General features: G+C 32.0%; 10 protein-coding genes across 25 annotated transcripts; 3 read left to right on the top strand and 7 right to left on the bottom strand.

Annotated features, from left to right (window-relative positions):
* Nucleotides 1-4,103: 4,103 nt before the first annotated feature.
* Nucleotides 4,104-5,128, bottom strand: LOC7460478 (nifU-like protein 1, chloroplastic). The gene is made up of 3 exons (XM_002301493.3): nt 4,698-5,128; nt 4,465-4,601; nt 4,104-4,377 (listed from the first exon to the last, which is right to left on the bottom strand). Exons 1-3 carry the CDS (start codon nt 5,020-5,022, stop codon nt 4,189-4,191), a joined length of 651 nt encoding a protein of 216 aa, XP_002301529.1. The 5' UTR covers nt 5,023-5,128; the 3' UTR covers nt 4,104-4,188.
* A 4,942-nt stretch (nt 5,129-10,070) lies between these two features.
* On the top strand, nt 10,071-17,405 carry LOC7460477 (DUF724 domain-containing protein 2). 4 transcript variants are annotated; one of them, XM_024595188.2, is made up of 10 exons: nt 10,071-10,977; nt 11,684-12,100; nt 12,876-13,325; nt 13,872-13,983; nt 14,059-14,252; nt 15,146-15,224; nt 15,312-15,422; nt 16,230-16,397; nt 16,463-16,722; nt 16,857-17,001. In XM_024595188.2, exons 1-10 carry the CDS (start codon nt 10,444-10,446, stop codon nt 16,863-16,865), a joined length of 2,334 nt encoding a protein of 777 aa, XP_024450956.1. In that variant the 5' UTR covers nt 10,071-10,443; the 3' UTR covers nt 16,866-17,001. The 4 variants fall into 4 exon arrangements, with proteins under 4 accessions (XP_024450956.1, XP_024450955.1, XP_024450954.1 ...); XM_024595187.2 differs by having other exon boundaries at nt 10,073-10,977; nt 16,230-16,382; nt 16,463-17,405; XM_024595186.2 differs by having other exon boundaries at nt 10,075-10,977; nt 16,463-17,405.
* A 19,877-nt stretch (nt 17,406-37,282) lies between these two features.
* Nucleotides 37,283-47,712, top strand: LOC7481419 (long chain acyl-CoA synthetase 1). Of its 3 annotated transcripts, none has more exons than XM_024595691.2 (20): nt 37,283-37,447; nt 37,787-37,957; nt 38,330-38,393; nt 38,466-38,555; nt 38,693-38,749; nt 38,830-38,878; nt 39,278-39,354; nt 39,462-39,501; nt 43,602-43,696; nt 44,110-44,277; nt 44,629-44,739; nt 45,118-45,205; nt 45,304-45,370; nt 45,479-45,554; nt 45,797-45,914; nt 46,244-46,489; nt 46,569-46,708; nt 46,812-46,994; nt 47,207-47,326; nt 47,413-47,712. In XM_024595691.2, exons 2-20 carry the CDS (start codon nt 37,806-37,808, stop codon nt 47,458-47,460), a joined length of 1,989 nt encoding a protein of 662 aa, XP_024451459.1. In that variant the 5' UTR covers nt 37,283-37,447; nt 37,787-37,805; the 3' UTR covers nt 47,461-47,712. The 3 variants fall into 3 exon arrangements, with proteins under 3 accessions (XP_024451459.1, XP_024451461.1, XP_052306813.1); XM_024595693.2 differs by having other exon boundaries at nt 37,306-37,447; nt 37,782-37,957; XM_052450853.1 differs by lacking the exon at nt 37,283-37,447 and adding an exon at nt 37,497-37,515.
* Nucleotides 47,713-47,836: 124 nt separating this feature from the next.
* Nucleotides 47,837-51,675, bottom strand: LOC7481418 (probable pre-mRNA-splicing factor ATP-dependent RNA helicase DEAH2). 4 transcript variants are annotated; one of them, XM_002301492.4, is made up of 7 exons: nt 51,202-51,670; nt 50,636-50,838; nt 49,458-50,542; nt 48,917-49,042; nt 48,584-48,822; nt 48,333-48,451; nt 47,837-48,252 (listed from the first exon to the last, which is right to left on the bottom strand). In XM_002301492.4, the coding sequence occupies exons 1-7, from the start codon at nt 51,487-51,489 to the stop codon at nt 48,126-48,128; spliced, it is 2,187 nt and encodes a 728-aa protein (XP_002301528.1). In that variant the 5' UTR covers nt 51,490-51,670; the 3' UTR covers nt 47,837-48,125. The 4 variants fall into 4 exon arrangements, 3 of the variants coding, with proteins under 3 accessions (XP_002301528.1, XP_024451457.1, XP_024451458.1); XM_024595689.2 differs by lacking the exons at nt 47,837-48,252; nt 48,333-48,451 and having other exon boundaries at nt 48,673-48,822; nt 48,917-49,017; nt 51,202-51,674; XR_008058627.1 differs by lacking the exons at nt 47,837-48,252; nt 48,333-48,451 and having other exon boundaries at nt 48,799-48,822; nt 48,917-49,143; nt 51,202-51,675.
* Nucleotides 51,676-60,033: 8,358 nt separating this feature from the next.
* On the bottom strand, nt 60,034-62,199 carry LOC7481417 (probable glycerol-3-phosphate acyltransferase 3). The gene is made up of 2 exons (XM_002301491.4): nt 61,441-62,199; nt 60,034-61,167 (listed from the first exon to the last, which is right to left on the bottom strand). Exons 1-2 carry the CDS (start codon nt 62,158-62,160, stop codon nt 60,274-60,276), a joined length of 1,614 nt encoding a protein of 537 aa, XP_002301527.3. The 5' UTR covers nt 62,161-62,199; the 3' UTR covers nt 60,034-60,273.
* A 9,809-nt stretch (nt 62,200-72,008) lies between these two features.
* LOC7481416 (uncharacterized) lies at nt 72,009-74,446 on the bottom strand. 3 transcript variants are annotated; one of them, XR_002980003.2, is made up of 3 exons: nt 74,266-74,446; nt 72,632-74,111; nt 72,009-72,523 (listed from the first exon to the last, which is right to left on the bottom strand). XR_002980003.2 is itself a non-coding variant. In XM_024594050.2 (2 exons), the coding sequence occupies exons 1-2, from the start codon at nt 73,787-73,789 to the stop codon at nt 72,498-72,500; spliced, it is 555 nt and encodes a 184-aa protein (XP_024449818.2). In that variant the 5' UTR covers nt 73,790-74,244; the 3' UTR covers nt 72,009-72,497. The 3 variants fall into 3 exon arrangements, 1 of the variants encoding a protein (XP_024449818.2); XR_002980002.2 differs by lacking the exon at nt 74,266-74,446 and having other exon boundaries at nt 72,632-74,244; XM_024594050.2 differs by lacking the exon at nt 74,266-74,446 and having other exon boundaries at nt 73,261-74,244.
* An 8,836-nt stretch (nt 74,447-83,282) lies between these two features.
* On the bottom strand, nt 83,283-87,948 carry LOC7460476 (uncharacterized). Its single transcript, XM_024596002.2, has 6 exons — nt 87,768-87,948; nt 86,997-87,316; nt 85,977-86,415; nt 85,293-85,591; nt 84,086-84,454; nt 83,283-83,738 (listed from the first exon to the last, which is right to left on the bottom strand). The coding sequence occupies exons 2-5, from the start codon at nt 87,297-87,299 to the stop codon at nt 84,110-84,112; spliced, it is 1,386 nt and encodes a 461-aa protein (XP_024451770.2). The 5' UTR covers nt 87,300-87,316; nt 87,768-87,948; the 3' UTR covers nt 83,283-83,738; nt 84,086-84,109.
* Nucleotides 87,949-89,022: 1,074 nt separating this feature from the next.
* On the top strand, nt 89,023-97,922 carry LOC7481415 (flowering time control protein FCA). 5 transcript variants are annotated; one of them, XM_024594976.2, is made up of 16 exons: nt 89,026-89,347; nt 89,480-89,550; nt 89,813-89,891; nt 91,491-91,573; nt 91,674-91,725; nt 92,339-92,427; nt 92,898-92,964; nt 93,441-93,520; nt 93,630-93,694; nt 94,072-94,131; nt 94,228-94,522; nt 94,825-95,001; nt 95,547-95,675; nt 96,807-96,872; nt 96,956-97,153; nt 97,428-97,922. In XM_024594976.2, the coding sequence occupies exons 1-14, from the start codon at nt 89,134-89,136 to the stop codon at nt 96,867-96,869; spliced, it is 1,524 nt and encodes a 507-aa protein (XP_024450744.1). In that variant the 5' UTR covers nt 89,026-89,133; the 3' UTR covers nt 96,870-96,872; nt 96,956-97,153; nt 97,428-97,922. The 5 variants fall into 5 exon arrangements, with proteins under 5 accessions (XP_024450746.1, XP_024450744.1, XP_024450745.1 ...); XM_024594977.2 differs by having other exon boundaries at nt 97,066-97,153; XM_002302747.4 differs by having other exon boundaries at nt 89,027-89,347; nt 94,840-95,001.
* Nucleotides 97,923-98,591: 669 nt separating this feature from the next.
* On the bottom strand, nt 98,592-100,733 carry LOC7481414 (WRKY transcription factor 23). Of its 2 annotated transcripts, XM_024594979.2 has the most exons (4): nt 100,379-100,733; nt 100,014-100,210; nt 99,637-99,780; nt 98,592-99,511 (listed from the first exon to the last, which is right to left on the bottom strand). In XM_024594979.2, the coding sequence occupies exons 1-4, from the start codon at nt 100,400-100,402 to the stop codon at nt 99,091-99,093; spliced, it is 786 nt and encodes a 261-aa protein (XP_024450747.1). In that variant the 5' UTR covers nt 100,403-100,733; the 3' UTR covers nt 98,592-99,090. The 2 variants fall into 2 exon arrangements, with proteins under 2 accessions (XP_024450747.1, XP_002301524.3); XM_002301488.4 differs by having other exon boundaries at nt 100,014-100,733.
* Nucleotides 100,734-128,268: 27,535 nt separating this feature from the next.
* On the bottom strand, nt 128,269-129,084 carry LOC7460474 (transcription factor UPBEAT1). Its single transcript, XM_002301486.4, has one exon. It carries the CDS (start codon nt 128,980-128,982, stop codon nt 128,566-128,568), a length of 417 nt encoding a protein of 138 aa, XP_002301522.1. The 5' UTR covers nt 128,983-129,084; the 3' UTR covers nt 128,269-128,565.
* Between the last annotated feature and the right edge of the window lie 14,238 nt (nt 129,085-143,322).

The following is a 143,322-nucleotide window of genomic DNA, read 5'->3' on the forward strand; positions in this document are numbered from 1 at the left end:
TAGAAATATGGGTTAGGAGTAAGTAATGTGATGTTTTGTGGTTGTTTTATATTGCTAGTGGTTCATATGGGTGAAATTTTATAAGGTGTTTGATTATTGCTAGGTCTAGATTGAACTATTTGGTTGGTGTTTAGTGAAGCAGATTTGGGGTAGTTTTGGTGGGATCTTCTATTGGCTAGAGTTTTGTCTTGTAAACGTGCTAAATTATAGGCCTGATTTAAGACTTTAAGCTCGAACATCTTAACCATGTTTTTTTATTTCCACTTCCAATCCCTCTAAGAAAAACATCAAAGCTTGTTTCTCACTGATTTCTATCATGTTTCATAGTATGTCAAAGTCCCTAGTGTAAACCTTTAAATCTTCCATGTGCCTAAGATCCTTAAGCTCCTCTAGTGGATCCTTTTGACCATCAAACCTATAGCATATTGCTTCTATATATTCACTTCAAGTTACTACTTGGCCACCTTTGCTTTTCATAAAGTTCTGGTGCCAATATAAGGTCATTCCCTTTAAATAGTAGGAAGCCAACTTAAACTTCTCAATTTTAGCAATCTCCTCTATATCAAAGTATTGATTGCATTTGTATAACCATTTATGCACATCATCACCATCAAAATTAGGGAAGTCTTGTTTCGGTTTATGTACCTTGTAAGTAGAGTAACTACCTTCATAGATCCAATACGATCTTGCAGCATGATCCTCCTAGTAAATGTTTAATAGTCATTTTAGGTATTGATCTCACCATAAGTATGGTGCAACTTTTATAAAAGAAAGTTTTGCTAGTAAGATAACTCATTAATGAGCTCTCCAAACTTAGCTTCATGAACATACTTAGTAACTTCTAGTTGTTGGTCATATCCTTCTGGTGATTCCATAACTTGCTCATATTTCTGTGATTTTTCCTTGCTTGCAGGCTCAAATGATTCTTCCAACCTTCTGAGATCTTGTGACTTGGTGTCTAGAGCCATAGCTTGCATCCGAAGATTAGTAGCTCTGATATCACTTATTGCAAGCAGTATTATGATATAACCAACTTGAAAGTATTCTAAGAGTATTTGCAATACAAAGTTAGATTCCTGGAGTGGTGAATATACTAGAACTAGAGAAGAAAAAGAAAATGAAGATGAAGAAGAGAGAGAGAAAGAGAAAATCTCTGCAAAATTAATTCATCATTCTTTCATGTTGTCATATTTCATTTTGCTATAGGTTTTGCATACAAATACAATAACTAAAGCATTCTAGAAAGAAAGCTAGGTTCCTTCTCTTTCATGACACATGGAATTTTTATTACTAAAACAGCTACACAAAATAATGTGTTGCAAGTGAAACATTGTGTTTCCTAAAGCTAAAAACGGTGTGTGTTATTAAAAATGTAAACAAAAATAACTCTTTTCATTTACCAAGTCGTAGACAGTGCGTGTTAAAAAAAAAAGTAAAAACAGTAATTCTCTCGGTTTCCCTCTTCTTCAAATTCAAACTCTTGATATGCACACACGCAAAAGAAATGATGTACATGTAACTCTATATAACAAAAATTTCTTGTTCGTGCCAACACTGGAAATGTCATCAGTGTTAAATCAAATGTATAAAAGGTGCAATAATAGTAGAATCTACTTTTAATTTTCCACATCAATCAAAGAAGAATCAAATTGTAGACATAATTTTGAACACCTGAAATTAAACAAGCACATATGTACAAATATATTATTTTATTAAATATATGACCGAGTACAATCTCTATATAAACTATTCTTTCAAAAGAATAAGACAATTCTCTAACTCTTCCCTTGGATTTGATATATGATGACTTGATTTATTCGAGAAATCAAGTCAAGATTTGTGCTTTGCAAGAACACGAATTTAGACGTGTATTGTGAAACGAGATTTGATGATTTGATGATTTGAAGAGTATCTTTGATTTGTCTTCAAAGTATTGTTGAAGAAATCTTATGGGTCATTTAGGCTTGATCTAATATAGTTTCGTTCTCTGTAGATTTCAAGCATAGATGAAATAGGCTTTAGAACTTTTGAGAGAACTTCCTTGATTGAAGAGAGAACTTTCTTGCTTGAAGAGCTTGTCTTGAAAAAAAATTATATCTTCAAGAATTCCTCTTTTTTTTTTATATATATATATATATAGGATGAGACTCTCTATTTATAGAGATTTGTTGGGGCTCTTAGATCCTTTTCCAATGTCACATGAAATGATTTTATTAGTTGATGTTTAATAACAAGATCTTGCATTTATGATAAGATATCTTGAATATCTCATCTTAAGAATCAACCTTTCATTAGCCAAGAAATATGTGGAGGCTTATTTATTTTCCATGTCATTTATTTCAATTTTATTTTATCCTTTTATGTAAAACATAAAATGAAAATAATACACAGTGAAATTTTATTGGTAAAATTTTTTTGTTTCTACATAAATATTCAAAGCTTTTTCAGATTTACACCTCAATAATCTTCACAAAGCCCCATCAATTTTTCAGAGCAGGAATCTCCTTGTTAGTGGGCACATTATTCAGCAAGGCTATGGTGGCAGCAGCTGCAGAACATTCCCGATTGACCATTTCAACAAGTTGCCTTGCCATTGATGGATAATGACATTATAGGCACATTTGTCAGGTGCGCAGCTGGCATTTGTCTTAAAGTCCCGTGTGCTTCAATTATTAAGGCACATTTGTCAGGTGCGCAGCTGGCATTTGTCTTAAAGTCCCGTGTGCTTCAATTACACACACTAATCCTTTGCAAAGTTCAGCAATCAATCCGGCGTGTGTATAAACATTAGGCTGAAACCCTTCGTCAATGTGTCCATAAAACAGCTCCTTTCCATCTTTAAGCTTCCCACACTTGCACAAACTATCAACAAGGATGGTATAGATTACCATGTTAGGCTTCACAGACTCACAGTGCTCCTTTGCATCCCTTGAAACAGAGCCAACGCCTCTTCAAGACTCCCATGTTTGCACGAGTCATCAAGCAACACTTCATAAGTCACGGATGTACCTGAAAAATCGTTGTGCAGCCAATGGTCTCCCTGCTTGACACAAGCCACTTACATGGTAGTAAGTAACTATATCAGGAACTAGACCTTTTCTCTCAACATTTCACAACCATATCATCATACAACATCGTAACTTGATCCATTTTTCCTCCTTACAAAGCCCATTCAATAAGGTAGTAAAGGTCGCCATTCTAGGTTCCAACCCAAGCTTGAGGATTTTGCTCAATACAGAGAACCCAAAATCCACACGCTGTAAATGGCAGAAGCAATTAATCAAGATGCTTAAACTATGTATATCATGTTTGACTCCTAGAAATTCTATTTCTCTGGACGAAGCAACCACAGTCTCATAATGTTCCCTTCTAACAGATGATGACAACAGCTTACTCAATTAGACAATGCTGGGCAGAGGTTTACTATGAAGCATGTGCCTAAAGGATGCTTGCTAAAAGCATCATCCATATCTCCAAACTATACCTTGTTATGCCAGCTGCAGCTGAAAGTAGGGAAAAAAGAAGAAAAAGCTCATGATAGCTATTTGCTGTTGAGGATGAAATTTTTAAAAAAAAAGCCCGAAAAATCATCTTCGCCGCCTTTATCGTCCTTCTTGCAAGATCAAGACGTTTTAACTTCGTAGGGAGAACCGACAATATACAGTCATTGGTCCGTAGTTCTTAGATCTCGCAGTTATTGTACGTGAGAGACAAATATAGTAAAATAAACAGCAAGCCACTAATAATTTATGTTAAGAATCATTACAAGTTCAGCAGAATTCAGCTTCAATTTTAGATTAATGACACCATGTTAAACTCAAATTGTAGGCCTTCATATATTCTTGTCGGTTAAGAGTTGGTAATCGATAATCCATCTTTCTATTCTATATAATAATAAAATTATGAGGAAATATTTCAAAATTAGACATGCTGCCAATTTTTTTATATATGCAATGTATAATTTTTTTATGCTCCGTTATCAAAATTAGACACTGATCATGTTCGTTTACGAAGGATGATAGAAGAAATGGAAAAGGGAGGAAAAACAAAACAAGCTGCCGTACCCTTTGACGGGCTGCGTCTGAGCTTAACTATAAATCAGCTTAAAAAATCAAAGTGCAGCAGCCTCCCATTTATTTCTTTATGGATAATCAGCAAACTAAATTTCTGATATAAATCTTTCCTGACCTAGGCAACAAAAACAACATCCACAATGTCTGGGAACTTCTCCTTAATTGCTGCTTTGATTCCTGAAGCAATAGACTCTGGTCCTGTATACTGAACACGGCATTCCCCATTCTCAACAGACAGCACTTCCACACTTCCGCCAAAGTTTGTAATAGCTGGTCTTAGTATATCCAAATGACCATTTACTCTCTACATTTCCACAACAGCCAGAATTAAATTATTACAATAACCAAACAAATCCAACACCAAAAAACCAAAAACAAATAAAGGTTATACCTCAACAGTTGTCTCCTTCGATTCTTCGTCGGATACTTGGCGAATATCTTTAATAGCATCTCCAAATTTTTCTTTTAGAACTCTTTCAATTCCCATTTTCATGGTGGTTGTTGAGCTAGGACAGTCCCCGCATGCTCCTGTTATTCATTACTTGGCAAGCAAGCCCATCAACAACAATAATTATATATAAAGAAAAAATCAAGAAAAATTGGATTAAGTTAGAAAGAAATGACCTTGGAGTTTGAGAGAGATGACACCATCTTCAACAGACACAACATCGACGTTTCCACCATCAGCAATCAAGTAAGGCCGAACCTCTTCTAGAACAAGGTCCACGTTTTGAGGGTTGAGCTCGAATTGCTGCGCTGAGTAGAGTCCGGGAGATGAGGAACCAGTGGGCGCCGTCGCTTTGATGGCAGTTTTGTGGAAGATCCTCCTTCCCGTTCCAGGGAGAAGTGTGCGTTGTTTTATGGTTAGGGATTGTGGCGAATTGGTTGATGGGATTTTCGGAAAAGAAGGAGTGATTTTGGACAGTACCGCTGACGCTGAAGACGCCATGGGTTCTTTATGTTATTTGGGGTTGATTATTTTAGGAATTCCTTGCGAGCCTTCCTGCCTTCAACTTTTTTTTTTTTTGGGGTGGTGAGGGAGTGTACGTGTCGTTTGTGGTTGGATGCCATATTGGAGTTCAGTTTAGGGTGCCACGGACGTTTGATTGTTTGGTTCGGTTTTTGTCTTAATTAAGGGTTTTTTTTTCAAAACCTAATGCAGCAAAACCAAATCAAGTTTATTATAAATTATAAATAAAGTTAAAATATAAGGGAAAAAAAATACTGTTTTTCTATATTCATTAGAACTTTGAATTATAATAATAATTCACAGTTTTAGTTTTTTTTTTACATTTTAACTCTTTTTTTTTATTGATTTTTTTTGTTTTGTTTTTATATGATGTATCTATAAGAATCATTTTTATAAGACCCGACTTAGAGGTTGACCCCGCTAAGAAGCCGGGTCCCGGGTTACACGGGTTGACCCGGGTCAACCCGGAAAAATTAAAAAGATTAATGCAAAATCTATATCGAGCTTCTCTCCAAATCATTCCCATCTGTATCCATGCAATTCATAGACAGGAATTAATTGAAGGAAAGCTCTTCAAAAGATGGAAATGTCAGTTACATGTTGCATGTCTTTTCTCCAACTCCCTTCCTACACACGCACAAACATACAAAAATATGGTTACTAATGAATATGTTGACTCAGATTATTCAATTAATTTCTTTTGACAAGAACTCTCAAAACTTCTAGAAACAAAAAAGCTTGTCATAAATCATCAAAACTTTGCAGCTTGGAGGAAAAAAGAAAAAAAGAAAATTAGGAACACAAAAGCTATAAATAATCTATATTCAAGCCAAAAAATTGTTTACACTATTATTATTATTATTATCATTATTATTTTTTTTCAGAAGAAGAACAACAAGCTTTGTACTACACGTATTTATGAATAACAATTCTCTAAAAACACAACATAAATTGCTAAAAACTAATTAATTATATTAATGCAGTTGAATAGTGCAAGGATTCTAAGAGATCTATAAGCCAAATTAGAAAAATATGTTATGAGGCAAGCTAATTGCAGATGAGGCAAGCTAATTGTCATCTTTTCAATCTTGGTTGCTACTCTTGCTAGTATGATTGGGATGTATTTACCATTATTTTCACAAACTCAAAAGCTATTCTGTGAAGAAACCAACCTCTTTGCAAAATCAAAAGATTTAAATAACCCGAAGACAACATTTAAAATTAAAAGAATACATGATTCTTACCTTGGCTTGGAAATTTTAGGAAAGCAATAGCTTCATCTACTTGGATTACAAATACCAGATCTCTTGGTTTTTCAAGTTTCGAAGAAAGAAATTACGGCAGAATAATGGTTCTTTTCTTTTGTTGTTAGTAAAGTTACTATATATATGTCGGGTCTCGCATGGGTTCGACCGGGTCAACTGGGTTTTGCCAGTTTTTTTCATTAGTTAAATAAAAAATAAAATCGAAAAAAATTAGGTTATTAAACTTTGTGAAGTCAATAACCCGGTTTGTGAGTTTGATGAGATAACCATAATTGCCCCTGTTTGCGGGTTTAGAAGGGTACTTTTTTTTTAATTAAACTCGATTATGTAATCGTCTATTTTTATTTTTATCATATAGTCCCCACACTCGTTAGCACTGTGGATTACAATAGTAATCCATAGTGTTAATTTTTATTTTTATTTTGCATTTTGACTCCCTTTTTATTTGGTTATTGATTTTTTTTTAATTTAGTCCTTATATGATGTATTTATGGGGGTTTAGAGTAGATAATTTATTTCATTTGTCTTTATATGGGAATTGCAGTATCAAAAAAATATCCTAGCATCGTGTTGGTATTAGAAAAATATCCCACCATTGCGGTATAGTCTATTTTAAAAAACCATTTAGTTAAATAAAAAATAATTTTTTTAAAAAAACTAGGTTATTAAACTTTGTAGAGTCAATAACCCGGTTTACGAGTTTGATGAGATAACCCTGATTGCCCCTGTTTACAGATTTAGCTTGGTACCTTTTCTTCTTTTTTTTCTAATCGAACTCGATTATATGATTGTCTATTTTTCTTTTAATCATATAGTCCTCGCACTGAATTAATACCATAGTTTATAATAGTGATCCACAATGTTTTTTTTTTTTTTTTGCATTTGACTCCCTTTTTTTATTTGGTTATTGATTTTTTTTTATTTAGTCCTTATATGATGTGTTTATTGGGATTTAGATTAGATAATTTATTTTAATTTGCCTTTATATGGTTACTGCAATATCAAAAAAATATCCCATCATCATGTTAGTATTAGAAAAATATCTCAATATCACGGTATGGTCTATTTTTCAAAAACATTTCGTTGAATAAAAAATAATTTTTTAAAAAACTAGGTTATTAAACTTTGTGAAGTCAATAATCCGGTTTGCAAGTTTGGCAAAATAACTCTAGTTGTCCATGTTTGCTGGTTTAGCCGGGTACTTTTTTTTTTCTAATTGAACTCGATTATGTGATTGTCTATTTGTTTTAATCATATAGTCCCCACACCGAATTAGCACAATGGATTATAATAGTAATTCACAGTGTTTTTTTTTTTGTTTTTGCATTTGACTCCCTTTTTTTTATTTGGTTATTGATGTTTTTTAATTTAGTCATTATATAATGTGTTTATGGGGATTTAGAGTAGATAATTTATTTTAATTTACCTTTATATGGTTATTGTAGTATAAAAAAAATATCTCAACATCGACGTAGTATCAGAAAAATATCCTGGTATCGCGGTATGGTCTATTTTCTAAAAAAATTTAGTTAAATAAAAAATAATTTTAAAAAATTAGGTTATTAAACGTTGTGGAGTTAATAACCCAGTTTGCGAGTTTGACGAGATAATCCTAGTTGCCCCTATTTGCGGGTTTAGCGGGGTACTTTTTTTTTTTTTTTCTAATTGAACTCAATTGCATAATCGATTTTACGATAAAAGATTTTTTTTAAAAAAACATTATGGGCTCATTGGTATGGTGAGTTTAACTTTTTTATATATATATATATATTTTTCAATTTCATCATTTGATATTAAACTGATTGAAAATTGAGTTTCATAATTTGTTTCATTTTATTTTTTATGAGGTTATCATAGTCTTAAAAAAAGTCGCAGTATTGGTTTGACACTCGATATTGCGATCGTCTATTTTTGTTATCATATAGTTAAATAAACAATAGTTTAGAATAAAAACAAGTTATTAATCCCAATAGAATCCATTACCCGATTTGCGGGTTTGACATGTTGACCCAAGTTACCTAATTCATAAGTTTGATGTGTTTACTCATCAAACCTATTTTTTTTAGTTTCTAGTCCTTTAATTTTTCTAATTGTTTTTTTTTTCACTCTTATTCAGTATTGAATTAGTTGAGAAATGAAATTCATGATTTATATTTTTCTACTTTTATAGGATTATCATGATTTCAAATAAATATTTTTTTTAGAGTTGATGTTCGATTTTGAAAATATCTAATGTTATCATAAATTAAATAAAAATAATTTACAAAAACAATAAAGTTATTAAACCTATTGAAATCCATGACTTAGGTCACAAGGTAACCGAGGTTGATCTAATCTAGTATCTTCTCAATATAAAAAACAATTATCGTCTTAAAACTTTTTTAAAAGTTATGTTATATTTTTACCATTCATCTAAGTTGTCTTTGAACCCATTAAATTGAATAATTCACTTTGATCAGCTCTCACACGGTTTAATTCGAAACTCGAGCTAGGCAAATAGTCGAGTTGATAGGTTTCAAGATCGAACTGCTTGATTAGATTTAATGATACTAACAAAAAAAAATTTCATACTCAATATTTTTTTTAAGTTTAGAAAAAATAATAATCCTACTAGCAATGAGCAAATGTACTAGAAATATTTTTTATTTTTTAGTTTTTTTTGCCCGCATACTCAAAATTTTATAAATTCATAATTATTATTATACCCAACTCTCATGTTGTGGAATTAGATAAATGATTTTTTAATTTTTTGGATGCTTAATCATACCATAATTTTTAATTTATTTTATTGATTACACATATTAATTTTTTAATGATAAAAAAATTAATAATACTTGCATTTTTCTTATTAAAAAAAAATATTGCTTCACCTCGCAACGAAGAATCAAACTAGTGTGCATGCATATACACCACCTAACATGATACTGGAAGTAACATCCTTTATTTATTTTCTTCATTTTTTTTTATCTTTTTATCTTTTTATATGTTTATATTTATGTGTTATATTATTTGACTTGAATTTTTAGATATTTGATGTTATTTTGTAATTGAATGACAAACTGTTGTTTAAATAACAAACTTAAATTACATTCTCTTTTAGTTTTCTATAATAATATAATATAATATAATATATAAAGAGATTTAGATTAATCTTTACAAGGATTGCAATGTGATATGATGTAATAAATATAATAATGGTTACATATTCTCTAATATTTATTTAATAAAATCTAGTAATAAGTGAAGGTTGGATAATTAGATTTGTTTTATAAGATATACAATAATTTAAACAGCAAAAATAACAAGCCGAGCCTATCTGAGTTTCATATGCACCTGACTAACAACTAATTATATTTGTTGTTATAAAGAGTGTTTGTTTTATTATTTTAAAAGTATTTTTGAAAAAAATTGATTTTTTTATTTTTTGTTTTAAATTAATAATTTTTTGATGTTTTTAAATTATTTTGATGTGCTAATATTAAAAATAAAATTTAAAAAATAAAAAATTATTTTAATATATTTACAAAAAGAAAATATTTTAAAAAACAAACTATTATTATATATATATATATATATATATTTTTTTTTTTTAAAAAAGCAAGTACAGTAAAATTGTCATCTCTAACCGTTGTCGTAACACGCGACAAGCAATGATAATATCGACATTTGTTACTGTAGTGATTTTTCTCACTCTGTACGCTAAAGCTTGAAAGCCTCAAAAACATGTGAAGGCCGAGTTTCTTTCATAAAATTTGCCCTCATGAACACATAATGGGCCAATTTGGTAACCCTTAATCACGAACACGAACTCAGAACACGACAGACCAACAGTTCTTTCCCCACTCCGAAAGCAACAGGAAACCTCGGAATCTCGAGCTAGACTGACTGCACATTTCCCACACAACCCAACGCAGGCACCCGGCACCGCACAATCCCGCCAAAACCCCACCAAATATTATCCATCCACTTTAATGCTTGTCATTTGGTTGAACAGCATTTGACCGTGGAAGGCACCCCAGGAAGAAAAAAAAAAAAAAAAAAAGAGGAGAGAGAGAGAGAGGAAACGAAAAGAAAAATGCACAAAACCCCCTCTGCCTAGGGTTTTCTTCTTACAGTCACAGAAAAGAAAAAAATTATGGTGGTTTTAGACTCTAACCCCGAACCCCAACCCCAACCCCAACAAAACCCTCGACAGCAAGACCAGACTATCCTCTTCAACAAGGGTGAGGAAGTTGAAGTAAGCAGTGACGAGGAAGGTTTCAGGGGTGCTTGGTATTTAGCTACCATTTTAGAATTCCCGAAACCACAATCACAAGCAGCAGTGAAATCAGCTTCGAAGAAGAAAAGGAAAGCGATTGTTCAGTACAAGACTCTGGTTACTGAAGATGGGTCTGCTCCTCTGGTAGAACAAGTCGATCCTCATCTCATTAGGCCTTTGCCCCCGCAATATTTACTGAAAAATGGCGGGCTTTTTCAAGAAAACGAAGCCATTGATGCAAGCCTTAGAGATGGCTGGTGGTCTGGTGTTGTAAAGAAGGTTCTTGATGGGGGGTCAAGATACATGGTTTATTTTGATAACCCTCCTGATGTTGTTGAATTTGAGGCCAAAGATTTAAGGCTTCATTTGGATTGGGTTGATGGCAACTGGGTCCAACCCCAAATGCAGCGGGTATTTCTCATTTCCATGAAATAGAGGCTTTTGAGTGTTTACTCGCTTCTTCTTCTTTGTGTTTGATTGTTTGTGCACTCATGCTGTTTAGATGTCTGTGAAACTTTTTTGCATGTTGTGTTGAAGTTCTAGATCTATGTGGGTGCTTTCGAATCTCACTAGAAATTGAATGACTCAATTGCATGTTGTGTTTTGGAAATTTGGATGCTGAGGATTTTTTGTGGTCCTACTTGCATGAGGAAAAGAAGAACTTTGAGTCGCTTACTTTAGTTGCTATTTCTTTCTTCGTGCACCCGCGTAACTTAATGCCTTAATCAATTCCTTGTCTTTAGGTCATATAACAATCTCCCTTCCCATTGCATGCCTATTTTTATGACGGCTAAAGTTATGTTAAGTTCCGAAAATGAGATTTAGTACCTGCTCAGTACCTTTTCAGTGCCTCAGCTCTGTCCTACCTGAATTCGGTTATTAAATTTTGGCATTCATTATGTCAATGCCCCAACTATGGATTTTGCTTATTTGCATTGATCATAATGTAGTAATTTGTGCACTTATCATTTATGTTATCTTTTCTTTTGGCTTCCACAAGCTCTATTTCTAGCCAATCTGTTCTTTCCATTTTATCAATGGAGTTGAAGATATGTATGCTCTCTGTTTGACTTATTTATCATATGAGTGATTTGGTTTCTCAATTTGATTTTTAAAGCAAGCAACAGGATCGGTTTTTAGCTCAGGGACAGAAGTAGAAGTGAACCTTGAAAAAGATAATGTACGTGATATTTGGTTGCCTGCAGTTGTCATCAAAGAAAACGAGGATAAAACTTTCTTGGTAAAGTGTCTAAGCGCGCGGAATAGTGATGAGGCTGGACCGATGAAAACAATTGTGGATTTTCTTCACATTCGACCCACTCCTCCTCTTTATGCAGACAGAAATTACGAGTTGCTGGAAAGGGTAGATACACGCTATGGCTTTGGTTGGAGATCTGGAGTAATTACAAAACTTCTTGCTGGGAGGAGATACAATGTCTTTTTTAAGCACGGAAATGAGGACAAGGAGCTTAGTCACTCAAAGATAAGGCCTCATCTGGAATGGGTAGATGGAAAATGGATTAGTAAATCAAAGGTATAATACTTATTTGGTTCAATTTGTTAGTTCATGTTATTAACAGTAGCAAGTGGCTGTTGTTAGATATGGTGTTGGATATACATCTAGGTTTGTTCCTATGTGCGGAAGATGGAGACCATTTCCTGACAGTGTGAGCCATTAGGTTTAGATCTCCCTTGCCATTCCATTTAATCTGAAGCTTACTCTTTAAATAGAGTGTTTTCCACCTCTTGCTCTATATTTGAACATCAACTGATCAACACAAGACATTTAAGGTTTTTATGGTCAATCATTTTCAGATTGATTGCAGATTAATCTGAGAAAAAGAAGGGAAAATTGAGCTGTTGACCCAGACTCAGGAAGTGTGCTTGTTGGATCTGATTCACTTTTGTATTGCTTCATATGCTATCTTACAATGTATGGTTTCTTCTGTTATGTGTGCAAAGCCCACACAGGCATGTGTTTATTACCAGCACTTTTCGTATAAGAAACTTCACTTGTTTACATTTTGTACCAGGAGTATTTTGAATGCATGATTAAGTGACTAATTTAGCATAGGGAATGCAATAAAATGTCTTGCCTCGCTTTCCTTGACACGTCAATGGGCAATGGCTGAGGAGCTTAGGTGATTCTTTGGGCTTACTTTTCTTATGACTTGGAGTTTTGTGATAGTCTGATGCATTTATTCTCTAAAGTTTGGCAGGATTGTATGAAATGAAGTTAGGAAGCCGAAAAACATGGTAGAAAATCCCCTTTCATCTTTTGATTGCGTAACTTCCCTGTTTTTGTTCAGGAAGTTAGAATTGTTTCTGATAGTCAAGGACAGTTTGTTGGCACCGACAGTAGTGACAACCCTGATGTGGCGGTAAAACTCAAAAGCTCAAGTGCAGCTGAGGATAAGACCAAAGAGAAAACAGTTTCCACAAACATAAGGGATCCCACAGAGCAGTCAATGCATTCGGGTGAAAAATCAGTGAAGAAGCTAAAGCTGACACTTTATAATGGTGGCGGCTCATGTTCAAGCGCCTCCAGTATGCTAACTGATGTAGATACTACTGAAGCTCCATTATCAGTTACAGTTCTGCAGTCTAGGAAGATACCAATTGAAATGTCAAGCAACGAAAAACTTTGTGGTTTTACCACTTCAAAAACAGGAGGTAAAAGAGCAAGATGCATAGAAAAACATATGGTTGATGCTCAGCCTTCTAACAAAACTGAGAACTTTTCTGCAGGAAAGACAACTGTGAGTTGAATTTCATCTTCTAAAATTTTCATTAATTTTACATCCTATACTTCCAAGAGAAGCATTTGACTTTTTTTGAATGGTCTGCACATCCTGGCTGTGTGATCCAGCGAAAAGTATTAACAAGCTTTATGCTAACCTTGGTTGGCATTTTGTGACAGCATGGTGGTTCCATGAAGCACTATTGTATTGAAAGTCTTACTTTCAGTCTCACAGTCATAAACTGTTATTCTTCTTTTATGTCGCGACATATATGAAATAATCAACAGCTAAAACATGCACTTTGCAAGATCAAATAAATCATTATACTAGTTTTTGACACAAGCAGGTCCTTTTATATGATGACATGAATCACATGATATTGGGAAACAGTTAAGCCCATTTGTTAAAAAATAAACTAAGGCTTTCTTGATGGAGTTTTGATGATCACCTATACACGTTCACTTTTTGTTGGTTCTGCCATTTTTTCTAAGAGTAACTTGTTCTACTAGTTTTTTCCCTTTTGTGAAATTTTTTTATTGTTTGCATCATCTCTTATCGATGCAGAAGACTAAGCTACATAAAGTGCTCGAATTGGACTGCCCGAAAGTGGACATTGTAACTAGGAAAGGGAGAGCCACCAAATCACCTTTTAGAAGTCCAAACTCTTCAGCAGCAGGTATATATTTCCTTGTTATTGTTGCATTACTTATTTCTTTTATTCACAGGATCTCTTCTATTGAGTGATTTTCAGTGAAGGACGGTGATGCAGTGGAAGTTACTGTTCAAGGCATCAGTGAGAGTGATGTTAAAACAAAAGAAATTGAAGTCCCTCTCATCATAGGGTTAAAAGCTATAGAGGGCATTTATCAGGATGACAAGGAAATGCTGAAGCTTATGAGGGATCAGAAGAAGGGTTTGAATGATTCAGCCAAAGACAAGAACATGGTAAGGAAGAGGTTTCTTTCTGCTTCTGTTTTTGTTTGGTTGTTCAACGGGAGGTGAGTGGGTGGGTGGGGCCATGATTAGAAGCTAAGGAAAACTGCCAAGATAAGTTGACAAGTATGAAAAACACCTATTTATGAGAGAGATGTAGACTGGTGATAGGACAGTTTAAGGTTTGGGAATTTGTGATGCTAATTCATGTGCAGTAATGCTTGCGATAGTTGTAAATAATGGGAATTTAGTTTTGAAGTTTCCATGAACTTACAGTTTCAGGCATTAAACAGAGCTGGTCCTTGAGAAAAGTGTTGCCATATTCTACAATGTTAAATTAGGTTGCAGGTTCACTATTCCTAATGGTATCTTGATTTTCACTTTGATATGCTGGATAGAAAGTGATACTGTTATTGTATAGAGAAAAATGATATTCTTCAGTGTAGTTTGTTTGAGTGGTTGGATAATTGCTAGTGTGCTTTTTTTGGCATTGTACCATCAACCAAAGTTTGAAGAATTCGAAGTGCACAGCCATTTTGCTGGCATTGGTCTCGAGCAATCTTGCATTAGATAAATGATACTGATTTTTAGGGAAAAAGAGTCCATTGGTACACATGGTTCTTGCATTTCATTGCCCTTAGAATGTGCAAAGGTGTGGAACATAAAATATTGTTCAAGGATTCCTGAATTGCAGTTACTTGTATGGGAGGCTACTGTAATAGTCTTTATAACCATTATATCTACTCAGTGTGCTAGTGTTTTTTTTTATTTTGGCATACTTGCTTTCATTGATTCCTTGACCAAACCTGGAGAATAAGACCCTTACAGTGTTTTGCTTTCCCTGCTGTTCTTTTTGTCCCCTAATCAGACAGTACCAGCTCTTAGGTTTGTTGTTTTTGGTTCAGGAATATGTGGGAAGCAGTCAAAGAAGAAAGAGGGGAAGACCACGCAAATTAATCATAAACTCAAAAGCTCTGGTGGCTAGTATGTAAATGCTTTAAACCACAACTTGTTGGCTGGTCATTTTGTGATTTTTTTTGGAGATACACAAATATGCAATATAACATGCAGGTAAGGACTTTGGCTCTGTGGACCTTGCTGATGAAGTTGTACAAGTGGTTATTAAAGATCTTACAACTAATGAAGTTGAGTGGCCTACACAGGCAAGGGCGGAGCCTAAAGGTATGTAGAGCTTCAGATCTGAGTTATTTTTCTGCCTTGCTGCAAGGAACTTCTGTTGTGGAATTTTTAAGCAAACAAAAGGAAATTTCTGATTTCATCCACCATTACCCAGAATGCAGTGAGCTATAATGTGGGTATCTTTGGCAAAGAAAGAGAGCACCAAATGAAACTACTGTGGAAGTATTAGGCAAACAGCTGTAAATGTCATCAGAAGGATGCCTGTTACGCAAATCAATAACTTTCAATACTTTCCACTGTGATGACATAGACATTGATTTTAGGTTTGCCAAGAGCATGGCTTACTCTGAACCTCAGTTGTGGATGAGCTTATTATCTGTTGTCATAGATGTCTTAGAAAGATTAGGTTCTCATATTGACTTTTTTAATGGCCACAACAACAAAATTAGTCCTAAGTTTCCAATTCTCCATTTGTTTTGCCATGTTTATTCTTCAAATGGGTAATAGCATTGGTTCCCAGAAAGTTTTTCTAGAAGAAGGGAGATCAGAGTAGTGGTTCTTTTGTTTGATACAATCTCTCATCTAACAAATTTAAGAGACTATATAAGCAAATCATGGAATGAATACTGGTTGGTTAATCATTTGCCAGATATTGCTCTGGAAAGCTGATAACGCTAGAAGTTGGTTTTGCCTTGTCTCTTGGTCCCATTTCCATCTCCATCTGAGTGTCTCTCTCATACACAAACACCCTCTTTACTATAAGAGACACAAGCATAGAAAGCTACAACACTCACAATAGCCATTCAAAAATATGTATCCATTTCTGAAGCCTGATATGAAATTATGCAGTTTCACAAAATTCTTCAAGAGAGAAAAGCAGTGAAATTTCCAAGACAGATTTCATGTCAAGGGAAGCTGATGCTGATGCTGCTGCATCGAAGAATGTTGCTGATGATGATCAACCTCTATCAACCTGGTTTGGGAATATGCACGGTTCAGCAGGTCTTGAAGAATTAAGTAAGTCAAACATTTAAATGCATTTCCTCTTGTAGTTTTGCTGACTACAATTATTTCCTATTCAGGATTATCGACTGGTCGGATTGCTAGTGGAGTGAGTGAGGCTAGAGAAAAAAAAGTTGTAGCAGTGCAATCGTGTACGGTTGATCCAAAAAGCAATGACACTATGGTGGAAAATCAGTTGGTGCCTTTTGTAAAGAAGTCTCCGGTTTGGAACACAATTGAATCTATGGAAGTATTCCAAATCATTCCGCAAAAACCACACTTCCATCCTTTGACTGAATGTAAAGAAGAGTATCGTGAAGGATCAGCCATTGGCATTATGGTAACATTCGCCAGTTTGTTTGAGAAGATATCCTCCCTTCAATTTGATGATTGTAGAAGCATATTAGAGAGTACATTGGAAAGTCTTGTTGACTTGGAGAAGCATGGATTTGACATCACTGTGCCACGCTGTAGGTTGAATGAATTGCTTTCAATTAAAGATGGGCAAGGGGAGGTAATAAATGAGTCCAAAGATGCTGAAGAGAAAATACGAGTGCATACTGATGAGAAAAGAAAGCTGGAAGAGAAGATGAGCGATATTGAGAAGAAGATAACTGAGCTACAGGAAGAACTTGCTTTAACGAAGGCAAAGATGGATGTTAAGGGCCTTGATATTTCCAAGATGCAATCCCATGCTGATGCCATAAATGAACGGATAAAAAATGCCCGGGATCATTTTGTAAAAGTAGCCTCCGCCCCTTGGAAATCTCCCTGATGCACTTCAACCCCAACCAATTTTCTTGCTTGCTGCCCTGGATTATGGGAGCATAGTGAAAAGTTGTTGCGCGTTAGTGCTTCAACGTAGTGGTCATGAAAATGTAGTTAGCTAGTTTCAGCTGTGTATTTATCATCTATATCTGATCCTAGACATGTTGAATCTTTTTGGTGCTAGGTGCATGGAAATGGAGTTCGTCTTGAAACTCGAAACTGATGAAAGCTTTAATATGGTTGGATTTATCATCATTCTGGGTTATGGGTTATCTTCATGTTCAGACCATGAGGTGTAACACCAAGTGTAGGCCACTCCGTCCAGATATGGTATTCTTGTCGCCTTCACTCACACGCTCTATAGTACAGTGCCCGCCTTTGAAATTTATTTTTATCTAATTATATAAAAAATAAAATCGATAAGACAATGATTATAACTTTCGGAGCAAGATGTTTTTTTTTATTTCAAAATTACATCTCATTTTTCTTTTTACCATTATATGATTTTTTATTATTAGCAACAAGGGTTATTGAATAAAAACTAATGACAATTAAAAAAATCTGTAAAAATCTTAATGATTTAAATTAAAAAAAATATATCTTTTTAATAAAAACACTCCTTTCTTATTTATGTACATCTATTTTTAATGAAAAATACTTTTTTTTAACATAACATTATTTTTTAAATAAAATTTCATTATGATCATCATGAAAGCAAGTTTTAATAAAGAAATAAAAAATCATGAATTGATCATTTTTAAGCACAAAAAAAAATTTAAAATTTTTATAATAAAAAATAATAAAATATATATTCTATTTTTATGAAATATTAATGAGTAATTTCTTTTTAAGGTTTTGCATATTAGGTTAAGATATAATTATTCATAAAATAATTGTTAATATTATCATAAAATCTCTATTTTAGTTGAAAATCATGGTCTAATTGGATAATCGCTTGAATATTATTTTGATAAATTTATTGAAAGATAAATTTATTCTAAAATAATAATAATAAAAAGGGGTTAAGGGTTGTTTAATAAACACGCATAGTTTTAGAGAAACAAACCTGCATACTTGACCTAAACAAAAACAATATATATATATATATATATATATATATAGGCCTAGAAGGCCAGGTCTTCGTGCCTAACTTTCTATTTCTTTTTTTGTTTTTAAACCCACCTTTATTTTAATAGAATAGATAACGAGTCGTTTTTTAATTTAAATTCCAGTCATCAAAAGTTAGGATCCAAGTCTTTGAACTCCAAAACCTAAATTTTAATAGCAGCTCATGCCATAATAGTCTTCAAAATCTTATCCTTATTATATCCATTAATTTTCCCATGTAATTGTCTGACCACATCTTTGATTTAGAGAGGTAGCCAAAAAGATCAACAAAACATGGTACATTATTGCAATGACATTCGCCTTTAAAATACATGTTGATAGAAAAAATTGCATGTATTTTCTTTGTATATCATTGTTGATCACACAGAAAAAGATTATGATGGTAAAAGTATTAGATGTGATCTCTGAAGATATCGAATCTCTTTGTTGAACTTAAAAATATTAGATCCCTTTCATTTCAAACATGTAATTTTTGAGGTTGTAGGATCCCCTTATTGAACTTAAAGGTATTGGATCCTTTTCATTTAAAATATGTGATTTTTAAAAGTGTTGGATCGTTCCTTTGGAAGGATCCCTTTACCATTTCAAGAATTTTCATTGATAAGGTTAGCACCAAATCCATGTTGAAACATTTCTTTTCTTTACAAGCTTACTATATAAAGTATTTTACAAGACTTTGTACCATAAATATTGTAAAAAAAGAGCAATTGTCAGAACCTAATTTTTGATCCTTCATTTTTATATATTTCAAATAAAAACATAAAGTCTAAAAAAATGTCTTTTCGGTAAATTTAGTCAATTTTAATTATTTTGTTGTTTTGATCATTTATGTGGTTATAAATAATCATAAAAAATACAAAAACATAAAAAAAAATACAATTGGGGACAAGCCAGAAAATAAAAATGACATGTCATTCCATTTGAAAAGGAATGACATGTCGTTCGCTATGGTCTTAAATTATAGAAAGTCTTACCTGAAAATCTCTCTCCACAATCTAGGCCTAAACCCCTACCTCCTCCTTAAACCTATTCCAAAATCTAAACAAATACATGCTCTCAATCAGCCTCCATCTCATGAAATTAGCCTCCTTTCAATCCTATAATGCTTGCTTTTCCATTCTAGTTTAGGATACTAATGACCTTGAATACTCACCTATAAATAATCTTTGAAAAGAGAAAAGAGAGAGGGGTAGATACGAAAGGAGACTAATAGAGAAACACACACAAAAAAAGAAGGGTGACCATAAAAAAAAATTTCGCTCTTAGGTTTTTCCTCACCAGGATAGCTATCCTCTTTCCCTCAAACTTTCCCAAATATTTTTTCACCAGGCCTATTATTTCTGCATCACCACACTCTTCTATTTTCCAGCCCCTAAACTATACCAATTTTACCCATTGAAACACCATCCAAACAACCACCTTCCATCCTAAAAAAATCCATTTGTAGCCACCATATAATAGCCTAGAAAACCCCAGCTACAAACCCCCCCATGAAACAACTAACTTGAACATTGTTCGGTTTTTAATTCATAACAAAAGCCATGCATCTTAATTTATGGTGTTCTTTAGCTCGATGGAAAGATAAGACATAAGAATAAATTTTTTTATGAAAAGTTAAAAATCCAGTTTTGACGTCTAAAAGCCCAAAAAACAACCAAAACAAAGAAGTCAGAATCTATCTAGAAGTTTATTGCAACCCAGACCTGTTTTTGTTTTTAACATCTATCTAGAGTGTAAGTAAAAAAAAAATGCAAACTAAGATGCGTTGAAAAGTTTAGAAGAAGATCTAAAACTTTTCTAAGGGTCTAACTACAAACTGTGTCGATTTGACACTTGCAATCCAGTTGGAAATTACCGTAGAAACAACAGTACCCCACAACAACATCAAGATGCCACCATTGTTATGAATGCCTCTTTGCATTCCAACAATCTTTAGACAACCACAACCACCTTGGAGGAACAATTGTAATCCTAAATCATTTTTTTGATAAATTATTAACTTTTAGGACCAAACATTAATTGTATGTGTGATTTTGGACTGGGTGGCGATAAATTATGATGGCGTGAGTTTGATTGAGGATGATTAGTTTGTTTCTATATATAGGTGTTATGTTGTGACATTTTTGTTTTTGATGATGTGAAAATGTTTGTGAGTTGTGAGAAGATTATTGGGTTGATTAATGTGATAATATGGAGTATGTGGGTATTGCATGACTATTTTCTTGAAGCATGGACTAGAACAAAGTGAAAAGGATGATGCAAAAATTAATGATTTTTTTTTTTTATTTTAGCATGGCCAAGTCTTTCTTCAAAATCATTTTGCATATTTTATTTTTAAAAAATATTGTTCTTTTTGGTTTTGCATTTAAAAAAATAAGAAGTCAAAGGTTTTTATTACATTTTAGCATTTGATAAAAATATTTGTTTTAGCATTTCATTAAAAAAACAAATTTGCATGCATATTTGGACTTAATAACAAGTTTATTATTAAGTCTACTGGAACTTGGCCGAAATTAAAAGGCCCATTGAACTGACATACCTAAAATCTCAAAAGCCCAACCATGGTTTTCTTAATTCCTAATCATAAATGTTTTGTTATTTACTTTCAATGTTTAAAGTAAATGGACTCACAACAAGTCGTTGCCTCGAATGTTGAGAGAAGTAACACATTCCTTATATTTTAAAATAATAAAAGTTTTCACTTCAATATTTACTGATGCTAGAGTCAAAAGTAATTGAGGTATCATATGTTAGGCTAACCTTATCAAGGCTTTTTCTATGGACCTTCTCTAGGATTTGGTTTGGGTTTTATGGATTTAATATAAACTCACCGATACATTCATAGATATAACTTGGGTTGTGATCTAAGATGACCACCTTAAAGTCATCAACTCACCAAATAACTAGGAGTGGAAAAAACCATCCAGAATTTTAGAACAAATAGGTGTTGAACTTTTGACAAGGGTTTAACTCGTCATAGTAAACATGCATGCACCTAATAAATAGACCACCAATAATTTGAAAAAACAAACCTTAGCAATTTAAAACAAGACTAGCAATACAACTTACCTCAAGTAGGATGCTTTAAGGGTGATGGTATATTCCCTTAACATAAGTAGTCCTTTACCATAGATCTCTGAAGAATAATTAAGGTTTTCTAGTTATCAAAATACTAGGTAACGATTTCTTATCATAAATTGAGACCTTTTCCTAAAAGAACACCCACTGAAAGTGTTTCTTTTTTTCCTGGTCACTGCGATATTAGGTAGCGATAGATTGATGACTCCACTAAAGACTTTAGGACTAAGCTTTCCTTTTTTGTATTGCTTGTTGTGTAATGTTGTGTTTATATATTTGGTTGTGCTTATTTACTGCTTCAGCATGCAAGTTTTTCATATTATTCATGCATCACTTTTTTATGATCACGTGCTTTGAACCTCATGGTAGGTGAGAGAGTAACGGTACCCGAATGACTTTCAGCCTGAGTAAAATTTGTGAAACTATTCAACTCTTGACTGATTGCTTAACTTGGCAGTGGTTGGCACAAATGCTTTCACATTTCTGGTGAGCCTCATATCGACCTCTTGAGGATGATAATTGAGTAGCAAGAGACATTGTTTTTCACCAGGTAATAACCTACCTTATTCATTCAATGGCTAGAACCTACCTTTTAGGATGTACACTGTATAAATGCATCAATGCAAGCCTGACATATAACATCCTAAATTCAAACCTTATAGGTGACATGATGGTCGTTACTAGGGAAATAAGCACTATAGAGCTTGAGAAAGAATATGAGTTATAATGAAATCAAAATTCTTATTCATTATGCAAAAAATAATGATTGTGTGTCACCCTTAAAGGGAAAATCCATTTTTTTTTGCTAGCATCATTACTTTTGTATTTTATATTTGCTTTGTAAAATTATTTTGTTTTCATTTGAAGGTGAAATATAAGTCCCCTTAAAAGCCAACCTCACTTATGAAAAACAAGAAGAGAGCATAGTTAGAGGCTCAACACCAAAAAGAACTTGACAGTTTTAAAGAAGATATTGCTACGCTTGCTAATATGCTCAAGGGAACTAATATCCTAAATCATTGGGAGAGGGACCTTTAATATAGCCTGTAAGTATTACTCAATCTGCACCCATGTAAACAACTCCCTTTAGATTCATTCCACATAATTTGAGAACAATTGGCACCTTACTGAAGGCTCAGTTCACTACATATTTACCAATACCTCTTACAAAAGCACCACCAACTATAAGCCTGACTGCCGATGAAATCCAGAAGGAAAAGGTTGTAGAAGAGAATGGCTCTGATAAACTGGCTACTCTTGAGTAAAGGACGAGGGTGATTGAAGGAACTAATTTGTATGAGTCCATGAAAGTCACTGAGATGTGTTTAATACCTAATGTGGTCATTCCAAAGAAGTTTAGAGTATCGGAGTTTGTTAAGTATATTGGACCCCAATGCCTAATTACTAACCTCAAGGTGTACTGTAACAAGATGGTCGGGATGGTCCACAATGAGAATTTATTACTAATTCACTTCTTTCAAGATAACTTTAATAAAGTAACATTAAACATCGAGATTAAGAGATGGAAAAACCTAGTGGATGCTTTTATCAAATAGTATAAATTTAATATAGATATTGCACCTAGTAGAGTAAGCCTACAAGTTATGAAAATAGGTAACAAGGAGTTTATCCGGGAGTATGCCCAGAGGTGGCATGAAGTAGTTGCTCAGATAAATCCTCCACTACTAAAGAAGGAGATGGTTAACATGTTCATCAATACTTTTAAGACACCTTACTTCAAGTACCTTGTTGTAAGTGCAACCCAATGCTTTAATGACCTAATGATTGTGACTAAGAGAATTGAGCAAGCCAACAAAGTAGGAAAAATCAAAGGTCCAACCATGAATTCTAAATTCATGATGAAAGATAAATCACAAAATAACTCTTAGATTGAGAATCTTAATCTTGTCCTATCAGATCTCATTGCATCACCAATTATCTAAGTGCCATTGTTAAATATTGACATATCTTTACTATTCAAACATGTTTACCAGCATATATATTCTAAACACCAAACATATTTCCCCCACTCTATTAGATCAATTTAGCCACAATTCTCTAGGTGATACAATTCAAATGAGAAATGTGAATATCATAATGAGATCTTGGGCCATTTAATTAAAAATTACAAGAATTTCAAGTATCAAGTCTGAAAGCTAGTGAGTAAGGGATAAATTATGTTTGTGAAAAATAATGGTACCTATCACATTGTAGGATCTATCTAGGATGACTCCAAAATTTTATTATGATAACCTTCTATAATAGGTGGTGTGGTGCCTATATACCTAAGAATGGTATAACCACACATGTGTGGAGGAGCGTTGCCTTTATACTTAGTGTTGAGGTCATGAAAGAGAAACTTCACTGAAAATATGCTTTTTTTAGGCTAAAGTGGATTGCAAAACTTACCAATCCTATAAGATATATGCATGGCTAGATCCTATTTAAAGGGCATATAACCCTATTGTATTAAAGGATCCTTGCAGAAGGTCCTTGAAAGGGAATGCACGTCGATCTTATTAAAAAGATATACACGACCAATTCTATTAATTACAGATGTTTGACTGATCTTTACTAACCATATGGAGGGTAGGTGGAGGAGTTCGTGTGCTACTCGGAGGTTGTGCATCTAGATGTACTAGTTCGATTTAGGAGTATAGGTTTGCCTAGGGGTATAAGCTTTGTTCAAGGATGCAAAGTGAGTTTAAGAGAACATGTAACTAGTCCACCAAGGAGAAACACAAGGTCAGTCCATGGATACGTGGCTAGTCAATTGAAGAGGGATACAAGATAACCCTGAGGGGTGTAGCTCAACTGGTTAAGCCCTGGATTTGCTTCCCAGAGATCACCAGTTCGAGTGCCACAAACCTTAGGGCCACTGGAGGTTTACATGGTTGTTAACTTCAGGGTCTCGGGGGACTAGTCAAGGTGCGTATAAGCTGACCCGAACACCCATAATTACAAAAAAAAAAGGGATGCAAGGTGAGTCTAGGAGGATGCGATGCTAGTCTTTTAAGAAATGAGGCAAGGTGAGTTTGGAAAGATCTGTGGCCAGTCTACTAACAAGGGACACAAGGTCAACTCGATTGTATTATTTTATTGTGCCATGTAGATATTCTGGTCCAATCTAGTAGGTTGTACAGAGGATTTCAATTTTCATCACCATTCACCACCCATGGAGGTAAAGTCCTGCTAGTTATTTATTATACTCGTGGACAAATACCAGAAAAAGTAAAGAGCTAGGCAGCATTGACGCACTCAAGATAGAAAATACTGCCAGAAATTGTTTACTAGAAAGGCATGCCACTTTTTGTTGGGAACTCCTTAATGCCTGGTGAAGTCGCGTATAGCATAAGGAGAGGCAAACATCAATTCTTAAATGGAAATCTTGTAATTCAGTCCTACGTATGATGAACATTTGCATGTGATTCATCAAACTTGTATTTATGATTCTCAAATGTTATTTCAATACAATTAATTTTAAGAAAGAAAACTAACAACCACCATACCATCAGCGCATCAATTTTTAATTTTCCTGAACTTCGTTTAGGGAGTTATCGAGGATATTCATCATATCATCTCAAATCCTTTTTTCATTTCTTTTTTATACTGATTATGTTTTCCCATATTTCTTCCCCCACATATATACAACTGTATCCTTTAATTACTCGTAGGTTTATTGTGAATATCTTGATTATTATATTTCGACATCACGAGTTGAAGTTAAGTTTATAAAAAATTACTTCAATATTATCAATAGATGTTAAAATAATACAAAAGACATTTTTATATAAAACAAAAATTAAAAACAATTGTACCATATTACATAAACATTTTCCCCGTCAATACAACTCCATCATTTGAATTTCTTATCATTTGGTGTAGTACTTGTTTATAGGCCGTGAGTGAAAAAAAAAATTAAGTGTAAAAAAATATATTTAGGTCGAAAGGAGCTATTTGATGTTATTAAAGTCAGCTTAACAAAAAAATTTTGAAATCTCCTAACTCGATTCATTGCCTAACTCATATATTTAAATTAAACTATATAAAAATTATCCCAACATAACCCAATCAGCTTTGCGGGTCCAAAAACAAGCCAAACGACATGTAAAAAAGCGTGGTTTGACTTCAAACAAATTCAAGATGAATTCTTCTTCTTCTTCTTTTATTATTGAGACGACGATACATTGGATCGACCCGAGTTTGCTACTTAACTTGTCAAACTCACGACCAAGGTCATGGACTCTATGAGGTTTGATAACTTTATTTTTTTAAAAAATATTTTTTTACTTTATTACACGATAAAAAAAAACACTCATAAAATTGAACACAAACCAAATGTCAAGATGTTATTGAGATTACGATAACCTCATAGAAAGTAAATTGAAACAAAATTTGAAGACCAATTCAAAATCAACTAAATATTGAAGGATAAAATTGAAAAAAAAAAAACTCATTACAAGTCCAATGTTGAAGGGTGGGATTAGAAAAAAAAAATCAAAGAAAAAAGGACGACAATGAAAGAAAAGGTGAGGGGAAAATGAAAAGGAGAAAGAAGAAGAAGAAGAAGAGGGGGGGGTCTACTTCATTGCTCATATAAAAAGTTAAGTAGGCGAGTTATTTTAGTGTATAGTACTCGTTTACAGGTTCATGCTATATTGTGGTTCAAATAAAAAAAATAAACGTAAAAAATATCCAAGTCACATAGAACTATTTGACATTGTTATTAAACCCGACCTAGTAGGTCAACCTTGAAACTTCCTAACCCAACTCCTTGCTTAGCCGGGGTTTGAAATTAAACTATGTGGGAGTTGCTATGATGTAACTTTGTTTACTTAGCATGTCTAAAGGCAACTTAGTTGACATGTAAAAAATATGGTTTAGATTTATAAAATAAATAAATCAAGATAATATTTTTTTAATATTGACTTGGTAACATATTTGATTGACCTGGACTTTGCTGCTTAACCTGTCAAACTCGTGATCCAGGTCATAAATTCCACCGAGTTTGATAATTTTTTTTAAACTATATTTTACTTAATTATACAATAAAAAAATAGATCACAAAATCAAGCGCAAACCAAATATCAAGACACTTGTTTGAGACTATGATAACCTCATATAAAGTAGTTTAAAACAAATTATAAAGAGAAATTCAAAATTAACCAACAATTAAAGGATGAAATTAAAAAAAAAACTCAATACAAACTCAATGTTTAAAGATGAAATTAGAAAAAAAAAAGTTCAAAGAAAAAAAACAAAAATGAAAGAAAAAAGAAGGCGACCAGTTGTGAAGTAGGTAAGTTAAAACCTAAACTTTTTTTTAGTATATACTACACTATATTGTGGGTCAAATCAAAAGAAATTAAACTTAAAAATTGTCTAGGTAACATATAACTATTTAGTATTGTTATTAAACTCGCCCCAACTGGTCCACCTTAAAACCTCTCAACCGCCTTCTTGCTTATCCCAACTTTAAAATTAAATCATGTGGGAGTTGCTCCGATGTGATCCAATTAACTCAGTGTGTCTAAAGATAACCCAATTGATTAGTAAAAAAGTGTGGTTTGGATTTAAAAAATTCAAGATGATCTTTTTTTAAATATTAAGACGATAATATATTTGATCGACCCAAACTTCATTGCTTAACTTTCCAAACTCGCAACCCGGGTCACAGACTCCACTTAATTTTATTTAAAACAATTTTTTACTTAAATATAAGATAACAAAAATAGATGCTCATAAAATCGAGTACAAACCAAATATCAGAAAATTTATTTAAGAATATGATAATTTCATAAAAAGCAAATCAAAACAAATTATGAAGACCGATTAAAAATTAACCAAATATTAAAGGATAAGATTGAAATAAAATACAAAAATTCAATACAAACCTAATATCAAAGGATAAAAATAGAAAAAAAAATTCAAAGGAAAAGAGGATGAAAAAAATAAAAAAAGGGGGGACTAGCTTCACTATTCATCTAAAAAGTGAAACAACTCAATTATTTTAGTGTACAATATAATAATAATTGATCAACTTTAGTGTCAAATGGCTTATATTGCCACTCAACCCAATTTACAAGGAATTAATTCAGTTTGAACACCACCAAGTAAACATTTGCAATTTGTTTTTCCTTTTCTTTTTTTTTTAAAAAAACAAACCTTGACGAGGATTGTTGTATAGTATTAACTAGTCTTAGTGCCTACATTTCGCCACAAGGTTGATTTTTTGTTTTGTAAAAAATAATGTTTAGATGCCGAAATGGGTTGCTAACCACGGTAATCAAGACTAAGCCAATCCTAGATATCCTGTCAAAATTACGGCTTAGATTATGAGATTAGAATAACTCAATAAAAAATAAAGATAATTATAAAGAAATTTTTAATTTAAAAAAACATGTTAACTTTTCAAACACGTGACCGAGGTCATTAAACCTGAAGCACTTAATCTGGACAAATCATGAAGTTCAATTCCTAATCAATCAAATATTAAAGGATGAAATTGAGAAACAAAATTTAATTATACAAAAGGATTAAAAAAAATAGCAATTAAAAGAATGAGAATCAAAATACAAAATAAATTTTATATTTGATTGAAAGGTAAAATTGAAAAGAAATATTAATTTAGTAAAAGGACCAAAAAACGAGAGAAAAGAATGAGGGTTAAAATAACATAAACAAATATTTTGATTGAAGGGATAAATTGAAAAGAATAATAACTTTTACGAAAGAGCCAAGAAAAAATATTAGAAATCAAAACAATAAAGACCAAATTGAAAAACTTAATACCACCAATTTGAATTAAATGATGAAATTAATAATTAATAATTTTTTTTATAAAAGGGCCAAGACAAAAAGTTAGAAATCCAAAGAATGAGGACCAAATCGAAGAATATAATATTTGTTAAATTGAAATTGAAGGATGAAATTGAAAAAAAATAATAAAACTTCTACAAAAAGAGCCAAGATCAAGAAATAAAAATTAAAAGCATAAGGACTGAAGTTGAAATATCAATAACTAAATGGGTCAAACTATAATTTTTAGGGGAGTAGAGAGAAAAAAAGAAGAAAAAAAAAGAAAAGCACACCAACAACAAACCGAACCACTATCGGATACACATGTCATACAAATAGAAAGAGAACACAACACGACTTCCAATGACATAGCGAACAAGCATTTTTGGATGTCATTATGCACCACATGCAACACACGAAGGGTGCAAGAACTTCCCATGCACCATCAGGTGCGCCACACAAACACATCATTTTTTGTTTTTTGTTTTCCTATTTAGCTAAATACCAAAGTGTCCCTGAGCTGTTTTTATAATTACAAAACAAAAATCATTGTGAAAAGACCAAGAAGCCCCTTGACTCCGAGTTTTATTTTTTTTTATTTTAAGGGTATTTTTAGTTTTTATATTTTGTCTAATACCAAATTATCTCCTAATTTAAATTATAATAACAAAAAAAGCATTATTATAATACAAAAATACTCCTTGATGCCAGGTTTAGTTTTTTTGCTTTCAATTGGGGCGTTGGTAGTTTTACTGTGCAATCAAATTATGAAAACCCTTTTTTGTCCCTACTATAATTGGTAGTAACAAGTGAACCATGTAAAAAGACTTCAATATCCTTGAAAACTTGTGTTAAGTTTTTTAGGTTAAGAGAAAAAACATCATTACACTGTTTCAGTGAACAGTGATAATACGTCTAGACCTATAGTACTTGCGCTAAGGGTTTCATAATAAGAAGTAAACCTAGGGATTTAATGCTATTTGTGTGAGACTTTTAATAGTGATTAATTTAAGATCATAATGTTTAATCTTTTCAGGTTTATCATAGTCATGTCAAGAATAATTAGGCTTATGTTATTTAATAATTTTGCTGTACGGTTGTTGTATATAACTTTGTATGAAGACCATGTAATGAATTTTACAAATAATATCTTTTGTTGTGTAATCCATAATAGAGTTTTATAAATGATGGAACTAAGAATGAACGTAAGGTTTAATTACATGCATGTGTATGTTTTAACTGTTAGTATGTATTGGACCATTTAATTGCAAAAAATGTGTAATTTCTAAATCAACTGTTCTCACTTCTTGTATCTCAAATTATTCATCTTTTTGAGAATCATTGCAAACTATTCTTGAGTGGGAATATTTTTGAAATAAGATCTAGGATGGTTAGAACATAATTGAAAGATTGATTTTGGTGAAATAATTGAAGTTGTCGATAACTTGATATGATCCATGTATAAAGAAAACTCTATCAGGATTTCGTTAGAGTATTATAGGAAAAAAAAACTACTCTGATTCTTAATAAATCGAATATTTCATAATTCTTAATATGATATGTGGAGTTGACGTCTTAGAGTTACCTTGGAAAACTAGGGGTTTACAAGATCAATTCTTTCTCAATTTTTCTTAAAACCCGAACTGGTCTAAGCCATAGATCGACCTGTTAGGCTAGTCCGAATTTTATAATGAGAGTTATTATGATATTATTAATCTCAACACTCAATATTAATTAAAGTAAAAAAAAACAATATCTAATTATTTTTAAAAAATATATAAGTTTGACAATAATATATATTAAGGGTAAAATAAACTTTTTTCATATTTTATTTTATCTTGTCCACCATCATCAAATAGGATATAGAGACAATCATTATTATATCTTTTACACTTTTACCAAACACAATTTTATCTCTATTTTCTTTTCTATCTTGTCTCTATTATCTTTGTTGTTTATGTCCCGAAACAGTAATCAAATGCTATCCTAAAAATCATAAGCCAAGATGATCAAGATTTTGAGAATCTCTTGGTGGGTTTAAAAAGGAAAATGAGCTAATGACCAAGTAGATACATGCCGGAAGTTTTTCTTGTTTAGCTTGGAAAATAAAGGGAGTTTTATAGCATTAGGCTACTTGTTTCCTTGCATAAGATGGATTGAGGATTAATATCTTAATGAATGATTTCCTTATTAAGGCTAATTCTAGGTCGGTTATCTTTTCTATTTTATTGGACAAGAATTAGAGTTGAAGAGTAGTATTTTCTATAATTCTTTGGCCTTTCTTGATAATACATAATTTTAATAGAAGTTTCTTTCAAGCGATTTATCTTTCTTGCAATTTAGCCTTCTTGTAATTTATTTTATGAGTTATTTACATGTTTATACTTTATCTTTTATACAATTTAATTTTTTAAGTTTATTATTTTATTTACAATTCATGCCTTTATTTATCCTAACCATTTTATTTACTTGTTTATCTTTATATACTCTTAATTTATTTATTGTTCTTATTTTCAAAGTAATTTAATGTTTTCTCTTAGTCTAGATATTAGTATGTTTGATGTGAATTTATTAGCTTTTTCATAATAGATCTTCTTGATTTATTATTATATGAACTAACAAATTGGTTCTTGCCAACAAGTCAATTTTACTTTATTTAATGAAATATTGTGATACATGGTCGATATAGAGCTCAAGAACGATTATTTGGTATTATAATAATTGTTAATTCATGCTTATTTGAACTGATTTGGTTCTAGATTTCTATAGAAATAACATCTTGTTTTTGGTTATGATATAATTTTTACTTATTCGCATATTAAGTCCTAAATATTTCCTTCTGATCTTTAAAGGAAGGAAGAAATTTAATCGGCAACAATATGTAACCTAACTTCATCATCTTACAAAGCATTACTAAAACAAAAGGAATTAATTAAATTGCTGATTAAAGCGGGGTATATTCTATTTTTATTCGTCAAGAATTAAATTTCAAGATTGAGTATTAATGTTCTTATGAATGTCCCGAGTGGATAATTATACCAAATAAGAGGATTCAGTATTGGTATAGAAGTAGCTCGAAAAACCCCTTAATTGAAAATACGGGGAAAAAAAACATTGCTAAATAAACAATATTAGTAAATGCTAATAATTAATGGCACAAAATCTTTTAGAGCCACACTCACATGATACTTAGATTGATACTTAGATTGTTGGCCCGCACTACAATGCAGGTTGAATTAGTTATTTTTTAACATAAAAAGAAATATCCAAGCATAATTAGTATTTTTTTGTAGAAAAAATTTTAAACCGTGTGGGAGTTAAGCTGATTGACTCAACGAGTCCATATATAATTTCAACGATTGGTAAAAATATAGTTTGATTAAAAAAATTCAAGATGATATTTTTTTTAAAAAAAAATATTGAAACGACGATATATTGGATCGATCCGGATTAACCTTTTAAATTTCCAACCCGAGTCATGAGACCATGATAACTCTATATAAATCAAATCGAAATAAATTATGAAGTTCAATTCCCAATTAACATAATGTTGAAGAATGAAACTGAAAAAAAATTCAAAATAAAAAAAATGACTCAAGTCAACCCGAGTTAACCCAACTTGGGTCATGAAACTAGATTAACCCGCTAAACCCATGACATGGATCATTAGATTGAAATAATCATATAGAAAACAAACTATAATAAATCATGAATCATAATCTCTAATAAACTAAATATTGAATGATGAAATTAGAAGAGAAAACATAAATTTTTTAAAAAAATATTGCAATGAATATTGTTTTGTGAGATAATATATAGCAGCACAGCTTTGCAGCTTCTTAAATAATGAAAAAATGATTTTTAAACAAATATTTTATCCTAAAATTTCATATAAACTATGCATTAAATTGTAAGTGGGACATTATGAATGATATTTGATTGATATTCTATAAGGAATTAACTATTGCTTATTTTTATATAAAAACTTTATATGATTTGTTTGTTTATAATATTATGATGTGTTTTTATGTACTATATATACATTTGTCACAAATCCAAATTTGAAAAATAATGATTTTATTTTTTTTGTTATGAAGAATTAAAGAAGGGTTTTGAACCTGAAAGCTAAAAAGAATATATTTCAGTTGAGCTAAATAAACAATTTGGTTTGGAGTGGCATGTAAATAAATTCTTTCAAAAAAGAAGAAACATATCGATGCATTTTTGCATTATTTTATTTTAAATGCAAAGAAAAAAATACACTTAAAGAAAGAAAGAAACAATCATAGATAGAAAACACATACACGTATATATATACAGACACACACAATGTTAGTGATAAACGTGAGCACATGCAAAGCAACAACAACAACAACACAATTTCAACCAACTCATTTAACACCCTCAGCTTCTCTTCTTTCCAATAATATTACTTATTCATCAGTTTATTATTGAATGGCAGCAGCATCTCAGTCTCTCTGCAACTATTTTAATCCCGTCGCTTTCCTCATTCACTTCACTAGTAAGAGTACTGATGATCAATTAAGATTTTATTAGTATATTTTTGCCAAAAAAAAATATTAGATCAAAAGCAATTATGGGTATAAGCAGGGGCGGAGCCAGGAATTTTTCTTATCCTGAGCTATGATATAAATACACATAAATTATTTTTTAAGATCAATCATTCACTCGAATATATAAATTTGTCAAGTTAACAATAAAGTTTTAATTCAAATACATAACATAATATATATATAAAATAAAATTTAAAGTACATAAAATTCAAAATAAAAATAAATTATACTATCAAAGCTGCACCCTTCGATGTTTTGTAGAATAGAATTCATCTATGATCGAATCCAAATCAATATCTTCAACAAGCTCTCGTTTAATGTAAATCATCATAGAATCTGCTAAGAACTCCTCTTCCATTTTATTGCGAAGCACAGTTTTAACATGTTTCATAGCTGAAAATGCCCGCTCTGTAGTGGCAGTGGAAACAGGCAAAGTCAAAACAAGACGAATCAACCTGTCAATCAAATGATAGTGTTGCGACTTATTTGTTTCAGCTAATCCTCGACATAATTCAGAAATGATAGATATATTCTGAAAGCTCTCATGATGAATCACATCAATCTGATAATGCTCTAGCTGAGATCTCAAATAATACATCTCTTGTTCATTGAAATCTTCAGGATAAAATTTCTCAGCAAGCTTGTAAATAGCATCAACTTTAAATGATTTAAAGTTGTCTTTAGGTTCTAAAGCAGAGCTAAGTACAAGGAGTTCCACTGTCTCATCATTGAATCTAGAATTTAATTCTTCCAACTGAAAATCTATTGTTGAGTTAAATATATCATAATGATAATGCTGGTAAACTGTCACTGAACCTTGTTGTTGACATGAACGACCTGTAGCCTTTTTATACGAAGCATTCATATGTGGTATGTCAATCTCATATTTTGTGCAAACAAATTGCACATTTGCAAGGAGAAGATCAAATCCGGCATCTCTCAAAGTTTGAAGCAATGCTTTAGTAGTTGATACAAGATCCATTGCATTTAAGATGTCAAGAGATTTTTGCTGCAAAGCTCAACAAAGTAAATCAGTAATCCCTATTATTTTATTCATCAAATATAAGATGAATATAAATTCAAAAGATTTCATCACAATCAAACAACCACCAGCTTCTCCACGTATAGAATTAGAAGCTCCTTCTTGAACCATACTTTCAAGCACGGTAATAGTTGCACCATACATATCTATTAAGCTGCAAATAGAATCAAAATGAGAGCTCCAGCGAGTAGTTCCACTTCGATGTAAATTACCAATTTGATTAGCCCCTCTACCAATCTCACGTTCTCCAGTAGCTACCATATGTGCAATTTCTATAGCCTGAGCATAATGTAACTCGGTATGATGTTTGGGAGAAGCACAAATAAGGTTGATAATGGTTGTCAATTTTGAGAAAAATAACCAAATAGAAATCTCATTTCCAACTGCTGCAACTAATGCCAGTTATAGTCGGTGAGCAAAACAATGTACATAATATGCATAAGGACAATCTCTGAGAAATAGAGCTTGTAGTCCATTCCATGTGCCACGCATATTGCTAGCACCATCATACCCTTGACCTCGCATATTGAAAATATACAAGTTATATCGAGCGAGCACATCACAATTTTTTTTTTAAGTGTTGAAGAAGTAGTATCTGAAACATGCACAATACTAAAAAAACGCTCTCGTACAAAACCCTGAATGTCAACAAATCTCAAAACAATAGCCATTTGTTCTTTATTTGATGCATCTTTGGCTTCGTCAACCAAAATACAAAACTTTGCATCTCTAACTTCTTCACAAATCTTTTTCCTCACTTTGTTCGCAAGAATATGCAAAATCTCTTTTTGAATAGTCGGAGAGGTATACTTTGCATTTTTCAGAGCTTTTTCTAAGACAACATCATCAATGTCAACATTCAGTCTCCCCATAAGTCTTATCATCTACAAAAAATTACCTCGATTATTAGAAGCCGAAGATTCATCATGACCTCTAAATGCACATGCTTGTAAGCTAAGCCATCGAACACTTTCAATTGTTGTCATAAGTCTCAACCGATTTTTCTGAACTTCTTCAACAGTTTGTGCATTCAACACTTTATCAATATGTCTACTTATTTTTATTAAATCTTCAGCAGATTTCACAGCATTATTATGTGGTGAAGTGGGACTTCCCACATGCATCAAAAGTGCACATCTAACCCCATCATTAACCCTCTTCCAACTTCTAAAGCCTTCGGTGGTGAATGTGAGATGACGAGGCACTTTGTTTTCAAAGATAAAGCATGGAAAACAAAATACTGCAGCCTTTGATGGAGAGTACTCTAGCCAAGGAAATTGATCAAACCAAGTGTACTGAAATCGACGATATTGTCTCCCTGATTCAGTCCTTGGATACTCTGCTAACTTAGGTTGATATGGACCCATTTTGATATAAGCTCTTCTAATTTCATCTTGTTGATTAATAGGATGTCTCCACACTGGAATTCGTAACCCAGGATCTCGTTCAAGAGTATTAACATCAATTTCAACTCTTTGAGATTTGAAAGGGGGTTGTTCACTACGATTTGACACATCAACATTGGAAGGAGAATGTCCTTTACTGGTTGATGTTTGTTCGTTTGGTTTAAAGAATGAAAACATAGTTTTTCCTCTCTTGTTTCCTTGATTTTCCATTATAATTTATAACTTATTCAAGTAAAAAGGATTAGGGAAGTCAGGTGCAAGATGAAAAGATACTAATGCCACAATAGAATATTCATAAAATGCAGAATATACAAGGATAAACTAGTGATGCAAACTACTAGGAGATTTGGGGAACTTAACTTTGAAATAACCAGTAAATTATTAGTACTAGATTACTAGTGTGTTAGCATGCATCCATTTCTAGGGTACAGTCTACTGTTTACTCCACTAACAATTTACTGTAATGAATGTGAAACATTGAATTCAAAATGAAAAGTCATGGCTTGTAAATTCTTACCTGATGATTTTACACTCTAGCGGCTCTCTATATAGATTCTTCTTCAAAATCCAAGCTAAAATTGTATATTGTTGAGAAGAAAAATAGCTAAAACCCCAAGTTATTTAGAAGGCATGTGAATCAATTAATTATTTATATTTAAATAAATTTGCTGTAAAATATAACTAATTAATTAGTATTGGAAGAGAAGTTGGGTGGCTAATTAGAAAGTAAAGTGGCAGATGATGGCAGTAATTAATTTGTATTGCAAGGAAAAGTGGGACACTAGGTTTGTTTTGTTGTAAAAGATGCGGAAAGTGGGATTTAGGTTTGCTGTAAAAGATGTAGAAAGTGGGACATAGGTTTGCTATAAAAGATAGGGAAAGTGGGACAAGATTTGCTGTGTAAAATTTAAAAGGGAAAGTGGGTCATTAATTTTTTTTTAACCTGGGCTACAGCCCTCCTTAGCCTTGTAAAAGGCTCCGCCCCTGGGTATAAGTTTTTTGAAACACAAACATGCCCCAGTGAAAATATGTTGGGTCTAGCGCTTGCCAGATCCAGCCATGATTGGATTTAGCAATGTGCCATGTCCCGGATAAGTTAGGCTTGACAGTGTGTCAAGCCTCAGGCGTTGGGTCTGACGCTAGCCAGACCCAGCCACAATTGAGCTTGGCAGTGTGCTAAGCCTCAGGCTCGATAGGTCTGGTGCTAGCCAGACCCAGTCATAGATAGACTTGGCAATGTGACAAGCTTAAGCACGTTGGGCTGGTGCTGGCCAGACTTAAGAGATAATTGAGTCTAACACCATCAATTCTATAAGATTTTATATAAAATCATAAAAGAATTATTTCTCAACAAATAGGCTTAATTAAATAAATCTATACTCCACCAAAATCATTAGATGTATTAAAGTCTTTCATAGTCAACATGTCACCATCTTTTAGTTTGAGAAAATGAGTGGAATACAGCTTACAATACAACTCAAAATATCACAAAGGTAAAATTACACTTCAATCCATCCTCTCCACAAAAAAATAAGAGTCGTGAGTATAAATACACTATGAGATCTTCAGAAAAAAAGTTCACAATTTTATTCTCTACTGCATTTATATTTTGAGAGCATCTCTCTTTAAAATATTATTATATTCTTTTTCTCTAAAAAGATATTTAAGTATTAGGGAGTCATTACTTTCACTAAAAAAAAATCTTTTGCAAGTAATAATCACAAACTATCTTGACTTACCATGCACCAAATATAAGTTATCAACAATCTTATTTTAAAAAAAAAAATTACTGGGATTACTTAATTAATTTACTATCTAAACCAGAAACCTTTTCGTAGGATACTTAAATTTGTATTACTTCATCAATTTGCTATTTCCTAAATGAAATAATTGTATTTAGTATCCTATGTGCATGGTGGTGAAGTGCATCTACTGCATTTATGATGGGTTTTCCTTTCCGTGCCATTTATGCCATTTAATTTGGGTGGATGCGTATTAAGTCAAGTGGGTAGTAGCTGGGTAATTTGTCTGTACGATAATTCATTAATGAGCTTGCCGGACCATCATCTGTCTTGCTTAATTATCAACTCTTTTTTTTTTTTTTTTCTAGTAACTCTGTGAATTATAGAGTAATCACTGTGGGCACTTTTTAATCTTTAATCTTGATTTTACTGCTTCTATGCTCTATATAACCACCCTAGCTGTGATACCTGTTAACAAGACTCTTTTCGTTTTGTTTTTCCTTCTCCTTCTGGGTTTTGCTATCTGCAGGTCAACCTTTGTCATGTCATGAATTACCTTTTATCTTTTCCAGTAATTGATTTGACTTCACAACCACGGTTAGGAAGGAACACACCGTTAATGTTGGTTAAAAGAAAGTCTGGGCTTGTTAACTAACTTGATTTTCCTTTACCTTCTTTATTTTTTGGCTTCAAACTTCAGTTTTGATGCTAATTTATTCGCTGATTTTTCTCCCACAATCTCTTATATTTTTTATGGTGCTGAAATTTTAGTATACTTGTCGCAGAGTTTTAGCTGAGTTACGCCAGCCATTCCTGACTTCAGTTTTGAGCAACTTGTATCTAAATCTGTACGTTTTCTGTAGAGCAGCGGGTGAAACAGCAAACTAATGGCATTGAAGGCATTTGCTGCTCAGGTTGAGGAGGGGAGGGAAGGAAAAGATGGGAAACCTTCTGTTGGTCCTGTGTATCGTAATCTACTATCCAAGAAAGAATATCCTCCTCTTGATCGCGATGTGACCACATCTTGGGATATTTTCAGGTATGAAATTGATCAGCAAGAGTAGTAGGAATCTCAGCTTGTATTAAGCAACATCCTTCTGTTATGCTATCAAGTATTAATTTAAAGCTAGACCTTAAGGTAATGGAAGCCAAAGCTAGCTACAAACTACGTTGGTTTTGCAGGTTTAGATGGTTAAAGAAACTATGTTTGGTACAATTAGACATGTTTGCTTTTATATGTGAGAATTAATGGAGATAGAACATAGATGTTTAGGCAGAATGGCAGCCCATGTAGCTTGCCAATGATGTTGGCTGGAGTTTAACTTGAAAGCTTGGATATTGAGATGGTTTTGACTTTTTTGCGCTTGTTATAAAATTCGTCTCTTGACAATGAAAATCTTTCGATGCATAGTTCATCTGCCAAGAAGTATCCTGAATATAAAATGCTTGGATGGCGTAAATTTGTTGACGGGAAGGTAAATATCTGGTTGAAAGTTCTGTAGATTAGAACAGTTGGGGCAGTTTTTTTGACTTTGATCCTTCTTTAGGTGGGGCCTTATGTCTGGAAAACTTACAAGGAAGTTTATGATGAAGTTTTGCAAATTAGCTCTGCATTGCGGGCATCCGGTGCTGAACCAGTAAGCATAGATATGTGCATTTAGCAGGGACTTGGATTAGAGTGACTTTGGATTTGAAGATTTGGCAATTAAAGCTTTCTTTCTTTTCTTTTCCCTTTGGTCATTTTTCCTGTGCCATAATTAATTCCTGGTGGCAGGGCTACCGAGTTGGTATTTATGGATCAAACTGTCCTCAATGGATCGAGGCAATGGAGGTCTGCTTTCTTTAATATTCTACGACTTGCCGTTTATTGGCTGAACTTTTATTTTCTTTACTTTCATTGTCTCTGTGTAGGCTTGCAATGCCCAAAGCTTAGTCTGCGTGCCTCTCTATGATACTATCGGTAAACTTCTTTCTACAATACTCTCAATATAGGATTAAAATCTGTGCTCTCTTTCGGTAAAAAAAGATCCAAAAAGCTTTCATCACTGGTTTTTGTTCCAAGCTGTAAATCCACTGGTGTGGGTGGTGTGATCGGATTCTGCAGCTGAAAGCTTTGCAAAGGAGAAAATCTTCATTTATAGTTTTTATCCTTGTGCTTTCTACTTCAACTGAAAGTAGACAGTGAACTTCAAATAACCATTAGTGGCTTGCGCTCTAGTTTTAAATCCTGCATTCCTCCGTCTCTCTGTAAGTCATTTATTAATATTCTAGAGATGGGTTTCCGAGGGGGCACCATGCATCTCGACCTCTCTGATTCTTCTCTCCAATTAAGCAGGGTTTTTTATTTTCTTGGATGCAGGTCCTCGTGCTGTAAACTTTATTATAGATCACGCGGAGATTGATTTTGTCTTTGTCCAAGACAAAAAAGTGAAAGAAGTAAGAAAAGTTTTTCTGTTTTCTGATGATCATATGTATTCTCTTCCGCATGACGCTGCTTATAAGAGCTGCAGATTCTCTAATTTGACATGCACTTCTATTTGCAGTTGCTAGATCCTGATTGCGCATCTGCTCAGCGGCTTAAAGGTAAGCATTAGATCACTAAATAAATTGCTTGCAACTAGAATCAAATTTAAGGTTGTAGGAAAGTAACTAGCAAGCATATAAACTTAAATAAGATGAATTAAACAAGTAAATCCTTTTCACTTTAACATGCATGCCCCTTTGCTTTCAAGTATCGTATTTTTCTGTCCTTATTGCTAGTTATTTGGTATAGATGGATTGAGTATAGTCAACATTTTAGGATTCTTACACCACTATTTTTATTAGTTGTGCCATGAACTTGAAAAACAAACTCAAAAATCTCTCAACAGAAAACTTGAAATTAAACTCTAGAACTACTGAAGAAAAAATGGAGTGGAGAAGTTGAGAAAAACAAATGAGAGAAGGCTAAAGACCTACTGCTTTGTGTGCACAAAACATCTTATACTGATTTCTTGATCCAAAACTAAACTAATGCATATTTAATTCTAGTAATTACTAGATTCATCACTTTACTTTAATTACCCCGCCATAAAAAGATAAAAAAAACTAATAATTCTTGTCTAAAAAACATTGTAATTATTGCCTTAAAAACCAGATTTTCTACTTAGAAAATAAAATTATTCAGGATGAGGAAAAGTATTGTTCAGGTTGGTTGTCTATTCATGGATTGACTAAACAAAAATAGGTTGGCATAATAATTTATTATTTACTCATAATTTATTTTAAAAAAGTTAGTGTTTCATGTTAAAGTATTTTTGTTGAAGAATGATTTATTTCCAATAAAGCCCTAACCCTAAAAGTGAGTGGATTTCACTTTTAATTTGACATCAAATATATCTATCAATCATATTTAAAATAAATTTCTAACAATCCCCGCGTAAATGAAAATTTTGACAATATATAAGAACTCGAAGATTTATAGAAAGATAATGACTTGGTAGATCATTACATTATAATAGGTAGCTTTTGGCTTTGAATATTTATTAATGAAATACTATTAAATTTACTCGACTAATTAGTGATTAGTGAAGGCAATGTCTAAACTTATTGGTTAACATTTTCTTGGTAAAATTTATAAAAATAATAATAATACCTTGTGCAATCATCTATAAAAATAATATAATATTTTTTCTCACCTCTAGTTTGCATAAATTTTAAATCACCAATACCCGACTTAATTAAAAAAAGGTTTTATGATTTGTTTTTCACTAATTCTTTTTAATTGTTTTAAAAGAACGTTTTATGAATTTGATTATGCACAAACCTAACATTTATGATTTTTCTCAAAAACTATACTTGGTAAATATTCAATATTAATTAAACTTTGTGTAGAATTATAGTTCACATGTAAGTAATGGTTATTATTATTATTCATCTCATCATTTTTTATAATGGTTATTGAATTTATTTTAAAGAGGTCATCGCAAAGATAGGCATCCTTTTCAACAAACATCCCATTTTTAAGGAGTACAAATTTGTTAATCTTAACTATCATTTTAAAATTATTTTTACCTAACAAGAAGACAGACACTAAGTCTTTTCTAATATCAGTAACATGAAGTATATTGTTGAGGGTATGAAGCTTTTTATAAGTCATCTTTAGTATGATCTTTCCAATGCCCAATACCTTAGAGATTAATGAATTTTTCATGTATAAATGTTCACCATCTACTTCTTTATAAGTGGAAAACATTTTCTTATCAGCGCATACATGTCTTGTTGCACTAGTATTAACCCACAGCTCCTCAGGATTTTTTATCGATTTGACTTCGAAAACAACAATAGACACATTCAATTTTGACACATCATTTATCAACCTTAGTGATATTAGTTTAAGCAGTCCTTCCTTTTTAGGGTTTTCTTGTTGATCCTTGTTTATACAATTCTTGACTTGGTGTTCAGTCTTATGCATATGAAGTTGTTTCCATTGAAATTTTGACAATTTGTTTCCCTTTCATAAAAGCCTTTTCTTAGGTTTTTTAGATAACTCGTTCAACAATGTTTGCATTAGGCGCTATAGTGGAAAAGTTAGCTCTTTTTTCAAAGAACTTAGTGTCCTCTCTTATCCTCAATCTTAAAATGAAGTCTTTAACTCTCATCTTTTTACGCTTATGTTTAAGGTAGTTCTTAAATTTTTTAAAAAAAAAGTGCATTTTTTTTTTATAATTATAGCTACTTGAAAGGATTCACTCAAAACCATTCTTTCAGCATAAATATCATGCAATATAAGTTAAAACTCTTGAACTTGTCTTATCATGGTTCTTGAATTGACCATCTTAAAATCTAAAAATTTACCAACTATGAATTTTTTTTATACCAACATCTCTAGCTTTGTACTTTCAATCCAAAGCTTTACATAATGTCTTTATACTCTTGATTGAACTATACACATCATATAGTATGTTATCAAATCCATTCAAGATATAGTTCTTACACGTGAAATTACTATAATTTCATGTGTCCACAACTACCACAATGATAGGATCAGATTCACTATCTAATAGATTTTTCAAGTTCAAAGTGGTTAGATAAAAAAGCATCTTTTACTATCACCTTTTAAAGTTCAATACATTGAAATTTTTAGGTTTTCTTACTATGCATCACAAAAGGTAACCGAAGTAGTATTAACCAAAGCAACATTAATTATAGTAACCAGATTTTAATTTGAAGTCAAGGTAAAATTTCTCAAATAACATCTAGATATATATAATTAAATTTTGGTTTTAAACTTTCAAATGACAAAGAATTACAATAGGTAAAAAAAATTCAACAAAGAAATTAAGGAGATAATTTCTAACTTATAATTTAGTATTTTTATCATTTATAAACTATGTTATCATAAATTAAATTAAACAAAAACAATTACAAAAAATAAAATGATAAGCCTTAAGATTGTTATCAAAATTTAATTGAAGTTTATTAGGTTTAATTTTGTTCACCTAAATATATGAGAGTTGCAATAGATAGTTTAATATTATCATTAAATAAGTTGTATGCAATTTAACCTTGAAAAAAAAAGCAACTAGCAAGTATACAAACTTAAAAACCATGACTTGAACAAATAAATCATTTTTACTTCAACATACATGTAAAGAAAGCAATATATTAAATAGTTTGTTTAGTATGCTTACTTACTTATTGAAGCATATAGGATGATATTGTTTTTAAGAATTGTGTACTTTGTTCTTAAAACTTTATTACTCGTTATTTGGTGCAAATAGGTTGATTGCAATCAGCTTCTCAAGATTCCAATAATATTATCTTTGATTACTTGCACTATTAAACAAAGTCCACAAACAAGGAAACAAACTCAAAAACCTCTATACAAAAATCTTGAACTTAAGCTCTAGAATAACTAATAAAAAAAGAGTTGAAATATTTGGAAAAGCAAAGGAGAGAAGGCCGAAGAGCTACTACTTTGTTTGTACAAACAATTTATCATTCAATCCTTTTTTATACTGATTTTTTAAACTAGAATTAATGTAGAGTTAATTGTGGTAATTAACTGAATTAATTATCACCATTTTACTTTAATTGCCTACCATAAAAAGATAAATCGGGTAGTTTTTGCCTTAAAAACTAGATGTTTTTACTTATAAAACAAAAGTGTTCAAGAAGAGAAAGATTATTGTTTATTCATGTGTTAGCTAAACAAAAATGATTTGAAAAAAATAAAATTATGAGCAAAAAATTTATTGCAAGTCCAAACCTAGATCCCGGGACTCGAGCCTAAGCCGAGTTGAGAGAGTAAGGGTGTATAGCTAAAGCTTAAATCTCACTTATCCTAGTACCTCTCCGTTTTAAAAACTTTAATGTCATATGAAACTAATTTTGACTATTTAATTTCTCTTTATAAATAAGATTTAAGAAAATCTTATAATATCTCAATCATGGATTAAGGGTTTTATAGTTCAAAAAAAACATGGCAATCATAATTTCTTTGAATTAAATTTTTCATATACCAATAATTTATCTTAAACTAATTAATGTTTATATTAAAATATTTTTATTAGAGAATAATTTTCAGTAAATTATTAACCTTGAACATAAGTTTACTCTGCTTTTAATTTGAACTTCATTGACATGTTTATTTAAAATAAATTTCTAACAATACATCCTACTAAGTTTAATTGTGATTGCAGCAATTGTTTGCTTCACTTCTTTGACGGAGGAAGAGAAGGATCGGGCAGCCCAAATGGGGATAAAATCATACTCTTGGGAAGAGTATCTATGCATGGTTAGATATAACTTCACCTTCATGAAATTTATCAGTTGTCTTGTGTGGAGATATAGTACTTCTTCAGATTGAGAATAGTCCTCGTGTTAATCTGTATCCAGGTCCTCTCTTTCCGAGTGATGATAACTGAAGATAGTTGCAATGTTAATATATAGTTGAGGCTAGAGGGTTTTCATATGCTGTTTAAACTCCTACTATATTTGACATTATTTTGCATCAGAGTGAACTGTATAAAACTAGATAAACTTATTTTCAACCTTGATAAAGTTCTGTAGGGTATGAGACACTTCCTTGCTTACAACTTCTGGGAGTACTGCTCCGATTCCCCATAATTGATAGAATGGAGTTGATACAATATTGCTTTTTTTTTCCTGGTTCCTTTGTGGTTAGTTTTTAAGAGTCTTGTGCATTAGGGAAAAGAGAATCCATCGGAGATATTCCCGCCTCAGCCTCTTAGCATTTGCACAATTATGTACACAAGTGGTACCAGTGGAGATCCCAAAGGTGTTGTGATATTGCATGAAACAGTTGCAGCTTTTGTCAGAGGCATTGATCTATTTATGGAACAATTTGAAGACAAGGTGGGAAAATAAATATGGTATTTTTTTATTTAGTGTTCTCTCATTATGTATGAAGTTGTATGTACAAGCAAAAACTGGTTTGAATAAACAAAATGCATTAATTCTACTGGCTTAAAATTATTCAGTAACCCAAAGTTCACCATGAGAAACCTTTTTTTTTTTCTTTTTGCAAGTCGGAGCCTGTCCTTATTATCTTAGTTGACAACTTTAACTAACGATCGGCATATATAAAAATCAGTTCTCATCTTGATTGCTTGCGTTCTCTGCTTGAATATGTTGCTGTGGTCAAGTATTGTTCTTCTACCTGGATTTATCTTGTTGTTTTGAAACACATTTTGTGACTTAAAACAGATGACAACTGATGATGTGTATCTATCTTTCCTGCCGCTTGCTCATGTCCTTGATCGCATGATCGAGGAATACTTTTTCCGGAAAGGTGCTTCTGTTGGCTATTATCATGGGGTATGCTGCTGGAACACCACTATTTGAACTTCGAACAGGTTATTGGTCAGTGAAAGAGAGGAGGAAATGTTAAACAACTGGACTTTCTGTAGGGTATTATCACGAGGTATCCGCATAAAAATCATGACGACTACTGATAGTTGTAGTTGTAATGGACTATTGAGTGATAGTTAAACATGGAATTCGTGCTGGCATGATACAATGATGCAGTAGGAAAAAGGAAGGAAATGAAAGAGCCATGCACTCTACTGAGTACCAAATTCACCATATGACTTGAGTGTTCACTTTCAATTTTCCACATTCACCGATTTTCCTATAAATTCTCAGATCTTTGATTAGCAATAATTGTTTCTCAAGATTATATGGGTTGATTTGAAGGATTTGAATGCTTTGAGGGATGATTTGATGGAGTTGAAGCCAACATGTTTAGCTGGTGTACCTCGAGTCTTCGAAAAAATACAAGAAGGCATGGAAATCCCTATAGTAATCTATCAAGCGCACATAAATTGATCTTGAAAGATGTTTGGCAGTTCTTATTTAAGACTAGGTTCATCTGTATTTCAGGTATAAAGAAGGCATTACAAGAACTCAGTCCACTACGCAGGAATATATTCGATGTTTTGTATAGATAGTAAGTTGGTCTTCTCTTAAGTAATGAAATTTGTTCTCAATACTAGCAATGATTGGATACAACAATTTCTGTAACGATGCTGAAAGTACCTTTTCTGTTGCTATACAGCAAGCTTGGCTGGATGAATCGGGGTTACAGACAAAAATATGCATCGCCATTGGCAGACCTGTTAGCCTTCAGGAAGGTTGTATCTGGCCTCCCTCAATAAGTCGTATTTTACTCAAAATATAGCACACAGCTTGTAAGAAACTCCCAGAAATGACCGCACCAGTTTCCTGCTTCCAAATTTGTGGAACCCTAAATTCATGGTTCTTAAATACGTTGGCCAATCAATTGACTGATTGAAAACCATTTACCATCATTTATCTCTGCATTACTACTACCGTCTTGCCCATAAAGCTTTTATCATTGATTTCTCTTTGTTAGGTCAAAGCTAAGTTAGGTGGCCGCCTTCGACTAATAATATGTGGAGGTGCATCCTTGAGCACTGAGGTGGAGGAGTTCTTGCGGGTTACGTCCTGTGCCTTTGTAATCCAAGGCTATGGTAACGAGCTGTTTCCTTAACAATGAGGACAAACATTAGTAGTCCATGTAGATTAATTGTATTGGAAAATGATGAAACATTGCTTTAAGCATATAGTTTAGGGCAACTAGGTTAATGCTCATGAAGATCCTATTCATTTCTTTATGCAATGCAATGATTTTAGTGGAGGAATGATCTTGTCTGAGCATTTTGAGTATAATCCTCAGAGATTGCCTTCTCTTGCAAGTAGCTTGATAAATGATAATCCATTCTGATCCTGCCAGCATGGCTACTTAGGTTAATGCTCATCTTGTAGGCAGTCGAATTCTCATCCACTTACATTTCTTTAGGGTTGACCGAAAGCTGTGGACCAGCCACCATGGCCTTTCCAGATGAAATGTGCATGCTGGGTACAGTTGGGGCAGTAGCTGTATACAATGATCTGTGCCTGGAGGAGGTTCCGGAGATGGGATACGATCCGCTTGGTAATCCTCCTTGTGGCGAGATATGCCTCCGAGGGAAGACTCTTTTCTCTGGTTATTACAAGAATCCAGAACTGACAAGAGAGAGCATGAAAGATGGGTGGTTCCATACAGGTTAAACAGCCATCGTTTCTTGTCAAACAGGATGCCTCTACATTTGTGTGTTGACTCTTTCATTCTTTGGCATTTTCAGGAGACATAGGAGAAATTCTTCCAAATGGAGTCGTCAAGATTATTGACAGGAAGAAAAATCTTATAAAACTCTCTCAGGGAGAGTATATTGCTATTGAGTACTTGGAAAATGTATACAATAACACTCCAATTGTTGAGGACGTAAGCATTGTTTCAACTCAACTTCTTAATTGAAAGTTTTATCATGTGATCGCTAGGTGCGTTGAGGTTTTATTGAAATTGCGTTATCATGTTCTTTGTTAAGATTTGGATCTACGGGGACAGCTGCAAGTCAATGCTGGTTGCAGTAGTTGTGCTTCATGAAGAAAACACAAAAAGCTGGGCGTACTTGAATGGCCATATGGGTTCATTCACCGAACTCTGCTCTCTCCATCAGCTACAGAAACTTGTCCTCTCAGAGCTAAAGACTACGGCTGAAAGAAACAAGGTAGTCTCTGCTGAACCTGAATTTCAAACCAATGCGACCTGTCACTAGCTTCCTTTCAGGCTTTCTGCTGTTTGCTATATCTGTAGCTCCAGAGCTTCAGAGAATCGTTTTACCCTTTTCAAAGTTTTCAAGGAAGTTATTTGCATTCCTTCAAGTCAGCTGATAAGTTTTTTTTTTTTTTTTGACACTTCTTCCCCATTTCTTATTATCAGTTGAAAGGTTTTGAACATATCAAGGGAGTGATACTGGAGTCCTGCCCCTTCGACATTGAAAAGGATTTGGTGACTGCAACCTTGAAGAAGAAGAGAAACAAGTTGGTTAGCCACTATCGGGTAAATAAATGGAACAACTCCCTTCTTGTGCTTGCATCCTGTTGAACAATTGCTTATTAATTTCCAACTTATTTAATGATGTACAGGTGGAAATTGATGAACTTTATCAAAAACTGGCTGAAGGACGAGCATGATCAGTTAATCAAGATCCATAGAGTGTGCAATGTTACCTCTTGAACTACCAGTATTGGATTTATCCTCGCTATTTCGCACTTCAAAACCCCCATAAAGCGTGTATGGGAAATTTAATATATGGAACACTGTCGACAAGAATCTTGTGATCTCTCCTGCTCTTTAAATAATTGCAGCACTCTAATCATGTTGGAGCTAGTAATAACCATGCCGGCTTTTCATGTGATAATAATGATTATCGTAGGTTTCGAGAATGGGATAGCTCTTGACATGAAAAGGCTCGCATGAGGCCCGCCCCCTCTGGTTCAATTCACTACAATTTTAGTATCGAATCTTCTGCATACCAGTAGTCAGTAGAGTGAGATCATGACCACAGCATAGCAAATTCATACCCGTTTCAATTTTCTTTAAATGTTTAACGCCTAAACCTTAAAACGGCAACAATCCCACATCCAAAAATAAATGTGGATGCTTGAAGTCCAGAGAAAATGAAAAATGCTAAAGCTACTATTTGAAGAAATGGTACAAGCCAGATTGGCCAGGCAACTGGATCCAGAAAGGTGGTTGTGTTGCACATTAGTACTGGATAGCTTCGGAAGGACAGCCACGCTTTTAGTTTCTGGATAAGAAATACTGGAAGGATCCAGCAACTCATCAGTCAACACATTCATTTTCTGTTCCTGTTCTCCTCCTTCTCCCTCTCCCGCTTCCTGTAAAGCTTTTCAAGAACCCGCTTGGCCTCACATTGCGGGAAATTTTGCAAGTCATAGTAATGTGGTGCTATGTCTACCAACCTGCACATAACATAAATAAATAAAAACATGTATTGAGGGACAACATTGAAAGACAAGGATTGGAGGAAGGATAGACTAACCATTCCCCACGAATGTCTAGCACAGTCCTTATATAATTCCGGCTGGTCAAGACATATTCATTGTAAATCACCCACTCCGGCTTGTGATCCAAACAATTTGAAGGATGCAGGTGCACCACCTGAAAAACAAATTACCACCACAAAACAAAATTGTTATCTAACACATAATCTTTCAATAATTTGCCTTGAATGAAAAGAACATTAGACCATCACTGCAAAAATAACATAACCAATATATATTATCCACATACTTGGTTGTCTTTCACTGTCAAGTAGTGTCCACTTTGTTCCAGGTGAGCAACCTGCATAAAGTATCCGGCTAAAATAGATTTTCTTATGTTGATGTAGTAGTCACGGCTGTTGAAGTCAGTGCTGCATAACTTGAGGTTAAACCTGGCCATGATACGCACAAGTTGTTGTCTTACATTGTCAGCAGCCTTCAGTGCTCTATGATTGACAAAATTTTCATAGCACCAAGATGGATCCTCATCTGCAATCCATTCGCCAATGGTAAGAATCTTACTAAAATGACAACTAATTCAGATGAATCATCATTAAAAAGAGAGAGTAAGACAAGCACTTACTGTTTTGCTTATATGCGTGATACACATTCAACAGCGTGAGGTGATCCCCATCAATGTGCCCAAACCTTGCTTTTGCTTCATCAGCAGCCTTTTGCGCCTCCCTAGGGCGGACAAAGCAATTGGGTACTAAAGAAAGAATTTGGTTACCACAGAAGAGGCCCATGGTAGGTCAGCAGATGCATACAGGCGAGACGATACCATTTGCTTCATGAGATAATACTGAGAAACTGCAACTATCTGCATCAGCACTTACTTAGAATCCGATGGTACATGCCATCCGGGGGCATGGGACCCATACAAGACAGTTGCTGATGACGACCTAATAGGACACATAAATTCTTTAACTGCATACATGCATACTGGCGAACACATGCATGCAGTTAAACAACTAATGTGGTGCACAGAAAACTGGCTGCACACATGCCATATAGAGAGGGATGCATCTGATAATACTGCAACCCAATGGCACCTATTCCCCCTATATCATTTAGACCAGACTCAAGACAACAATAAAGAAAATAAACATGGTAGAAAAACATACCTGAAAGCATGGCTGAAATTGAAAGAATTTCATTCGAACAGTTGAATTCTGGACTCACAACAAGCATCTTTGACAGCTGAGGATCCAAGGGAAATTCACTCATGATCTCCCCAAGCTTTGTCAAATTCCCCTCATCATCCAATGCTCCCAAATAATTCAACACCTCCAATGCTCGCATCAATGTCTCAGGGGCAGGAGGATCCATGAAATCAAAGTGCACCAGATCATCAATACCCAATTTCTTCAACGTTAGAACTGTATTTGCAAGGTTTGACCGCAATATCTCTGGATAGGTCTGAGGCTGAAGATCCTGGTTGAAACTTTTCTCTGTGTAGAGTCTAAAACATTTGCCTGGTTGAGTTCTTCCAGCACGTCCTGATCTCTGGTGGGCACTAGCCTTTGATATGGGGGAAACTAACAAAGATTCAACCCGCACTCGTGGGTTATAAACCTTTTGTTTTGAGAAGCCAGGGTCGATAACATAAACAATACCATCTATAGTCAAAGAAGTTTCTGCAATGTTTGTTGACACCACAATCTTCCTTCCAGAAGGGCCACCCTCCTGCAGTGGAGGTGGAGCAGGTTCGAATATTTTTTGCTGCATGGCTGGTGGAAGCGTAGAATATAGAGGCACCACTTTCACTGGCCCCACTTGGTCCCCCAAATTTCCAATTTCTTTTGTTATTTTTCGGCAAGCATCTTCTATCTCCTCCTCCCCAGTTAGGAAAACAAGTATATCTCCAAGGGGTTCACACAAGTGTATCTGGACAACTGTTCGAATTGCTGCCTCGAGGTAATCCCTCTCAGGGTCCTGGGTATAGAAAATTTCAACCGGATGAAGCCTGCCAGGAACTTTCATAAGCGGTGCTTCACCAAAATAACCCTGAAATTTCTCAGCCTCAAGTGTTGCACTCATTACAACTAGCTTCAGGTCAGGCCTATTTTTCAGCACTTCTTTAAGAAGCCCGAATAGCACATCTGTTGATAGAGTTCTTTCGTGGGCCTCATCAAGAATTATTACTTTGTACCGTTCCAAAAGTGGATCGGTCATTGCTTCTCTTAAAAGCATACCATCAGTAAGATACCTGCCACAAAGGAGAAGAAAAATGAGCACATGACTTAAATCCAAGAATCTTAGGAAAATAAATGAAGTGACATAAGGGAGCCGAGCATCTCACTTCAAAACCGTTTTCGCACTGCTACAGTCTTCAAAACGGATGCTATAACCAACCTCTTCGCCAATTGTAACATCCATCTCCTCAGCAACACGTCGAGAAACAGACATTGCCGCCACCCTTCGAGGTTGGGTACATGCAATCATCATCTTCCTACGTTTATCCGGAGATTCTAAGTCTACAGCTTCCAAAACAAACTGAGGAATCTGTACCATCAGAAGTTTTTCATCGGTTAATTATTTCTATGCTTGTCTAGTTTCCATTACAGTATATTACTAACAGCTAACTCGCAACAACACGCTGCTTTTAAAAAAAAATGAAAATACATCTAACTGCAATAGACAAATAATCCATCATTTCCTTCTCAAAAAAAATAATCTTTCTCATTACCTCTACTATTCAAGCTAAAATTCTATTTTTTAAAAAAAAACTACGATAATCAATCAGTAATTAAAAGATTTGCAAGCAAAGTATTAAAACAATCAATCAGTAATTAAAGTAATTAGACAAACAACTCAAAACACATACAGTAGACAAATCAAGAAAAAAGGAAAGAAAAGGGAACAAACCTGAGTGGTTTTACCACTACCAGTCTCGCCAACAAGGATGATAGCCTGATTTTTCTTCAAAACTTGTAAGAAATCCTCTTTTTGATGCCAAACAGGCAAATTCTTCCTCTTCTCTAATATATCATAGTACCTCTGTGAGTAGGGCTTCCCATTCCACCGATTTATCAAACTACTTCCTCCATTGTTATTGTTACCCATCGCCCCGTTCGATTTCACGATCTTTGCAGAAAGCGACGTCTCGTCAACCACGTCGAATAAACTCACCTTCCTCTTCCTCTCCGTACCCATCCAAATCTATCCTATCCGACCAAACCCTAACAGTTTTGGGATTGAATGATTTGAAATAGAGTTGTCAAGGAGAAAGAGAACCCTAAAAGGTCAGGAGATGGAGAGATAGGAGGAGGAGGAGGCTAGGGCATTAGTGCCGTGTTGTTATATATTAGTACTGTTTGAGAGATGGAAAGAACTTTCGCGATTTGCTTATTGGTCCCTTTCGGTTCTTATATTTTATGGGGAGCAGACAACAACGAAAGCGGTTGAATTTCCTTCTTCTATTTTTCATTTAAGGGCCCGGCCTTGAAAACAGATCGGGTATAAGCCCGGCCCAATAGAGAGATGGAGCAGCAGCCTGTTGAATAGTAAATGTGTGCTACTTGCTATATTTTTGTATTCGAATTCAAAGAAAACTCGTAAGAATGACGTTTACTGCTTTGAAACTTTTATTCAAGGACTTTACTGTATCCATATTGGGTTTTAACTAAAGTCAAATTGTAAACAAAAACAAAAACCGGTTGAACTTTCCTTTAAAGGGAGTAGTTAAACCTCAAATCTCGTGCATTGTTTTTAAAAATATTTTTTATTTAAAAATATATTAAAATAATTATTTTATATTTTTTATATTAGCATATTAGAATTATTAAAAAACACTAAAATATAAATTTAATATTTTTTCAAACCGAACATACATAAATATAATTTAAAATACAATATCAAACAGACTCTATAAATAACGGGAAGCTATATAGGATTTTATTGTTCATATGAATATTGAAGTACTATGATATGGTTTTTAAGCACGTCGTTCAACCTCGAGGTTGCATGTTTGAGAATAACCTAGCGCAAAACTTTTTTAATTATAACACACGACATGTCATCTGTCATATTTTTAAAAAATCAAAGAAGTATCAGACCATGAAATGTTATTTTTCATGTTTTAAAAAATTAAAAATCAAAGAAGGGTAAGGTGGTGGGCCTAACCCTTTCGATGACTTTTTTTTTCTTTAGTTTTTTTACACTTACTTACTCTTTAATTTTGACATATTCTTAAATATTATTATAAATTTTTATTTGCATCTTAATATTTTTCAACTATTATGTATTTCATTTGAAAATAACAGTACTATAATAAATCGTTTGATTGAAATTGATTTTTTGTTATTAAACTTTTAAACTGATTTTCAACATGAGTTTATCATATTTATGATTTTTTTTAGTTTCCAGTCACATAAAATATTAAGTAAAAAACTAAAACGTGTGGAACGAGTACTATTGAGCTGGTACTATGCACCATCTTACATTTCACTGTGGACCTTTTGTTCATAATTTTATTTTTTAAAATTTGATCCTCAAGCTTTTTTTTGTGCAATTGCATCCTTTTACGTCAAATTCAAGGGCAATTGAATCAAATTTGTTGACTAAGAATAAAATTGAAAGATAAGAGATCAAAGTAAAAAAGACGTTTAAAATGGGTGATGGTTTCAAAATTCACACAAAAAGTTTAATTTAGTCCTTATACTTTAAAAATTACACATATTCAGTACCTTAATTTTTTTTTTAATTTAGTTTTGGTACAAAAGTTTATTTTTATTATTTTTTTAATTCTTGGTTTGAGAGATGAGAGAAAGGTCACTGGATTGTGGTGGTAGAGAAAGAAAAGTATCGTTGATACCGATTTAAGCTACCAAAATTATTAATATCTCTGTCAAATGGTTCCATTTGATGAGGGGAGTTAATATTATGTGTTTTTTTTCCTTTAAAGATCATGAAAAAACATATATGAGTTTAGGAAGTTTTTTGTTTGGAGTTTATTTTAGTTTTCAAGATGGTGTTTTGGGTTTTTCAAGGTCTTACATAAGTTTATTACAGTTCTTAGATTGTTTTCTAGGTGAATTAGGTCAAGAATTGGTTGAAAAACAGGTTTTTAGGTAAAAAAAACTTTACGCCCTGATTTTCCGGTCACCATAATGGGCAGAATTTAGACAAAAATAGATGATGTGTCGCCTGATATTTTTTCAAAAAACATTAGTGCAGCCAACATATGTCTGCCTCAAATGCAACAAAAAAAAAAGGCCCGAGCACAGGGACCCTAATAAAATAGGTAAAACAAGCTTGTCTGGTTTGTCAAGTCTAACAATGTCTAGCCTTTTCTTTTTCTTTTCTATTTTTATTTTATTTTTTAGATTAATGCATTTTTTATATTTTTTTCAAAATTATTATTTTTTTTTATATTTCAATTAATACTACTTATATATTTTATTTTGTTTGTAGAGCCCTTTTTTAAATAATTTTTTTTGTTATTTTGTATATATTTAATTTTTGAAGAGATGTTTTTCTTATTTATCTATATTTTTTTTAATCTTTTGTCTAGGTAAACTTTATTTTTTCAAATAAAAAAAATTATTTTTAGATAATATTTATAATATTTTCAGCCTTGTAAGGTTGTTTTTCCTTTTATTTTACTAATTAATTTAATATGTGTGTTTATTTTTATTATCATTTGATTGAATAAAAAATAATTAATAAATAAATTTAACAAACACAACCGGGTAAATGTCTCGTCTTATAAGATGAAATATTTTGATCTATATGTATCTCTTGATTTTTTCTATTTTTTTTAGTTATCATTTATGATCTTTTTTTATTTATTAACACACCTAGTTATCAATTTATTTGATTACGTGTATGCATAAAAAAATTTTACTTTCTACAAAAACACGTCAAAAAAACTTGTGCATATAATTTTTTTGTTGAAAAAAATATATATAGTCCACGACGAAACGCGGGTCGCATAGCTCATGAACATGCTATCTTGAGATTGTTTATCAACGTGCTTTAATAATTATAAAATATTTTAAAAAATAAAAATAATAATTCCAATTAAAAATATTATGCTAACTAAAATAAACAAAAGATACAGTACTAAAAAAATATATCTTGACGAATTTTTTTTTAAATGAGTGTAGTTTTTAATTTAATGACAACACTTATGAATTTCCCAGTAACTATATATTTTTTGTATGTTTAAAAAAGTTTGAGCCGCGCAGCATATCACATCATGAGCATATAAACTAAGGGTGTGTTTGGTATTGCGGTTACTGTTGTGGTTGTGGTTTAAAAAAAGTTATTTTATAAAAAGTACTTTTAGTTGAGGTTGGTTTGAAAAAATATATGTTTGGCTAAAACTGTGGTTGAAATTGAGGTTGAAAAAAAAGTAGTTTAATGTGTTTGGTTAATAATGCTTTTGAAATTGAGGTTATAAAATAATTTTAAAAATATATATATTAATATTGATGGTTTTTAATTTAAATATTGTAGATTTAACTATTGTTATTACATCATGAAATAAATAATACTTTATATAAAATATTTTTTATTGTTCCATTAAACTATCTACAATTCCATCACGTAAGAAATACATACGACAAGGACTACAGTTTTTTTTGTTTCTTAAGCACGCAACAACATCAGGTAAAATATAATTAGGAATAAAATTGGAATTGCGATCAAATTCTATAAATGTTACGTCATCAAACAATCTCTGTCTAATTTATGCAGTGTCATTGAATAATGTTAAACACCAGTTTTTTTGAATAAAACACAATTAAAAAATAAAAAATAATTTTTATTTTTTATTTTACTGGGTCAGACCTGGTTCAATGCATTTTTGAGCTTTGAACCGGAACCGGTCCGACCGGAACAGTGTAGCATGGCTACACTGTTCGTGCTAATTAATTAGCATGAAGGGCGCAAGAAGCAACATTCGTCTGCTTTTTTTTCTCCTGTGTTTTGGACGCTGAAATGTCGTGGGTCCCATGAATAGTAAATTGCTTTTTTTCTTTACCAAACGGGTTGCATCTGCGTTTTGTTAAAAACACAGACGTAACCTCGCTACCAAACGTTCTCTAACTAATAGAAACTAAATCAATGAATAACTTATTAAAAATCCAAAAAAATTAAAGTTAAAGTTAAAATACGAAAAATAAAAATGATTAAGTTAAATTTTTTCAGAAAAAAAAAAAAAAAAAACAACAAATAATAAACCAAACAGCTGCCATTAACATGCGCTGAAAAAAAAAAAAAAAACACGACGGGGTTTTCAATGACACATAAAAGGATATTTTTGGACAGATTAGAGGTCTTGAATCTTGATCACTTGATATTCTTGTTGCTGGAACGCTGAAGAGAAATGATTATTGACGACTTTGGAGTTAGAAATTACGAGGATCAATTCTATTGTCGTGTTATTGATTTTGTCCTTATAAAAAACAATTAACAAAAACTTAAATCTACTAGAAGGAAAATTACTGTGAACTAAAATGCAGAACACTATTTATTATAATAATGTAACAACAAAATTGCTCTTAAGATATAGTCTTTGAATCATGCATTAGGGCAAGATAACCTTTTTAGTTTGATACAATTATCATTCTTAAATTATGTGGGGATAGATTGTTTTTTTCCTTTTTTTTTTGGGCACAATAAAAGTATTTAATTACCTCGAAAACCAAAAAAAAAAAACTTACATTAAGGGTATTTTTTTAATCTTTTCAATTTCTTCATGTAAAATAATTTAATTATTCTTAAATCCAAAATTTACCCAATTGTCTTCTAGTGACTTTTCATTCTTTTATTATAGTTTTTTGGTTAATATAGAGATGATTCAAGGTCTTTTTTATATTTTAATAAATGTTAAATATTCTTAAAAAAAAAAAAACTTTCTTGATCATGCATTGCATGTGCTAACAAATGGGTGACACGTGCGGGGGCACCCGATGACCAAAGACCACTTCTACGACGATACTTGAATTCTATCAGCGTCCCTTTATATGACATCGACAATCTTTTATTTTTTCTCATTTTTTTCTCTTACCCCCTCGATTTTTGCGTCCACCCCTTAAAAATTTTAAAGCAACTCTTCAATTTATTTTTTCTTCAAATTTGGTCCTTATTCTTTTAATTATTATTTATATTATTTTGAATAATTTATAAAATTTAAATTCCTTTTCAATTTTTTCCTCATTCGATATTTTCATCTTTCAAGTCTGGTTCTTATTCTTTTGATTGCTATTTTTTTTTTTTAGATGGCCTCTTAAATTGATTTTGTTTTGCATTTTCATCTTTCTTAAGTTTTATTTCCTATCAAATTTGATCCTTATTTTTTTATTGCTATTTTTTTAAAAAAAAAATTCATCATTCAACATTAAATTGGTTGTGAATTGAGCTTCTTGATTGAGCCCGGGTTTGGAATTTAACGGGTTGTGAGTTTTAAAGATTAACTCAAGTTTAGAAGATTCGATTAAGTTTACTTGATATTTTCTTTCCTTTCTTTGGGCTCATTTTTTTTAAGTTTCATCCTTCAATATTTATTCCATTAGAGATTGAGAGCTGTTATTTTTATTTATTTGTTTTATGTTAATTGTTTTACTAATTTTAAAAATGATTAGGGTTATCTCGTGTTTTTTTATTTGTTGTTCTTTATTGAATTTTCTTAAACTAATTTTTTAAATTGATTTTTTTTTAAATTTCATCATTCAATATTGAATTGGTTGATAATTGAAATTTTTAATTCAGCCCGGGTCTAAGATTTCATGGTTTGTGAGTTTGAGATATTAACTCAAGTTGAGAATGTTCGCTCGGGTTCACTTGGTTATTGTTTTTTTTAAGCTCATATTTTTTCAATTTCATCTTTTAATATTTATATTATTAGCGATTAGGCTTCATTCTTTGTTGAATTCTCTTCCACTAAGTTTTTAATTTGATTTTTTTTCAATTTTATCCTTCAATAAATTGGCTAGGAATCAAAATATTTAATTCAACCCGAGTTTAGGATTTTAAAGGTTGCGAGTTTGAGATATTAGCTCAAGTTTAGGAGGTTCATCTGAGTTTGATTGATTTTTTTTTTTGTTTAAGTTCATGTTTTTTTCAGCCTCATCCTTTAGCATTTATATTATTAGGATTAGGCTTCGTTCTTTGTTGAATTCTCTTCCGCTAATTTTTAAATCTGATTTTTTTTTTCAATTTCATCCTTCAATAAATTGGCTAGAAATTGAAATATTTAATTCAGTTCGGGTCTAGAATTTCATGGGTTGCGAGTTTAAGACATTAGCTCAAGTTTAGAAAGTTCGCCCGAATTTGTTTTTTTTTTTCAAGTTTTTTAATCTCATGTTTTTTTTAGTCTCATCATTTAATATTTATATTATTAGCGATTATACTCTATTTTTTTATCTGCTTTATATATGATTTTTTGTGAATTTTTAAAATGACTCGGGTTATCTTAGGTTTTTTTATTTGTTTTTTTATTTTACTTTGGGAAATTTTTAAATCAATATTTTTTTTTAATACCATCCTTCAACATTATATCGGCTAAGAATTAATTTTCTTTTTAGTTCCATCCTTTAAATTTGAGGGTTTTTTTTTTATAATGAGTTTCATGATTTTCTTTGATTTTTTTTATATTCGTTTATCATGGTCATGTCACTTATACCTAAGATTTGATAGGTTGACATGAGTTGGCTCAAGTTTTTCTAGGGTCACTTTTTTTAAAAATTTAATAGTTTTTACGTTCCCTCTTTCAACATTAGGTTCTTTTTGAATTGAGCTTTGCAATGTTTCTTGGTTTGCCATCTTTTGGTTTATCTTATTCACATGATTCAGATCATAAAGTTTGGTTGACTTACCTATATTGTTGAGTATTTTTTTATCTTTTTTTTAATTGATTGTTTTTTTAATTTCATCATTCTATGTTGGGTTTGTTTTAAATTAAACTTTGATTTTTTTTATTTGTTTTTTATTGGTTTATTCTGATCTCATGACTTAACTTGTATATTTGATATACTCACTTAGATCGGCTCAGGTAAAAAAAAAAATTAAGTTTTGTTATTCCACATTTGATTGGATGAAATCATAGCTTCATCATCTTTTTTCGTTTTGATAATTGTTTTTTTTATTTTTCAAGTTCTCATTATTCTTTTTATTTAAATAAGTTAATTTACTTTAATTTTTTATTCTTTAATTCTCCATTTAAATTATACCAACTTTTTATATCCCGAGTCAATAGTTTTTTTAAAAAAAACATGCTTATTTTTTTATTATATTTGTCTTTCCATAGTTTTTATGAGCGGAAAAACACCCATTCCTTTTATGCATCTCAAAAGGCACTTCTGATTTTCCTCTTCTTTTTCTTGTTCGTTCTCTATAAATAAATATAGAAAACTTTAAATAATACATTTTATAAAAAAAAAACCAAAAACATTTCTACAAATATATATCACCGCATTAAAAAATATACATAAGTAGAAATCATTTATTTTTATGCATGTCTAAACGCAGTCCTGATTTTTTTTTCCTTTTTTTTCTTTCTTGTGCATTCTCTTTTGATTTTTGAATAAATAAAAAATATAAAAAACTTTAAAAAATATATATTTTTTAAAACCAAAAACATTTCTACAAAAATATATCACGGCAGTAAAAGATATACATAAGTAGACATAATTTAGCGATTTTTTATTGATAACTTTTTTGAATGAAGTGTACTGATAACTCTAATTTATTTGGTTATTATACAATGAAGGTGGGCTACGAGGCTCAACAAACTTATAATAAATGAAAAAACACTTGTTATCTTACAAGATTAGTAGGTGGAAATTTCCAATTAAAATAAAAAAAGAAGAAGAAATATATGGAAACTCTTGGTAAACAAATAAAGCAGCACGATAGTTTCCATAGTTATTACTATATTTGTTGTCTGCGCTAGTATGAAGGCCGGGAAAAAAAAATCGATGTAAAAGAAAATATTAGGGGTAGAAAAATCTTAAACCGAGTCATTACTTTAATTAGTAAAGTTAAATAATATTAAAAAAATACAAGTTATACTTTATATACTAAAAAACTTGGGAGCACCTCTCTGTTTTTTTTCTTAATTTAATTTTGAATTTATCTTTATAAATTATTTTAGTTTGATTTCTTTAAAGTTATTGCAGTCCCAAACAAATATCTTAATATTTGGTTTATACTCGATTTTACAAGAGTTTATTTTTATTATCATATAATTTTTTTAAAAAATATTTTTTAAAAAACAAAGTTTTTAAACCAAGTGAAGTTCGTCACCTGGTGTGGATTTTGCAAGTTATATTACAAAGTTCGAGTCATTTAAATATGTCATCGTCTTAATATTACAAAAAAAATCATACTGAACTTTGTAAGTTAAACCATACTTTTTACCAATCATCTGGGTTGGCTTCGAATCTTTTAGGTTCACTGGATCATATCAAGATAATTCTCACATAATTTAATTTAAATCTGAACTAGACAATAAGTCAAGTAAAATTTTTCTAAGATTAACCCGTTGAGTCAGATTTAATAATAATATCAAATAACTTTTTATAACCTAAATATATTTTCTTACACTATTTTTTTTATTTGTGCCATGGTGTAGTGTTACCCTATGAACTTAGTAATCACTCAAATTATCTCACAAGGACAACTTTAGAAATTGATTCTAACATGTCACATGGATGTTCTAACATATAATTACATCCTGTCAAAACTCAAGCGAGACCTATATGCCCACAACAATAAACAAATAGAGTGATATAATAAAGGGACATGCATCATATGACATTAGCCTGATGTTTTACAGTTAGCTATAAAAAATGAAAACAAAAACTAACTAAAATAAACAAATAGAGTGCCACCTTTCTGCGCACAACAACAATAAACAATTCAATGGTGCCCTTGACATACAACAAATTTGAACGTTCTCGACGCTCAAATCTGGTTAGGAAAATTTGGATTTCACCGTTGGTTGCAAGTTATGCCTTCATTGCCAGCTAAAATCAAGTACTTGTCTCTTCTTGTAAGCTTGGTGCACTCAAAGCTCAATGCCTTGCCAATCTCACTCTGCACGTAATTGGCAACATCAAATCTTGATTTATCACTGTCCTGGCATGTGGACAGTCCAGATACGCCGTCGAGCAACTGAATAGTGTAACTTGGTCGAGGGTTCATGAGGAAGAAAAGTGGGTCTAGGCACTTGAGCCCACCGGCAGTTGTGCCATAAAACATGCTCACATGGGTGTCCAAAGCCACAGGCACTATGTCATCGCTCATCTCAGCAAATAACGGGCTAAATCTCAAGAGGTATGGCTCTCTACATGTGGTACCTTCTGGGCAAACCACAAGATCCCCTTGATTTAACAGTCTCTCCATCATCTTTGCATCTTGTTCACGATCACGAGTTAAGCGAACGGTCCTGATTGGTGACAGTATCTCTGACAATCTACTAAGGCTGTATGTGACAGCAGTGAAATTTTTCTTTAAGGCGAAAGAAAGGTACAGAGGATCTAGTAATGTTCTATGATTGCAGACATAAAGGAGGCCTTTTTTGGATTCATTTTCTTTTGAGCTTGGAAGCACTGAAGAAGACAATTTGGGTTTTGATATCGCTACTTTAACCCCAGTGAAAGTTAGTGTGGGAATGGACATGCTGTATGGTAGAGATAAAGCCACAGCGGCCCTGATCAAGGCAAGGACGAAGCCGAAAGGGACCCACATGAATAATGCTAGAGTGGCCAGTGGGGTTGGTCTTAGAGCAAGTCTACCGTCGTGGAAAATAAGGGGTTTTGGGTATCTGTCTCTTGGGAGGTGTTGCCAGCTTCTCTTGTCTACCCTTCTGACCAAGTAAATCTCCTGTTGTGAGAAAGCAAGAAAGCAGCATTAAGTACGAGAAATTTAGAGTAGTCATGTAAGGGAAAAAAGAAACAATTCAGTACTGTCCCTTTCCGTTAATTTTTACTAGCTAAAATATATTCTCAAAACATGCATATATAGGCAAATAGTACTTAACAAAGGACTCAATTGCTTATATACACAATGCAAATGCATGAAAATGTTGGTTTACGGCTCAAGAAAAAAAAAACAAAGGATATATATATGAAGATGTTCGGAAAAAGAAAAGCTCACCTTGCAATGGGAAAATAAAGGATGATCAAGAGAGCTATTTAACTGACTAATGCCAATGATATCGTCATGGCTAATAACACTATCCTTTCCGAGTATCTCCTCCAAGTTTAGCATGTCTTTCTTCTTCTCTTCCAAGAGTCCCAAAAAATACCCACAGCCCGTCTTCAGCTCCCTCCCAACAACACAGTTAACATCCAAGTAGTCTCTTAGGAAACTTTCAATCATGACTTGAGGGAAGTGATCACTCACGGCCACTTTCCTCCCTCCTCTTTTCAATTCCTCAAGTGCCTCCAACCCAACATCCTCCAAGAAAAACTTCGGCAAAACAGCACTTCCAACCCTAAAGCTCTCTTTTTTTATCCCGAAGAAGCAAACCATTACCATTATCTTTAAGCCCATATCTTGACCAACTAAGCAAATAAATGGGTATAACAGAAAGAGAATAAGGGCCCTTAATAAGCTTCCAGCTTCGAAAGCCACAAGCATAAAGTAAGGAAACAAAGAGTATGATTTCAGCAAAGTTCCTTCCACATTAAAGACCATTGTTTTGGCTGATAAGTCTGATCTAAAAGAAAGAGAAGCATACTTCTGGTATTTGCCATGGGCTGCATGGACATTGCTCAAACTTCTTTGCAGACCTTTTGGGTTCCTGAACTGTCTAGAGATAATGCGAAAGAAAAAGAAGAAGAGGTTTTGGAAGAAAAACGCCCTTGGAAACATTTTTTCAGCGTTCACAGTGCCAATATCGCTGGAGGTGTTGTGCATGGTGTCTGCTCTTGTTAGAACCATCCTTGTTTTATATTGTAGCAGGTATAATAGAGCCCTTGCAATTGCTTATTATTACAGGCATGCCACCAGTACAACACGGTTACGCACTGTACCAAAGTACCAAAATAGAAAAAGACAACACGGTTCATATTAATAACTCAAGACCGCGTCGTCACTTGCACACCAAATAGGACAATGTTTTTTTCTTTTCCGAGATAATAAATTGAGGATTAATATATAATTGTTATATTTATTATAGCTGATTAATGTTACTGATTTGACTTATGTTATGAAATAATTATGAATTTTAGATGATTAGTTTAGCATTCATCTTGATAACTTTTAATTTAAAAGTAAATAATTCATTTATATATGATCTTAATAAAAAACTATAAATTTCCTAGATCTCAAGATTTTTAAATCGAAACCATAAAATTATCTACATAATAATAACTAATGAACTATAACGAACAAAATTTGAATACGAATCTCGTTTTTATTATTTTTTAATATCATAACAAATTCAAAAATTACTAGTTGAGCTCCTTCAGATTAGGTTGGAAATCTTTTTTTTTTTTTTAGATGATGATCTACAAATTGGACCGAATCTCTCTTCAAATATATATAGCAGGGCCCATCCATATTGCGAAGGGAAGCTTCAAGTAGTGGGACCGTTTATCTGACCATTGCTGTCAAACAGGGAACTTATTAACGAAGGAAACTTATCAACGAATATAGGGTTGGTGTCACGGGATAATTTTTTACTCTATGAATAAATCCATGCGGCAGTTTAGTTTCTCACTAGACTTAGCCTTTCCTTATTAATGCAACTTGTGTTTGTTAAGCAACTAAGTTTTTCACTCACCCAAGAGGTTTCCCACACTTTCTCTCGTTACGTAGACAAGCAGAATACACAAGTAGATTGCACAACACAAAGCACACCGAGAATACAAGAAGAACTCTCAACCTTTATTTATCTCGTCAACAAAGGATTACACAATGTGTGCTATGCACAGAATTTGCATGCTACACAATCAAACTTACACACGTTATTTCCTCTCTATGCATTCTCTATCTCGTATGCTCTACATCTAAGAGCATCAACAACTATTTATAGCCAAGTCTGTGAGCTGCAAGGCTCACCCATGATCTTCTATTTTTCAGGACATAGTGGGGCACTTTCTCCCCCATCTTCTCCACGATCTCAGCAGCTTGGAGAGCACCCCAGTTATGCTCCCACGTTCTGCCCCCATGATGCTGTCACTTCACCCACGTTCTGCCCCATGATCCCATGATTTAGGAAGACCATGACTGCCACTGCCCACGTTCTGCATGCCCACCTGGCAGCCCCATCTGCCAGCTCTTGCTTCGTCAGCTGTTAAGTCACTCGTATGCCTTGGACAGTCCTTCGTCCAAGTTTCAGATCATGCCAAGTCGATCCCATGACTTGCACAAGCCGTTGCGCGCTGCTAAATTCGCATTTGCATGCAGGCTGCCAATTCCTGCGCTGCCGAATTCGCATCTGCGTGCAGGCTGTCAATGTCTTCGCTGCCGAATTCCTCGACAACCCTTGTTCTCATCAGCCTATGCCCCTAACGAGTTTTCCTGCCTGGCTTGGACATTCCATCGTCAAGCCCATGTTCGTCAACAATCTACGTTGCCGATTTTCCTTTGACGAACCTACAGCTGCACAAATCTGCGCTGCCGATTTATCCCACTGTTGGCATGGCTGTCAGCATCCTTAGGCACTGTTTTGGACAGCTTGCTGAAGTGTGCACCTCGTGCACGTTTAACACCATTACAGTTGGTGTTTATAATTTAGATAGTTATTGTTTTTTTTAGTGTTTTTTTATTGTTTAGAAATAGTTGGTGCTCAGAGAGATATTATTAGTTCCATTTTGGGCTCATTTTAAAGAAAAAAACAAATACAAAAAGGAAATAAAAGATGAAATCCATGATCGACCAAAAGTGATAAGAATATTTCTACTTAAGATTTCTTTTTTATACTTGTATCTATTTTTTTCTTTAAAATGAACTCATGAAGTAATTAATAGGATTCTACTAATTACTCCTCGAGCATTATAAAATTTTTGTGAGTTTGGAATTTTGTTTTTTTAGTAAAACCTTAAAGGGTCCTCCAACTATAAGGGTAGTTTTGATCGAGTCTCCAAGGAATTTAATATCTTGATACGTCTATAGTTTTAATAGCTTATTAATTATTGGTACTCTACAGGGTCAATTACATACATAGTTCATGTACTATGATGATTTGATCATTGAGTATATCTACTACTAGTATCTTTATACTGTTGGGTTCTCAAATATACATACACGCAGCGAAAATGATAAATTTAAAATATTATTTGAAAGTTTCTAGGATTTTATTAGACAGATTTAGAGTCGTTTAGGATTTATTACCTAAAGATCTGATCTTTTTCGGGTTAGAATAATTTTTTAAATGCTAGTTTATCACAAACCACAAGTCATCTAATTATTCAGTCTCCAACGATAATCTACACGAACCACCGGTGATAAATTTTCTAAATCTCTATTTAGGAGAGAGAGATTGCTATATTTAGAGTGCTAGCTTTTTATTTTGTGACTTACATAGTTTTTCTGTCTAAGAGACAATCTCTTATAAAAAATAAGAGGCATAGTTTTATATTTATAGAGAATCCTAAAAATCATTTAAATGATAAAATATATATTTTCCCTTTAAATAATACTCACATATTATTTTAGAATAATTTTAGAAATTTAACCAATCAAGTCTCTACTTGATTATTTCTAATATGTTGGTCCAAATATAAATTATAATTCTAAATAAATTGAATTAAATAAATCAAACAATTTAATTTATTGTCAATTTAATAATTGATTAATTTATATTTAAAGATCAAGTGTACCGTCTACCAACATGTCATGATCCCTCAAATATTAGGAAAGTCATAGGTAGTTTGACTTAATCTTTCAATGACCGGTTTCTCAGTGTAATTATTATTCATTTATTAATAATTAAAATTCTGATTTAGATATTTTAGCATGAAGTGTGTCTGCCATGTCAAATCATATTTTTTTTCCAACATTATAATCACTGATCCTTTAAATAAAATTTAAAACTCTTTTCAAATTTCATTCCACCTTGCGCAATGATTTAACAATTAATATTATATGAGAACATGTGGAATATTTTTTCTAATTCACCTAGGGTGATGAATCCTCTATTGATCACTCAAGTACCTTCATATAGTTTATGTTATATCCAATGTCCATCAATTTGTTACCTTTACCAAGATAATATATAATATGATCAAAACATAACACTCCCTATATAAAATAATTTAGTGATCTCAAGTCTAAGAATCACTTACATAACCGTCATGTGAATCTTTCCATAAACATATGTGATATCTCCATATGAAATTCTCATGTGGGTCAGTCCAGTGTGCATGTTTTATGACAAATATATACATATTAGTTTTAAGTATCCTTATATCTTATCTTATTAGAATAGTATATTGAAAAGGAAAATATGTTTTAAAAATATTATGTAAGTAAATGCACCATATTATAACGACTCTCATTCTTCACTCTTAAGATAAAGTCCAGCTCATGAGCAAATGCTTTCAGAAATAATTCAAAGGAGTGATGTGGTAGTTAAATATGTATTTTTTGTTACTTGATTTTCTTTCTAAGTTCAAATATGAGATTAGCACTCAGAGGAATTTATTAAATTTTACTGAAAGTATTAGATTAACATAAAAGAATACGCTCGATCGATCTTAATAATATATCGTCTAAGAAAATTGGTGTTAAAATACTCTTTACAGTCATTCATTTACAAAAGTATAGCGAGTTCAATCTCTCCCTCTCTTTCTTGACCATATTTCATCTTCTTTTGATTAATAATATTCTTTAAAATAATTAAGTCAAATGATAAAGAAAACAATATTAAGGTTTCGGAAAGCATTCTCGCACGAACATAGTTAAATTAGTCAAAACCCTTGTTCGTATAATTTTTTTTATTGCTTCATGAAATGTTTGATTCAACAAGAAAATACTCGAGTGTATATAGAAATTAATATAGCAGTTACATTGATGTCAACCAAATAAAGAAATAAAAAATGAGTAGTAAAAAAAGTGTTTTTTTTTTTATAAAAAAAAGTGTTTAAAGAGGCATTCTTTTATGGAATGCAATTTTTTTTTATAATTACATGGAATACTAAATTTTATTCATAATTAGTTGAACATTTATTTATTATTAATTTTTTTAAAAATTCTGTTTGGTTATTGTCTTAATATAAAAGATATGTTATCATGTCCTTTTTGTTTTGAATTGATATAAATTTATTCTAAAATTATTTTAAAAATAAATTTATTTTATATTTTTGTTTTAATCTCTTCAATCAAATATTTTTTTTTTTAGTACACTAATAAACACAATTTTAGAAATGGCATGTGCATGTGAATATTGTTTATTTAATTCGATAGCTAAGGTTTGGTGGAAATTCATATATACTCAATTTTATTAGGAATTATTAACCAATCACTTTTAAAGTAAGTTGAACACGATTGGAAAATCAAGGCTTTTAGTAGGACTATCAATTTTCAAGTTTTTAAAACGAAGTACGTTAAGTATATATTAACTCATAAAAATAGTATGATTTTATGAATTAAATTGTAATTTTAACAACTTTGAGTAGGACTATTATTGAAGTATAATAGTAAATTTCCTATGCATAATTACAATTAAAAAATTGTAGTTGTTAAAATTCGAATTTTAGTTAAAATCTATTGAAGTCTACAGTCTGCTACTGCTAGTACTGTATTTGTAGACAACTGAATTTAATTAACTCCTAATAAATTTAATTATATAATGATATCAGTAAGTGGTAGACATCATCATCATAATGTTATTTCAACTTTTTATTTATTATTTATTTGAAATTTTCTAATCGGATATTTTTTTATTTTAGTTTAACGTGAATGTCCGGCTAACTTGCGCGTATCTCGACTAATCTCACGGGTCTTGAAGTTAACGACTATATATACTAAGCCTCCAATAGTCATCATATGAATAATCACAGGGCTCGAACCTGAAACCACAGAAAAAACAAACTTTTTAATTTGAAGTTCTTTCCACTTGTCAAACCGGATATTCTAATTTGTCAAGTCCATGCAGGCCAGCAATCCTACGCTCTGAATAGTATTTCCGTATAGATGGCTACCGTTGACTCCTCGCAGATTAGTGTACTTCAAAGAGGGACAAGGTAAACTCTCTCGGCACCCATGACAGGTCGTCCATGGCACGTACGACTTCATCTGTGACAAGTGACCCCGTCAACCTCGCAAAACTTCTTGTCCAAATAATTGTACTTTCAATCCACTCCTTGTAGGAAATTTTAAATGCGTGGAATCATTCACTTGACAACAAAACCAGTCCGAACCATCTAATTCTTTAAAGTATAGCATTAAATTTGGCTCGAGGGTTGATTTAATTAAGGAATTAGGTTATATAAATTATCTTGGGTTAATTCAAAAAAAAATTAAAAAAATATATTTAAGGTTTTAATATCTTATATAAAAAAAATTAAGAAATATTTAACATATATGTAGGTTATAAAAAAAAATATGAAGTTAAATATTCACAAATTAATTTTATATTTTTTAGATTTATAAAAAAGTATAAAAAAACAGGTTTTATCTGGATTATGCTAGATCACTCGGCTCCGAGCCAATCCGTCGAGACGTGGATTTTATATCTATGTTTTAAAGTAGTCCTCATTATATTGAGATGTGTAAATATACATCTTTTGATAGTATATGGGAACACTACTATAGCTACGGATCAACACGAATTTGTGGAATCAGATATGGCGGGAATTCATGCCAGATCAACGCTGGTCAAATTAATGAGGTCTGTAAAGTGATCAGTAATGGTTAGCAAATATCGAGTCACGAATTGTGCCGACATAAGATTTATTCCTTCATAAATGCTAACAGTTCATATGTCCAATGGTCATTCTATACGGACCAGAGCAGTCATCTGATTTTTGCTTGCTCGGCCGGTGCCCGGGGCATTTTATTTCAACCTAATAATTATTTCTGCCGGTATCCAAATCTAATAATTTAAACTATTAATAAAATTTTAATATATAACTTATATTATTCTCGCAAATTTAGATAAAGATGAGCAAAATAATGAAACTTCAGCCATCCAAGAAGGACCCGTTGAAACCTGCAAGCTGTGAAGGGTAAGGGGAAGAATCAACAAGAATCAACTGAAAGCTGTCGTGTGAGCATGCCATGCCAGTTAAGACTGCTGCAATTTATGACCCAACCATAAAATTAGGCGTGTTTGCAGCCAAGCATAGCATATGGGCATGTCTTTGAATTTAATGGTGGGCTCTTGGGGTGGTTTCTCCTCCCTCGTTCCACATTTCGAGAAATAGACCTTTCGGGCATCATTAATGTACAAATCCCGACAAGGAGTTTTTTTTCCTATTGCCAGTCATTTCTTTATATACAGGTTTTACGAATATGAAATATGTCAATTCAGCTAAGCATAGCATATATATGCCTTGGCTTTTACCTTTAAAAGTTAATTACAGGAGGTATTTTCTATAATAATTTGAAGCAACTACATTTACAGTAATTTCATGTGGGTAATTATTATGATTATGCTATGTGTATATCGATTTTTTTTTTTTATCGGTAGAGCCAACATTTCAAGAATTTATTTAAAATAAAATTATCATCTAAATTTCATTAACAAAATTAAAAGTGCAGCTTATGAACTATTTAAATAAATAAAACCTTGTAGTGTCTTTTAAAATGTCTACACTATTGATGAAGTTCTAAATATTCAAATAACCTAAGAATAAAACTTTTAATTTTTTATTTTTGTTTCATTAAATAATTTAACACCATTATTATAAACTGTTTGAAGTAAAGTGAATTTTAATGGAGTAAAGTGACTAGCAAGGCATTTAAAGAGGTTAAGAAAGAGGTTAAGAAAAAGATGATGGAGATTTTATTCTTGACTTTACTAAAATGTTTGAAGTTGAGTGTGATACATCGAGTGTTGGAATAGTTCGGAGTACTTAGTTAGGAATGTCAACCTGTAGCATATTTTAGTAAAAAACTTAATGAGGCTAAACAAAAATATTCAACCTATGATAAGAAATTTTATGTAGCAGTTCAAACGTTGTGTTATGGACACCATTATTTGTTGCTATATGAGTTTTTCTTTACTCAGACCATGAGGCTCTTCATTATCTCAACTCCTAAAAAAAACTCAACTATAGGCATAGTCATTGAGTTTAGTATTTGCAAGCTTATTTATTTGTCTCATAACATAAGTTCAGGGTTGAAAATAAGGTTGTAGATGCCTTGAATTGTCGAGTAACACTATTATCCATAATAAATGTCCAAGTTACCGGATTTGAAGACTCAAAGAAGAATATGAATCTTACCCAAAGTTTGAAGAGGTATATGTAACCTTGAGAGATGAGAGTACCCTTGTCGTATATGGCTATTACCTTCAAGAAGAGTATTTGTTTCGAGACAACAAGATTTGTATCCTGTAAATATCAATACGTGATTTTCTGATTTGAGAGATTCATGTGGGAGGTTTTTTAGGACACTTTGAGATAAATAAGACCATTGAAAAGGTGGAATGTCAGTTTCTTTAGTGCAGTTCATAGAGAGATGTAGCTAAATTGATTGGTCAATATTGAACATGTTAATTAGCTAAGCATAGGAAACAAAACACTGGTCTTTAAACTCCCCTTCATATTCCCACTTGTCCTTAACAAGATACAAGTATGGATCTTATGCTTGGGCTTTCACGTACCGTGAAGAAGCATAATTCTATATTTATATTTTTTGAGTGTGTTTTCTAAGATGACTTACTTTATCCATGGTACTAAGACCACATATGCTTCTAAAGTTGTTAAACTTTATTTTGATGAAATTATCAAATTGTATGTCTTTTCTTAGACCATAATCTCGGATAGGGATGTACGGTTTATGAGTTACTTCTAGAAAACCCTTTAGTATATGATGGGAAATAAGTTGAAATTTTCTAGTGCCTACCACCTTCAAATTGATGGCCAAACTGAGATGATCAATAAGAATTTAGGCAACCTTTTAAGATGTTTGACTCATGATTGTTACAATTGAAATTGGGATTTTGTTATTCCTACAACTTAGTTTGCTTTTAATAGTTCAGTCAATAGGTCGATAGGAATGAGTCCATTTAAAGTTGTTCATGGTTACAAACCTAGAAAACCTTTACACCTTCTTCCCATGTCTCTTTATGCTAGGTTATCTTAGTCACCCAAGTCATTTGCAAGTAGAGTTCAAGATTTGAATGTCAATATCACAAAGCATATTCAAGAAAGTAATGTGCAATACAAACTTCAAACTAATTTGTATATGCATCACAATGAATATAGTATTAGAGATTATATCATGATACAATCATAAATTGCAAGCATATAATGCTAAACCATTCAAAGTGCTATAACAAGTTTGCTCAAATGCTTATGTTATTGATTTACCACTTGAATTTGGCATTAGATCCACTTTTAACATTGAGGATCTGATTGCATACAAGAGACCACAACTCATCCTGTATGATCCTTTGAGACTTCACCTAGTCTCACTCCTGAAGATCCTCTTAAAACCCCAACTTTATCCACTTTATCATCGATACAAAAGAAAAATATTGATGTTATTCTGGATGAACACATTATTTTTACTAAGGGTGGTAAGATTCAACGATTCCTAGTTCGTTGGGTGAGACAATTTGATTCAGATTGTACTTTAATTACGAGAGATAAATTGCAGTGGATTGATCTTGATTTTTAAAAGTACTATCAGAGTCGTTCAGATCTACACTCGACAGGGTCGAGTTTTTCTAACTCTATGAGAGTTGGTGAAGACACTAGACCTATACAGTAGATTACACGAATATATGGACAGAGACGATGAAGGATTGCTTGGCATATCAGTCTTCGGTTGGGAGATTAAGTCTATACATACCTATTTTATTGTATTTCTTTTTATCTTAATTATTTATTTATGCTTTATTTTTGTTGGACAATCTTATTTAATGGAATGAGCCTAATAACTAGTTGTTTTAGGGTTTATTATTTATATATAACTTTTTAGACCTACAATAAAATAGGTATGTATAGGATAAATCTCCCAAAATACATAGGAATGCGGTAGATGGCTGTAAGAAAGCAAGGACATAAAAAATTGAAAGAAACCATGCTTGGCTTTTATTTTTTTACATGGTATTTTTCACTGTTTTCCCTTTCTTTTATCATTTGCTCACCTTATATGGAAAGCATACAACCATCTGCAGATTGGTGAATTGACATCTCTCCTTTACTGTTCTTATAGTTTGACACCTTCGTCTCGACACCATCTTCTTGGTTTTTTAAATGTAGAGAAATTGAGCACACTCTTGGTTTGAACTACATCATAGAAAGATGTACCATTAATTCTGTCACTCTAGAGCAAACACCATCTAAATAGTTGGAAGTGGATAAAGGCATTTTTATATTTTTCCACACTGATCATGTCGATCGGCCTTGATGATTTTTCTTTTTCCCGTAATCGCATTGATTTTCCTGTATGGTTGGATAGTGTATAGACAGACACTCAACTATTGTCCAACAATAGTATAATTGCATAGAACAGCAGGATTTAAAGTTGTTGTACACTGATTAACTGGCATTTCACAAATGAGTAAAAAGAGTTATTCTTTTGTGGGAAAAAGCAACACGAGAGGAATCTAGGCAGATTTGACTTCAGCATCAGAAAAATTTCACATCTGTAGGAATTTTACTGAATTTCGATACAAGGATCAAACGAATATAAATGGTATTTTGATGGCCATGCATCGGTAGCATGGTACATGAAACTAGAGAAAACCTGAGAACTAAGACAAGTACGATAATACAATCTTAAGCATTCATTTCCGGCCAAAAAAAATAACCGTGTTTTCACTTTGTGGGAAGTTGGGATGAATTATTGATCGAGCATGGAATAAAAGCTAAAAAGCAGGGATGTTAAGGGATTTTTTCAGTTTTCAGATACTGCTCTGATAATTCCACAGCAGCCAAATTCAAGGTTTGTCTTTTTTCGCTCTGAGCAGTAAGTTGGTTGAGTTCATGGCATCAAAGAAGCTGAGCTGACCACTTGAAAGAGGATGCGTGACTTTTAGCTTGAAATAGATTGTTTGTTGCTGGATGAAGACTCACGGGAGTTTACTCCTAATCATGCTGACGTTGAAGCAATTCTGCATTATGTGATGATGTTAATGACTTCCGAAGCTCAATTATCACTTGCTAGTCATATAAGACATGTAAATGATGAAGCTGTGCATCTATCAACTAGGTACACACACCTGTACTAATGCATCCCTGACGACATATTTACTACTCGGAGTTGTCCACTTATTCTGCAGACTTTGCTAGGAGGAAGTACCGATTTGATGTACTTTGATTGTTATAGATTAACACAAATTTTACTCAAAAAAATGCATTCCAAGAGAAAAACATAGCAAAAATATTTGAAACACTTCACTTACATTTACTGGTCACTAGTCAGATTCCATGACATACAGTAGAAACCAATGATGTTTTTTGATGAATAAGAAACCAATGATGCTATTAAACAAAACCCTAAGCGTATGATTCCAAGAAGAAGAAAAATCAGAAAAATATCATGCACATTTCACTTATATTTACTGGACAGGTTCCATGACATTCAGAAGACAACTGATGTTAAATAAAACACTGCAAGATAATACCAAAGCATAGCTGTAAAGTAGAAACCATGGGAGAGATGTTTATCAGGGGCAATTTTCGTATGAGCTGTCTATCAGCATATTTTGTAAAGTGGGAACATGTTTAGTATTATCATGACAAATTTTGGACAAAAAATGCAGCTTGCTAGTGAATATACTAGACATGCAGCATATGAGTTGTATGGAATAGAGTTTCTAGTATAAGACCATTCTAAAAGTCTTTCTACCTTGATAGATAATAATGAGGAAGAAGATGATTGTGATGAACATGGCAGATAAGCTACTGCTCGAAGATGACGCCTTTGCTGCTCTCATCTTCTTTAGCGCTTTAAGTCTTTCAATCCTGGCACGTTTTCTCATGGCAAGCTCGGTGATTTCTTTCATCAACTTCTGGTCAGAAGCATCCAGTGACAGACTTCTAGGAGGTCTCGGTGGCTTGGGAGGTTTTCTCAAATTCTTCTTTATATGTTTCTCTTCGACATCCTTCCTATCCACAAAGGCTTTCTGCTGTCCCTCTTTTCCTTCTGAATTCTTGTCTATCAACAATTCCACATCCTCAGCACCAACCTCGCCAAAGCTTGATGAATTCACAAATCCTTGAAAACCCACAGGAACAGTCCATGCCTCCATTAAAAGTGCCTTGGCTTGTCCATTTGCTGAAATGGGATCGCTCATTCGATCCTCATCACTGGTTGTCCCGCCACTTTCAAGATCAACTTCAAGCTCCCTTTCTCTCGAAACGAATCGGCCCATCATCCAAGGTAGATATCGATAACACTACTCTCCCACTATTTATAACTCAAACACTGTTATCATCGTATTGTAAAACTCACAAATGAAAGTGTCGCCTCAATCAAATCCTATTGAAGGAACTCTTCATTCCAAGCTAAAACAAAGAGAACCCTTGATCAACTGTAATGCCCAAATCTATCCACAAATGCAGAATGCAGTGAGCCCTCGTAATTCAGGAAATGTTTTTACTTGCCACCCATAATTTATCAATCAGGATAAACATCTTTTGAATTCTCTCTCACTCACCCAAACCTCAAACAATCAACAAACCCCAACATGCCAGAACCTATGACATTAAATGTAAAATTTCAGTGTTGAATCAATAAACTTGAAAACGTCAAAAAGACAAGTACAAGGAACAAGAACAAACAGAAATCATGTAACGATCCATATAAAAAAAAAAAAAAGTTCCCTTTAAGCTAGCATTTTCTGAAACTTACAAGTTTGGTCAACTTCATAGAGCAATTCTAGCTAAACAGGCCAGAAACCAAAGGACAACTGGAAAAAAGAGAAATTAAATGTACATTTAGCTTCGATGTAGTAGGAGGTTGGTGCACGAAGGATTGAACGTGGGTTTCGTCCAAAGATAAGGGTAGGTACCCCTTTCTTTAGTATGTTTATCTTGACTCTGTGCTTATAATTAGCATTCAGCACCTGCGGAAAGGAGAATAAAACTAATTGACGCAAAAATACAGTAAACTAAAATAATTTTTTTATTTTTAAAAAATTATTTTTAATATTAACACAAATCAAAATAATTGAAAAACATTAAAAAAATTAATTTATAGTAAAATTAAAAAAAAAAACAAATTTTAACCCAAAAAAATAAATTGAACCTTATTACCAAACAAGCAGTGAGTAAGCACTTATTCACTCACCAACATTTACAAAAACGAAATTTGATATCCCAACATTTTATCCAAAATACACAACCAAGCAAAAATAATAGCACAAAATCTGACTTTAAAGGGGTTGGGTTTAATACTTTGTGATCTCTTCAAGGGTATTTGCCCTGCATTTCAACCGGAATTTTTAAAGAATTTAAAATTATTTTTTATTTTAAATAAACTATTTTTTATTTTTAAATTATTTTAATATTTTAATATTAAAATAAAAAATATTATTTCAATATAATTGTAAATACATTATACTTTGAAAAATAATCATGTTTAAGTATTTGTCACCATGTCAGGACAGCAGCGGGTGATTGCTGGTCAACCCTAAGACGTGTCAGGCTCACATTCCAAATTTTGAAAAATAGCAAAATTGTCAAACTTAGAATAAATTTTGCCGTACAGTGCTGTAGGCACTGGTGCTGTTTCTTTCTTTTTAATGATATTTAAGGGAAATGTCTGTGCACCACAGTTCATTACATTATATTATATCCATAGTAATCAAACTAAGCTTGAGAATTAACTCAGCGTTAATCTAAAAAAAAATAAAGACAATTATTTAAAATTTAATATGTCACATAAAAAATTAAAAAAATAATTTATATAGATGTAGTTTATATATATTATAAGTAATAAAATTTAAAAAATTATTTAATTTTTTTTAATTTTACATTGAAAAGATATTATCTTTTCTTTTTAAGTTAAAGTATTTAAATAAAAAAAATTTCTTATTTTATATTGAAAAAATATAACTTTTTTTTTATGAATATATAATATATATATATATATATATTAATAGGTTTATAATTTTATATTGAAAAATAAAAGCTTTTTTTATTATTTATATAGTAAATTTTAATATAAATTAATAATTAATAAAAAATAATAGTAAACTTACACATATAAAATTGGGTCGAGGAAGAAGAAAACTTTTAATTACTTCCCCTGCGTGCAAGGCAATATGTATGCGACCTTTTCTTTTTATCCATCTTTTAACTAAAACCATAACTCCTTTGGTAACTCTATTTTTTTTTATTATTATTATTGACCTCTTTGTTTTTTACGGATATGCTCTCAGAAAATATGTTAACTTGGCCATGCTATAAATGTTCATTGAATTAAATTGTCAGTTTGGTTGAATAAAAAATGTTAATTCAACATGGCTATTCAATGATTTAATTTTTCAGTTTGTTCAAAAAATATTGGCATTATAAAATAAAAGTGAAAAGAAAATGATGGACAGGTCTCTGTCGGGTCACCCAGAGAATGAGTTGACCTAACAGGTTTTTTCCCGTCACTTAAAGTACTAGTTGACCTAATGGGTCATGTGAAATTCTTCGGGCCAATTACAGGCTTAGATTTTAGCTTCTTCAAACTCGGTCAGGGCCTCGGGTCACCCGGGTTAACCAACGTGGCCGAATTCGATAGCTACAATTAATTATATTAAGTGGTTTTTGATAAAGATAAAAATGAAAAAAGCAAAACAAAAACAAAGAAAGAAAGGAAATGTAGAAGGGAAAGGAAAAGGAAAAACTAAGATGATTAAAACAAACTTAAAAATCACCTTTCATTAAGCATTTAAAGTTGACTATTACCAGTTGAGCTACGACTTAATTATTGTTGGTTGAGCTCCAAGCATTTAATAGGAACACATGGTAACCCTCATAAATCATGATCATATGTTCCTATTAAAATTTGAAGAGAACCAGCCTAAACCACTAAGTCAACTAGCTTTTTGTTTTTAATAGGAAAAAAAAACCTTTTCTAATTATTTTATTAAGATAATAAGAATGGCACAATATACATATATACACATAATAATAATCAACCTAACTTAGAAAACTAATTGTATATAAAAATAAGAAAATTAATATAAAGAAATTAACTTTAAATCCTTATACATAAAATCAAAAAACCCGACACTCCCTTTTAAGTTTATGCATAAATGTCATATATGCCCAACTTATTTAAAAACTTTAAGAACTTTCAACTTTAAATTTGCTTTAGTGAGAATATTGATCAATTAATCCTCAAATCTGATCTTAGGCAACTTCATAATTTTTTTTATCCAATTTCTCCTTAATAAATAATGCCTACCTCTACATGTTTTGTACATTCATGTTGAATTGAATTATGGTCAATATCACATGTTATTTTATTGTCATGATATAGTCAAATCAATTACCTTAGTGGATAACCCAAATCCTGCAATAAAAGTTTTAATCATAATACTTCACATAGTCTAAGAGTCATATCTCTGAATTCAGTTTCTGTACTTGAGTAAGTAACAACATCTTATTTCTTTCTTATCTATATAATAAGATTACCACCTACAAAGGTAAAGTAATCATAAATAGATCACATATCATCTACTACTCTAGCCTAGGCAGCATTAATATATGCTTATGTACTTATACAATATGCATTTTTAATGAACAAAGTACTTTTTTTTAGGTGTAACATTTAAATACCTCAAAATACACATAATTGTATTCATATGTTGTTCTTTCAAATAACACATAAACTAATTAACAATACCTAATATATAAGCCAAATTTGGTTTCATTTATGTTAAGGACATCCTTTAGTAGCCAGTATTTGATTGGACTCAACATATAACTTCAAACTTTCTACTTCTTATATATCAGTTGGCTGATATGCAGATATATCAATCTCTTATAGAAGATCCAAGGTGTATTTTTTTAGACATAAAGATTCATTTATAAGATCAAGGCACTTTAATTTCAAGAAAATATTTCAAAAGACCTAAGTTTTTCATTTCAAATTCTTTAGACAAGTAATCTTATAGGGTCTTCTTTTCTCCATGATCATTTCTTATAATCACCATATCATCATATTATATAATGAGTGATGTAATATTGCCATGTTTCTTTAGGAACAATGTTTGATTTTGGCTAATAAAAATAACAACTAAAGATAATAAGACTTGAACAACTAAAATTGACAATTACAATTGCAAAGGGCGAGCTACACTAGTGATGCCACCTTATAGTAATAGACTATATCCTTTCATCTTCGTAGGTAAGTCAATATTTTTATATGCAAAGAGATAAAAAGCTATACGTAATTTATATATTCTTATTTTATTTTTAACCTTTAAATATAAAAACTAACTTAACCAACAGCGGATCCCCTAAACGTAGATGGGGACTTTGTGTAGGCCATGAAACACCATAACACAACTCAATTGGCCATGGAAAAACCTAACATATTGATTAAAGTTTTTTTTAGGACTTTATTAGTGGATTTGTCTTTGAGGAATTGAATGGAAATCTAGTTCATTTCTCATCGCATATTTTTTTTTCTAAAATGTTTTCATGGTTGACAATATATAAACCTTAGGAGAAAGAGTGACTAATCTTCCATCATCCTTATCCACTCATATAGATCTACATCAATTTATTTAACAGATAATAACACTTGTTGAGGATGCTTTGGCCACTTAGAAGCAATTCAGAGCCATCACACTGCATATAACACCATCAGTGGTACCACTTGCCCAACCTATGTAACCTGTGCATAGATAACTTCACTTTTTAGAAAAGGATATGGCAAAATGACGTACAAGAGAACAAGCAGGAACATTGCCACACCACCACCATACCAAAGAGTAGATCTCATCATCATAAAAAGGACATTTCCTTTTCATGTCATGATCTCCACAAGTTAAAAGGCAAGACAATAATTAGCCATGACCATCTCCATCATTATTGTCCTCGTATCCTTTAATGTCTCATTCAAGTAGTCTTAAGCATAAAGCTCCATAATGAGAAGAAAACCAAGTATTATATTCACCATTATACCAGGATGTATTATCACTTATCTTTCAAAGGTTTTTATTGCTCCAAAAATCATTTTGAACAATTATGATGGAGTCACTAACCTTAGAGACCACGTGTAGAACATTAGAAGCAGTCTGAAGTTGGTGATATAGAATAACAAGGTGATGTGAAAGATTCTCCAAACCATATTTTATGGGTCTACTCAAGCTTGTTACCATAGTTTATAACTATGATCTATACTTTATTTTTTCTAATTTGTGCAGCAAGCTTATTGCTTATTTTAGTTCGAGCATTCCTACCAAAAAGAGTTTAACTAAACTATTCACCATTACTTAGGAAGAAAGGAAGAGTACGAGAGCTTACCTGAAAAGGTTCAACAAAGTGACGAAAAAAATATATATCATAACCCAGTTTTGGGTTCCCTTAAAATTATCTTTTTTTATACAAAAATAAAAAAAGGTTGAAAAACAATGAAGGAAGATAAGCGACTTGGTTAGCAAGGACAAGTTAAAGAGAGATCTACATACATAAACGAGGGATGGAAAGACCAAGCTGAATATTTGACAATATTGTAAACTCAATTGCACCATTGAAGGACCTAAATGTGAAAAACAATGTAAATTCAAGATTAATTTAAATGAATATTGGATAAAATTGCATAAAAATTAAGTCTGAGGACTTAATTAGTTTTTTTTTTATAGACTGATTTGATTTAATCATGAGCCTAATTAAAGGTTTAATTAAGTTTAAAAAATAACTTAGGCTGGAATTAAAAGAATTAATTAAGTGCAAGGACTTAATTTGAGTTTTAATGGGTCAAGTTAATTTTATTAAGGACTTAATTGGTGAAAATTTAAGTTTGGAAGCTTAATTTGGCCTTAATTGAGAAGAATAAAATTTTGAAGAACCACATTTAGTTTTTACAAGCTTAATTGAATGATATTAAGGATGAAATTACTAGACAATCAAAGTTTAAAAGTCAATTAAGGGCCAAATTAAAAAATTTCATACCAATGATTAAAATGTAAAAGACGCATAAAATCAAGGACTAAAATCATTCAAAATCATGGGTCAATTTGAAAAACAATTAAAATATTAATGGTTGCTAGGAGTCAAATTGAACAAATTGAAAACCAAGAACCATTTAAAAAAATACTCAAATCAGAAGATTTAAATCAAAGTTTCAGGGGTGCGATTGCAAAGATTAAAAAGTTTCAGGGTCAATTGAGGGGTCTTATGATGAAATTGAAACAACATGGACCAAATTGGAGTCTGTAGGTTCCCAATTAGAAAACCCTAATTTTTAAGGTTTCAGTTGATGACATTTCACTCATTTTTAATAAAGAAATAGAGTGACACGTCGTTTTTTCCTATTTTATTACCTTCTTCGACCGATAAGGCTGATCGAGTTGCCACCTTCAAGTGAATAGACATGGTATCTCTAACCACCTCAAGGGCTCCTACAACCACCATTCGACAGAGAATATTCTCCTCTACAAGTTTATGTCTCCTTTTTCGATGTTTATGCCCTCACTTACCACATGAAAATCCTCAACTTCTTGTCCCAAAGCAGTCTTGTCTGGTTCAATAAGATTTGACAATGTTACATCTAACTTTGAATCGATGGTAGGAAAGCTACAGGCCACCAAACTAAGCATGGTTTAATCCTAGTTGAAGAATAACACCACCTTCTACAGGATCTATGACTTGGTTGATTTCAATGACCTCCTATTTGCCATGATTAATTAATAGAAGGTGCACCGCAATCAATCATTTTCAACCAAATTACAGTTATGAAATTCCTAACTTTTTCTAGAAGTTCCAAAAGTTTATTAGACATCTAGGGAGAGGGAAAACAAAAGAGGAAGAGAGACGAATGGTCTCTTATCAGATCAAAGGAAAAAAAAAAGGGAAAGCATCTCCTATGATCTAATTTTGAAAAAACCATCTTCAAATCCACAAATGATTTCACAACCACTTGCCTTTTGAGGCTATAAAAAAAGGATCCTAGAGAGAAAAAAGGATGAAAAAAAAGAGAGAAAGCTTAGAGAAAATTAAACCACTAAAGTCTCTTAATAGAAAGACAATGAAATATTAATAGAAAGTAGAAGGAAAGAGGTAGAAGGCAAAGCTCTTGAGTCCAAGATTGGAAACAGAAATACCAGAAGAGTTGAAGCTCAATGAAGGAGCAAGAAATTTTAAGCAAAAAAGATAATATTGTTCCTCAAACTTTAATGAGGAGTGGAGCTCAATAAAAACACCCCTTCCCTCTCTATTTTATCTTTTAAATTGTTGCTCATAATGATTGTTATGTATCATTTGAAGTCATTTGTTAGTTTAAAAGCCATGACTTTTGTTTTGAAATGTTTAAACATGCTTTGAATATAACTTGTATATGCTCAAATATTGTTTAATTGCTTTATTTTGACGTGTTAGAATATGATAATGGAATGGAATATGATAATGCATAATATTATTTTGCATGTTTAAATGTTTAGTTAATTATTTTTGAAGTCATGACAAGATGTGTTAAGTCTTGAAGTTGTTGTGGTTTAGATTGTTTTAGGGTAGCTTGATGGGTTTATTGAAGTTGTAAGCAAGTTGTTTGAGCTTCAGGACAATGAAATTAATCAATGGAACAATGTTTATATATAGGAGAGATGTATTTTTAGCTTGTTGTCAGTATATGGTATTACTTGTTGTTTTTACCATTGATTTTTTATTTCTTGTTTTTTTTTATAGTTCGAGCAAGTTGTTTTGAACATGATTAAGCTTTGAATGCTAGGTTTAAGCTGTTTTCTAGACTCTTTGTACATCTTTTTTAGGTTTAAGGCATTTCTGGGTTTTCTAGGTTTGCAGGTTGATGTTCATTTATTGAACATTGCTTTAGGTCCCTGTTTCCCATGTCTTTTTGGTCGATTGATAGTTCTTACACACGCGTACAATCTTTTTGATCATTAATCTAAGGTTTTAATGGTTTAAACACACTAAAATTATGGTTTTTAATCTTTAGTTCTGTCATTTTATTTTTTTGCATAAAATCAATTAATCGTGATAATCAAATGTGTTATTGTGATGATCCAGCTCCAAGATTTTAATTAAATGATGTTTTCATATGTTCTTATGTTTTTAATTTGATGTAATCTAGTCTAAAATCAAGTTCATGTTTCTAGGTTTAATTATTATGTTCTTCGTGTTCTTAGCAAGATTGAAACAAAAAACCTTGTTTGATTTTAATCTCTTTGCTTATGTTGTTGGGTCATGTTTTTTAGCTTAGGCCTTACGCCAAGAAGCTCAGCCACATGGGTTAGGCTAAGTCCAATGTTAATAAGACAATGTTTGGGTGGTTTAAAGTAAAACAAAATGTATAATATTGTCTTTAAAGGTGAATTTGCCAAATATAGTCTTAAAATATTTTTTAGGTCTCTGATTTTTAGTTTAAGACATATTTAGCAAATACACTCTATTGATTTTCCAACAATATTTTTTTTTGTTTGCCAAACAGATATAAAATGATTTTCAAAAATTCTAAAAAAAATCAAGGACTACTTAAATTTGGTCCTCTTGTTTTTAATTTTAATTTTTATTGCAAATAACAAAACTTAATTATGTTTTACAAAATCAATAACCAACTTGATGTTGAGATAATTTTTTAAGTTATGATAATCCATAAACAATAATATAAAACAAATCATCAAACTGAATTATCAATCAACATAATGTGAAATAATAAAATTAAAAAAAAGTTTGATAGCCAAACTAAAAATAAGGATAAAAAAAATAAAAAAATAAAAATTTTATTTTAAAATAAAAAGCTATCATTTCACCTTACTTTTAATTGTTCGCAAACAATCAAACCAAATTCTTCTTTGCAAAATCAAATCAACGTTGAGATATTTTTTTAAGACCATAAAAACCTGAAAAAAAAAAACACTAATCAAATTCAGTCATTAATCAAAGCAATGTGGAAAGATTTAATTAAAAAAAATACACAATCAAATTAAAATAATAATAATAATAAAGGACAAAAAGAATTCAGAAGCCACATTGAAACACACTGAGGCCTCTTAACTTTTTTTCATTATTTATTTTTCGTTTGCATTTTTCTAAAAGGTGAAATCTTGTTTCCATGGATAGTTTATTTTTCTTAATTTTTTCCTTTTTTAAAAAGAATACACTTTCCTTCCGATACAAGTCACCTACACTCGGGTGATCCAACATTCCAAAATCGTTCCATTAAGTCTTTCCTGGTTTTGATCTTAAAGTCATCAGAAGGTAAAAAAAAAACCAAACGAGGGATTCCAGTTAAGGTTTACTGGAAAAGTTGGGAAAGGAGCTCCTCATTCAACCCCTAATGGCTGCATTTACCCCATAAAAATTCTATGCATGCTTTAAAGAAAAAAAAAAGTTTCAGGGTTTTCCATGTTTACTAAAAAAAAATAAAAAATGTAGAGCATTAGCATGTTTATTATGTGAGGTAGAGATTAAAGAAACATAAGGGTGAAAATAAGCAATATGGAAAAAATACAAATCAATAAATAAGAGAGGCAAGGAAGCAAAGAAAATGAAGAAAATCCGGCAGAACAGAAGAGAAGAAAAAAGAAAAGAAAAGGAAGAAGAATCCACCTTGCATGCTAGTTCACCTATCCGTACATATAACTAACCTATGCAAGGTATATATAGCCTAACCTAGTGAAGCCCTGCTGATTCAATCATGAAGTGAATTATCGCAGAAAAGTTAGATCAGACAAGGATGCCAAATCATCGAAATTTTTCTGCGTTCATTTCCATTTTTATAGCATGGGATATAGAAAAAAAATTGTGACAGAAACATAGATAAATGTTCTTTCTATCTACTTAAAGAAATACAATACTGCCTTGGCACGTACTGCAAATGTGAAACGCTATTGCATGTAACAGCAAACTACAGTACTCTTAGTTGAAAAATCTGCCAAAAATGCAGTTGATTGATGCCAATTTGAGCCGTTCAGAAGTTGGCAAACCTCGAACAGTTCCAGACCTACCTAAGAAAATGATTGCCACATCCCACCAATAGATATTGGGCCACTAAATTGAAATTGAAGCAATTCTACTGGCATACTAAGAGAGCATCAGATGACTCAGATCATTCCCCTCTCCAGGCCAACAGGATAGCTGACAAACTTACCTAGTTCTGGGCCACCACTGTGCATTACTCCTACGACCATGATCTGGACCCTGAAAATTTTTGTATTCAAACTTTAAGCTAGAGCAGGATAAGCATAACAAAATTTGCATATACGCACAAAACAATCCTAGCATCTCCTACCCCTGCCCAACCAAAGACCTGCTAAATGTTAAAAAGCTGCTTGCCTCAGAACGATATGCACCAACGATTTAAGTTAGTGAAACACTGAAGCTTTAGAACATCATTTCCAACCATAGCCCGAGAGCTACATCGTTTCAACGTAAACTTCCCAGAAATGTTGGTAAAAAGGAGATTGCAAACTTAGAAAGATTTAGAGGTAGAAAAGAAAAAAGGGAATCTACTTTTCGTAACTTAATTAAAGAGTGAGTCAACTCACCAAACTCAGTTCCAGCACACCAATTTAGTATCGATTGTATGCTTTCCCAAAAGCCTCGCGCCTCGGATGTTGGAACTCACCATATGTATCATGAGGTCTTGAAGAATAATTTTCCATGTTATTTGAGTATCTGGGCCTTGAATCCATGGTTAAACTGGTTCCAGCATAATGAGGAGTGGCTGAAGAAGCATCATATTCAGAATAAGAGTGCTGTTTATATCCACCAAAACCAGACACAGAAGTTGGCTGCCGAGGCTGTTGCTGATGCATTTGGGCATCCTGTTGAAGAAACTCCTCCCACTGTCTTGTGTGTGCACTTCTTAGAATAGCTAATTTCTGCATGTAATTCTCTCCAATTTCCCTGATAGTCTAAAATCCACAGGACCAAACAAAGATCAGAATTCCCTGACAGTATAGCAAGCGAGGAGTAGATTTAGATTGACACTTTCTTTTTGCGCAAACAATGAAGACCACAACCCAGCAAATTCATTAGAAAAAATAAAACTTCATATTTGAAAAAACACTCGAACTTAACAGAACATTTCATCTTCTCAAATCAAATAAATGATGGAGAATCAAGAAAGACATCTGGAATATTTTTACAACATTAGCATTCCTAAATAATTAAATTATAATTTCCATGGTTGTCCGTCTCTATTCCCCATCAATAAACCTCATTACCTTCTCTAACATAATTCCAGTACAAGACAGAAAGAGAAGAAGATGGCTATGAACAGACAAGATTCATTTCGTTCATTTAATGATTAATTCACCACAAAGCACAAAAATGAAGATGCTATGATCTTTGACACGGTATTCACACAGTCTATATGCAGGAACCTTCTATTGAAATTATGGCTTTAGAGCCATACGATTAGCATGAGACTTTTTAAATAATTTTGTGAAGGTTAAGTTGTTCTGCTTGGTTTCAAGATTAAAGAATCCTAGCCATTATATCACTGTTCCTTGCTGTTTCTACTGATTTCTTCCCACCCTATATCAATTATCCATATACAAGATTCAACCACAAGAAGCAAACAGTTAAGAGAGATACCACATAAAACAAATAACCAAAGATCGGAACAGCTAGTCTCCTGATTTAATTACAAACATGTTCTGAGACCAAAATAATGTTTAACAAATGAAACATGAATCGGCTAGTTACAATTTTAAAACATTTAGAGAAATATTGAGATAGTTTTAATACCTCACGATGCTTGTAATTTTCATCATCTTCTTCCTTGTCACAAATTCTAGCAAGTTCCATTGCCTCTCTCTTGTGCTCTAGCTCCAGTTCTTCTAACGTCTGAGGGAAAGTAGAGTATTCAAATCGATGGCCTGATTGCAAATCAGACCCCCGCCTCTCAGTATCCCACCCTGTTGTTCTAAAACCAGCTGTGCTATGACTATGACCATCATGTGAACCATACGAGTTGCCAGCATAAAGGGGACGTGCAGGAGATTTAGAATGGCTTGAGTGACTTCTACCTCCATCATTACCATAAGCTTCATCAAATGAAGAGTACGTTAAGCACTGGATTCGAGATGGTAGCTTTAATAAGACAAGCTATCTAGTATTCACATAGTGAACCATCCGTTGCAAACAAGTCCGAATTTGCTTTCAGTAAATAATTTCGTTTTGGAGACAATCCAATGATTTCAGACCCACCAATGAATGATACTTCAGAATCGTACACATAATTCTTGAAGATAAGAACTTACCTCTTGCTGCAAACACATGATAAGCAATACATCACATCATTAAGAACTCAAAATTTAGGGAAACAATTTCTTCAAATGTACGTGTAAACTTGCAGAGGCCTAACAAACTATGAACATGGGATTACCAGTTTTCTATGGATGCCGAAAACATATCCTATGCTGTCCCTACCTTGTGGAGAACCCCTTGCGAATTTATGCAGATCCCCACGATGGTCTTCCATAATCTTATCTTGTCTGCCAAACCTCTGATGATATTGCGGTGTATCATGTGGGTGACCTCTTTGGGAATCAGAGCGTCGCAACCGTGAACCAACAGGACTTCTCTCAGGGGACCTAGATCTACTCTTGTGAGAACTAGAAGAGCCCTTCTGATCACCCTCCCCCTTGATCACCTTGTGCACAGCATCAACACCTTTTGCCAAGATTAACCTATCCTTTCCACTGACAATTATAAATTTCTCCTCCATTTTGATTTTGCAACCGTTGTCCTTCTCAATCCTCTGTATCACTTTCTCAGTAAATAGAGCTTTTATATGCTTGTCTCTTGCTGCAACCCTTTCAAAGAAATCTTGAGACTTGCGATTTGCCCCAAGAGTTGAGGGGCATCCCTTTAAAGAACCAGATATATGGCACAACATTCAATCCCAGATCAAAGAAATAAAACAAAACAAAAAATACAACCAACCCAGCCTCTGACATTGGATAGTGCAAGTAAAAAAGAAAAGAATAACAAAATGGCAATCCTCTTCATGTGCATGTGAGTTGGTGTTATTCAAGCAGTAAACTTATGCTGCGCCCCAAAAGTAAACACTGAAGTGAAGCATAAATCAAATTGGTATGATTAGTTAGAAGTCAAGAACATCCAACAACAGTTAATCTAAAAACATTATTCAGTTTAGGCACCAAGTTCAATTCTCAAGCATGTCCAAGCTGGTTTCCTGGACAAAAACACAAGCTGTCATGTAAATATGGCATAAAGGCAAAATAGATTCAAAGGTAGAGCCACTAGAGCATACACAAAACCATAGTTTCCTTATGGTTATTGCAGGTTCCATCCCATTAGAAATCACAAATAAATGACTTGTTTTATACATAAAGGAGAGAATTCAAAAAAAAATGTGCACTGAGAATGCAATGCACTCATTTAAAAAATTCACCAACTTGTTTTCCAAGAAGCAGCGCGCAATACCTGAGTAAAATGACCTGATTCTCCACATATTTTACAAATCATTTCTTCCTCTTTTCTCTTCTTCCAATTCCGCTCTGTAGCCTTTGATTTAGCTTCCCAAAACTTAGCTTCTCGGCTCGTAAAATCAGTTGGGACAGCATTTGGGTCAGGAGTTTCCTCTTCCTCATCAGAGTCCACATGAGATCTTTTATTTACCTTTTCCCTATCATGTGCATTACTGACAGTAGAACTCGGAGGACCAGTATACTCCTTGTAAATTTCACTAAAATCATCATCAATATCTGGATTCGGCCGTGTTGCCATTCCAAAAGAAACTCAACCTAGTCAAAAAACAATAATACACCTCATCACAAATAAAAACAAAAACCCTAACCAACCAGTTAACAGGAAACTTATTCAAGAACAGCTGAAGCTGCTTTTTACATGACTAACAAATTTCACAGTAATTTTAAACTTGTTCATAAATTCGACTGCTGTAGTGTATTAACACCTGGTTCTTGAATGCCAAGTGGAAGTGATTAGCCAGAAATTTTTGTGTCAGTATAATTACATGCGATGCAGTTAAGGAAGTAAAAATAACCTAAATCCAAAATAACAAGCAGGTTTATCTTTTTTATTGTGAATTCAAAACTTGTGTTCGATGAGGGGAAAAAAAAACTCAAAGTAAATGAGACCTTGAAGCAAACTGCAATTTTTTTTTCTTTCAGATTTGTACTATCGATTTTAAGAAAAGTAAGCAAATCGGAGACGAAGAAGGTGAAAAACATTTACCTGAGCGGCGTGCGGGAGATAGAGAGAGTGAAGCCAATGCGTTGCCGCCGATGAGCAGAGAAGGAAAATACTAGGGCTACTGGGCTGGGTTAGTTTTGGTTTTCCACACCCTCTGTTGGCTGGGAAGGGATCGTTTTTATGATTTGCATTTTATTTCTCTTTTGCCCCTGATGTTCTCATAATTTCGGATGCACGGTAGGGCTAGGGCTACTGACATGGCATGCTTCTCTCTTTGGAGACCTCATGAGAAAATTTCCCTCATTTGGTTCAAATTAAATTCTGTTGGTTATTGATTGGCATTGATTATAATGGTATGAATGTTGTTTTTTAAATTGTTTTTTATTTATAAATATATTAATATAATATTTTTTTATTTTTTGAAATTTATTTTTAATATTAGTATATTAAAATAATTTAAAATTATATACAAAATTAATTTAAAATAAAAAAATTTAAAAATATTTTTTAAATATAAAACCAAACACTTCCTAAATATATAAGAATTTGATGACATTCATTGTCTTTTTCTATCCACTGTCTGATTATTTTAAAAAATTTAAAATCTTGAACTGTCTTTTTATATTTTTCATAGGCTAAAATTAAAAAAAAAAGATGAATTCGTTGTTTATATATATATATATATATATATATATATATATATATATATATATATCTGAAACTGTTACATATTAAAAAAAAAATACATTATAAATTATTAGCTAGACTTGGTTTGTCATATTATCCATAAATCAGAGAAATAAATAAAAGACACGAATAAAATATAATATAAGGTGTTCATTTAACATGATTTTTTTATATAATTTATGGATAATATAATAAATTAAATATACCTAACAATTTTGCATTCACAGGAGTAGGTTTAATTAGGGATGGACAAAATTCATTATACATTCTTTAAATTTTAAAAAATCACAAAAATTAAGTAAATATTAATCAATTCAAAAAACTATTTCCAACCGTGTAGCTTTTTTTCTCTTTGTTTTTTTTTTTTTTTTACAATCAGTAGTGATAAATTACTTTTTTAAATAGTATTTTATATTATAATAGTGGTTATTTTTTAAATATTTTTATTTGAAAATATATAAAAATAATATTTTTTTATTTTTTAAATTTATTTTTAATATCAGTATATTAATATAATAAAATTAAATAAAAAAATTTCAAAATTTTATAAAACTTGTTTTTTTTTACAGAAAACTTGAATGATACACGTGATTTGCACGCGCCATTAATCTAAGTCTCTCCCTCGAGAGAAATTATACGAGTGTGTGACAGAGGTCTCCGTCTTCGCCTTCCTCTTCTCGCCTGTCCTGCCTCATAGTATTCTTTGCTTAGGGTTTTGATCATGGAAAGACACAGAGGAGACCATCAACGGCATCACGAGCTTCAACATCCCAACTTTAACCAGCACCACCCCGACCAGAACCAATTCAACAACCACAACCACAGCCATTACAATTACGACTCTAATCAGCAGATGAGTGGTGAAGCTAACGAGCCATTTATTGGTGGATTATTCCGCCCCAATGGCCGCAAAAGAGGCCGATTCCATTCTTCAGGTTCTCTTTCACTCATGCAAAGTCACTCTCTTTAATAATTCCAGTATGTTTTGTATCGCTGCTGCCAATCTTTTATGGAATCGGATTTTTTCGGACTGAATTTGTGTTTTTCTTCTTTTTTTTCATCTTCAGATTACGGTGATGGTGGTGTTAATGCAAAGCTTTATATCGCACCAATTCCAAGAACAACGACTGAAGAAAATGTAAGTGCTTATTCCATTTCACTTCAAAGCCCTTTTGTTTTTGGTTTCTGAATCACAAAAAATGACCGTGTTTGTTGTTCCTGTGCAATAAAGACTAAATTTACTTACACTACATAGGTTCTAAGCAGCAAGAAAATTGCTGGTTTATCACAAGAATTGCAGTTAGTGTTACATCTATGCTGCTTATAACTATTTTTTTTTTTTAAGTTAAGATGCTGCTTCTATTATTCTTATGATCTTTCGGATTTTGATTCTTTGTTAGATCCGCTCTTTGTTTGAAGAACATGGAAGTGTTGTTGAGGTTGTTTTACCCCGGGATAAGCGGACTGGGCAACAACAAGGTACTTGTAATTTTTACGTGGCAGCTTTTACAAATTTTTGTTTGGTATCGATGTCTCTTTTGAGGCTCTGAATGGATCACCAACAGGCTTATGTCATACTTTTGTTAGTTTGGTGATAAATTTTTTTATGGTCTAGAACTGACTTCTGTTTGATAGTTTGAGAAGGATTTTAATTTACAACTTCTTTTTAGAGGAGAGGTTGTGCTACCAATTAGGTCATGTGTTATCTATGATCATGTACAGTTAGAAGAAAACAGCTGGGAAGTTTGAAAAGCATATGTGTGTGTGTGTGTTGGCAGTCTAATTTCTAAAACTTTTGTTCCATATCAAATGCCTGGTGTAAGTAGCTGCTACATGGGCAATCCTCACTGTTAACACTGGGAAAACACAAAAACAAGAATTAAATCTTTGAAAGCTTGGTGTTAGTCTGAGGTGGAATGTTTATTTTTTTGAGTATTGATGAACAACTAGAGTTGCTGGTTTGATTGGTCTCGTGTATGACTAAATGTTTTCATAATTCCATCTTTCGTGTGATTTTCTTTCAACAAATGTCACTCTTGAGCTATTAGGGGGGCAAATATGGAAGCATACTTGTGGGTGTGGCCAGTGGCACAAAAGTGGGGACTTCTATGTCACCAAATGTTAATGGGTTGCCTTTAGTAAATGATAATCAGTTGTCTGTTAGGATTGATAGGTTATATAGTTAAGTTGATACTCCATTTTAAACAGGAAACTTGTGCAGCCTGGGTCCTGTCCTGGAGAAGCTAGTTTTGGTGCCTATGGATGTTTAGAAATTAGAAATTATGTTTTTCTTTTCTTATTGATTTGAAAATATGTACTCTTCAAACTTGAGGATATATGTTGACTGTGTCTTGTTGTTTCATTGTATTTGTGATTTTCATGACTGTTTATTTTTGTTATTGCAATCTCTTGTTGTTTGAATCACTTCCCTTTCTCCTACTCCTGGAATTGTAGTGAAGTTCTTGGGATTTAGATGTTTGCTCTTGGCATTTAGAGAGAAGTAGAAATGCTGTCACAAAACTTGATAGTGCCTGTGCTTTAGTTCAGGTGTTATAGGGTGGGTGGGAAGAAGTTTAAACTTTACTAATCAAGATGGAAACAAGGTTTGAATTTACATCAACAGATACTGTACTTCTTACTGATACAACTATTTGTACAATGCTAGATGGATAGTTTTGCTGACATCTATTGCTGTTATTGTTAGCTATGGGAAATTTATGAGTTTCTGTCATGTTGCTTCACAAGCACCCCAGGAACCTCCAATTATAACTCATGGTGGTCCTCTAGTCCGTCTTCTATCTAGTGGACTGATCTGTGCCTTCTTATGTATATACTAAGCTGCTTTTGCATTAACTTGAGAACTGCTATCTCAATCATGATACTTTTTGTACCTGTAATTATCCCAAGACATATTTTAAGTAGGGAAAACATAAAAGCATTAAACATTGTAGATTGTCTTTGAGGTTTTTCAGTTTTATTTTTCACTGATCACCACATGTCGCTAATTCTAGAAATTCATGTACCTGTGTAAAAGTTTTGACATTAAAAGTAATTTCATGTGCAAATTTATTTCTGCAGCATATTGTTTTGTGAAATACGCGACATTTGAGGAAGCTGACAGGGCTATTAGGGCTTTGCATAATCAGCATACGATTCCTGGGGTGAGTTCATCAGTTGATATTCATGATGAATAAGAAGTTCTGCTGCTGTTGGTTAGTTGCAATTTGATATTTCATTGCTCTGTAAATTTTCTTTATTCAGGAAGTGGCTCCATTTAAAGTCAGATATGCTGATGGAGAACGGGAACGCCCAGGTTAGCATTTGATACTCTCATGATTTATGTTAATGGTGTTCTTTTTATGAGTATGCATTGGCTAAATGATACAGAATACTCTCCTCCAGGAGGGGTTTCCAGAAAGATCCAATTAGTTAATTTCTGCTGCAGATGTATGGATATGCAGCACAACTGCTCTTTTTTTCCCTGAATAGCGTCAATTTCTATCTTAACAATCAAAGAAGTTCCGGCCCTTCTGGAAAGATCAGAATTTTATTTAGCTCAAGTGTGCTGCTTCTTGAGGACTAACCATGGTTGAACTAAATGCCCTTAGAGGGCCATGATTATAAATAACTTGTTCAACTTTACTTGAACATACTTCTAGGTAGCAACATGCTGCATTCCCACATGCAATAAATATTGTTTGAGATTTGCATCTCTTTCTCATTTTTCTTAAAAAGAGAAATTCGTCTGTTATATGCTTTGGGTTCCACACTGGTAATTTTCCTTGCTTGGAGGGAACATCACTACTAGCTTTGTCTTGCCAATATGCCTCTCAGGTTTTCATGCAGGCAGCTTTTTTCACCTGAAATGTGTATCACGTCTTTCTTTTTCTTGACATTATTTTTTGTTTTGTTGCTCTGTTGTTTAGTTGCCCGCTGTTCCATGGTAGGGGGATTTGTGGACAAGCTCTATGTTGGTTCTATAAACAAGCTGGCTTCAAAACAGGAAATTGAGGAGGTATGAACCAGAGTTGTGGGGCATTCAAGTTATTCCAGCCTTACATTGATAAAATAAATTTTATTTGTCCCGCTACTGTTTTTTTTTATACGCCACTGTGGGCAAGTGACAGCTGCAGATGTATAAGCATTACATTGAAAAGCAGTGTATGCAAATGAATGACATCGGTTTAAAATGTTTCAGAAGGTAAAAACAGTGGCTGCGGCTTTCATGCTGCTGTATGTGATTATATGCAGTGCATAGGTAACAGTATCTTTGTACTCTTGGAGATTGCATGTTAATGTAGGTATATTACCTGAAAGTAAATATCATGTGAATGCATGCGTGCATCAACTGCTGGAGTGCATGTACATGACTTTTTCAAAACTTGGCTTTAAACACAATATGTCTTTTCTTTTCTTTTCTTTTCCTTTCTTTTCTTTTCCTTTTCTTCTTGTGTTATGATTGTCTATGAATGATTACTATGTCAGATATTTTCTCCATATGGTCATGTGGAAGATGTCTACATTGCACGTGATGAGCTGAAGCAAAGTCGTGGTATGTCCACTCTCTCTTATTCATCATTCTAGAGCTATTTTATCCCCTGAAATATGTTTATAAGAATCAAAATATCAGAATTTGATGTATGCTATACTGCTTCATATTTTTCCCCAGTAGGGTGATTCACCCACAGATCTCCACAGCTTTATCTAGTGTTATATAATAAACACACCAATCATTGTTATTTTCCCTCTGGTTTCTATATGTGTCATTTACTGGAAAATTGAAATAAGGGGAAAAGCAAAAGGCAAGAACTTCAGTACAGTCTGATTGTAGGTGCAAATGTTTATCAACCTTGATCTGTGGAAGATCTCATTTGTAGTCCAGAAATAATGCCATGAGCTCCTCGTGTTGCTCTCTTACGTTCTCAGTTACTTTTGGTTATTATATGGGAAGATTTAGAGAAAATGCCATGGTCGTATTGGCTGTTAATTTGTGCTGTTTCTGACATGATGATCTTGTGTTTTGTGAAGGATGTGCATTTGTTAAGTTTGCTCACAGAGATATGGCACTGGCAGCAATCAAAGGATTAAATGGAACTCTTACCATGAGAGTAAAGTGATTGATTGCTTAAAGGGATTGATTACCTTTTATGTATCAGAACTCTGATTGTTCATTGAAATCGTATTTAATCATTCCTTCTCTTTTCTTGGTCATTTTAGGGGTGTGATCAGCCATTGATTGTTCGTTTTGCAGATCCCAAAAAACCTAAGACTGGAGAATTAAGGTTTTGCATTCTTTTGTCATCCTTTTTACTTGTGTCCTTATACATGTCTTGACGAACTCTTGGATCCATGCTAAATACTCCTGTGTTCTGCTTTTTATAAGTTGCAAGTCAATCATAAAGTAAATGGTAATGATGAAAGAGACTGGTTTTATATGGTCCGCTGTATGTGGTCTCTTCCTTTTCAAGTTGGCTGTGTTTGGTCTATGATGATGAATCTTCAATGCCACACCGCAACAAAATAATTATGTTTTTTTCTTTTTTATTGTTTTTCTATTTTGGCATAAGTGGAAGACCACCCAGCCACCTGAACAATATAAGACACCTATGGGTTGCCTCATTGTCCTGCTACTTTAACCAGTCTCTTTTTCTCTCTACAGAGGCAGTTTCGCATTTGGTGGTCCAAATTTTGGTCCCTGCTCTCAACAACCAATGATCAGGTGCGTTTCATTTCTTCAATTTCTCTTTCCCTTGTACATTTGCCTTAACTTGCATACATGAGATTCAGTTTCTGTTTCATGGTCTATTTGCTGTAGGCCAGCACCTGGGTGTTTTTTGCCTAACGCTTCATTTTCTATGCAACAAACCTCAACAACTGGAGTTCCACAAGCTGTTGCCCATGCAGCAAAACAGGAATTTGCATCTCCTCATATCACAGAGCAACCACTTTCTTCAATAAAGCACTCACCTTCACAGTTGTCTCAGATGCCATTACAGCATATGCAGGCTCCAGAGAAATGTTTTCAATCACCTCAACAAGCAATTTTTGATACACATAAACAGACCCAAATTTTAGAGCAGCAGCAGAATCAACAGCTTGCCCTGCAGGAGGTAGCTATCAACATTTATTTAGTTCTCATTCGAGTCACAATTCAAGTCATTTTGTTGCAAGGAGATTTTTAACTCATTAATTGGGTTGTCCTTTCTGAATCAAAATCTGTAGATGGGCTAACCAGTAGTGGAGGATACTCCTTTGCGTCTGTAGTAGAATTATCTCGCTTAGCATATTTATATTCTATCTAACAAGTACTATAGACATTTTCCTGATGTATTATTTACCTCTGAATCTATTTGCATTTATTTTATACTGCTGTGAACTGGTTTTTAGAAATGCAAATGAATATTGGCAACAGCATGTTTTCCTGCAGCCAGCTTGGACTGGAAACATTCAACCAGCTAGTCGTAATTCTGTCACCTCTGCAGTGCCTCCCAGTCCCCAAATCGTAGATCCAGGAGAGTGTGATTGGAGTGAGCATTCCTGCCCAGATGGATACAAGTACTATTATAATTGTATCACCTGTGAAAGTAGAGTAAGTTATCTGCCTTTGTTAACCAGAATGCGCTTGCTTTCTTGATTTTGGTACTCAAAAGGTTCTTCTCAGAAGTCAATTCAAGTTACAAACTCAACCTAATTCCATTACCTAGCCTGGTTGGATTAGGGTTAAAAAATTGCATCCCATTATACACTGGCAGTACAAGAATTTTGTTAATGACTGGTTTCATTTTAGGAATGGAATCAATGAGGTCAGTAGACTTCGTGAAGTAATGATGTTTAACTATAGGTATTGCTAATATTTGGTTCTGATATATGTTAATGTCATTTTTTTAATGCAACTAAAAAACCATTGGATGTTTTCATTTTGGATGATTTGATGTTGTGGATTATGCCTAGCTCATCCTTCTCAATTGGATTTGCTTTATGGTCATCCCAACCCTGAGCTTGATCCAAACCAAACCATTGATGATCACTAGTTTTAAATCAGTTGGCAGTTAATGAAATCTTATGACATGTTCTGAGAAAAAAAAGTCGCAATTTCAGAAGGTGTGATTCAATATATCTGAAATTGACCTGCAGTGGGAGAAGCCTGTGGAGATCACCTTATTTCTGCAACAATTCCAGGAAGAGAAAAGGCTGCATGGTTCAAACCAGCAATCTTCCCTCTCGCCAGTTTGTTCTGCTGAGGAAGTTGATCAAACACAAAAGGTGCTTCTTGAGATGTGTCTCTTGCATTAGAAACTCCAACAATCTTCCCTGTCTGTGCCAATCAGTAAACTGTTATACTTGGGTTTCTATATTATTACTAGTGCTGTTTTGCATGTTGGATTATTAACCACTAACCAGGCATGAAAATGCTAGAATTCAATGTCTGTCAAGTGTTTCAAGAAATTTAATTGGAATGTCTTCCCTCAATAAATAATGATCTGGAAAGTTGAACTTGCCTTTAGTTTTCAGGACTAATACTCATTGCTTTTGGTCAAGTATCTGTGCATTATGTTGCATATGGTTATGTTCATTTTTTTGCTATTGCTGAAGCACTTATGTTAAGTGTAGTCTCCACGAGAATACTAAAGCAACTGCCAATTAATTGCTTCACAATTGTGAATGTATGCGGTTGGATTGGGTCATTTCCATCTCCAAGGAAAGCCATCTTGATCTCAACAGGAAAAAAAATTCTTTACTTTTTTTTATTTTTTTGATAGCCAAGTCAGGAAAAAAAATTTATCCTTCCTTTTGGGCTTTATATTTCAGAAGTTTCTTATATTGGCAATTCAAAACTAGAAGGTTTCCTATCATTGTTTATTCTCATTAAACTATTGAATCGATAGCTTGATGCTTAAAAGCCATGCTATTCTGGATCTCTTGCTGTATCAAAACACTAGGGTTAATTCCCCTAAGACCGAAGAATGCCTTTTGATAGCTGGCAAAGATCAGTGATCATCAGAGTAATCATGAGTGATTGCGTTTATTTTGCATGTGGTTTTATAAGTCTTCTGTTTAGATTTATGAGTATTTCCGTTCCAAATTCCAGAATTGACAAATTAACCTGGTTAAAGTACTTTGATTAACATTCATGTTGTAAAATTCACCTTGCTTTCTCAGTTTCTGGAATATTCCAAGATTAGACGTGATAATGTTTTTGACTAACCATCCAATCTGATGAAAGATAGAGTTCTGTCATGGTCTCAAATGAAAGTTTGTTTTCTTTTGTATGTTCTCTCTATGTTATTCATATTAAAGCTTCTTGTTGTACATATCTTTTGGATCATTAACTGCCGCTTGCAATTGAGTAGATGGGGAGAATCTTTCTTCATTTCACTTTGCTTGTTTTTGCAGGAACTAGATCGTGTGCAAATACAATCAGAAACAAGTCCTGTTATTGATCCCTCCTGTGTTTAACAGGTATGCAGTGTTAAACTTCCATTTACTGGATCTCTGTAGTATTTTGGGCTGTTAATCTTTTTTGTTTTGTGCAATTATTTCAGGAGATTAGGTTGCTCAAAGTGGCTGTTTGAAGTTATTTCTTTGGTTTTATCTATTCTTCTGAGTTCTGCCTACCTAATATTGTCAGCCTGACAAGTATTTCCGATAACAGGATTTAGCTGTAAGCTTCATATTTCATGCTTGGAAGGTCTTGGAGGTTCTGGATTTATGGCCTTATTCTGTAGAACTGTGGACCTCTGGTAAGCCAAAATATACTAGAAATATCAGTTATCTATGGCATTTAATATTGGACTATCTCTAATTTGTGTTCTGGTGTCCTACCAGTTTTGGTAATAATATTTGAAAAGTAAGAGCATTAAGCTGCATATTATGTTTTTCAGCATGTCCTTCTCATTCACTTATTTTTTCCCTGTTTTCTTTTATTTCTTTTCATAGAAGAGTAAAAAGTGGAAAGAAATCTAATCTCTGCAAATTGCGCTAGATTTCTCATGGCTGTGCATGTTCCTCTTGCAGATTAAATGTAAAAAACATCTTTGAGGCTATCATCTTCCTTTCATTTTCCATTCATTTCTCCTGGACCATTTGTGGATGTGCACTTCTGGAAATCAGGCATCTTAAGTAGCATTCCTAGGAGAACTAGTGCAAGCATGCATTTGGGTATTTGGTGAATTATTCTGAGTAAATCTTCCAGGAATACATAATTTAGTTGTTTCTTGCTGAGTTTGTGGCCCAAGTTGCTGTGAAGGGCTTTGCTACCTGATATTCTCTCCCTGGCTGCAGCAGTGTGCTCTTTTAAAGCTTCAGTACTGAGTCGGTAGGTGTCATCAAGAGTAATGTAATCTTCAATAACATGCAAATCAAAGTGCCTTTATAACTGTACACTTTGCTGTATGAAATGATGAGTTGAGTTGATGGCAAGTTATCATGTGTATGCTTTTAAGGCTCTGATAATGTATAACTATTGATGGAAGGTTGAGGCAAGAAGGTTTATGAAGGTTTCTTGCATCATTCATGAAGGCCTTTTTTAGCATGACACTGCCAACAAGAACATCCACAAGTTAGCATTTGGTATAGAAGTTGGATGGATATCAGATATGAGGACAATTGAGAACTTTCAGGGCTCTTGACTTTCTGCAGCCAACTTTGGCTTTAGGGTAAAATCGTGATTACGTTCATCTGAAAATAGCATGAATTGTGACTGGCAGACATAAAATTCTTGGAAAATGGTTCGGTGCGGCTGACGGCACACCACTATCGGCATCCTGAACAATGATAGCAACACAACGTATTTTCGCCTCTCGTAGCTGCGCCCTAATGCCAAGGGATCCAACAGGGAAACAAATATTCCCAGAAAAACAAGATCACGTGCAGAAGCATAGAACCACAGAAAGTGATCAAAAGCCCCATTGCTTTATTAGGTTCCCTAGCTCACCAGACTTCAAGGAACCAAACAAATGAATGGCCTGTGCATGGCATAACAATCAAAATCAAAAGGAACAAAAAGGGCATCACTTAGCAGAGCTAAAATTGGGTATGGACTATGGAGTGGTTAAGATATTCTTCCCCTTTCGTACCCCTCGGTTCATTTTTAGGTGCAGCACATTAATTATCTTCACCAAATACTCACGATTGGATTCTCTTTTCCAAGAAAAACAAATAGCTTTGCGGATTCCTATAGACAAAAAGGAAAGCTTCTTTAGTAACTGTATCCTTGTGAGGAAACCCTAGCACTCGAAAATCTTCACTGCCACACTATCTCTAGAAATCAATGCAAAAACAAATGGTAAAAGACAAACGAGAGGGTAAAAGCATTGAAGGAGAAGTAGACTGTAGACTCATACTAGCTAGCTTACATAGTTTACTCCACATGGTCTTCTATCTCTACATACAACCTAAGGGAGAAAAGGAAAATAAAACAGAGAAGTATGGGAAAACCCAAAAACAAAAAGGGGGGGCTAGAGAACTGGTCCCAGCCAGTAAGAAGCTAGTCCTGAGAATGATGGCTAAAAACCCGTGTTAAGAGTTCTTGTGCAACTGCAAGAGAAATCACGGCCGCAACGCAGTCAGCAAGAAATTCCACACCATGAAACCATATCAGTAAAAGGGGCTTTTCATCTACACCTTCTTTAGAAAGGTCAGTTAGGGAAACTACAAAGCAGTGAACATATTTCCTCCTCTACTCTTCCTTCAGCATATGGGAGGGGACGAGATCTTGAAGAAGCCCGTGATCCTTAAGTAAAGCAGATCCTGGGCTGGTGTAAAAGCGCTTCTCATATTGTAGATAATTAGCAGCATTTGTAGTACTTCCATTGTAACCAAAACCCAAAGGCGACAAGCTGACAAGAGGGAAAGGCGGTTGTTGTTGACTTTGATGTTGTTGATAAAGAGAGAGTCTCCTTTGCATTGGCATGGCAAAGGCAGCAGTGGAAGAGAAACCAGAATCAGATGTAGATCCAGTAAAGTTTGGACGTGGCATAACTGGGCTAGGATGGGTGTGTTGACCTTCATAGGTGGTCACAACTACGCTTGGATCACTGAAAGACCTCTCGACTCTCTTCTTGACATTACATGAGGCAGTGGTGCAACGATAGTAACTCCTAAATCAAACACACATGGACAATGCAAACCCATTAAAATTTGGACTAAGATTTATCTAAATCTGCAGTCAAATAGCAAAGAGAGTAAAAGGCTAGAAGAATAGAGTTCACATTGGAGTTAGTACCTAGGAAAGGGGCTGTTTTTCACAGCTTTTTGGCCGTACTTTCTCCATCTGTACCCATCTTCCAGATGATCAACCTCGCTCTTTGTCATGAATGCGAATCTCGGCTCTCTCTGTCTCTTCTGATTTGTCTTCTTTGGTTTCAACCTGGAAAACAAAGCACAAAACCAACACACAAATTAGAAGAACCGTAGCCTCTAATTAACCACAATACAAAAAGAAATCCACTTCGATTTTCTTGATCACTAGTCTAAAAGGAGTGTTTGGTTTGTAGCATTACACCAAACAGACACACAAAACCATCTTCTTTTCTCAAATGGGTCTCTCCAAAACATAAGATTGAAGCAAAAATCAAGTACCATAAAATACTCAAAACTCACTCTTTCTTGGTCTTTCCTTGCTCCTCTACCTCATTATCAACACCCTTATTAGCAGGTTCATCGTTCAAACCCTCACTAGAAGCCGATGAAATAGATGAAGAGTTGGGTGTAGCGGGCTGATTCAACACCTCTGGTGGTGAATCCACCACCTCTGTAGCCACTTGAGCACTCGGAGTCTGCACGGATGGTATTTGTACCTGCATCATATCAAGCAAAGAAGGACTAAAGTCTTGCACACCCAGTAGCTCCATAAACCCTAAAGAGCTCTTATCATCAACAAAGTCAAAACCCTGCATAAATGGATAACTAGTTTGAACATGATCGGTAGTAGAACTAAATGTTGGAGATCCAACAAAATTCTCAACCTTGACAGCTTCCTTCCTCTCCATAACTCAAAATCGAAACACCAAAATCTTCATAAAAATAAAAGAGAAAAACAGTAGTGTGGGATTCCTCTTCTCTTCTAGAGTCTGACAGCAGTGTAGGGTAGGGTTGATCTGATTTTTTTTATGGTAGGTGAACAAGTGAGCCCAGAGAGAAAAGGAGTGTTTTTGGGGTGTGAAAGAAAAGGTGGGATTTGTTGGGGTTGGAGAATATAATGGTGAGGTTTTTACGCTTTGGATGGATGAGTGAGATGGCAAAATGGAAGATAATATTGACCGGCAAGTTTTTGTACGGATTTAGAACAGAACCGGTCGTCAAATTCAACGCAGGAGCATGTAATCTTTGGTGTCGTGAACCGACAAACAAAGTAGTCGAAGTTTTCATACTTAGATTTTATCGTAACCCGTTTCGAAATGTGAACGGGGTCGAGCAACCCCGTGAGATGCTTGTTACGGCTCCCTCGTGTTAGCATAAACAAATATGCATGTGAACGGGGATGAATCTTTCTTTTTTCTTTTTTCTTTTTTCTTTTTCTTTTTCTTTTTCTTTTCAATTTTTTTCTCGCTTTCTTTTCTTGAAAAAGGCAAGAATGGATGGAGTATTTCTTTTTGTTAGTTAGTGATGTTTTCTAATTGGTACTATTTTATTTTCTTCCTATAATTTTTATCTGAAAATATATTAAAATAGAATAGAAAATTTAATTTTTATTTTATTTTTAACATCAATATGTTAAAACAATAAAAAAAACAATAAGAAATTCTAATTTATTGTTTTTTCAAGATGAAATAACTAGTGAAATGAAATTAAAAACAGTTACCACCATCATTACTATATAGAATCTATCTGCATGTTTGATTTAACTATAGATCGAGGTGAGGTCAGGTCAGAAAAAGGAGATATGAATGTTAGTTGAGATTTACATTTTTGTTTAATTAAAGGGTGTGGTAGGCCTTCTTTTCTCAATATAGTAAATTAAAAGAAACCACTGTCTTCAAAGATATGCTTGTTAACTGTATACTGTGGATCGATGCTAATGTTTTATTTATTTAATAAATCCACCATCTCATGTTCTATTTGATTAATCCACCAAGATATAAGCTATACAGTCACTTTATGTTTTAATTTAAATGCTTGATAAATAATTGAACCGCATCAGCTGCAATGGCTGCCATGAAAGCTAGAAATTCTTCTGCTCGAGGTCTGTAGAAGGGAATAAGAACTCGCACGGAGTGGATATTTTCAGAGTAAAACCGACTGCATGGGAGATTAAATAATAGCCGAAGGTCCTACGTGGATGTGTCAGCAAGCAAAGAACCTGATGTAACTTCTTTATTTTTAATTCCCCTGAGCCTGAACTTGATCATTGCTATGGAGAAAATAAATAAAATCAGAATAAAAAGGTGTGAGAAATGAGACTGTGATGCTTATGGTTGCATGCTTCATGGGCAAGGGCCGGTGATAGCGGCTGCTTTTTCATTCTTTCTGCAGAGAATTATGAAAATCACCAAAGCAAGACGAAGAAGAAGAAGAAACAAATAAAGAGCCAAAAAGATAACAACTCTCTTTTTTTGACAACTTCTTGATCTATCATGCTGATCAGGAAAAAGTAAGTGCACGTGTGGTGGATGGTGAAACCCTGAGAGGACCGCACGCTAACATAATTTGCGTGTACTCCCAACTCACCTCTGCATGCTTCAATTATTTGGTTTCTCACCTTTTATTTATTTATTTATATATATATATATATATATATATATATATATATATATATATATATATATAAATATATTGCTTAATCTATCCGTCTATCCATCTAACTTGTCTTTTCACGTCATTTCTGGTGTCTTTTACATTCATTAATTTCTCTCTTCTTTTTTAGAAATTATATATAGTTTATAAGACGTTTGAAGTTAAATTTGTTTGTGAAAATAAAATAATACCCGTGGAGGCGTTACTAATTGTTTTTCTTGTAAGAACAAAATTAAAATTGTACAATTATCACGTGTACTCTGTATACACCTGTAAAATGCATGCATTTCATGGAAGAAAAATAAAAAAGAAAGATCTAAACGTGTTTTGGAGTATATGATAGGAATAACTTTACTATAATTCTTTTTCAAGATTTGGTCGGAAGATCTCTAACTTTTATATAGTGACAAAGGTTATTTAAAAAAAAATATTTGTTTAGAAATATATTAAAATATTATATAATATCAAAGAATCATTTCAACCTAATAGTTTAAGTTATTAGATGAGATCTCAGAATATGATTTATATTATTCTCTAACACATCCCTTCAAGTAAAAGCTCTTTGGACTTGAAACTTGCACAGGCTCACCTTACTTTGTGTTTAATTTTTATCAAATAAATAGAAATGGTGAAATTTGAACTCGTGACCGCTTGATCATCAAGGCTTTGATATCATATCAAAAAACTATCTCTACATAATAATTTAAATTATTAAATAAAATTTTAAAATATAATTTATATTATTTTTTAAGAGGTAACTCTCTTTTTATATGTTTATAGCATATAGCCTATTCATTTGATGAAGAGAAAGGAATGAGGGAACAAATAAAAAAGAGATGATTATAATAATAATCCACGAAATCTTTCTTTTCTTGTAACCAAATTAGGCCACGATACACGGCCCGGTGTCTATCAATTTTCCCCAGGCCGCTGGCCATTCTTTATCGTACACGTGCTTCTCATTTAGCGGGCCCTACAAAATCCACCGGCATGATTCACGCGTTTAATCCAACGGTGCATCACAGATTTTTTTTACATGACATCACCACTCACCAGCAAGGATGGTAATAGACACTGTTGGATTTTGAATGTATTTATATATGTATATTATATACACACACTGGACCATTGACACCCGCTACGCTGCGGTTTGTATATAGAAAAAATTTGAACATAAAATAAAATATTTATATATTATTCATTTTTTTTTAAGTGAAAAAGAAAAATTATAGCATGTGAGGTGAGAGTTTAAAAGCAACCTGAATGACCCATTAACATGTCAGATTCATGATTTATATTATTAGACTATGATAATTCTATGCAAAACAAATCAAAATAAATTATAAAACATAATTTTCAATTAACTCCAAAGTTAAATGATAAAATTAAAAAAAAATCAATTAAAAAATTTAAAAAATAACCCGAGTTAACCTAGCAAACTCACGACCTGTGTTATAAGACCAAGATAACCATATAAAAAGCAAATTAAAATAAATCATGAAATTTAATTCTCAATTAGTCCATTATTGAAGGATGATGTTAGAAAAATAAATCAATTTAAAAAAAAGCATAAAAACAACCTGACTCAATTTGTCAAATTCATAACTCGGGTCATGAGAGCGAGATAATCTCATAAAAAAATAAAAAATAACATGATTTAACCCAAATTAACCTGTCAAATCCACAACTTTAGTCAAGAGACTAAAATAATCTCATAAAAAACAAATCAAAACAAATTATGAAGTTCAGTTCCCAATCAACCATGTTAGATCCATTATTGAATAATTAAATTTGTAAAATTTTTAATTAAAAGAAGATAAGTCAACCCATGTTAACTCATGAAATATTATTCTCAGGTCATGAAAATGGGATAACCTAATAAAAAGCAAACAAAAAAAAACATGAAGTCTAATTCTCAAATAAACACAATATTAAATGAAAAAAATGAAAAAAAAATCAATAATAAAACTGAGTCAACTGGATTAACCCATCAAACCTATGACCCAGGTCATGAGACATGGACAACCCAATAAAAAGCAAATCCAATGTCGAAGGACCTGTGACTCGGGTCATGAGACTGAAATAACCTTTTAGAAAAAAATAAAAATAAAAAATTTGATTTAACAGGGGTTAAAAATATCAAAACTTGTAATTCTAATCATGAGATCGAGATATCTCAATGAAAAGCAAATCAAAACAAATTATGAAACTCAATTTTTAACTGATTCAATGTTGAATGATAATATTGGGACAAAACTTGAATAAAAAAAACATAAAAAACAACCTGGATCAGCCCGAGTTAACCCGTATCAACTCGAGTTAACCCTTTAAACACTATTCTTAGTTCATGAGACTAAAATAATCTAATAGAAAGTAAAAATAAATAAATTATAAAGTTTAATTCTCCATCAACCTAATATTAAATGTTAAAATTACAAAACAAAATTAACTAAGAAAAAAAAATTCAACTTACTTATTCAAATGAGTTCGAATTAATATCAATTGTATTCTTCTTATTAATTACTTTTTGGATTTTATTTTGAAAAATAAAATAAAATTCATGATATATAAAAAATAATATAAATATATTCACTTATAATTTTTCTTTCTATTTACATCTATTTATTTTTTTCAAGATGAATAGGGAGAGCAACCAATAGAAAACCATGATGACCCTCAATTTCCTGTGCCTGCGAACACATACGTGGCCTTATCTGCGCCGCAAGGATCAGATTAATCACCGTCAAAATGAGAATCATACGTAAATCCAATCCCTCCCTCACCACAAACAAAGTATAATTATTATATACTTATAAATACGGGAAAACTATTTTCAGGAATGAAAAAAGGAAAGTTTGTCAATAAATTTTCATATAAATAGACGCATACACAAAGATTTAGAATATTTTAATTTTTTTAATAGGTATATTTTCGGTTAGTTTTCCAGACTAAAATCTTATAAAATTTAGCCATACATATTATGATGTTATTGTTCTTAAATCTAGTTTGATTTGATAAGTTAATATTTAAAGTATATATTATAATAACTCAATTTAAACATAGTTAACTTTATTTAACTCGATTCAAATATAATAAAGCTAATATTTTAGGATGTTTGAGAGTGTAATAGTGGTTGTTTTTTAAAATGTTTTTTACATAAAAATAAATTAAAAATATAATTTTTTTTAACATTAATATTCAAAATAATAAAAAAATAATTTTAAATAAAAACAGAATTTCAATTTTTTTTAGAAGTATACTTAGAATACAATTCCAAAAGTTTTCTTTTTAATTTTTCATTAAAAATAAAAAATTAATTAACTCGATGACGTGATAGATGACTTGATTTGTACTCCTTACAGAGTCGACAAGATGATAATTATGATTAATAAATTCATAAAATATAATATTATTTCGGCCTTTAAATGATAACACACGAATATATCTAATTTAATCCAAGTTAATGATCACACACATAGATTTGTAAGTTCTTAGAAAATCAAAAGGAGAAGTGAATCTAATAAATTATTCATGGATCACGCTTTCGGATGCGAACAAAAAAATAATCAGCATGATTACACATGATGATGATGATGAGTATACTTTTTAAAATAAACTATGTGCTCTTTATTAGTTATTTCTCCATGATTTTTTCTTTTTCCAAATAATTTTAATAAATCTCATTTGATGCTAATCCCAAGGTTTAAACTAAAAAAACAAAAAAAAATACCTCCTTAATTACCACAACAATCCTTTAAAATCAACATATGTTAAATTAAATTAAATTAATTAGAGTTAGATCTCGTTTGGAAACACTGTTGTGGCTGCATTCCCAAAAAATTTAAATTTTGTTTTTAATTAAAATTTAATATGATTTGTATGTTTTGGATCGTTTTGATGTGCTGATGTCAAAAATGATTTTTAAAAAATAAAAAAACATCATTAACATGTATTTTAACACAAAAAATTATTTGAAAAGCACCCGCACCCGCAACCACATTACCAAACACCTATTAAACTCAGCAGAATACCAAATTATATTATATAATCACGAAAAACTATACTGCTTTGCTTCAAAAAAATCAAGGAGGCGAGTGTTTTGACTGGTGTTGCTTCTTGGATGCTTTTGGGAGCTCAAAAAGAGACAAAGAATACGCAAATTTGAATTAAATATTGCATCCAATGAAGAGAGCTTGTTTTGTCGTGCAATGTCACCATCCTCCAGCTCTACCCTCATCTACTTGTCTGTGGTCACCAGGCTCCGCTAGCTGCTCATCGTTACTGTCCTGGCTTATCCTCTGCTGACTAGATTTTATACATAGATAGATAGATCGTACGCTCTGTTCCTGCCAGTGGAGTTAAATTTTTTCCATTACGAAAAAAATATTTAAATGATGAAAATGTCTATAAATAAATAAGAAAAATATGATACACGGTAATTGATTCAAATCAGTTTAATAATTTCATTTTACTTAATAATATTATAAAATTTTTTAATAACAATAAAAAAGACAATGACAAATAAAAAAATAAATATGTGTCAATATTATAAAAAATTACCTTTTAAATATTCTTAAAAATTCTTAATAATATTATTTGATAATAAAGTAAAAATTAAATGAGAATAGCATAACCTCAATGAAAGAAGTTTGAAGCTCAATTATAAGCAAAGCAAACGTTGAATGACAAATTAAAAAAAAATCAATTTTAATAAAGGATAAACAAATTGACTCGAGTTAGCATGTCAAATTCATAGCATGTTCGTGAGACTAGGTTAACCCCACGTAAAAAAAATCAAATAAAACAATGCAAGTCAACTCTCAAGTAAACTAAATGATGAAAGGCGAAACTGAAAAAAAGGCAATTTAAAAAAAAATATCGAAGAAAAACACTAAGTTAACTTGGGTTAACATTTCTTACCCGTGACCAAGTTATAAGACTAGGATCACCATGCTAAAAAATATTACGAAGCTCAATCTCTAACCAATCTAATGTTGAAGGATAAAATTTTAAAAAAAAATTAAAAAGGATCTAAACAAAAAAATAACAATTAAAAATATAAGGACCAAATTTAACATGAAAATAAAATGAAACAAAATGTTGAGGGATGAGATTGAAAAATAAATTTAATTAAGAAAAGGATGAAAAAAATAAATAGTAATGAAAAAAATGAGAACCAAACTTGATATAAAAATGAAATCAAATCAAATGTTAAGGGATGAAATTGAAATAAAGAATCAATAAAAAAAAGATTCAAAATAAAATAAAAGGCAACCAAAAAAATAAGGACCAAATTTGATACAATAAACAAATTACATGATACCTTTCAAATTTTGCAAGCTAGCACAGCTCCCAATTAAAGGAAAAAAAATAATAAAAAAAGCTCGTTAAAGCCTAACCGTCACGCCACACTACTAGGAAGAGCATGGCATGTTGCTTTTAACATCGTTGTGGAAGCCACCATTTGGTTTCCAGGAGACACTTGACGAGCCGTATGAAGACTACAGAAGTTTCCCACTCAATGGTGTATGCGTTGCATATGCCAATTTATTTTTCTTGCCGGTTTACCAAGTTCTTAATTTGTTTTAGTTTCATTTTTGGTCCTTTACCACTTAATTGTTTTAAATTAGCTGAATTTTATTTTATTTTGCAAAACTGAGCATCAACTAAACATAAAAAAAAATTCTTGATATTACAAGATTCCCATATCAAGGTAATCAAAACAAACTATAAAGTCAAATATCAAATAAAGCTAATGCAAAGGGATCAAATTGAAAAAAAAAAGAGTTATGGGATCGAAATAAAAAAAGCACATGAACTCCCCTCTTGACCGTGTAAATTCATCCTTGATTTTGGCAAAAAAAGAAAAAAAAAAAGAGTTGAACATTTCTTGAAGCTTTAAATCCGGTACCTTGAAGGTTTAGTTATTATAAATTAATTAATTAGATTTTATTTTGCAAAACTGAGGATTAACCAAGCAATATAATATTTTCTGGACACCATGAGATCCCTATATGCACACATAGAAAATAAATAACCAAGAACAATCACAAATCAAAGCAATTTTAAAGGACCAATTAGAAGATAAAGAAATTAAGAGATCAAAGTATAAAAATAAAAGTACGAAAATCTCACAAAAACCCGAGATTTAATTGATTGCGCTACCGAAAACAGGGCAACCTTTAGAATTAAAAAATAAAAATAAAAATAGTGAAAGTTGCTATATTGAGTACAGCTCAACCTTCACACATGTAAAACAAAATCGTGAAGGTTGCGATGCTGGGTGCAGGACAACCTTCACAGCAACCTTCATAATTTTTTAATGCCTTAAAGCAATCCATTTTTATATATGAACACTCTCCATTATTGGAAGGATCGGAGCTAATAATCGGTGTAGCTGCTGTTTGGCCTTGATTTATCTTGTTTTCTTTATTAAGATTTATGAACCCCCCGAATCGCTGCTTTAATCCAAAACAAACTAACTTGATGCTATCCCTTCCATGACAGACAAATGTTAGCAGATCTCTTTTTCTGTAGCAGGGTTAGAGCTTCTGGAAGTTTGACATTATTGAGGCACTTTCTTGGATATATATATCTATGCTCGTGAATGAGCAACTTTTTAGCCGAACAATCCATCTGTGAAACATCGATCTTGGACTTATCTGGACTTTTCAAAGCAAGGTTGGGATGGGAGCTGCACATGGGCCGGGAGGTCAAAGGAAGAACCCTAGGTTTGAGCATGTTCAACAACATGACATTTGTATATATTTCTTGGAGGACCATGGAATTGGTCAAATATATATAAAACTAGGAGACGGGTCCAAATTTAATGCTCCTACCAATCGTCTCCATCATTCTATATTGGACGCTATCCTTTTTTTAAGTGAATCCCTCTGTGTCTCTATTTGTGATAGTTTGAGAATGAGGCGATAGCCTGATAGGCCGGTTATAATTGTTTTTTAAAATGATTTTTATTTAGAAATATATTAAAATAATATTTTTTTTTATTTTTTAAAAATTATTTTTTATATCAATACATCAAAATGATATAAAAATATCAAAAAAATATTTATTTAAAGTAAAGAAAAAAATAAAATAAATTTAAATTTTTTTAAAATGTTTTTGAAATACAAAAACAAATAAGGTATGTTAGATGTTTGCATATCGGACCTTACCCAAGGTATCTTCTGCAGAGGAAAAAGCCAAGCACATGCCTCTTATCTTACAAGGGCTCGTTTGATTTACACGCCCACTGTACAAGTGCATATGATTAGCCAGGATCCTTTTAGTTTTCTCCGTCTTCGGAGATCCAAATTCGGAACGTGGAGTATTGGATTTGAACGTCATGTCTGCAGAAAAATTGAAAACTAAATCAGCAAGCCCCGTTATCAGCACGGTATCCGAATTTCACAAGGTGTAAATTCCAGAAAGAATGCTCGAGGACATTGGCCCATAAACTGGTAATGCATTTTTCACTGGAACTATACGCAAGCTCGAGGACATTGGCTTCTATTCTTCGTCAGGGTGCAGACCAAATTTGTCTGTCCATTTTCACACTTGATTTAGTTTTTCATCAAACCATGAACACGTACTGTCAATTTCATCATCATCGAAGCCGCACGCCTCCTGAACAGTCCATTTCATCCACACACTGACTGTTCTTGAAAAACGCTTGTGATTACAACACATCGGTTTTGATGTTTAATCATCATTATTCATGAAAGCCATCGTTGGATATGAACCAGTGGTCCAGTACAGAGCAGTACCGTCACGTAAATTCTTTCGTTTCATATCATAATATGTCTGATTAGGAGCCTCATCATATCTCAAAGGAGGCAGCATTACAGGCTTACAGCTAAGGTAATGCCCCCACTTTGATACAATATGGAATAGGATAATGTTGCAAAATCTTGAAACAAGACAGCTGCTGATATCACGTGACAACGATCGTGTTAACCATCCTTGCCACGACGCTTGAGTCTCGGCCTGGCCAGCATGTCTTTGCCAGGCCGGATGGTCTCCTGGACCCACCATGTTTTTCTTTAGCTAATTTTTTTCTTTTCATTTTCCGCCAGAATGGGTGTGGGGTTCGAAATCAAAATATCTAGCCTAAGCTAGGGGGAGGAAAGGGTATCTCTTAATGCACAAATTATTTATTAATAAATAATTGTTATTGATTATTAATTAATAAAACTAAAACGGAATAGGGATAATCATTGTTCATTTACAATTATACTAAAAAATTGGGTTTTAAATTATACTACAAAGACAATATTAAAAATGAGAGGACCACAAAATAAAATAAGGAGAAAATGCATGGCTAATCTTAAGATTTTTAGAATTTTTAATTGATCCAAAAGTTTATTTTATTTATTTTTTAGTTCTTGGATTTAAGTGAAGAGAGAGAAAATAATTGAAAAATAAAAAAAAACTGATCTTTATGTTAAAATGTTCCATTCGATAAAAGAAATTTCATGATAGTGATTTTTTTTCTATAAACATACTAAACAAATAAATTCAGGCCTGTTTAGATTTTTTTTATTAGAATAATGGTTTTTTTTTCTATAAACATGCTAAAAAAATAAATTAAGGTCTGTTTTGATTTTCTTGATTCGATTTATTTTTGTTTTTTAGTGGTTTGGGGTTTATTGAGGTTGGTAGGTGACTAATAAAGGTTTTGTGGTGTTTTTATATGAAAATAGATGGGAAATTGATTTCTATACCAAACTCCCTTGGTTTTCTGGCCACCACGATAGTGATGAGATTCTAAACAACAATCTAAGAGGTGGTAGGTTGCTTGCCATTACAGGCGACCTTTCATTTTTTTTTTTGTTTTAAAAAAAACAATGTATCGTCTATTTTTTAGAAAATAAACATGCGTTAACTTGAGCTTTTGTTCTTAAGGCTAGGCATGTGGGGTTGACCCATCATTGTTTGGCATCTTTTCTTATTTTGATTATTTTTTTAATCAAATATTAATTAATGATTTTCCTATTTTTATGTATTTTTCACTTTGCATTATTTTTTTTTTTAAATTTAGGTTTCAATTAATTCTCTCTCTCTCTCTCTCTCTCTTATCTTTTAAATTTTCTTGTTCTCCTTTTTAAATCGTAGTTGTTTCTAAAATTATTTTGTATTTTTATAATTTTGATTATCTTTTAAATTGATATTATTTTTTATATGTGATATAAATAAATTACATTTGCATGATGTATTCATAAAATAAAAATTAGTCATCTAAGATAAAAAAATATAAATTAAAAAAAATTATAGTTAAATATTTGAATACTCATAAGTCTTTGGTTTTTAGGATAAAGATTGACTTTTTAGCTTTTAAATGGCATTAACAACTCTGTTCTAATTTATTAGTTCGTTAACTTTTTAATTTAAATTTAGATTAATATCCTCTTTCTCTCATTTTTTAAAATTTTTTAGTTCATCTTTTTTAAACATTAGTTATTTTTTATAATTATTTGCATTTTTATCATTTTAAAAGAGATCTCTTCTTTTATATTTAATATAAATAGAATTTATTTGCATGTTCTATTTATAAAATTAAAGATTATTTGTTCTTGATAAGAAAAAACAACCCCTAAAATTAAAAAAATAAAATCATATAAATTAAAAAGAAATAGTTGGGTTAGATATATGCATACTCAAGTATTTAATTAGTATTAACAACTCTTTCATAATTTATTGATTCATATATATTTTTATTTATTTTATTAAGCGCAAATAACATCTTCGAGTGTTTTCAATTGAAAAAATCATAATATAATAAAACATATTCATAAAATTGATATATTTTTTTACCATGTTAAAAATTAACTTGAAATCCTACTTGTAACATAAACAATATATTTATGAAAAAAGTATTATTTGCATTTCTGAATTAAAAAAAAATCATGATATTTTTAAATGAATCTATACCATTAACACATTATCTTATTATTATTTAAATTAACTTGAAATTCTATCACAGACGTAATGCAAGTGATAAAACTAGTTCTCTTCAAAATAAACAGTGAAACGATGGGCATTAAACAACATTATTTTGACCATTTAGGTTTTAAGAAAGTTATGTTATGGTACTCAATTATTCATATTGTTTGGTTTTGAGAAAGGCATGTTATGATCATGTAATAATTCATATTGGCAATTTTGATTATTCTTTAAAAAACTTTGAAATTACCAAAAATGCTCTTTTCCATCCCCTTCAGGAGAGAGAAGTTATTGACTCTCTCTTGAAATCACCACAATCCAATGGCTTTTGCGTGCGCTTTGCTACGGATTATAATTTTATTTTTCAAAAAAATATAGGGAATATAGGTTGCTTCAATGTATTTTTTTTACATAAAAAATTCTAAGTGTAAATTAAAACTTCTATGCAAGCAAGATCAAGATATTTCATAACATAAAAAAGACATATATCTGATTGAGTTTAGTGAACTTATTTATTTATTTAAATAAAAGATAAATTTACACCCTAAAAAACCAATAACTTATAAGATAAACACAAATGAAACTGGCTGAATAAAGTCATGTCATAAAAAAAATTATGCAAGGCCGAACACATCAACAATATAATTTTAAAAAAATATTTTTTATTTTAGAAAATAAACTTCATTTGTATACAAAAATTAGATGAATTATTATAATTCTTTGAAAAATAAAATAGAAACATAACAATTTTAAAAAACTTATATTCAAAACATGCACGCAAAAATCGTGACCTAGATCATGAGATCAGGATAAACCTATAGAAAAAACTTGAAGATAATCACAAAACTAATATTAAAAAAAAAACTAACGCAAAAGTTGAATTCCCAACAAATTAAATGTTGAAAGATGAAACCAGAAAAAAAAATAATTACAAAAAGGATAAAAAAAATGAGGGTGAGAAAAAACATTAATTAGAGGAATAAAAATTTTCAACTAGAGGGTTTAATTGAATTGAAAAATAGATTTAATTAAAAGGAAAAAAAACAAAAGAATGAGGGTCAAACTGAAAAAAAATAAAACAACATAAATTCGAATTGAAGGATGAAATTGAAAGGAAAAAAAATTCAACAAAAGTTCTAAGGACAAAATTAGAAATTGTAAAAAATAAGGACTGAAATGAAAACAAAAAAATATGAGAAATTGCAATTGAAGGATTAAATTGAAAAAAAAACTTCTATAAATGGTAAAGGAACAAAATAAGAAATTAATAGAATGATGATTGAAAGTGAAAAGTAAGAAACAAATAGGATAATGATGTACATTACCTATCAGGAGAGAGAAAAAAAGGGGAAAAAAAATCAAACGACGATAACTCGACCACTGTCAGCTGCTATGTGCCACTCCAATTGAAAAAGGATATGACGACACATTTAGGGAGACGACGGAAGGTCAGTTACACCCACCAAGTGGTGTCACGCACACTGTCTGAATGACGTGGATGTCACCCACGTGCTAGGGCGTGCCGAGCTCACTCCAATAACTTTAAGCATTAAAAAATTCAGGAAGACAAAATATAAAAATATCAAAATGCCCCCCACAACCCCAACAATTACACAAAATACCCATATGAAAGTACAAGTACCCCCAAATCATAAGCTTATGTTTTGTCTCTTCTAAGGTTATAGATGTAATTGCACTATACATTAAAATTTAAAAACTCTAAAACACCCTTATCTAGCAGCATAATAGTTTTTTTCTTTTTACTCTAGGAGCAAATACATATTTTTGACTGTTAAGAAGTGTATGCAAAGTTAAGAAAATCCTTGGTTAACAGTTCTATATTTTGTTGACGTTGAGTGCAAAAAAGTATTTTTTCTTTGCAAAAAAAAATGAAAAAGACATCAACACCCCCACTAAAGAGGCTTAATGTTTTTGGATAAAGGGTAAAAATGCAATTTTATTGTAGCCCAGGACAAATTTTACTATGGATTGAGCTATAGTAAAACACCCATGTCATTTAGTTATTTAGGTAATCTTTCCCTCAATCAATAGATTTTAACCTGTAGAGTTCTTTGAAGACAATTTAAAGTCTCTCCAATATATATATATATATATATATATATATAAAGTAGATTGATGCTATGATATCGAAATGAATTTTAAAAATTGATTTGACGTTAGTGTCCTTTATTGTTGCATACTTGGGGCGAGTAAACAAACCAAACAACAACAAAAAACTGAAAAAACAGATTAGAAAACAAAAAAAAAATAGTTCAGTTTGGTTTTGAATTTAGAAGCTTGAAACCAATTGAACTGAATCAAACTAAATTGGTTCAACCAAAAAATTAAACATATTGTCACTCAAACCCTAAAATTAAATCAACTTACTCTCTCATGCTCTCACATACAAACACCCTCTTCCCCGTTTTCCCCTGACTCCTCCTCTCTCAATCTCTTTCACCTATAATCCACTCGTTTATTTACCTCTCTGGTTACCTCTTTGATCTCAGTTTCTTGCTCTCTCTATTTTTTCTTGTAATTGTCTTCTCTCCTCTACTAGGCAAGTCTTTTGCTAAGTTCATTGACATAATTTGCTATCTTTTCTTTATTTTGATTAACCCAATTTTTTTTGTTTTCAAGTTTTGATGTACAAAACTCTAAAATTTCTATATGAAACATTTAGTTAAAAGGAAAAGATTTGTTTTATGTAACTTGTTAATATTAGCCATCATTATATTATTTGTATTGGTTAGTTGTTTTGATCCAAATTATGCCCTAAGGAATCATTTCAATGGTGAATTTAAGGATAAAATGTTAGCATATTGAACGATTGTGATAAATAAGGATGTAAATTTCATGGGAGAATTTCGCTAGTTAGAAGGGTGTTATATTTTGCAAGTTTTTTTTTCAATAAACTAAAGTGAAACTAGTCGGTTTGAACTGATTTTTTATTCGGTTTTGAATCTAACATAAAAAAATAAAAATATCTTCCTTATTACATACTGTCCATTTGCCTTTTATTTTTCACTTTTTATGGTTTATAAGGCCAGACTTGGCCTAGCTTTGACTTAGCTAGCATACCTAGCATGTGAGGTAGTCCTCACTACTCTCTTAGTTTTTTCATTTTTCTTCTAAATTATCGATTTTTTTAGATTTGTATATTAAACACTATTTATTTTCTTTCAAAATATAAAAAATAGGTTATGATATATATTTTTAGATCTTTAAATTTGAAATCTTAACATGGTGTTTAGTAATAAAAAAAATCAAATCAACACAATTAAATTTTATTCCCCTTCATTGTTAAAAAATATATAAATTTAAAAAATTCCCATGTTGATTAAGAATTCTTTTTATAATAATAATAATAATAATAAAATTTTGGTTGTTCATGACTTTTTTAATTGTGAAATATGTTGTGTAAGATGTATTTTTGCTCATCAAATATTTCAAAAATAAAAAGAATTAGGTCAATATATTAAGTTGTTTAAAAAGATATATATCATTGATTCATAATTTTTTGTAATAGATTTTAAATGTATCATTTTGAAATTATTTGATAACTATTGAATATGACGAGTTAACTTTTGGTTAAGATTTCTATAAATAAAAATCTCTTTAAATAAAAGGGGCCTGATAAATATGCCAGACTCAATGAACTTGGGCTTTACAGTTAATCAAGTCCAAGATAAGGTGGGTCTAGCGAACATGCCAGACTTAAAGAACCTGAACTTGAAGGTTAGTCAAACTCAAGAAAACATGAGTTTAATGAACATGTCAAATCCAAAGAACTTGGATTTGGCAGTCAGCCAAGTTCAAGGAAACATGGGTGTGACGAACATGCCAAACCCAAAGTACTTAGACTTGATAGTCGCTTAAGCCCCGGATAATATGGGTTTAGCGAGCATGCTATACCCAAAGAACTTAGACTTGGTCTTCAGCTAAGTCCAAGGTAATATGAGTCTGGCAAACATGCTAGACATAAGGAATTTGGACTTGACAATCAACTAAGTTCAAGGAAACGTGAGTCCGACGAACATGCCAGATTCAAAGAACTTAGACTTGGCAGTCAGCCAAATTCAAGGAAATGTGGGTGTGGCGAACATGCCAGACCTAAAGAATTTGGACTTGGTAGTTAGCCAAGTTTAAAGAAATGTGGGTGTGGCAAACATGCGAGACATAAAAAACTTGGACTTGGTAGTCAGCCAAGTCCAAGGAATTGTGGATCTGGTAAACATGCCACATCCAAAGAACTTGGATTTGGGAGTCAGCTAAGTCCATGGAAACATGAGTATGAGAAACATGTCAGACCCAAAGAACTTAGACATTACCAAGTTCGAAGACTATATGTCTGATCCTGGATGATCATCTACAATATAAGTATTAAAGACATGATAAACCGTCATATCTCTCTATCTAGAATAATCATTCATATTAAGGTAATAATTTCTCTATACTTATAGGTATATACAATGTCTCTTAAGGAACCTATCATATTTATTATCTCATTAATGATATGTAAGAGATATTTGCCTCCCATTAATGTCTCTAAAAGCAAATGACTTTTCAGTCTTTTTCTTATCTAAAAAAGACAAGGTTCAGGAGCTATAAACACCCTCTGAACCATCCAGGTAAAGGGTTCATAACTTTTCATCTCTTAAGATTAAGATACATAGATTTCAGAGCATTAACTAACTTAAAATTCAAGAACAAACATTTTTGTTCCTTAAATTTAAAGCTCTTTTAAATCATTTATTGCCTTAAGTTATTTAATATATTTCTTATAAATATACTGACTTTATTATTGGAGGGTTTTTAAGTCCTCCGATTAGGACTGTTTTTGCAGGTATTTAAACTTCTACTATAAGCTTGAAGTTTCTTAGATTAAGAAGAAGAAATCTAAGCACCTGAATATATTGATTAACTACTATTCCAAACACTAAATAACCTTTTAGTTACATATCTTGTATTTTGGGACATCATCAAAATATTACAAAGGTGTCTAGTTCTTTTTGTGTTCATGTACTTGATATATAAAACACATTATTATATTTATGCACGTGTTGGTTGTTTTTTTTTTTTTATATGGTAAATGAGTTTAGTAATGGTAGGGTATCACAAAATCTTCAATTAGCTAGAAAAGATTTGGTTATTTGATCATCGATAATATAAATAAGAGTATAAAAAATATACTCTTTTGATTATACGTTACTAGGTAAATACAGATTGGGCGCCTAAAGCTTGTGTCATGTTTAGTTAAATTTCATGTTTAAACTAATTAAATGATGAAAGTTGTTAACTTTTTTATAGTATTATGTTTTACTAAATGCTAGTTTCATTGCATGTACTCCGCTACAGGTATGGATTCAAGGTATCAATAATGTTCTTGTGAGCATATTTAAAAAAAAAACAAATGGATGTAAACTTATAATATGCTAAGTTGACTCAATCAAAACATGATATGACCAAAAAAAAAAATATAAGACGAAGGTGTTCAAACTTTTTTTTTTAAAAAACAAATGACACTGTTTTTTTTAATATTAAAAAGGATGATCATTGAGTGAGAATTTTTTTTGATAATTTCACTAAATCGGGCTCAACATGTCAATCTTAAAACCTTCCGACCCGAGTCCTTACCTAGCCTGAGCTTCAAATTAAATGTATGGAAGTTGTCATAACAAGACACAATCGATTTGACGGATCCATAGACAACATGAACAACTAGTAAAAACATGATTTGACTTTAATTTTCTTCAGGATGACATCTTTTTTTTTTAATATCAAGATGATGACATATTGGATGGAACCTAATAAACTTGAGCTAACACTTCAAATTCACGATTCAAATTATGAACATGACCACAATGAGCTAACCTAGTTGAGTCACTTACCTCTTCCTTTTTCCTTCTTTTCTTCTCTCTTTAGTTGGGCTTTTATTGGGCTCAGGTGAGATTAAATTCAGAACTTAATTTAAAACTTGTAATAGAATCAGAGACTTAATTAAAAAAATTTGCATGGTGCATGTAACTTACACGCCAGCATGTGAGGAAGGCCACCACATTGAGGAGGAGCATGCAACATCCTTCGAGCTCTAATGGTGGACTTTTTTGGTATTGTTTGAATTATTTTGTTGGGGGCTTCATTCCAAGGTGATGCGTGGTGATGATAGAGCTCTAGAATGCTTTCGACAAGAAATTCCTCTTTCTCTTTCCTCTCATCCTTTTCTTCTCTCTCATCCTTTTGGTGTCCAACTTATATTTATTTTCTTCTTTTCTTTGGGGACGAAAAGGGCTGTGTTTTTTTTTCCTCCTAATTTCCAATTAAAATCCCTTTAGTTTCAATCTTTTAGAAAACCAAAAAAATCCAAACAATCTTTTTTATAAAATCCAGCAATAATCCAATGACAATATTTTTTTTGTCTTGGCAAGAACCCCACATTGACCCATTTGAAGTGCTTGTTTGCTATTGTGGTAGCGGTTGTTTTTCAAAATGCTTTTTGCTTGGAGATGCATCGAAATAATATTATGTTTTATTTTTGAAAATTTATTTTTGGCATTAGCATATCAAAACCATCCATAAACATAAAAAAAATCAATTTTTTAGCAAAGGCGCGACTAGCTGCGTTGCCAAACAAGTTGAAATAAACTATTAAAGCTAATCTCAAATAAACACAATGTGAAAGAATCAAATTGAAAAAAAAACATATATTATAAAAAAAGTATTATGTGAATCCACAGTGCAATTGTGTGCGAGTGCACAATATTTGAAAAAGTAAAATGCTTTGTTTTTACTAGTTTATATGAACCACGCTCCATCGTAGGTTAGAGGTTTTCATTTCCAATAAAAAAAATTATATGTGCGGGTTTTTTCAATGCATTTATGTAGTTTTAAAAAAATCTAATTTCAAATAAAAGTTTTTATGCATACATGTAAACAAATAAATCGAGAACTATGTACGAGAATAAATAAATAAAAAGTTATTAATGATACTTAATCTTGAGAGAAGAATATATTTACCCAGTTATGTTTGATAAATTTATTTATTAAAATAATTTTTTTTATTTAAACAAAAGATAATATAAATAGAGACATAAATTAAATTGATCGAATAAAATAAAAGAAAAAAAAAATATTATGCAAGGCTGCACATATTAAAAATATTATTTAAAAATCATTTTTTTTATTTTCAAAAATAAAATCTATTTATATAAAAGACAAAAAAATGATAGATGAATCATAAAAAATCTTCATATTTAAATACATAATCAAAAAAATAATCGTCATTTAAAAGAGTCTCTCTAAACAAAAGTAAAAAGAGAAGAGATACTAATTTAAATATAAATTAAAAAAATTAGAGGAAAAACCATAAAAAACAATCATTACGATATTATAAATAGAGTTATAAATTAAATTGATCAAATAAAATAAAAGGATAAAAAAAATCATGCAAGACTGCACATATTAGAAATATTATCTGAAAATATTTTTTTTATTTTTAAAAATAAACTCCATCCATATAAAAGATTAAAAAAATTATAGATGAATTAGAAAAACTCTTTAAATTGAAATACCTAACTACAAAAATAATTATAATTTAGAAAAGGCTCCAAATAAAATGAAGAGAGAAATGAAAAACTAATTTAAATATAAATTAAAAACATTTAAAGGAAAAACCATAAAAAAATAATCATTTACTTAAAAAAAAATAGAAAAAGAAGAAGCAAAGGTCAGGTGCTGCTGGGCTTAACGAGTTAGGCCAGCTTGTCTAGCCCATTTTAGTAGGCCCTCGCTATTGGGCCCTTAAGTTTTTTTTTTGTTTGCAAGTAGAAGGGATGACGTATTGTTTGCCCTAATTTTTTTTGAAAAACAAATCAGACGACGCTTAGTTTAATTTGTCCAAATTTCAGTCATTATGGTGATCGGAAAATCGAGGTCTGAGTTTTTTTATACCTAAAATCATGTTTTTTGACACAAAACACCTATAAAACCTTTTAGGAACCGTGATAAATCTATATATGACCTAAAAAACCTAAGAAACCACTCAAAAAACTGAAAATCAACCCGAATCCAAAAATCAACCCGAGATCAGATCTGTTTTTTCACAAATTTTAAAAGTATACAAACACCTAATATGAACTTCCTTTATGAAATGAAACCATTTAACACAAATATTGTCTGTTTTGGTGGCCTAAATCGGTAAAAAAAATTTAAGGATCAAATTGAAAATATATAAAATTTTACACAACTCATCCATAATAATATGTGAAAGGATGAACAATAGAGCTAAACATGGTGAAGAACCCATACTTTTTAGAGTAATATTTAATAGTTTTTGTTTTTAATTTAATTAATAATATCATATGTAGATAATGATCTTGGAGCGCAGACCAATTTGTCAGATGGTAAAACTAAATAAAAAAGGGGAGATTGGTGTTTATTTTCCCCAAAATAAATAGTGAAACGCTGGCCATGAAAAGACTCCATTTGATGCATTTGTGCATAAAACGATGTTAAAAAAAATCATTATAGTCCTTCAATATTCATATTATCAATTCTGATCCTTCTATATAAAAATCAAAATTCTCAAAAAGGATCATTTCTGCCATCTTCATAAACTTTCTCTTTGTAGCCGCTTGCGCTTTTTGAAATTTTTGATTTTTTTTAAATTAATTGTTTGATGTTTTCAGATCGTTTTGATGTGCTGATATCAAAAATAAATTTTAAAAAATAAAAAAAATATATTATTTTGATGTATCTCAAGCATAGTTTTGAAACCCGGCCCGGCGGGCCAACCCAGGGCTGGAACCGGGCCGGGTTGAAGAAAAAACAGGGAAAGAAAAAACCCGGTGTGACCCGGCGGGTTGACCCAGCGACCCGGTCAAAAACCCAGTGATGCAACCATATTATTCGATAGTTTCACCAACATTTAACTAGTGTTTTGCCTATGTTATATATAAAAAATGCCTTGATTTTTTTTTTTCATGTTTTGAAGGCACTTTTGGATGAAAGATGCAAAAAATGAGTAAATTGGAGGTAAATGGCAGATTTGACGTTCAGTCGATGTTTTGTGCAGAGCGTGAGTTCTAGAGGTCGAAATGAAGTGATTCCAGTGGCACTAAAAAGATAACATCCATATCTTTCTAGAAATTTAATGCAAAATAAAAAGAGAAAGATCATGGAAATCACATCCTGCAAAGTCAAATCTCGCATTCTGCCAATGTTGACCTTTGGCCATTCAAAATTCAATATCTGGAGTTGCAGAAGTCCAATTGATGCAAACTCATTTTTGTTGGATTCCCGACTTAAAGACCTATCAACGCTCCAAAGTTCAGCAAAAAAAGATGTCATAAAGGAGATATTAATTTTCAAAGATGACAACTGAATTCTGTCAGCAAACAGGTTTCGTGAAGGAACATGTCCAAATTACATTTTGAAGCATCTAAACTAGCGTCCAAGTTTTTATTTCAGCAATTTAGTTCCTCTAAGTCAAAGCTTGAAGATTTAATGCAAGACTATTTCTCCTTTTTAGGAAAATAGATATTGTAGTACTTAAATGTAAACTGTCAACTTAAGGGAGGACTATTTTGTAAAATAGGGATTATGATTTCTTAGCATATAAAAAGAAAGAGAGAAGGGAAAGAGAGCAGAAAAGGGGCAGCAGCCAGAAGTGAAGAAACACAAACTCTCCTCTCTACAAACCAGAAATAATGCTTTCTTCTATCTTTAAGAGTAGTTGTTCCATAGATATGCAAGGTTAAGCTCGTTTTCTTGATTGCAAGGACACAACAAACCTTCGGATTTCAAGAACCGTGAGATTTATTCTTCCTTTTATTTTTAGTTTATATTATGAATGAGTATGATTATTTTTCTATGTATATTTTATATGATTGTTGTTGATAATTGCTAGAGCGGACTCTAAGTTATTATTGTGAACAATCTATTGCTAAGTTTGATATCAAAATCGGAGTTGTGATATATGAACTTGTGAAGCAACTAAGCTTGATAATTGTGGCCGAACTACGTTATTAAACTTAGGGAGAACACTCAAACAAAGGAACAGAAGCTGCAGACAACTTGGTTGTCAAGAGATCAATCAATTTATCTAGTTCTTAGGGCTGCCATTGAACTAAATCATTAATGCGGATATTGTGATTGTTTGTTGGTTAGAGTTAGTTATATGGCGGATCCTTTAATTAACCAATTTTAAGAAAAGATAAAAATTCAGAATATAAATTGAAGTTTCGTTTCAAGGATCGGTTTTAATTTCTGTGGGTGGATGTGTGCTTGCGACCAATGTTTGTTTTCTTGATAAATTTTGATTTCAATTGATTTTGTTTGCTAGTTTAATTTCTTCCATAAGTTAGATCATCACAAATCAAAACCCCTCAATTGCATAATGTATAGCATAAAAATCTGAACTAAATCTTCCTTGTGTGATCGACCCCTTGCTTGCTCTATACTATCTTGTGTGTTGTGTTTTAAGTTAGGGTAATTAATTTGTGCGACCGCGACATCGCAACACCCAGATGCAACCCGTTGACTTTTTTTTTTGTTTTTACTAATACGACATCGTTTTGATTTTTTTTTAAAAAAATTGACCCGGGCGACTCGATGACCCAGTCAAAACCCGGAACCCGGGCCTTGGACCGGGCCAGCCACTGGGTCGGGTCTAAAAACTATGATTTCAAGTAAAAAATATTTTGAAAAGGAACTGCTACTACAATATCAAATACAATCTTAGAAGAAGAGAGAGTTATGTGAGAAAAGTTTACTAAATCACCATAATTTGGTGTCCTTTCGATCCAATTTCAGCTTTAATTATTAGATCTTGATCTATAGATTTCAGTAATTCTCGACATTGTGATAGTAGTTATGTTTTAAAGTATTTGTTTTAGAAATAAATTAAAATAATATATATTTTTATTTTTTAAAATTTATTTTTTATACTAGCATGTCGAAACGATAAAAAAACACAAAAAGAATATTTGAAGCAATTTGTTTTAATTTTTGAAAAACATGGCCGTGTGGTAATATCAAATGTAATCTTCACTCACTGAAAATGATTTAGATCCTTAAAGCTAACAAAAAAGAAGAAGAAGAGTAGATCAATGGTCTAGTGTGAGATTGAGTTTGCAAAATTATTTGATTTTTTGTTGTTTCAAAGATAATTAAAAAGGGTTTTGATGTTGGAAATGAGTTTCTATAAATTTGAGGTACTTTTGACTAGAAGAGAAAAAAATATGTAGAATGCCAATGAAAAGAACTTTCTAGAGATTGAAGAGTTGCTGGAGAATATGCAACGAATGACAATTCATCTGCTATTGCAAAACACGCGTCATTCACCCTTTTATTTATTTTTTGGTCGGGCCCTGTCCCTCGGCTTATGTTGGCGCAGGCCTTGGCGCAGAGTGAGGCCTTCCTCATCATTCTTTTTTATTTTTATTTATTTTTTACTCTTTTTTTTCTGTCTAAATATCACTTTTGTGTTTGTTTTGGATTAATTTTTTCGTGTTAAACAAAATTTATTTTTATTTATAAATATAAAAATAAATCATTGTATAGTTTTAGTTATTTAATTTATATGCTTTGATTGAGCTAATATTTAATTTTATAATCTAAGGTGGTGTTTAGTAATGAAAAAAAAATATTCAAATTAACGTATTTAATTTTTATTCACCTTCACATATTTAAAATATATAAAATCATGAAGATTGAGAAATTTTATAGTAAAAAAATATTTTTTATTTATTTATGATGTTTTAATTGTGACACCTGTTGTGTAAAATATATTTATGGTCAACAAAGATTACTAAAATAAAAAAACTATATAAATAATATCAAGATGTGCTGAGAGTTATATGTCATTGTTTTGTATAATTTTTTTTTAAAATATGTCATTTTAAAATTATTTGATAACTTTTTGAATATTATATATTCTTTTATTTTCAGGTAATTAATTTATTAAACAAATCATCTTTTATTTACGTGTTAGCTATTTTCGTGTTAAACAACAAAAATTGTTAAAAGGATCCATGCAGCTGTGGAGTAGAAAATGGGCTGATCCGGGCTTTACACAAAAGACATATACCAAATTAAGACGGATTAATTAGTTGATTGGGCTGGCATTGTGATGAAGGAAGGGACATAAATATAAACATAGGAAACACGGACGAATTATTTTATACCCTAATTAAATGTGGTTAAGTTTGAAATTATGATAGAAAGATCTAAATAGAAAAAAAGATGAATGAAATGTACATCTAGGATAAAATAAATGTCTAAATCCAAATTCACAATAATTTTTATTTTAGTTAAAAAGTTTATTTTATTCATTTCACAATCTCTTTATTTGAGAAATAAGAGAAAAAATCATCAGAAAATAGTAAAAGACAAAGAGAGTTTTCCGTTGTCACGATTTCGACAATCAAAATGGACAAACTTGATGTCAAAAGGTTCCATTCGATTAATGATAGTGATTTTTGGCCTTCATCTTGCTGAAAAAGTAGATCGGGGCTTGAAAAGTTTTGTAGTTTCAAGTTGTTTTCATAATTTTTAACCGGTTTTTTTCCTTTCTGTTTTCAAGTCATAAATGAGTGTATTAAGGTTTATACAGTATTTGTTAGATGTTTCCATATAAAAATCTTGTTGAAAATAAATTTTTTTATCCAAAAGTGGAAAACTTAACTTTCTGGTAGGTTTTCAATTGCCATAGGTGGTCATAAATTAGGCAGCATGCGACATGTTACGGTTTTAAATTTTTTTTAAATTAAAGAGCTGGGAGGGGGTATATATATATATATATATATATATATATATATATATATATATATATATATATATATAAGCTTTTATTTGAGCATGGAAATACAAGCCCGTGCGTGTGTGTGTGGGGGTTCAGGTAGTTGGCCATGTGCATAAGCTTGGCATGTCAGGCCCAACAACACATGATATCTTTTTTTTTTTATTATTAATTTTTGTAAGATTTTTAATTAATACCCACTCTTTTGTATGTATTTTTAGGTTACATTAGTTTTTCTTATTTCAATGTAAACTAATATACCCTCTCTCTAATTTTTAAAATTGTTTTGTTCATTTCTTTAAAATAATAGTTAGGTTTTTAAATTATTTTGTATTTTTTAATGTTTCACAGATATTATTATAATTTATATTTATAATTTTTTTTTATATTTGATATAAATAAACTATATTTGTATGATGTATTTCTTTTTTCTAAAAAAAAATTGTTTATTCTTAATGGGAGAAAATAACCTCTCAGATAAAAAAAAAAAAGGTAAATGCAAAATAAAATTGGTTGTTAAATATTTGCATACTCATTTGTCTTCTGTTTTTAGAAAAAAAAAAATTGGCTCAACAATTTAGTATTTAATTAACATTAATAATTCTTCATAGTTGATCGATTCATCTATTTTTTAAAAGTTATTTTATTAAATATAAATAGCATCTTCACATTTCTCAATTAAAAAAACATGGTACAATAAAATACATCTATAACACTAATAAATTCTTCTATTATGTTAAAAATTAACTCGAAGTCTTTACTTATAGCATAACGCAAGATTTAAAACTAGTTAAAAAAAAAAACCAAAGGAGATCATTGTTGCAGTGTGGAGGAAGATACATCACATTGTGAATTTGCCATATTTATATACATTTTAATCAAAATAAACAACAAAAAATCATAAATCATGAAAAACATGCATGAAATTTCTAAAATCAAAACTGCAGTTTTATTGACAGTTAACCAATATATTAAATTTACATAAAAAACTCACTCTTTGGGACACAAATCAAGCTCAAGAACCAAGAAGATGAACCAACAACCCATAAATAGGAATCAAACAACCACCTCTACTTTTGACAAATTATAAAAACTATTCTATCTCAACAAAAACAACATCCAAACATTTCCTAAACAATGTTGACTCGATAAAAAAAATCAATCAACAATTTTAAAAATAGGGCGTTAAAAGCTGAACACATTGAAAAGAAATTTTGAATTCTTTTAAGAAAACATTGAAATTGCTGAAAATGATGCAAATACATAAAGAACATATTTTTTTTTAATTTTCTTGTATTTTTTTTAAACAAATATAAAAACAGAGGGTAAAAAATTGGCTTATAACAAAGGTTGTGCTGCCAACATGAATAACATGGAATTCATTTCCATTAGGAATATTAATTGGTGTGTGATTGTAAATTGGTTGTATATCATCTAGTAAAGTTTCTAATTCAACCATGTGATTAGAGGCTTTACTATTAGCAATCCAAGTATGAGTTAAAAGGTTTTTCTTACTAGTATGATTAGCTAAATTCAAAGAATTGCTTTTGAGAAGTTGCATCAATTGATTGTATTGATCTATAGTGAGTCCAAGTATAGGTAAAAAACTTGTTTCACTTGATGTAACAATGTTATTTGACATGACAATATAGGCTGAATTGTTCTTACTTGATTATGCCTTCATATATTTTGTCTGTTCATTTCCTTCACCTTGCTTTATCTTGCGACTTGGTTTTTAATTTGGTGGATATCCTACTAGTTTGTGACTCTCATTTTTTGTATAACTTCAATAATTACAATGCTCGCATCGCAACTCCTATGTGTCTTTAACATGTTTTAGATTGGTTTTGGCAGCAAGAGCAGTAGCTTTTATGTGTGGAGCATGTCTCATGGAAGAAGCTTGTTGTTTCTCCTCATGAATTACCATAGCATAAACCTTAGTAATCGAATGAAGAGTCTCAAAACTAAGGATTTGAGATCTTACAGTTTTGAAGTTTTCAGCTAATCCAATAAAAAATTGATGGATCTTCTCTTACTCTCTTGTCATTACAAATTCCTTTGTTGTACCACATGTGCATTTGTGAATTTTTTCAAATTGCATTTTTTCCCATTAAATTGCATTTTTTTCCAAATAAAAAAAATATAGAGAGAGAGGGTTTTGTTTTGCAAGTGTTCCATCAATAAAATATATTTTTTTCTTAGCATGGAGAGCATTTTCCATTACTCTCCTCCATGCAGGATAGTTATCTTCATTGAGAACACATGTAAAAATCATAGTACCTAGATAGTTTGAAGGGTGCAAGTAATAATGAGAGTTAGAATCAATGAAAGTTTGTGTTTGAGAATCAACATAGGTTTGTGACTGATTTTCTCTCCCTCTCGATTGAGTCTAAGGTGTGATGGCGTCACTACTTTATGCCATTTATCATAACCTGATTTTTTATTCTTTTTTTAAGTTTTATTTGTTTTTTGAAAAATCCAAAAAAAAATTGCAAGACAAATAATAAAAAAATTCAAAAAAAAATATTTTTGATGTATTTGCATCGTTTTTGGCATTTCAACGCCTTTACAAAAAAAAATTAGAAGTTTAAAAATTTACTTTTGACATGTTCAATTTTTAACATGCTTATTTAAAAATCATTGATTATTTTTTGTTTATTGAGAAGACATTGACATTACCTTTTTCTTTTAAAAAAAAACTACAGACCCCATCTTTATAACAACCAGCCACCAGCCATTTGATACCATGAGAAGTTGCTGATATATATATATATATATATATACATGTTTGTTATAAATAAGTCATAGGAGAGAAATATACAAAGTAATATTAGATACAATATGACCATATGAATTATATACGTAAATAATTAAAGAAGGAGATATTGAGGAGGTTGTTATGGTATGTACACTAAAAAAAGAATCAAGTAACGATTCAGTAGAATCTTCAATGTAAGCCATTAGAGCACTTGTCGCCACGCCAAAACATGGAATACTTTTGTTTTTATTCAAGGCAACAGATCTTGGAGGATGAAATCTCATTGAAATCTCGATGAACTTCTTGGTGGTGGAGAAATAACTCTTGGAATTCATACATGTGGCAGGCCTCTATTACAGCATTATTCTTTTGTTAATAGATATTCCATTCTTTCTTTGGGCAATATGACAATTGGCACCCTTTGGATCATAAAAGTGATAAGCTGAAAAACAGTAAGTTGTCTGAACCGGAGGTTCCCAAACTCCAGGAAATGCTATGAAACATCGGAGTCTGTTACGAAAAATGCAAGAACAGGACAATGGACATAGAAACTCGGATACAGCTAGGTGAATACGATCAAATTTTATGAAGTCTAATCAAATTAAGCATCAGGATTCCGAGAGTGGAAAAATTGAATTAATGCATGATATTTGAATTAACCAATACAGGAGTCGTGGAAAATAACATGAGCGAATTCGATAATCCATCCATCCCTCTAAGTAACTTCTCACGCATAGCTGCATGCATGTTGTTCAATCTAGGCAATCACACGTACACAAATGTCTAGACTTACAAAACCAAGTCCTATATACGGGTATGAATAACATGGAGGACAGCAAATTATATATATATAAAAAAAACAAATTTAAATTTTTTTTAAAAAAGGAAGAAGAATGATAGCCTTTACAAAATGAATTAGTTTAATACTCATCATCCGAACCTGTTAAAACCTTAACCATTATCTGCATGACTTTAACTCTCATTTGCAAAGACAAAATATAATCAGCTGTCTCTCTGAAAAGCCCATCCAATCCCATGGATTCACTATTAGGAATGAGTTTCTTCAGGGTTCTAACTCTTCTCTCGATGCCATATCCTGACCTTACAGTAGAACCTTCTGCACGAGCTCTTCTCTTCATCAAGATCCTTCCAGGTCTCTTGCTCCTGGCATGCCGCCCATTTTTTTGTCTCCTCAGTGGGCATCTTCTCTTGGTTTGTGCTTCCGAGACCTTGTTCCACAAAGCTTCATTTGGCATATGATCCATCGTCTCTTCATTTCCTTGGACCATGCCCTTCAAAGAAACAAGAAGAGGATGCTCACCTGCTGAAACTCCCATTACTCAAAAGAGTTTTGAATGAAGCACTAGTTTAGCTTTTGCGCAGGCCTTCCAAATTGGTTGTCAAGACAAGACGTTGTATAGCATATGCCACTATTGAGGGCATTTATATACGGTATTCGGCATGTTGGGTAAATAAGTTGTTGATAGCCAGCCAGATGAGGATAATGGAAATAAATTAAGGTGGCCAAAACGTAGGGACCGCAAACACAATTTCATAGAAGGACTCCAAGGCAATGGGATAAATGAATAAGGGAGAGCCAAGTGTACCTAAGGGTGTTGCTTGTTGCTTTAGCCATGTTCTCCAGCTCAATGCACATGCAAACACATGATTCTTCACCACTACCCAACTCTCTCTAATCTAAACCACCATCTCTCATAGCACCCTCCCATCTCGTCAAAACACCCTGGATTATTCCTCCCCCACTTCCCGAACTCAGTGCATAATATATATAATTTTGAATTTGGGGTCCTTAATATTCCTATTTCCAGCTCAGAAAACATGGCATTCTACATATATAAACCCTAAGATTCGTGGTGGTTAATAAGCTTGTGTTTCCAAACAAGAAAGCCCGTGTAGTATAAAACGACAAGCATTTGAAGAGCCTGTGATTTAATATTGTTAATTACTTTGTCCATACTCGTGTTAACAAATGTGGACAATTTAGATCCTAATGTTGGGATAAGGTAGATTTTCTTCTGACATTCATGAACCCCATTTTCCATAAAAAATGATGATTGTTTTATTAAAGATTTATCAGCAAATCATTTTCTGACATGTCTGTTCCGAATTACACCAACACAAACAATTAACCCAACAATCTGACAGACAAAAGTGCATGCATCTTCATCACTGATACTACGGAGGACATTGATTCCAAGCTTCAAAATCTGGGAATCTTCATCTTTGATATATTCCTCATTTATAAGGTTGGTATACTTTGATCCAATTTTTGACAACATGTAAGTGAGCTTGATATTCTCACTTTAATTTGACTTCCTTGCTGCGATGATACATGATCAGTAACATAATGTAAACCATGCATTCTTCTATGGATATGTCTAGGATAAACAAAGTTAAAACATGTTTCTGCTTCATTTTGGTAGGATTCTGGTCCTGCCTTGAAAATTACATATACATAATCACTCATTGTTTATCTTCTACATTTGTCAAGAGCTCAAGATCAACATAGAACATGCAGACACATGCAGTTGTTGTGCAGAGAAATCATCCTGCTTGATAAAAGCAATTGATTTTATGTAGACATAAATCAAGCACAAAATTAAGTCCAGTTACATGGTTCTAAACATGTGCAGTACTACCCATTGCTCAACGTGAACTAGGAGACTATATGTCTATATGTTTTGTTGTTGAATTTAATCAATAGTGCGTTTCCACTTCTAATTTTGTGCTGCAAGTAATGAACAGGTAGGAAGCAACATCACGAAGGATGTTCTCTTCCTGTCATCCAGTTGTTGGTACACGTTCGCTTTCTTTATAATATTGGTAGATAACCTTATAATGCAAAGCAAACAAACCTATATGACGGCTAGGCACATGGATTTATTCATTATTGGTTGATATTTTTCTTAAACTTTTCGAGCCAAATATATATCATTGGATACGTTCTATTTTTGGATTCGAAGCACCAAACACATATATGTAATTCAATATTTTTCTTCTGTCATTTTTTTTTTTGTCTTGAAATAGCAGATTAGCTTGTCGAAGATTAAACGCATCCCTTTGGCATGGCTAAATAGCATCATGAGAGTATTGGCCGGGTTCAAATTGTACTTTGTCGAAAATTAGCTTTGTGCAATGTTGAAATAAAAATGTGGGAAGCATCGTGTAAGCTATATGAAAAATAAATATATATGATTGATATTGTTAAGATAATCTTTTTTTTGTTGTTGAGAATATGAATGTTAAGATAATGATCTATATTTGTGTTTTTCTCATCAATTTAACCCCTTAGGATTCAAGTGAAACGAAAAAAATGTTATCCTATTGATGTATTGATATTATAGTTGGGCCTGCGATAATGAATGATTTTAAATAAAATATGAGTTTGTCACAATTAGATGAGGATCTGCCCCAAATATATTACATGAATGACATTGTACATTTATAAACTAGTGTGATAAGTCAAAGTCCAAAAAGAGATCTAATTATGCTAGACTAGAATAATAATTCAAAATGACCATATCTTTTTATCTGATCATTGGATTGCACTTAAATTTTTATAAGAGTTTTTACAGGTTTTTTTTTCTTGTAGTAGCCATTGCGTCGCTATGTGGACCGTAAGATCTTTAGATATAAAAAATCTTATTCGAACCTCCGGTTTTGACAGTTTTGTTATTTTCCATGTATTTTTTGAATTTCTTGTTTTATTTCATATTTTGTGCTTCTTTCTTTTATAATTTTTTTTTCTAGTTAAGATAGTTTCTGGTCTATTTAAGAATTTGTAAACCTTCATAAAAGTTTCTGGTCTATTTAAGGATTTGTAAACCTTCATAAAAGGCGAACTTGATTATCATTATTTTAGAGAAAATAAACTTGTAAATTTGGAGCTCACATTTACAGTTTCTTTCGCCCATTAAAATATTTAGTGTTCTTTATTTAATTGTTGTTTTTAACTTCTGCCTATATCACCTATTTTCTTTAATCAAACAGTTAAAACTTTTTATTTTTAGATAATTTAGTTTTAGTATCGTTGTTCATTAAGAATGAAAATATAATTTTGAAAATATAATTTTCACGATCATTTAACAAATTAGATTTTCTTAACTGAAGGATTTTGAATACCAGAATATTTCATAAATATTCAGTTTGAGAAATTATTTAAATTTAAATTTAAAAGCTTGCTATAGCAATCTTCGTTTCCATTCGAACGTGAAGTGATGAAACCCTATCTTCTTTAAGCACATGCAAAGAACCAAATTAGACCACCTACCCACGTGCAACGGAATGATCATCTAGGGAGAAGAAGCCCTATTAGGTGCTTGTGGGCCTTATGGCCCATTTCACACACCTACAGCAAATTGGAATAAGAGCATGCCACGTTCACCATGTGCCTATCGTCTTTTTTTATAAAATGGCACCATATTTTATTTTTAACCAATATTTCCTTAATTATTTAAAGTTATGTTCTTTTCGTGCCTAGATTTATGAAAAAACAGAAACGGGAGCAAAGTAGCAGCTGCACAACAATTTAACTTCTCAATGGAAAAAAAAAAAACTATATTTGTCTATATAAATTCATCATCCCCTCGTGTATTGGTACATTTTAAGCTATTTCAGCATTCTCCTCGTAGTATCCAAAAAATATTGTTTTTTATCTTGATTATTGAGGATGGGCGTGGGCTCTTTTTTTCTTGCCTTGGGGAGGGGTTGGTGGGAGATTATTTATCTGAGCATGTTTGTGAGATAGCTTCCTATTTACGTGGTGTTGAGAGGATAAATGGAGACAAAATAAGTAAAAAAGAAAAAGAAAATAATGGGTTTAATTTCCCAAGTGTAATACTCCGATCCAAATATTTTTGGGCTAAAATATTATAAAATTCAAATTTACATAAAATTTTATTTTGAACCAAGTAGAAAAAAATAGACCCATCTAAGCTCTCTTTATATATATATATATATATAGAAAAAATGTAAACTTAGAGTTCATTTACCCTAGTTAGAAAACAAATTTTAAGAGTCACATGTTCTTCTATAATAAATATAGAGAAAAGAAATGAAGTGGATTGACCTTGAAGGACTTAAGTTCCATTTTATTTTCTTGATTAGAAAGTATGAAAAGTGTATAAAGTTAATGAGATTTAAATGGTATTTGTATGAATGACCAAATATAATAAGTATGATAAATTATATGATATTTTAAGATGGATTAAGAGTGCTTAATGATTTTTTAATTGTCTAAAAGGATTAAAAGGATTAGGTTAACAATTAGTTATAAAAGTGAGAAGTTGTTAGTTTAGATATTTGACAAATGTTTTTGTTCAACCTAAAAACTATATTGAATAGATGTAGTTTTTAACCCAAATTTTATATGTAGGAAAAGTTTATCTTGTCTAGTTTCTGACACCGTAAATGGTGTATTAATCCGATTTTTATAGAGAATGTACGTAATGGTGAAAATAGTAAAGAATGTGCAAGTTATCTGACAGCAACACCTAACAATGATTTCGGGGCATATTATAAATTATATAAAAGGTTTTACAAGGTGAATGATATATGGATGAAAATATAATTGAGCTAGTCAATAAGTCGAGTGAGGAGGTGTTAAGGTTGACCTGTTGGGTCGGATTTAATGGTATTTTCAAAGAGTTTTTCATTGTCTGAACATTAGTATTTTACATTAACAATTTTTTTGTCATACCCATGATACACTATTGACCAAATATCTATAATTTTATTAAATTGGATCGTTTGCTATAACTACGGATAGCAATAAGTTGGGTAAAGACAATTTTATTTTTATGCATTTGTATCAGATCTAATATATATAATGCTATTTGACACCCACTTTGTCGCGGGTCAGAAATTGTTTATTCAATTAAAAAAAGAAAATGCTTTTCCAACATGTTTTTGGATATAAAACATTTTTCAATTATAAATTTAAATTTTTATACACACATCTAATTAAACAAACCAACATTTGATCAATAAATAAATAATATTAAGATATTTGATCTTACATCATAGGCCATGTACTCAGTTGCGTTTAATAACTCTACTTTTTAGATTTTTTTTATTTAATCAAACAATTATCCGTGCCAATAAAAGGTAAATAAAAGTAATTAATGAAAGTGAATTGAATAAAATTATTAAACTCAATTATAAAAAAAATTCAATGTTGAATGGAAAAACTGAAAAAAAAATTAATTTTTAAAAAAACAGTGAAAAAAAATATTTGGGTCAAGCCAAGTTAACCTATTAACCCTACAACCTTGTGCATAGAATTGAGATAACCCCATAGAAAGAAATATGAAAAAAAAAGCATGAAAACCAATTCATAAAAAACTAATTGCTTAAGGATGAAATAAAAAAAATCAATTTTTAAAAAGACCTAAAAAGACCAAAATCAACCCAAATTAAGCTTTGAAACCCATGACCATAGCTATAAGGTTGAGACTGGTTTCATAAAAAAAAATGAAGAAAAATGTTAAGGGATGAAACTAAAAAACAATTTTAAAAAAATGAGAAAAGATTTGATTCAACCCATGTTTAACCTACTAACCCTGTGACCATAGGAATAAAATTGGGATTTTTCCATATAAAGAAAATGTTAGAAAAAGCACGAAGATCAATTTTAAAAAAATCAAATGTTAAAGGATAAAAATAAAAATAAATGAATTTTATAAAATGAACTAAAACAACAAAAGTCAATCTATGCTAACTCTCAAAACCTGTGATGCTGATCATAAGAGTAAGACTAACCCTATAGAAGGCAAACAAAAAAAAACAAGAAGCAAAATTCTCAATAAAAAAATATTGAGAAATGAAATTGAAAAAAAAAACAATAAAAAAGGATTTAAAACAAAACAAAACAAATAACAATAAAAAGAATGAGGACAAAATTCAACATAAAAATAAATTGAAATCAAATGTTAGATGAAATTAAAAACAAAATTCAGATAGAAAAAGGATAAAAAAAATTAAAAGAATGAGGACCAAATTTGATATAAAAGTAAAATGAAACCAAATAATAAGGGAACAAATTGAAAATCAATTCAATCAAAAGAAGGTAACAAAACAAAACAAATAGAAATAAAAAGAATAAGAATCAAATTGGATATAATAAATAAATGACACGACACCTTTTTATTTTGGCAAGAAGAAAAGAGGAAGGAGAAGAAAATTTGTGTCGAACCATCAAGAAGAGGACATTGATGCACTTCCAACACCACCATAAAAGATGGTGTTTGACCATTAGGCGATGCCATATATGGCACTTGAAGGGTGCGGCATCACCTACATGTTGACTTGTGAGTTTCATGCATCTGCTACTTTTTATTTTTATTAGTATTTAAAATTTAAAAATATCCTACATTGCCCCAAAGCAAACTTTATATTAACATAAAAAAAAACAAGAGGAAAATACAAAAAACCTTTTGGAAGGAAGTTTAAGTTTTTTTTGCTTTTATGAGCAATTAAGTAATTTAATTGTGCTTTAGAATGGAAATGTTTAAAAGGCCCCTAAATGTCAGTAAATTATTCTTTGCTTCCAAGGTTATTTTAGTCATTTACATTATTCCCGAGGAATGTTAAAAAACAAACTTGCCCAAAATAAATTTGCCAACACGTAATATGTCACTATAAAAAGGTCATATTACACCTCAATGGCTAGTTGTTTGGCTAGGATAGAGAAGGGTAAAATGAGATTTTCATTGTGGAGTGTTATAATGGAAACCCCATGTTTTTTAGTGTTTTACTTAATAACCATTATTTGTGTTTAATTAACTAATGCATTAGGATTTATCAATAATTTTTAACAAATTTTTATTGGCTCAAACCTTTTTTAACAATGGTTTGAAAATAGGTTTGGGCCCAAGCGCCAAGTGTGACCTATCGCCTCTTGGGCCCATGTACTAGTCACTTGGTCTAACACCCCACTTGCAAGGCAATAGGCCTAGCACTGATGCACCGCATGCTAGGCATCAGGCTTGACGCAATTTAGGACCAAACATCATGCATATGGCCTAGTCTTGAGCATTGTTTAAGGCCAAACTTTTAACCAACGCCCAACGTATGACCCTCTAGGATTTTTACAAAACCCAGGCTTCGAGCGTCTGATGATCCCTATCCAAAGCCTCGCACTTGGTTCCCCGTGTCAGGTGCATGACTTAACACCTTTTGGGCGCAGGCATCGTAGCCTAGTCTCCAGAATGTTTTTAGCCCAGGCTTGTGGCATGGGCCAAGCATCTAACCCCTTGACATTTTTGCTTAACCTAGGCTCTTTGTGGCCTTAGCCAGGTTGAACCCAAAGCTCCTCTTTCCCTGCTCCATTTGTTTGATGCCCCATGTTTAGTGCCCTATGCTCAACTCACTATACTCGACGTCCAATTTCTTGTGCTAAGCTCAGGACTTGACACCCCTTAGGTTTAAGCGTCATGTTTAGACTGAGGCTTTATAGCCTGGGTCCAAAGTGCCAAGTAGCTCTAGGCTTTCTTCCATTAGGGAGTTGGGTATTTTTATTTATTTATTGCATATAATATAAGAGACTTGTTCAGCAAGTCTATACTTTACTCACACCCTTAAGTGTACAAGAGTCTTCCATGACTTACCACGCTTCATCTTAATAATACATGTGTCATGAATATTTGTTTCTCATTAATGTTACCAAGGTGAAATGACTCTCCAATCGCCTCATTCAAGTAAGAGAACAAGATCCAGGAGATATAAATACCCCTTGAACCATCTAGGTGAATGTTCACAATTTTCACTAACTTACACATATTATTCTCTTACAACACTTATTTTCATATCAAAACAAGAACAAACAACTTTATTTTTAGAATTTAATCCTCATTTTCATATTCATTACATTTTCCCTCTACAAAGATATTGACTAAACCATTTGAAGATCCCAAATCCACCCAAAAAGGAATGTTTTGTGTGTTTTAGAACTCTCACATTAAGCTACCACATTCCTTTGCTTTGGAAAATAGATCTAACAGCATGAACACTTAATAAAATCATCATCCAATCACCAAAAAAACTCTATTTCTAAGCATCTTAAATTTTAAAATATCATCATTAACTTTTGTCAAATGAAGAATATATTTACCTGTCATGACCTTTTGACTTTTTAAGATATATGACTTTAGATTTATTGTTGCATTTCAAATATCCAGTTAATAATCTCAATTTTTCCAAGTCATATTTAAAAATAATACTATAAGTGATTTAAAAATATAAAATTATTTCTTAAGCATATTAATAATATATTTTAAGTAGTAAATTGTTATTGATAAGTACAATTGTATAATTATAAATCAATCATTATATTTAGAAATCATATATATAATGTTAAATTATGTGCTCATTATTTATTAGAAGAATTTATGTCATATATTTAAAACATAATATACAAACTACCTAACTTCTAGTATAAACTACTTATTAATTGATATAGTGATTACCTAGATAGGTGGCCCGTGCTACGCTGCGAATCAAGTCAAATTTGTTCTTAGCATAAAAAAGGATATCCAGGCGATCATAATATTGTTAAAAGAGAAAGGAAAAACTAGGATCTGGATCATTGACTCGTCGAATGAGTTCAATAAGCTTAACTAATTTAATAATATGATTATAAAAAAAAGGTCAATGATAATAAAAAAATAATGACAATGACTAATAAAAAAATAAACACTTGTCAATATTATAAAAAGATACCATCTAAATATTTTTAAAAGGCCTCAACGATATTATTTGATGGCAAATCAAAAATTGAATGAGATAATGATAACCTTATACAAAGAAAAATGGAAAAAAATAAAATTCAAAGCTCAATTACGAGCAAATCAAACGCTGAAGGGTGAACTAGAAAAAAAATTAATTTTAAAAAAGGTTAAAAAAAACCTTACTTGAGTTAGCATGCCAAATTCGTAGTCTGATCATGAGACCAAGATAATTCTATACAAAACAATATGATATGATCCTTAAATAGGTTGAACAAAGAAATTTAGATTCTAGCGTAATTGTGTTTACAGTCCGGTTTTACGCTATCAATCATAACTCTCAATCTGACCATTGGATCGAGATGATATTTCACTAGGATTGGGTTAAAATATCAAGTCAATTGAAGTTCTAAAAGGTATCATGATACAGGCAGCGAATGCAATAAATATTTTGTTATTTGTTGGCTTTTGATGACTTGTGAACTTCCTATTTGAAAATGATTCTTTTTCTAATAATACAAGGATATTCAACAACTAATTTTGGGACATTTTCTAGTACTACAAGGATTTTTAATGGGCAGCAACATAGTTTCCAAGTGTGGTAATGATTCCTTTAATGTTTCAAAATCCTTTTCTTACAAGGATTCTTGCGCTGATTTTTCCTATTGCACAATTTTATACTAATAAGCACAATATTTTGTTCAACCATTGGATCAAATTGAGATTTTACCTTACATTTCTAGAGGTCATGTTTTATATTGGATTAGAATTTCATATGAATCTAACATTAGGAAGACCTTGCAATAAGATTTAGAAAATGCGGTGTGAGATTTATATTAGTTTCCTAGTTGATTTAAGATTATTTTTTTTCTATTTTATTTAGAACTCTTTTATTATTATTATTATTATTATTATTATTATTATTATAACATTATTTAGGATTTTTTTACCTATTATAAATATGTTTATTTAGATTGTACTTGAGTTTTAGTTTTTCAGCCATGATATTTTGAATAAACTTGTGTTTTGCGTGATATAACACTTCTCTTTGGTTAAACAAAGAACAATCAAACTTATCAAAGTATAATTGACTTTGTGGTGTTCTTTTTTATACTTTTAGTTCATGTTTTTTTTTTTATTGTTAGGTGGGGGTTCATATTTTAATAGTGTTGGTGCTTTTGTTGAAGTAATCTCTATGTTACACTCTTATCAAATCTAACGCTTTGGCTTTGTAGGACTTATTTTTCTTGTATATAGGTTACGTGATCATAGGGTTCATATAATTTGGTATCAGAGCTAGGCTCCGAAATCAGGTCATATTTTTCTAAAAATTTTGTTTTCTTTGTGTTCCATAAGTTTAGTTGTGTTTTTCACTCTTCTTCTTCTCTTTCTGTCTTTGGCATCTTAGTATATAAAAAATAAGTGTGATTTTATTTTACTACTGTCCCTAAACATATCATTAATATAAAAATTAAAAAAAGGAATAATAGACGTTATTCAAGTTTGTTTCAATTTTGTCGTGAAAACACAAATAATAAGGAAAACAACTCAAACCATCTTAAAAACACCTCAAAATTGATATGTTGATTATTTGGGGTGAAATTGCACTATATATTAAAGTTGGGTTCTTTTTTATACTTGTTTGATTGAGGTTTCAATTCTGAGTTAAATTCTGCCATAAATTGATCATACACGGGTGTTCGATACCTAGGCACAAGAGAATGACTTGTAAACTAAGATATATTTTTATTGGGTATAAAGGTGTTACACAACAAACTTGAGGTTATTCTGATATCATGTAGTTTGGGTTTCAATTCTGGTGTTTATAATTGCATAACGGGATAAATTTGCATCAAGTTATAAAAATGTGTTTGTTAATATTGTTTTGACCTATTTAGTTTATTTATGTAGTATTTGGATTATTTAGCAGTCAAATAAGGTTTTTCATTAATTGTTTTTTCTTTTTTATTTTGAGTCTTTATATTGTCCATATTTTGTAGGAATTCACTTGGCTATTCACATAATCGTAATCGTAGTTTTATTTTGCTTGTTTTTAGTGTTTTTTTGTTCTTGATTGCATTACGATATCAATTGACTTTGGTTCGTTGATTTTTAGTTCCAAAAGAACTGTAAAAAGGTGAGCTGAGAAGTAAAAGACGTAGTGAGAACAATTGAGTAAAAAACCTTGAATTTTGTGAAACATGAGAGTTGTAAGGTATGTTTTTCTTGCTTCTAATCAATAAAATTATTTTGATTCAAATATCTAAAAACGAAGAACACCTTTGAGATGCAAGCTTTCATCCAATAACTTGAGCTACTGATTAGGGTAATGAGGGATATGAAAAATGAGATGGCTTCGATGAGACATTAAAATTGTGGGATGAATGGATTGAGAATGAGGCCGATCGGCAAGGAAACCCTATATGAAGGGCCTTACAGAATGTTAAAATTGAGTTTATTGATTTTGTGGATGAAAACACAAATGTAGATGATAATAACAATAACTTTGCATCTATGCATTATAGAGATCGATTTGGGTATAATCGAAGCTAAAAGAGTGTTAGTTTTAGCCAGGGTAGAAAATTCAGCCAGAGAAAGAATTCCCGAGATTTTAGGCTTCGTGATGATTCATGTAGAGAATTAGGGTCACTCAAGATGAAAATACCAGGTTTCCAAAGAAAAATGTATGATGGTCTAGAGGCTTCTCTAGAGTGGGAAAAGAAGGTTAATGGTGAGGTCTTGGCTATAAGGTGTACACTCTAGGTTCAGTCAAGAAAAATCATATTGATCAGCAAAGGAAGAACATCTTCTATACACATTGTTATGTACAAAACAAAGTGTGTTGTTTAATTATAGATAGTGGAAGTTGTGCTAATGTAGTAAGTACTACCCTTGTTAATAAACTGAACTTATAAACTTTTAAGCATCATAGACCTTATAGATTGTAATGGTTGAATGCTTGTAGTGACTAAGTAGGTATTGGTTCTATTTTTTATTGGCAAGTATGTTGATGAGGTTCTGTGTGATGTGGTTCCAATGCATGCAAGTCACATCTTGTTAGGAAGACCATGATAGTTGGATAGAAAGACAATACATGATGAGTTTAGAAATAGGTATACTATTATAAAAGATGGAAAAATCATCACTTTTATACCTCTTACACCGAAACAAATGTATGATGGTCAAATAAAGTAAAAAAAAAGGAACATAATGACATGGGTATAAAAAAATCAAGGTGAGGAACAAGGTGAAAGAAGACTATCAGATTCATCCACAACCCAAAACACTTCTCTCACTACCCAAAACCATTCGGCCAAGAACTTAAACCATTCGACCACTTTTGAAACAAACCTAAATCTAGCCAAAAATGGACGCAAGTCTCGAAGAGTGAAAAAAGTAAGTGATTGAAGTGTGAATTTTATGGAAAGGCTAAAGAAACAACCTAATTTTTATGCTAGAGAGGGTGAGGTTAAATCTACCTATTATTCAAACCAACCGATAATCCTACTTGTTTACAAGGAAGTTCATTTTAATATTAACAAATTTAACCTTTATACTCTTAGTTTTTGTGTTTCTTTGTTGCAGAAGTTTGATGATGTGTTTTTTGATGAGATTCCTAGTAGATTGCCACCAATAAGAGGAATTGAACATCAAATTAATCTTGTATCTAGCGCATTGATTCATAATCGCCCAGCCTATCAAAGTAAATCTCAAGGAAACAGAAAACCTTCAAAAAAGGTAGAAGAGTTAATGACAAATAGGTATTCCTTTGAGATGAATGAAATGTCTATAATTCTTGTACTTTTGACACATAAGTAAGTATATGATGAACTACAGAAATTGAAGAAAGGGAAGATGACTGAAACTGAGAGCTTGTATATTAGAGAGACCTTATTTGCTAACAAAGTTCTTCTAGGCTGTAATGATGATTGTCATAACTCAATTTTGGATTCCCTAAATTATTTGAATATTTTTCTTTTTTTATCCAAAAATCCAAAAAGAAAACAAAAATTTAAAATCTAAAAATATTTTCGAGATGCGAGAAGATAAACCTTTGAGTTGCAAAAGATCAAAATGCTAGAAGAATAGCTAAATTGGGCTATGCTGACATGATAGGTTAGAGCAAGACTTAATTTGAAACAAAGTTTAAGGTTGAAATTTTATACCTTCCCTTATAATAACTTGTAGTGTTAAATTATCAACTTATTATGTACATAGACTATGTATTTAGTTTGAAAGAGTAAAAGGAGAAAGGAATGGAAGAAAAGTGGACTTGATTAGCCATCCAGGTTAATAGTGGCTAATGATGCCAATGAAATTACATCGACATTGACATTTATTGGAATTTTGATTAGCTATTCCAAAGTTAGGAAACTAATGACATCCATATGATCGTATTGATATCGACAAAACCATGATAAAACGATTGTTTAAGATGACTTTATTAGCCAAACCAATTATTGGGGCTAATGATACCAACAAGGTTGCATTGGTGTTGACAAAACTATTACTTGATTAACTATCCTGGGTGATGGGGGGCTAATGATATCAATAAGGTAACATCAACACTGATATACATTTAATTTGATTAGTTGCTTAAGGTGGTGGTAGCTAATGATATCTAGAGGAAGGAGTATCGACATATTTCTTATTATTCATCTAAAGGTTGAAACCAATTAAGTTTAAGAACTTAATTAAATTTATAATGGGTTAGGAAGATTCAATTGACTTAATTGAAGAAAAACCAAGTTTGGAGACCTAATTCAAATCAATTCATAAAGATTAGAAGATTAGGAACACAATTGGAACATTGAAAGGCTAAATTGGTGCAATTAGGGGTGCAATTATAAGAAATTTAAAGTTTGAAGGCTAATTGAGGGGCAAATTGAAGAATCCTAAAAATCAAGGATTAAAATGGAAGAGGTGTGCACATACATTGATTGAAATTGATTAAAACCAAGGTTAAATTTGAAGAAATTAGAAGTTTGAAAGTTAATTGTGGATAAAATTGAATATATCAAAGATCAATACCATATTATAAAAGACGTTGAATATTGAGGGTCAAAATTGATATGACCTGGGATTTAATCAAAAGAAATCTTGAGAAATCAACCTAATTTGGATGAATTCAATGAAATTTAAAGATCATGGATCATTTTGTAAATAAAGAGGAAAACAAACAAAACAACGTTGTTTTGAGTGCCACTGTTCAGTTTCTTCTTCATTCCTCTCATAAGGGTGTTGACAAGGATCCCTCTTTACAAAGCCTTTTAATGCTCTCTCATGCTTCAAGTAAGATAAAAGGCACGCTTCCTTGGCAGTCCTGACATCGTACTACACCCTAGCATGGTTCCCATCGAGTGGTTGTCCCTATAGCCGCTACAACGTTGGTCCAAAAACACTAACCTGATAAACCTTTGACAACCTAGTTTTAACAGTGCTGGGTTGTTGGCTTGTTATCAATGGTGGGGATCAATCCTAGAGGGCTAAATGGTTAAGATTTAAGTCTAGAAGGGAGCTTGTGAACCTTCTCCACCTCCTATAAATAAGAACAACTCATTTCAACAAATAAGGGAGGAGAGGACAAAACTGTACATTTTAGGCCCTTATAAATAAGAACAACCCATATCTCTCAAACTGTACATTTTATCTTGCTTATATTTTACAGGGAGATATTAGACACATGTAACTATATTATGGTAAGATTTCAGGTGAATCAATATGCAAGACCTATAATCGGTTAATTTTGGGAAAAAAAAGAAAGATTAAATTAAGTTTATTTAGACCTTAAACTTGTACATGGGCTTGGGCTGTAATGGTTCCTAATATGGCTTGGATTTATTGAAGAATTGGAGTCCTTTCTTTCCTAGGATATGTGTGGCAGCTAGGAGCTCTATAAATTCTTTAGTTTCAGTTCTTATTTATTTATTTTGG

The sequence above is a fragment of the Populus trichocarpa genome, chromosome 2 (assembly GCF_000002775.5).
Source record: "Populus trichocarpa isolate Nisqually-1 chromosome 2, P.trichocarpa_v4.1, whole genome shotgun sequence".
In the NCBI taxonomy this organism is placed as follows: domain Eukaryota; kingdom Viridiplantae; phylum Streptophyta; class Magnoliopsida; order Malpighiales; family Salicaceae; genus Populus; species Populus trichocarpa.

What these genes read in the sequence shown, in the direction of transcription:
- LOC7460478 (XM_002301493.3), bottom strand. Translation starts at nt 5,022, where the DNA reads ATGGCGTCTTCAGCGTCAGCGGTACTGTCCAAAATCACTCCTTCTTTT. An exon ending in CATCTCTCTCAAACTCCAAG is followed by an intron (nt 4,602 to 4,697) that starts GTCATTTCTTTC and finishes AATGAATAACAG; the next exon opens with GAGCATGCGGGGACTGTCCT. An exon ending in CGAAGGAGACAACTGTTGAG is followed by an intron (nt 4,378 to 4,464) that starts GTATAACCTTTA and finishes GTGGAAATGTAG; the next exon opens with AGAGTAAATGGTCATTTGGA.
- LOC7460477 (XM_024595186.2), top strand. Translation starts at nt 10,444, where the DNA reads ATGGTGGTTTTAGACTCTAACCCCGAACCCCAACCCCAACCCCAACAA. An exon ending in AATGGATTAGTAAATCAAAG is followed by an intron (nt 12,101 to 12,875) that starts GTATAATACTTA and finishes GTTTTTGTTCAG; the next exon opens with GAAGTTAGAATTGTTTCTGA. An exon ending in CAGCCAAAGACAAGAACATG is followed by an intron (nt 14,253 to 15,145) that starts GTAAGGAAGAGG and finishes TTTTTGGTTCAG; the next exon opens with GAATATGTGGGAAGCAGTCA.
- LOC7481419 (XM_024595691.2), top strand. Translation starts at nt 37,806, where the DNA reads ATGGCATTGAAGGCATTTGCTGCTCAGGTTGAGGAGGGGAGGGAAGGA. An exon ending in AATGGATCGAGGCAATGGAG is followed by an intron (nt 38,750 to 38,829) that starts GTCTGCTTTCTT and finishes GTCTCTGTGTAG; the next exon opens with GCTTGCAATGCCCAAAGCTT. An exon ending in ACACTCCAATTGTTGAGGAC is followed by an intron (nt 46,709 to 46,811) that starts GTAAGCATTGTT and finishes TTCTTTGTTAAG; the next exon opens with ATTTGGATCTACGGGGACAG.
- LOC7481418 (XM_002301492.4), bottom strand. Translation starts at nt 51,489, where the DNA reads ATGGGTACGGAGAGGAAGAGGAAGGTGAGTTTATTCGACGTGGTTGAC. An exon ending in TCACGCATATAAGCAAAACA is followed by an intron (nt 48,823 to 48,916) that starts GTAAGTGCTTGT and finishes AATGGATTGCAG; the next exon opens with ATGAGGATCCATCTTGGTGC. An exon ending in TGACAGTGAAAGACAACCAA is followed by an intron (nt 48,452 to 48,583) that starts GTATGTGGATAA and finishes TTTGTTTTTCAG; the next exon opens with GTGGTGCACCTGCATCCTTC.
- LOC7481417 (XM_002301491.4), bottom strand. Translation starts at nt 62,160, where the DNA reads ATGTTTCCAAGGGCGTTTTTCTTCCAAAACCTCTTCTTCTTTTTCTTT. An exon ending in CTTTATTTTCCCATTGCAAG is followed by an intron (nt 61,168 to 61,440) that starts GTGAGCTTTTCT and finishes TTCTCACAACAG; the next exon opens with GAGATTTACTTGGTCAGAAG.
- LOC7481416 (XM_024594050.2), bottom strand. Translation starts at nt 73,789, where the DNA reads ATGATGGGCCGATTCGTTTCGAGAGAAAGGGAGCTTGAAGTTGATCTT. An exon ending in CCTCATTATTATCTATCAAG is followed by an intron (nt 72,524 to 73,260) that starts GTAGAAAGACTT and finishes CACATAATGCAG; the next exon opens with AATTGCTTCAACGTCAGCAT.
- LOC7460476 (XM_024596002.2), bottom strand. Translation starts at nt 87,299, where the DNA reads ATGGCAACACGGCCGAATCCAGATATTGATGATGATTTTAGTGAAATT. An exon ending in CGCAAGGGGTTCTCCACAAG is followed by an intron (nt 85,592 to 85,976) that starts GTAGGGACAGCA and finishes CATTTGATGAAG; the next exon opens with CTTATGGTAATGATGGAGGT. An exon ending in AAAATTACAAGCATCGTGAG is followed by an intron (nt 84,455 to 85,292) that starts GTATTAAAACTA and finishes TGTGGATTTTAG; the next exon opens with ACTATCAGGGAAATTGGAGA.
- LOC7481415 (XM_024594976.2), top strand. Translation starts at nt 89,134, where the DNA reads ATGGAAAGACACAGAGGAGACCATCAACGGCATCACGAGCTTCAACAT. An exon ending in GAACAACGACTGAAGAAAAT is followed by an intron (nt 89,551 to 89,812) that starts GTAAGTGCTTAT and finishes ATTCTTTGTTAG; the next exon opens with ATCCGCTCTTTGTTTGAAGA. An exon ending in GTATCACCTGTGAAAGTAGA is followed by an intron (nt 95,002 to 95,546) that starts GTAAGTTATCTG and finishes ATTGACCTGCAG; the next exon opens with TGGGAGAAGCCTGTGGAGAT.
- LOC7481414 (XM_002301488.4), bottom strand. Translation starts at nt 100,402, where the DNA reads ATGGAGAGGAAGGAAGCTGTCAAGGTTGAGAATTTTGTTGGATCTCCA. An exon ending in CAAGGAAAGACCAAGAAAGA is followed by an intron (nt 99,781 to 100,013) that starts GTGAGTTTTGAG and finishes TTTGTTTTCCAG; the next exon opens with GTTGAAACCAAAGAAGACAA. An exon ending in AAAAACAGCCCCTTTCCTAG is followed by an intron (nt 99,512 to 99,636) that starts GTACTAACTCCA and finishes TGTTTGATTTAG; the next exon opens with GAGTTACTATCGTTGCACCA.
- LOC7460474 (XM_002301486.4), bottom strand. Translation starts at nt 128,982, where the DNA reads ATGGGAGTTTCAGCAGGTGAGCATCCTCTTCTTGTTTCTTTGAAGGGC.